The sequence below is a fragment of the Pleurodeles waltl genome, chromosome 9 (genome assembly GCF_031143425.1).
Source record: "Pleurodeles waltl isolate 20211129_DDA chromosome 9, aPleWal1.hap1.20221129, whole genome shotgun sequence".
NCBI classification, from domain to species: domain Eukaryota; kingdom Metazoa; phylum Chordata; class Amphibia; order Caudata; family Salamandridae; genus Pleurodeles; species Pleurodeles waltl.
Genome location: NC_090448.1, coordinates 1,190,899,336 through 1,191,043,514, shown reverse-complemented (window position 1 = coordinate 1,191,043,514; position 144,179 = coordinate 1,190,899,336).

Here is a 144,179-nt window from a genome sequence, read left to right as displayed (position 1 = left end):
AGCTGCTCGGCCTTCTGTGTACTTTTGCAAGGAATCCTTCCTGCACAGCACAGCCCAGGTCCCCAGCACTCCGTCCTCGCTGAGTTGACCACCGGCTTCGTGGGACCCTCTTTTGTAGTGTTGAGACGACTGCCATGCTCAGTTTTCTTGAACCCATGTTCAAGTACTTCTGCAGGTGCTGCCTGCTTGTGCATGAGCTCTCTGTGCTGCTGAGGGCCCTTTCTGTCTCCTCTTCCAAGTGGCAACCTCCTGGTCTTTCCTGGGCTTGGGCAGCACCCTTTATCTTCAACAGCGACCTTTGCAACTAGCAAGGCTTGTTTACAGTCTTTCTCCAAAGGAACAACTCTGCATCCTCCAGCACACCGTGGGACATCTTCTACACAAAGGAGAAGTTCCTGGCACCTTCCGTTGTTGCAGAATCTTCAGCTTCTTCCACCTGTAGGCATCCATTTTGCACCTTCATTTGGGGTTTAGTGGGCTCCTGCCCCCCCGGACACTTGCGTGACTCTTGGACTTGGTCCCCTTCCTTTACAGGTCCTCAGGTCCAGGAATCCGTCTTCGGTACTTTGCAGTCAGTTGTGGTCTTTGCAGAATCTCCTATCACGAGTTTAGTGTGTTTCTGGGAAAGTAGTATCACTTTACTCCTACTTTTCAGGGTCTTGGGGTGGGGTATCATGGACACCCTTAGTGTTTTCGTACACTCACAGCGACTCTCTACACACTACACTAGCCTAGGGGTCCATTCGTGGTTCGCATTCCACTTTCGTAGTATTATGGTTTGTGTTGCCCCTAGACCTATTGCATCCTATTGTATTCTACAGTGTTTGCTCTACTTTCTGACTGTTTTACTTACCTGAATTTGGTTTGTGTGTATATTGTGTGTATTTTACTTACCTCCTAAGGGAGCATATCCTCTGAGATATTTTTTGGCACATTGTCACTAAAATAAAGTACCTTTACTTTTTAGTACCTCTGAGCATTTTGATTCTTGTGATATAGTGCTATATGATATAAGTGGTATAGTAGGAGCTTTGCATGTCTCCTAGTTCAGCCTAAGCTGCTTTGCCTTAGCTACCTTCTATCAGTCTAAGCTGCTAGAACACCTCTAATCTACTAATAAGGGATAACTGAACCTGGCACAAGGTGTAAGTACCACAAGGTACCCACTATAAGCCAGGCCAGCCTCCTACAGAGGGACAGAGAAAGGAGTGAGGTATAAGGGGGAGGGTTACAGAGAGGTGAGGTATGAGGGACACAGAGAGGTGAGATATGAGGCTTAGAGAGAGGTGAGAGCCAGAGATAGAGGTGAGGTGTGAGGGACAAAGAGAGAGATGAGGTGTGAGGGTGAGGGATAGAGAGAGGTGAGGTGTGAGGGTGAGAGACATATAGAGGTGAGGTATGAGGGTGAGGGCCAGAGAGGTGAGGGTGAGGGCCAGAGAGAGATGAGGTGTGAGGGACAGAGAAGGAGTGAGGTATGAGGGTGAGGCAGAGAGAGATGAGTGAGGTCTGAGGGTGAGGGTCAGAGGGAGGTGAGGTATGAGGGTGAGGGCCAGAGAGAGGTGAGGTTTGAGGGTTAGAGAGAGGTGAGGTGTGATGGTTAGAGAGAAGTGAGGATGAGGGTGTGAGAAAGTAGCCTCTTTCTAGCCTTGTTACCCCCACTTTTGGCCTGTTTATGAGTGTATGTCAGGGTGTTTTCACTGTCTCACTGGGATCCTGCTAGCCAGGGCCCAGTGCTCATAGTGAAAACCCTATGTTTTCAGTATGTTTGTTATGTGTCACTGGGACCCTGCTAGTCAGGACCCCAGTGCTCATAAGTTTGTGGCCTATATGTATGTGTTCCCTGTGTGGTGCCTAACTGTCTCACTGAGGCTCTGCTATCCAGAACCTCAGTGGTTATGCTCTCTCATTTCTTTCCAAATTGTCACTAACAGGCTAGTGACCATTTTACCAATTTACATTGGCTTACTGGAACACCCTTATAATTCCCTAGTATATGGTACTGAGGTACCCAGGGTATTGGGGTTCCAGGAGATCCCTATGGGCTGCAGCATTTCTTTTGCCACCCATAGGGAGCTCTGACAATTCTTACACAGGCCTGCCACTGCAGCCTGAGTGAAATAACGTCCACGTTATTTCACAGCCATTTTACACTGCACTTAAGTAACTTATAAGTCACCTATATGTCTAACCTTTACCTGGTAAAGGTTAGGTGCAAAGTTACTTAGTGTGAGGGCACCCTGGCACTAGCCAAGGTGCCCCCACATTGTTCAGAGCCAATTCCCTGAACTTTGTGAGTGCGGGGACACCATTACACGCGTGCACTACATATAGGTCACTACCTATATGTAGCTTCACAATGGTAACTCCGAATATGGCCATGTAACATGTCTAAGATCATGGAATTGCCCCCTCTATGCCATCCTGGCATTGTTGGCACAATTCCATGATCCCAGTGGTCTGTAGCACAGACCCTGGTACTGCCAAACTGCCCTTCCTGGGGTTTCACTGCAGCTGCTGCTGCTGCCAACCCCTCAGACAGGCATCTGCCCTCCTGGGGTCCAGCCAGGCCTGGCCCAGGATGGCAGAACAAAGAACTTCCTCTGAGAGAGGGTGTGACACCCTCTCCCTTTGGAAAATGGTGTGAAGGCAGGGGAGGAGTAGCCTCCCCCAGCCTCTGGAAATGCTTTGTTGGGCACAGATGTGCCCAATTCTGCATAAGCCAGTCTACACCGGTTCAGGGGACCCCTTAGCCCTGCTCTGGCGCGAAACTGGACAAAGGAAAGGGGAGTGACCACTCCCCTGACCTGCACCTCCCCTGGGAGGTGTCCAGAGCTCCTCCAGTGTGCTCCAGACCTCTGCCATCTTGGAAACAGAGGTGCTGCTGGCACACTGGACTGCTCTGAGTGGCCAGTGCCACCAGGTGACGTCAGAGACTCCTTCTGATAGGCTCCTTCAGGTGTTGCTAGCCTATCCTCTCTCCTAGGTAGCCAAACCCTCTTTTCTGGCTATTTAGAGTCTCTGTCTCTGGGGAAACTTTAGATAACGAATGCATGAGCTCAGCCGAGTTCCTCTGCATCTCTCTCTTCACCTTCTGATAAGGAATCGACTGCTGACCGCGCTGGAAGCCTGCAAAACTGCAACATAGTAGCAAAGACGACTACTGCAACTCTGTAACGCTGATCCTGCCGCCTTCTCGACTGTTTTCCTGCTTGTGCATGCTGTGGGGGTAGTCTGCCTCCTCTCTGCACCAGAAGCTCCGAAGAAATCTCCCGTGGGTCGACGGAATCTTCCCCCTGCAACCGCAGGCACCAAAAAGCTGCATTGCCGGTCCCTTGGGTCTCCTCTCAGCACGACGAGCGAGGTCCCTAGAATCCAGCGACTCTGTCCAAGTGACCCCCACAGTCCAGTAACTCTTCAGTCCAAGTTTGGTGGAGGTAAGTCCTTGCCTCACCTCGCTGGGCTGCATTGCTGGGAACGGCGACTTTTGCAGCTACTCCGGCCCCTGTGCACTTCCGGCGGAAATCCTTTGTGCACAGCCAAGCCTGGGTCCACGGCACTCTAACCTGCATTGCACGACATTCTAAGTTGGTCTCCGGCGACGTGGGACTCCTTTGTGCGACTTCGGGTGAGCACCGTTTCACGCATCCTCGTAGTGCCTGTTTGTGGCACTTCTCTGGGTGCTACCTGCTGCTGAGAGGGCTCCTTGTCTTGCTCGACGTCCCCTCTCTCTCCTGTTCCAATTTGCGACCTCCTGGTCCCTCCAGGGCCATAGCAGTGTCCAAAAACGCTAACTGCATGATTTGCAGCTAGCAAGGCTTGTTGGCGTTCTTTCGGCGGGAAAACACTTTTGCACGACTCTCCACTGCGAGAGGGATCCGTCCACCAAAGGGGAAGTCTCTAGCCCTTTTTGTTCCTGCAGAAACTTCAGCTTCTTCTGTCCAGTAGAAGCTTCTTTGCACCCGCAGCTGGCATTTCCTGGGCATCTGCCCATCTCCGACTTGCTTGTGACTTTTGGACTTGGTCCTCTTGTTCCACAGGTACCCTAGATTGGAAATCCACAGTTGTTGCATTGTTGGTTTGTGTCTTTCCTGCATTATTCCTCTAACACGACTACTTTGTCCTTAGGGGAACTTTAGTGCACTTTGCACTCACTTTTCAGGGTCTTGGGGTGGGTTATTTTTCTAACCCTCACTATTTTCTAATAGTCCCAGCGACCCTCTACAAGGTCACATAGGTTTGGGGTCCATTCGTGGTTCGCATTCCACTTTTGGAGTATATGGTTTGTGTTGCCCCTATCCCTATGTTTCCCCATTGCATCCTATTGTAACTATACATTGTTTGCACTGTTTTCTAAGACTATACTGCATATTTTTGCTATTGTGTATATATATCTTGTGTATATTTCCTATCCTCTCACTGAGGGTACACTCTAAGATACTTTGGCATATTGTCATAAAAATAAAGTACCTTTATTTTTAGTATAACTGTGTATTGTGTTTTCTTATGATATTGTGCATATGACACTAAGTGGTACTGTAGTAGCTTCACACGTCTCCTAGTTCAGCCTGAGCTGCTTTGCTAAGCTACCATTATCTATCAGCCTAAGCTGCTAGACACCCTATACACTAATAAGGGATAACTGGGCCTGGTGCAAGGTGCAAGTACCCCTTGGTACTCACTACAAGCCAGTCCAGCCTCCTACAGAGGGTGAGTAATAGAGGTGAGGTGTGAGTGATAGAGGTGAGGTATAAGGGTGAGTGATAGAGGTGAGGTGTGAGGGTGAGTGATAGAGGTGAGGTATGAGGGTGAGTGTTAGAGAGAGGTGAGGTCTGAGGGTGAGTGATAGAGGTGATGGGTTGTAGGAGGCTGGCCTGGCTTGTAGTGGGTACCAGAGGTACTTACACCTTGTGCCAGGTCCAGTTATCCCTTATTAGTGTAGAAGAGGTGTTTCTAGCAGCTTAGGCTGATAGAAGGTAGCTATGGCAAAGCAGCTTAGGCTGAACTAGGAGACGAGTGAAGCTCCTACTATACCACTAGTGTCATATGCACGATATCATAAGAAAACACAAAACACAGATATACTAAAAATAAAGGTACTTTATTTTTATGACAATATGCCAAAAGTATCTCAGTGAGTACCCTCAGTAAGAGGATAGGAAATATACACAAGTTATATGTACACAAACCAAAATTAGGTAAATAATACAAAGTAATGCAAACAGTGTAGAATTACAATAGATTGCAATAGGAGCACATAGGTATAGGGGCAACACAAACCATATACTCCAAAAGTGGAATGCGAACCACAAATGGACCCCAGACCTATGTGAGCTTGTAGAGGGTCGCTGGGACTGTAAGAAAACAGTGAGGGTTAGAAAAATAGCCCACCCCAAGACCCTGAAATGTAGGAGTAAAGTACACCTACTACCCCCAGAGAGCACAGAAGTCGTGATAGGGGGATTCTGCAGGAGGAACAAACATTAGCAATGCGACAACAGTGGATTTCCGGACCTGAGTACCTGTAAGACAAGGGGACCAAGTCCAATAGTCGCGACAGTGTCGAGAGTGGGCAGGAGCCCAGGAAATGCCAGCTGAAGATGCAAGGAAGCTGCCAATGGTTGGAAGAAGCTTGGAGTTATGCAAGAAAGAAGAGGACTATGGACTTCTCCTTTAGAAGACTGATGTCCCACGTCGCGATGAAGCTTGCAGAGGTGTTCCCTAGCAGAAAGACTGAAAACAAGCCTTGCTAGCTGCAAGTGTTGCGGTAGAGGTTTTTGGGTGCTGCTGTGGCCCAGGAGGGACCAGGATGTCACCACTTGGAGTAGAAGACAGAGGGAGCGCCCAGCAACTCAGGGAGCCCTCACAGAAGCAGGCAGCACCTGCAAAAGTACCCTAACAGGCACTTTGAAAAAAAGTGAACTGGAGTCCACGCGAAGTCACAACAGGGAGTCCCACGACGCCGGAGGACAACTCAGAAGGTTGTGCACTGCAGGAAGGAGTGCCGGGGACCCAGGCTTGGCTGTGCATGAAGGAAATCCTGGAAGAGTGCACAGGAGCCGGAGCAGCTGCAAATCACGCAGTACACAGCTTTGCAGTCTAGCGTGGGGAGGCAAGGACTTACCTCCACCAATCTTGGACTGAAGAGTCACTGGACTGTGGGAGTCACTTGGACAGAGTTGCTGAGTTCCAGGGACCACGCTCGTCGTGCTGAGAGGGGACCCAGAGGACCAGTGTTGCAGTCTTTTGGTGCCTGCGTTAGCAGGGGGGAAGATTCCGTGACCCACATGAGATTTCTTCAGAGCTTCTGGTGCAGGGTGAAGGCAGGCTACCCCCAGAGCATGCACCACCAGGAAACAGTCGAGAAAGCCGGCAGGATTAGGCGCTACAATGTTGCTGGTAGTCGTCTTGCTACTTTGTTGCGGTTTTGCAGGCGTCCTGAGCAGTCAGCGGTCGATCGTTGGTAGAAGGTGAAGAGGGAGATGCAGAGGAACTCTGGTGAGCTCTTGCATTCGTTATCTGAAGAATTCCCCAAAGCAGAAATAGCCAGAAATGGAGGTTTGGCTACCAGGTTAGGAGGATTGGCTACCAAGAGAGGTAAGAGCCTATCAGAAGGAGCCTCTGACGTCACCTGCTGGCACTGGCCACTCAGAGCAGTCCAGTGTGCCCCTAACACCTCTGTTTCCAAGATGGCAGAGGTCTGGGACACACTGGAGGAGCTCTGGGCACCTCCCCTGGGAGGTACTGGTCAGGGGAGTGGTCACTCCCCTTTCCTTTGTCCAGTTTCACGCCAGAGCAGGGCTGGGGGATCCCTGAACCAGTGTAGACTGACTTATGCAGAGGCTGGGGGAGGCTACTCCTCCCCAGCCCTTCACACCTATTTCCAAAGCGAGAGGGTGTAACATCCTCTCTCAGAGGAAATCCTTTGTTCTGCCTTCCTGGGCCTGGGTTGCCTGGACCCCAGTAGGGCAGAAACCTGTCTGAGCATTTGGCAGCAGCAGCAGCAGCAGTGAAGACCCCGGAAAGGCAGTTTGGCAGTACCCAGGTACTGTGCTAGAGACCCGGGGGATCATGGAGTTGTCCCTCCAATACCAGAATGGTATTGGGGTGACAATTCCATGATCTTAGACATGTTACATGGCCATGTTCGGAGTTACCATTGTGACGCTACACATAGGTAGTGACCTATGTGTAGTGCACGCGTGTAATGGTGTCCCCGCACTCACAAAGTCCAGGGAATTTGCCCTAAACGATGTGGGGGCACCTTGGCTAGTGTCAGGGTGCCCACACACTAAGTAACTTTGCACCCAACCTTCACCAGGTGAAGATTAGACATATAGGTGACTTATAAGTTACTTAAGTGCAGTGGTAAATGGCTGTGAAATAACGTGGATGTTATTTCACTCAGGCTGCAGTGGCAGGCCTGTGTAAGAATTGTCAGAGCTCCCTATGGGTGGCAAAAGAAATGCTGCAGCCCATAGGGATCTCCTGGAACCCCAATACCCTGGGTACCTCAGTACCATATACAAGGGAATTATATGGGTGTACCAGTATGCCAATGTGAATTGGTAAATTTAGTCACTAGCCTGTTAGTGACAAATTTGGAAAGCAGAGAGAGCATAATCACTGAGGTTCTGGTTAGCAGAGTCTCAGTGAGACAGTTAGGCATCACACAGGGAATACATACAGGGCACATGCTTATGAGCAATGGGGCCCTGCCTGGCAGGGTCCCAGTGACACATAGACTAAAACAACATATATACAGTGAAATATGGGGGTAACATGCCAGGCAAGATGGTACTTTCCTACAATGGGTGAGGGGTAGAGAGAGTTGAGGTGTGAGGGTGAGTGATAGAGGTGAGGTGTGAGGGTGAGTGATAGAGGTGAGGTGTGAGGGGTGAGTGATAGAGGTGAGGTATGAAGGTGAGTGTTAAAGAGAGGTGAAGTATGAGGGTGAGTGATAGAGGTGAGGTGTGAGGGAAAAGGGATAGAGAGGTGAGTTGTGAGGGTGAGTGATAAAGGTGAGGTACGAGGGTGAGTGATAGAGTGAGGTGTGAGGGTGAGTGATAGAGGTGAGGGTGAGTCATAGAGGTGAGGTCTGAGGGTGAGTGATAGAGGTGAGGGTGAGTGATAGAGGTGAGGTATGAGGGTGAGTGTTAGGGAGAGGTTAGGTTTGAGGATGAGTGATAGAAGTGAGGTGTGAGGGATGAGGGATAGAGAGAGGTGAGGTACGAGGGTGAGTGATAGAGAGAGGTGAGGTGTGGGGGTGAGTGATAGAGGTGAGGTGTGAGGGGTGAGGGATAGAGAGAGGTGAGGTACGAGGGTGAGTGATAGAGAGAGGTGAGGTGTGGGGTTGAGTGATAGAGGTGAGGTGTGAGTGGTGAGGGATAGAGAGAGGTGTAGTGTCTCTAAGGCACATTCCATGATGTAGTGTTCTCTAAGGCACATTCCATGCTGTAGTGTTCTCTGAGGCGCATTCCATGCTGTAGTGTTCTCTAAGGCACATTCCATGATGTAGTGTTCTCTAAGGCACATTCCATGTGTAGTGTTCTCTAAGGCACATTCCATGATGTAGTGTTTTCTAAGGCACATTCCATGCTGTAGTGTTCTCTAAGGCACATTCCATGATGTAGTGTTTTCTAAGGCACATTCCATGCTGTAGTGTGTTCTCTAAGGCACATTCCATGATGTAGTGTTGTCTAAGGCACATTCCATGCTGTAGTGTTCTCTAAGGCACATTCCATGCTGTAGTGTTCTCTAAGGCACATTCCATGCTGTAGTGTGTTCTCTAAGGCACATTCCATGCTGTAGTGTTCTCTAAGGCACATTCCATGCTGTAGTGTGTTCTCTAAGGCACATTCCATGCTGTAGTGTTCTCTAAGGCACATTCCATGCTGTAGTGTGTTCTCTAAGGCACATTCCATGCTGTAGTGTTCTCTAAGGCACATTCCATGATGTAGTGTTCTCTAAGGCACATTCCATGCTGTAGTGTTCTCTAAGGCACATTCCATGCTGTAGTGTTCTCTGAGGCACATTGTAGACAGTCCCCACAGTATAGACACTCAGGAGAGGTAAATTTGGGTTTTTGAGGTAAGTATTTATTAGTAATTTGAAATAAGAACTGATGAAAAGTCAGTACGACGTTTAGCGCCGGTTTCTTCTCTGGAGTGGTGAATATCTTCCTTTTAATCTGTGTCCCTTTTCTTCCTTTTTCTCTAGGTGGCGTACCGGATCGTCCTCATAAGGTCCCGGATGTGACATACAAGAAAAAGGGAACACATACCGCTGGTGAGTGGAACGAACGCCTTATAACACGTTTTCTACTTATATGTTTTACTGGGGAAAAGGTTTAAGGAGGGGGGGGGGGGGTTTATGTGTGATATAGGTGTCAGTGAGGACTTCAGGGCTTGTGTATATTCCGTACTTTACCCTTTTGTGCTCTCCCGGTGCTCTCTAAAGTGCCCTTCTCTCCTCCCTCCCCTCACCCTGCCTCCCTCCCTTCCCCAGCGTTTCTCCCCTTTTATTGTGCCCCTCGGTTTGTCCAGAAGGACCGTACCTTGTAGAGCCACGACCCTCCAGGGTCGTGGCTGGCTCTGTGGAGGTCCTCTCGTCGGTCTGGGCTGGTCTCCCCTGCTTCCGGTCGGGCGCTGTTCCTCTGGGTTCGGGTTCCGTCGCTTCCAGGCCACTGGGGTCCTCCTCCGATGTCCTCGTCGCCGTCTCTCTCTTCTTTCTTAGGTTCGCCGTCGCCGCCGTCGTTCTCCTTCCTCTCTTCCTCCCCGGCTCTCCCCCTCTCGACCGGAGCTTCCGTCTTTTGGCCGCCTGGTGGCCTCAGGACGCTGGCCTCGTTGCGGATGCGTTCCCAGGGGAACCTGGGAACGCGGCCGTAGCGGTTCCGTTTCTGCCGGTTCCCCACTGATGCCCGGGCCGGCCCGGTCACACACCCTTCCCCAAGAACTGTCCTGCTCCAGGACAGGCGAAGACAGAGGAAACCGGGACAGATAATCAGCGGGGGCCTGGTGAGATCCAGGGACGTGCCGAACCTGAAAGGAGAACGGTTGCAGTTCAAGGAACCATCGCAGTATCCTGGAGTTAGAATCTTTATGCGTAGCCAGCCACGTAAGAGGAGCGTGATCCGTGAATAGTATAAACGGCCGCCCTAGGAGATAGTACTGCAAACAGTCAATGGCCCACTTGATAGCCAAGCACTCTCTCTCTATAATTGGATAGTTACGTTCCCGGGAAAACAGTTTTCTACTGATGTAGACCACCGGATGGTCGAGCCCCTCGCTATCTGGCTGAGTCAGAACCCCTCCAAGCCCAACATCCGATGCGTCAGTGTAGAGGTGAAACGGCTTCGTAAAATCTGGGCAGTGTAGGATGGGATCGGAGGTTAAGGAAACTCTCAACTGTTCAAAACTCGCGTTTTGCGTCTCCGAAAAAGGCAAAAGTCGATTGGGATATTGTTTAGTGAGTAGGTCCGTAAGAGGTGCTGCTAAGGTGGAGTAATGTGGAATGAAGCGCCGATAATAGCCCACTAATCCTAAAAAGGAGCGTAATTCCTTTTTCGTGTGTGGAAGAGGGGCATGTAAAATGGCATCCACCTTCCCATTTTGAGGTTGTAGTGTACCCTGATTAATCCGATATCCCAAATAGGAGATGTCGGTTTTACCTATTACACATTTCTTGGGATTGGCCGTCAAACCAGCAGTTTGAAGGGCTTGGAATATTCTCTGTAGGTGTATTAAATGGTCCTCCCATGTTTCACTAAATACGACTACATCATCTAGATATGCAGCGGAGAATGCAGGATAGGGTTTTAGAATCCTATCCATTAACCTTTGAAAGGTTGCAGGGGCTCCATGAAGCCCAAAAGGTAGTACTGTGAATTGATATAACCCGGACTGGGTAGAAAAAGCTGTTTTTTCTCTATCTTGAGGAGCTAAGGGAATCTGCCAATACCCTTTAGTTAGGTCGATAGTAGACATGTATTTTGCTTTCCCTAGTTTTTCGAGAACATCGTCCACCCTAGGGATGGGATAGGTGTCGAATAGGGAGTTTGAGTTAAGTTTGCGGAAATCTATGCAAAACCTGACGCTACCATCAGGCTTCGGTACTAGGACAACCGGTGAACACCAGGGACTAGTGGACGGTTCGATGACCCCTAGGGATAACATTGTTTTGATTTCTTCTTCGATTATGTGTTTTCTAGCTTCTGGAATACGATACGGGCGTTCTCTTGTGATCTTCCCGGAGCTCGTGCGTATATTATGGTGAATTAAAAACGTCTTTCCTGGTTTCTCTGAAAAGAGTGGTTGCCATTGTTTTAAAACCTTAAGGGCTTGTTGCTTTTGCCCTTCAGGTAAAGTATCGTCTACTATGGGTAGGGTACTTTCAGTATCGGGGTTGGTAGGGTAGAACTCGATATCTAGGGTCTTGTCGGGACACACAAACTGACCCATTTCTATGGAACGTTCAGGTTGTGCGGGGGTCTCCCATTTTTTTAGCAGGTTTACATGATATATTTGTGTTTTTATTGGACGGGAGGATATTTCGATAAGGTAGGTGACAGGGGAAACTGCTTTGATTACTCGATATGGGCCCTGCCATTTGGCCAGGAGTTTATGGTCGGAGGTGGGTCTCATTATTAGGACCTGGTCCTCGGGTTGGAAAACCCGTAGTTTACTTCCTTTGTCATAATAGGACTTTTGTGTTTGTTGGGCCTGTTCCAGGTTTGCGTGTACGTCGGTCCATAAGCTGTGTAGGTGGTTCCTCAATTTTTTCGCATATTCTAACAAAGGAGTCCCTGCTTCCTCAGCCTCGGCCTCCCAGGATTCTACTGCCATGTCTAAAAGGGAACGAGGTTGGCGTCCGAAGACCAACTCAAAGGGGCTATGCCCCGTGGATGCTTGCTCATGTGTCCGTATGGCGTACAACACTAGGGGTAACTTTTGATCCCAATCCTTCCCTGTCTCATTGATAGTCTTTCTCAGCAGGGTTTTAATGGTTCGATTATATCTTTCGACTAGTCCGTCAGTTTGAGGATGGTAAACGGAGGTTCTGATCTGAGCTATCCCCAATGTTTTACACACTTGTTTCATTAAGGTGGACATAAAAGGGGTCCCCTGGTCCGTGAGGATTTCATGTGGAAACCCAAGACGAGAAAATACGTTAATCATAGCTTGGGCCACTGTCTTGGTTGTCATACTAGTCAGGGGAATGGCCTCTGGGTATCGTGTAGCATAATCTACAATGACTAAGATGTAGGTGTGTCCTTTTGACGAAGGAATCAAAGGTCCCACTAGATCCATCCCTATTCTTTTGAACGGGATATCGATGATGGGAAGGGGTAGGAGAGGTGCCTTCCTAGGCCGACTAGGTTCGGTTAACTGACAACGGGGACATTGGGCGCAATACCTACGTATGTGGGCGTACACTCCAGGCCAATAAAACCTTCTGAGCAAATATTCCTCGGTGTTTTCTCTCCCAAAGTGTCCTCCCCCTGGGTGATTATGAGCTAGTGTAAGAACATGTTCCCGATAGTGGGTAGGTACCAGAAGTTGGCGTTTACGTTCTCCCCGTCGTGTGGTAGTAACCCGATATAATAAGTTTTTTTGCACTATAAAGTAGGGACCCACCTCTTCTGTCTCCTCTGTTACTGCCGACCTCCAGGCATTGTTAAGGGAGGGGTCCTCTCTCTGTTGTTGGACAAAAGTATTAGGAACTTCATGAATTTCTGCCACTATCTCTCCATAGGTGTTGTCACCTTTCGTCTTCCGATAGTCCCCTTTTCCCTGTCGTTTCTCTCTTCGTGACAACTTTCTACGATATAGCGGACACTCAATATCACTCTCTGAAAAAGGTGCCTCTCTCCACCAATCCTTAGTTTGTTTGGTATCTCTGACGTAGTCTAATAGTTCTTGGAAGTGGATGTAGTCTGTCCCAATGATACATTCCTCGATTAACCGGGGCATTATCCCCACTGGGAGGAAGTCCTGATAGGGTCCCCACCTGATCTGGAGTATCTGTATAGGATACTGGGCCTTGTCCCCGTGTATGCAACATATAGATACCCATTGTTTCTCTTCTATATCATTAGTTATCAAGTCTTTCCTAATTACTGATTGGCTGCAGCTGGAGTCAACCAGGGCATATACACTTTTCCCGTCCACTTGTATCATCATTTTAAATTTTAGGGCGCCCTTCCCGGTACATAAGACCCTTCGCCTTGTCATCCCTATCTCCATTGGTTCTCCCATTTCTTGTTTCTGGGGACACATACGTGCGATGTGTCCCCATTCGCCACAACTATAACATTGGGGTCCCATGGTAGGCGGGCCTTCAGGAACCCTACGTGGTACTAGATAGTCGGGTGGACTTTTTACAAATGTCTTTGGGGTCGGTAGAACTGGTTTAATGATACTTCGCGTGGGACAGTTTCTGACATCGGTGGATCGATGAAAAGCACAGGCCAGATCAATGGCCGTCTCAGTATCCACTTTTGGGTGTTGTCTTATCCAGTGTTTTGTGGATGGGGGTAGACCATCTAGATATTGTTCCAGTATAATGGTTTTGATGACTTCCTCCCGACTATCTCCAATATGGCCTAACCATTTTAATGCTAGATCCTTCACACGAAAATAAAAGGTTCTAGGATCTTCGTTGGTGCCCCATTTGACTTTACGAAATCTCATCCTGTAATATTCTGTGTCGTGACCCACCCTTTCTAGTATACTTGTTTTTATGTCTTGATAGGGGGTGACACCACCTGGGTTAGCGGCTTGATATGCTGATTGTAAGAGACCGGTGAGCAGGGGGGCCACATATTGTCCCCATTTATCTTCTGGCCATAAGGCGGAGGAGGCTACCCGTTCAAAGTTGGTGAAAAATGATTCCGGATCCTCTCCCTCCTGATACTTCTGTAATACGGAACTAGGTACATTCGGATGTACCTTACTAGCGGCGATAGTCTCCGTTAGTTTTTTCATCGCACTTTCATGGACTAACTGGTTGTTCGCCAGTATGGTCGCCTGGCTCTTCAGAGCAGATTGTAAGGTTTCTCGGTCTTCTTTGGCCTCTCTCTGTTGGGCCTCCCATACGAGTTGTAAGTGTCTTTGCCCTTCCGCTAGTTGCTTAATCACGGTCTCTAACGATGGACTTTCACTCATTGTGTATACTGTCTGGACTGTTTTATGGAGAGGGATTAGAAACAAGATCCCACTTCTGACACCACTGTAGACAGTCCCCACAGTATAGACACTCAGGAGAGGTAAATTTGGGTTTTTGAGGTAAGTATTTATTAGTAATTTGAAATAAGAACTGATGAAAAGTCAGTACGACGTTTAGCGCCGGTTTCTTCTCTGGAGTGGTGAATATCTTCCTTTTAATCTGTGTCCCTTTTCTTCCTTTTTCTCTAGGTGGCGTACCGGATCGTCCTCATAAGGTCCCGGATGTGACATACAAGAAAAAGGGAACACATACCGCTGGTGAGTGGAACGAACGCCTTATAACACGTTTTCTACTTATATGTTTTACTGGGGAAAAGGTTTAAGGAGGGGGGGGGGGTTTATGTGTGATATAGGTGTCAGTGAGGACTTCAGGGCTTGTGTATATTCCGTACTTTACCCTTTTGTGCTCTCCCGGTGCTCTCTAAAGTGCCCTTCTCTCCTCCCTCCCCTCACCCTGCCTCCCTCCTTCCCCAGCGTTTCTCCCCTTTTATTGTGCCCCTCGGTTTGTCCAGAAGGACCGTACCTTGTAGAGCCACGACCCTCCAGGGTCGTGGCTGGCTCTGTGGAGGTCCTCTCGTCGGTCTGGGCTGGTCTCCCCTGCTTCCGGTCGGGCGCTGTTCCTCTGGGTTCGGGTTCCGTCGCTTCCAGGCCACTGGGGTCCTCCTCCGATGTCCTCGTCGCCGTCTCTCTCTTCTTTCTTAGGTTCGCCGTCGCCGCCGTCGTTCTCCTTCCTCTCTTCCTCCCCGGCTCTCCCCCTCTCGACCGGAGCTTCCGTCTTTTGGCCGCCTGGTGGCCAATCCGGAGCCTCCTCGTCATCGGAGGTTGCCGAGGCAACCTCAGGACGCTGGCCTCGTTGCGGATGCGTTCCCAGGGGAACCTGGGAACGCGGCCGTAGCGGTTCCGTTTCTGCCGGTTCCCCACTGATGCCCGGGCCGGCCCGGTCACACACATTCCATGCTGTAGTGTTCTCTAAGGCACATTCCATGCTGTAGTGTTCTCTAAGGCACATTCCATGCTGTAGTGTTCTCTAAGGCACATTCCATGATGTAGTGTTCTCTAAGGCACATTCCTTGATGTAGTGTGTTCTCTAAGGCACATTCCATGATGTAGTGTTCTCTAAGGCACATTCCATGCTGTAGTGTTCTCTAAGGCACATTCCATGATGTAGTGTTCTCTAAGGCACACTCCATGCTGTAGTGTGTTCTCTAAGGCACATTCCATGCTGTAGTGTGTTCTCTAAGGCACATTCCATGATGTAGTGTTCTCTAAGGCACACTCCATGATGTAGTGTTCTCTAAGGCACATTCCTTGACGTAGTGTTCTCTAAGGCACATTCCATGCTGTAGTGTTCTCTGAGGCACATTCCATGCTGTAGTGTTCTATAAGGCACATTCCATGCTGTAGTGTTCTCTGAGGCACATTCCATGCTGTAGTGTTCTCTGAGGCACATTCCATGCTGTAGTGTTCTCCAAGGCACACTCCATGCTGTAGTGTTCTCTAAGGCACATTCCTTGATGTAGTGTTCTCTAAGGCACATTCCATGATGTAGTGTTCTCTAAGGCACATTCCATGCTGTAGTGTTCTCTGAGGCACATTCCATGCTGTAGTGTTCTCTAAGGCACACTCCATGATGTAGTGTTCTCTAAGGCACATTCCTTGATCTAGTGTTCTCTAAGGCACAATCCATGCTGTAGTGTTCTCTAAGGCACATTCCATGATGTGGTGTTCTCTAAGGCACACTCCATGCTGTCGTGTTCTCTAAGGCACATTCCATGATTTGGTGTTATTCAATGCATTGTGTTGTCAGCTCTTTTCTTATATGGGGCTCAAGGATGAGGCGAATGTGATGGATACAGGGATGCTGTTTACATCCTGGGTGCATGGATGTGCTGTTTTTTCTTTTTTATGCTTCTTGTTTTCAGTTGGATGTGTCCTGGCCGCAGGTGTGCTGGGAACCACCAGTGACTGTGAGCTTCTTAGCCAGGCAGGCAGACAGGCCCCGGGTGACACATGGGGTTGAAAGCCATCAAGGTGCAGCTTCATGGGCCAGCTCTCATTGCTTGTTGTTCTTGACAAATAACAGGCATTCAGTGTTGGCCGGGTTGAGTTTCAAGTAGGAGTTAGACATGCAGGTCTGGATGACTGGTAGGCAGTGTTTGAAGTGTTGGATGCCTGGTCTCCAGACACTTTCAAGTACAGTTGTGTATCATCTGCATTTTGGTAAATTTTTATGTTGTTATTGATAAGTAAAACCCAGGGCGCTCCATATGGAGGTTGAAGATGATGGGGGAGAGTTTGGAACTCTTGAGGACTTCTGAGGTGAAAGGGATCTTCTGGGACCTCGAAGTGCCAATGGCATCTTCTTCTGTGGTCAGTTGAGCATCATCTACGATATGTGAGGTCGCTGTGTTCATGCTGCAGCGTGACCTCGAGTCAGATTGGTAGACTGGGAGACAGTTGTCATTGATGTGTTCTTGGAGTTGAGCATATGCTGCTTTTTCAGTGACATTGATGATGAACGGTAGATGTGTGATAGGCTGGTAGGCAATGAGGTCATCAGAGCCTTGTGCTGGTTTCTATAGGAGTGGGAGGATCTGTTCAATCTTAAGGGGTTCTGTACAAGTACCTTGAGTTAGAGAGGCATTGAAGTGACAAACAGGGTTGTGAAAAAGTGTCCGAAACATCAGCACGGTATGCATCACTTGTGGTCACAACAGATGAGGATTTGTCACAGTGGCCAATCAAGGGAAAGTTCACACAGACATTGGTACACTTATAATTTTTCATATTTTAGGTATTCAGAACATCATGGGGGTCATTCTGACCCTGGCGGTAATTACCGCCATGGCGGAGGTCGGCGGTAGCACCGCCAACAGGCTGGCGGTGCACCGCTGGGCATTCTGACCGCGGCGGTTCAGCCGCGGCCAGAAACGGAAAGTCGGCGGTGTACCGCCGACTTTCCGCTGCCCTTGAGAATCCTCCACGGCGGCGGAGCGCGCTCCGCCGCCATGGGGATTCTGACACCCCCTACCGCCATCCAGTTCCTGGCGGTTCTCCCGCCGGGAACAGGATGGCGGTAGGGGGTGCCGCGTGGCATGGGCACTGCAGGGGCCCCCGTAAGAGGGCCCCAAAAAGAATTTCAGTGTCTGCCTAGCAGACACTGAAATTCGCGACGGGTGCAACTGCACCCGTCGCACCTTCCCACACCGCCGGCTCAATTCTGAGCCGGCGTCCTCGTGGGAAGGGTGTTTCCCGCTGGGCTGGCGGGCGGACTTTCGGCGGTCGTCTGCCAGCCCAGTGGGAAAGCCAGAATGACCGCTGCGGTCTTTCGGCGGGAACCGCGTGGCGGGCGGCGACCGCCGTCTGCCGCGGTCAGAATGACCCCCCATATCTTTAATTAAGATCTCATGTAATTAAGTAACGTTCTTTACTCTAAGACAGAAGCCAGCGTCCGTCGCTTCCTCCTGCGTGGCATCAGCCGCTGCGGCCGGCGCTGCTGGGTTCTGACAGAGCCGACCCGCTCTGTGTTTGAGGCCCGCCTCCACCCTCAGGCACCCACCTGTGCCTCATCCCCGGTGGCCTAGTGGCCGTCTGTGTCTGTCTGTATTTCTATTCTCTGTCTTTTTTCCTCTTTTGTCTATTTTTTTACTCATTTTTTGTTTCTTTCTCTCTTTCTGCACTTTTCACCAGTTTTTGCGCTTGTCACCGCTCCTGCGCACTTTCCTGCCCTCCCTCCTCCCAGCTGACCAATCCCTCCCCCGTCCCTCCCCTTCTTAAAGGTGACTGCTGCGCGGTGATGGGCGACTCCACTGACCTTCTGGCCGGTGTCCGTCGTTCCCTTCTGTGCGGCTGCTGCCACTGCCGTCGCTGTTGGGTTCTGACAGAGCCTGCCGGCTCTGTGTTCGACGCCTGCCTCTACCCAAAGGCACCCGCCTGCGCCTCATCACCTGTGTCTGTATGTATTTCTGTTTTCTGTCTTTTTTTCCCCTTTTTCCTGTTTTTTCCTCCTTTTCTGTTTCTCTTTCTTCACTTTTCACCCGTTTTTGCACGTGTCACCGTTCCCGCACTTCTCTCCCCACCACTGCTGCCCCTGCAGCCCCACCTCCCGCCTCCCACCCTCGAAGCGCTTTCCTGCCCTCCAGCCTCCCAGCTGACCAAACCCTCCCTCATCCCTTTCCTTCTTAAGGGTAGCCGCTGTGCGGGCACGTGTAACAGGTGCGCTGCTGGCACACCAAAGGCAAGCCCGTCTGCGCCCGTCCGCGCCTGGACAGCTCCCAGACCCACAGACACTGGCTCTCATACCATCCACTGATTCGACGTCGAAACCCTCCATGCACTGAAACCAGGCCATTCAACCACCTGCCGCCTCGCTTCCCCCAGAGGCACCCACGGACCTTTTGCCTGCCACAACTGCTACCGCACCTTCTCCGCACTCCAAATGCCAGAAACCCCAGCCACAGAACCGTCAAAAATCCCTTCAGGTCACCTCAAGTGCATCCTCCTCAACATCTGCTCCCTGCATAAGCACACAGTGGAACTTTTGGACCTGATAGACTCCACCTGCCCGGACATCGCCTTCCTCTCCAAGACATGGACAAACACAGCATCTGAACAGGACATCGCCTTCCCCAGCGACTGCAAACTGCTCCACTCGGACTGACCTTCTAGACCAGGCAGCGGACTAGCCATCTCCTACAAGACCACCTCCGCCTATCAACCAACGCACAGGAACACTTCCCCCTCATAGCGCACCTCCACTTCCAAGTCCAGGACACCCTGAAGACCACCATCTGCAGCATCCTCATCTACAGACCACCCAGCCCAGGCCCAGCCTTCAGCAACTTCATCGTTGACTTCATAGCCCCCACACACTCGCCTCCACCAACTACATACTCCTTTGAGACCTCAACTTTCACATTGACGACCACAACGACTACAACACCTCATTGCTACTCTTGAAGTAATCAGTCTCAAGCAATTTGTCACCTCATCAATGTACATCGCCAGACACACACTGGACCCCATCTTTTCTGCCAGCAGCAATGTCACCATCGACGACTCAACACCACTGCACTGGACTGACCACTACTGCACACATTTTTCCATCACCACACCTACAGCTCAATTCAACATTGCCCGTCCCCCCACAGGAAATGTAACTAGACCACAGACTCATCAACACCCTCAGCAACATGCCATCCCGACCCAACAGATGCCAACACCTCAGCACGCAACCTTCGCCAATGGATCGCTGATTGCGCCCACACTAGCCCCACTCCGAAAGACCACAGGGAAACACACCACAAAAAAAAAAGCCAGCTGGTTCACCCCGCACTCTAGGATTCGAAGCGCACCTGAGGGAAACTGAAGAAAGAATGGAGGAACAGCAAATCCCTAGAGGACCTTGCAGCCTTCAAATCCACCGCCAGTTCCCACCATGGCCTCATCAGATCCACCAGAATAACTGCCCTGCAGGACCACATAAACACCATCACCTCACGACACAAAAGAACTTTTCACCATCATCAAGTAAATCCGCCAAACCACAAGCTGAGCCCACTAACATCCTGCCATCACAGGACCTATGCAACAGACTAGCCACCTTTTTCCATCAGAAAATCAAGGATATCTATGACAGCTTCTGCCCCAAGACTCTCAAACTCACCAACAATGCCACAACCTGTATCCATTGAACCCCCACTGTTCCTGCAAGGCTGGACCCCCCCTCATAACAGACGAGACTCACTCCATCATGAACAGTATCTACTCCGGAGCCCCCACCGACCCCTGCCCCCACTACATCTTCAACAAGGCCAGAGCCTAGATCGCACCCAAGCTCCGCAAGACCATCAACTGCTCCCTACAGTCGGCCATTCTTTCCAAGGACTGGAAGCACGCCGAGATCTGCCCGCTCTTGAAGAAACACAAAGCTGACCCCACGGATCTCAAGAATCAACTCTCCATCTCGCGGCTATCTTTTCCAGCCAAGGTCACCGAAAAAGCAATCAACACTCAGCTCCACCAACACATCGAAGACAACAACATCCTGGAAATCTCCCATTCAGGCTTCAGAACTAATAACAGCACCGAGACAGCCCTGCTCGCCGCGACAGATAACATCCATTCTCTCCTCGACCACGGCCAAACAGCAGCCCTCTTTCTACTACAACTATCAGCTGCCTTCGATACAGCGTCCCACCGCTCCCTGTGCGCCAGACTCCACGCAGCAGTCGCCGCCTGGATGAAAGAGAGCTGCCTTAAGGTAAACACCAAGACCGAGATCTGCATCCTGGGACCGTCCTCCTCAGCCTGGGATGCATCCACAGCGGCGTCATCGACTCAGCGTTCATGATGACAGAGACAGGTCAATTTCGTCGCCTCCACCTGTTTCCACACGCTCTGACTCCTAGGAAAGATCTTCAGATGGATCCTAAGCGACTGCCGCAAAACTGTGACACACGCCCTGATCATAAGCAGACTCGACTATGCAACGCCCTCTCTGCCGGAACCACCAAGAAGGACCTGAGCAAGCTGCAACAAATCCAGAACGCCTCTGCCAGACTCGTCCTGAACATCCCCCGCTGAGAGCTCATTACAGGGCACCTCAGTGATCGCCTCTGGCTTCCCGTCGAGAACAGCATCAACTTCAAGCTCCTCGTACACGCGTACAGGGCCCTCCACAACCTTGGACCCAGCTACCTCTATCACAGATCACCTTTTACTCCCTGCAGACCTCTCTGTGCCCCCAGCAGTCGCTCGCCATCGTATCCCACATAAAGAAGTCCTCGGCGGGAGGGAGATCATTCTCCTACCTTGCAGCAAAATGTTGGAACACTTTACCTCTACACCTCAGACAGTCGCCATCGCTGCCTCAATAGAGGAAGGACCTCACGACCTGGCTCCTCGACTGAACCTTGAGGACACCCGGCAGCGCCTTGAGAACCTACGGATTGATTGATTGAAGCCAAAATGGTGACTGTCTGGTATATCTAGCCCTAACCAAGATGGCGCTCATGCAATGAAGGTCTCATGTCAGACAAGAACCACGTGAACTGGAGTTCTTGAACTACAGTATATCAAGGTGTTTCCCAATGGCCGCATTGTTGTTTGCTCACGTCTTGGCGAGTCTGAAGACTGGATCAAGACTGAATCATGCTATGACTAATCAGCGAAATCCTCCTGCTGCTGGAGTACCACCATCAGCCTTCGCATGCACTTGGAAAACTTCCTTAAAGGCAGTGATGTTTGTGACAGGCCTTACTGAACTAAAGTTATGTTCTTGATTTGCAGTGACAACCTCGCTCCCCTTCTAAACACTTTGAACCATATAATTAATTTGGCTTCTTGAAAGTATTGTGAACTGCACTCTATATTACTCAAGGCATTCGAATGTTTGTTTGTTTAGTATAAGTAAGTGATTACTCTCAGAGGTGTTAGCACTCACACTAATATTCCCCGATATATGGTGCAGGTGAAGTATTTCGTATTCACAAGCACAGGCAGCCGCGGAGTCCTGCCCAACCCAAAAGAGATGTCAGATGAAGTCTCTTCGATACTCCAGCTCAGGAGGGGAAGTACTTATGCTGTTAATTTACTCCCTCCAGAAGTGGGATGCGTGAGACACGCTTATAGCAGATGCTCGAACGGGTGCCCGGCAGGTACCCGAGCTTCTCCCAGATTCCCCGTCTCCCTTTGTCCTCGGGGTGTTGAGTACCAGCGCTGAGACAGCATCATCGGTGGTGCTGCGAGTCTGAGAGGGAGCTTTGGTGACCAACATGTGTAAGAGAGCACCTTCCTGGGGGGGCTTGAGGGACTCAGGTATGAGGTGAGATCTGGGAGAAGTTGGGCTTTGGTGCCACAAGGAGTGGTTGGTGCTCTTGAGATACTTTCACACCTTCTGGGTTTTCTCTGAAGAAGTGTTGCCTGTGGCGTGGAAGGGCAGGCCAGGCGAGCGGTCAGCTCCCCCTGGCAGCTTCATTGATGGTGTTGGTATAGTACTTTACCTTGGCTGATTTGATGAGTTGTCTTTGCATCGTGCAGATGAAGGTCAGTCGTAGCTCACATTTGTTGTTGCTGAGTCTTTGAAGTACCAGGATGCTGAACCTTGTGGCTTGCACGGGACTCTTTTCCTTGGAGTGGAGGTGTTCACGGAAGATGGCTGAAGGCTTTTGGAAGGGTGTTGACATTAGACCTGGAGCTGCAAGAGTGAGAGATGAGTTGGACCTTTAGCTTGTAGGTGGAGAAGTCCTTGAAGGATTCAAAGGTTTGGTGTTCTCTGTTGGATCACCACGGTTTGTTGGTTCGGCGCCGAGCAGAGTGATACAAGTGACTAGTGGTCAGTCCTGATTCTTGCACAGTTTGCATTACAACTTCTGGTGATGTGAGAACGACAAGGTCGAGAATACAGAATCTGTGTTGTCTTGGAGAGCTTGAGGACAGTATCTCTTGTTTTCATTCAAGGTTTCTGAGCTTTCCTTGTCTGGGAGGGTGATGCCACTTAGGAGGGTGGTGTGGGCATGTCAGAGGGACCCAGGGAGTGACGTGATCTAAGAACTTGTCAAGAAAGTCCTTGTCCTGTCCGGAGGTCTGTAGAGGATCTGGCCTGTGGTGGACTGTGAGGCAGAGTGGGAAGTGACGTCAGAGGAGCTCCAAGCATCTGAGCCTCACTTGCCTTCTGAAGATAGAGGACCAAGCGCTCTGATGGATGCCGGCGAGGCCTCCTGCCTTCTAGGCGCTGCAGTCTGTGGGAACAAGGATGCCGAGGGGTACCAGGATGTGGGTTGAACCATGTTTCTGTGATGAAGAGAGCATCAGGCTTGTAAAGGTGTTGGCCTGTGGGATATCTGGAGAGTGGAGTACCGCCAAGGATGCTCAGAGGAACATGAACTGGAATGTGTGTTGGGATAGGCGGGCGGATGTGCAGAGGTTGTTGGGTCTCAGTCTTGTGAGGACGCAATGTGAGTGTGTCTGCGTTCAGGTGTGATCTGGGGGTGCACGGCATGGGATGCTGAGTGAGGCACAGGGTGCAGGGGAACGACAGTTCTGGCCCAAGACCCTGTATGGGCTTCACAAGCCCACACACGTGGCACCAACTCTCCTCTGCTGGGCAGCCTTGAGGAGCTGACTGAGGTATGAAGAAGGTAGTTAAGGCTTTCACTTCCCCAGTGGCAGAGTGCACGGAAATCTGGTGATGTCACTTCCTATGGAGTTGAATGTCGGCAAAGGCAATTATGTCACTTCCTGCGGAGAGAGATGGTGGAGACTGAAGTCAGCTTGTCTGGCTTCTTCCTTTAAAGATGGTTTTGATGGGCAGCCAGTGAAGTTACTTCCTGAATAGGCGAATTCTTTGAAATGAAGTGATGTCACTTCCCACACAGCTGGATACTGGGAAATGCAGTCATGTAATTTCCAGCAGAGATGAATGATGGAGCATGTGTGAGCTGACTGCAAGAATGTGACATGTCTCCCCTGACGTCCAAGAGTCCCTCACCTCAGTCTGAGGTATCTATAGAGATGTTAGTCTCTGCTCTTTCCGGGCAGGAGGCTTGGGGCCTTCCCTCCTGGATGCCTCCGCCTAGGGCTGTCATCCTGCCTCCGAGAGGGGCCGCACGGACTGTCTGATGATCCATGTTAGCACAGACCCAAGCGCTGGGCTGGGGGGAAGCCAGTGCTAAATATTTGTCATGGTGAAAATAGCTTCTTGTCAGATGCTGGAGTGAAACCTCCCCTTTGCTTCCAGCTCTGTGGTCTGCAGCAGCTGCTTGACATCTGCGTTAGAGTTGCTCTGTCCTATGTGTTTTTGTGGCTTGTGGTTATTTTATTTTTAATGTTGTGGTCTGGGGCTTGTTCTGTTTGTGCCAGACCGCTGTCCAAACACAGCCACATCCCTTCCTGTGAGCGCGCTGGTCCTGAAGGATAGGGTTTATCAACACCTCTCCCAGGACATGGAGGCCGAAAAAAGAGAGAGCATGCACCCCAATAACCATCGGAGGGCTCTGGAGGCCGTCAGAGAACACAGCAGGAAACACAAGTTAAAAAGGAGCTTGTGGGCCCTCTGAGGGCTGATCCAGGCACTGAAGGTCACTGACGCATCAGAAGAGATAGTGGACTCTCTCAGGGCTCATTCGGGCACTGTGGGCCCTCTGAGGTCTGATTCAGGCACTGAAGGCCACTGGAGCATCAGAGGAGGCTGTGGACTCTCTGAGGGCTGATCCAGGCACTGAAGGTCACTGAGGCATCAGAGGAGGGAGGCTGTGGACTCTCTGATGGCTGATTCAGGCACTGAAGGTCACTGAGGCATCAGAGGAGGGAGGCTGTGGACTCTCTCAGGGCTCATTCGGGCACTGTGGGCCCTCTGAGGGCTGATCCAGGCACTGAAATTCACTGACGCATCATAGGAGGGAGGCTGTGGACTCTCTGAGGGCTGATCCAGGCACTGAAGGTCACTGAAGCATCAGAAGAGACTGGGTGCCCTCTGAGCTTTTTAAGGGCCTGCTGAGGGCTTTGAAGGACGTGGGGCATCGTTCACAACGCAGCAACCAGAAGAGCTGATGGCGCGACATACAAAGGCTCCGAGGCTTCGATAAGTCTGTGTAGCGCAGGAGGTGGACTCAAGCAACCCCTGGCAGCTGCCGGAAGAGGTGTCATGTCTGCAAGCCTAGCAGGGCCAACTCAGGCCCCCGAGGGGCGGGGAGGGGTACCCACTGCTTCAACCAGAGCATGGTGGACAAGCTCACGGCCCCATGGGTCATCATGACTCTAGCCAGACATGGCAGAGACGCACATGCCCTGTGAGGGCAGCTGGCCCCATGGGTCATCATGGCTCTAGCCAGACATGGCAGAGACGCACATGCCCTGAGAGGGCAGCTCGGGGTCCCGTGGGTCATCATGGCTCTAGCCAGACATAGCAGAGACGCACATGCCCTGTGAGGGCAGCTGGCCCCGTGGGTCATCATGGCTCTAGCCAGACATGGCAGAGACGCACATGCCCTGTGAGGGCAGCTGGCCCATGGGTCATCATGGCTCTAGCCAGACATGGCAGAGACGCACATGCCCTGAGAGGGCAGCTCGGGGCCCCGTGGGTCATCATGGCTCTAGCCAGACATGGCAGAGACGGACATGTCCTGAGAGGGCAGCTCGAGGCCCCGTGGGTCATCATGGCTCTAGCCAGACATGGCAGAGACGCACATGCCCTGTGAGGGCAGCTGGCCCCATGGGTCATCATGGCTCTAGCCAGACATGGCAGAGACGCACATGCCCTGAGAGGGCAGCTTGGGGTCCCGTGGGTCATCATGGCTCTAGCCAGACATGGCAGAGACGGACATGCCCGGTGAGGGCAGCTGGCCCCGTGGGTCATCATGGCTCTAGCCAGACATGTCAGAGACGGACATGCCCTGTGAGGGCAGCTGGCCCCGTGGGTCATCATGGCTCTAGCCAGACATGTCAGAGACGGACATGCCCTGTGAGGGCAGCTGGCCCCCGTGGGTCATCATGGCTCTAGCCAGACATGGCAGAGACGCACATGCCCTGAGAGGACAGCTCGGGGCCCCGTGGGTCATCATGGCTCTAGCCAGACATGGCAGAGACGGACATGCCCTGAGAGGGCAGCTCGGGGCCCCGTGGGTCATCATGGCTCTAGCCAGACATGGCAGAGACGGACATGCCCGGTGAGGGCAGCTGGCCCCATTGGTCATTATGGCTCTAGCCAGACATGGCAGAGACGGACATGCCCTGTGAGGGCAGCTCGTGGCCGCGTGGGTCATCATGGCTCTAGCCAGACATGGCAGAGACGCACATGCCCTGAGAGGGCAGCTCGGGGCCTTGGCATACATTCTGACAGCCACCATTTTCAATTTCACTTTAAGAATGAATTGGCAGGTGCAAGAAGGCAGCACACATCTGTGGGGCCTGTGCAGGTCAGGTCGGGGCAATGAGGGGAGAGAGGGGGCTTCATTGCAGAAAATGGCGGCTGTAAAACAGAGCCCTTTGGGGGCCGCAAGCCGACAAACCTACTGAGCCCCAGCCCTGGTGGTTGGGGTGGTTTACCGCTGGCATCCTTGGGTGGGTCCCACTGTGGCTCTGCAGACTGGGCCAAGTACACACCTCTCTGCAGTGACTCTCAAGGCAGAAGGAGTTAGTGTGGGTGTTCACAGGCTCGACGCTCACCAGTCAACCCCCAGGCACAACAGTGTGATGGACAGGTCACTGCTTCTGTTTTAGATCAAAAAATACACACAACTGAATGGAAATGGCATACAAGGTTGAAGGCTAAGGGGGGCATTATGAACACGGCGGAAACAACTGCTGTGTTCATGTTGGCGGTCAAAACACTGACCGCCAGCGACCCCGGAACCCCGCCGGCCACATTATGAACTTTTCTGTGAGCCGTCGGGTGGTAACCTTGTTTCCGCCAGCCGGCTCACAAAAAGGCTCGGCCAGGACATTGACGCCGGCTCCGCATGGAGCTGCCGTCAATGCCTCTGTGCGGCACCCCCTCTGCCAGCCTTTTCCTGGCAGGAAATCCCGCCAGGAAAAGGCTGGCGGCAAATGAAACATTATCCGCAGGGAAGCACCGCTACCCTGGCCAATGGTGTTTCGTCCCGCCGCCAGGCTGCCTGACGGCGGGAGCCTGGCGGTGGGTGACGGCTGCCGCTGGCGGGCGTCACCATGTTTATTATATGGCGGTTCGGCCCGCCATCTGTCGGCATGGTTGGCCAAACCGCCATGATCATAATGAGGGCCTTAGTCGCACCAAACAGTAAGGGATTACACCCCCTATTCATGGCTGTGCCCCAGTATCCCCCTCCCTCCTGCTATAGTCGATATCCCACATCCAGTGGCATAATGTACAATGATGCCCCCCGCAGAATGTGGAGAGGGGCCCTGAACCTCCCATATGTAGCAGACAGTCATTGGCCTGGCTCAGTGGGGCCCGTTGAACAGTTGTGGGGACCATGAAAGGTTCTCTTGGCATCAGCTCCTCTCTTGCATGGGCTGCTCTGACAGCCTGGCTCTGGGCGGGGTGACCAGTGAGGCAGAGCTGTGGAGCAGCACTTATCCTTGGTGCAGAGGGCCCCCATGCCTCCAGGTCCATCCCCTCGTGGTGGCATCTTCCTGAGCCCATCATGGCCTCCTACTCTGTCTCAGACATGGCTTTCATCATAGCCTTGGCAGCAGCAGCACCAGTCTCTTAAGCCTGTGGCATCTCGGGTCTGGCCTCCCCCCAGGACTAATGCACCCCTGACCAGAGACCCGGTCAGAGCTTCCGACTCCGCCTGAGGCGGCCAAGCCTGTGGGATCTTAGGGAAGCAAGTCATACCTGGCACCAAGGCCCAGAGCCCTCGCACCAACTGGGCCTACACAGAGATCTTGTCTCAGCTCCATGTCCTGGAGGAACACGAGAGACCTCCTCTGCCCAGGTCTGGCAACACTGTGCCCTGTACAGGAGCTGGGACTGCGGCTCCAGCCCATCAACCACACGTGCAGCACACACAGAAAGAGGGAGATATTGCTAATCATTACGCCTCACCTGGGGAGGCGTAGGTTTTTCACCACTCCCAGGTCTACCAGTTATGGTAAATCTGGAAAAGCACCAAAATCCCTGGGTGGATGCATGGGAACGCCCACGCTGCACCCATGGAACACCTTCCCGGGGCAGACCTGCGCTGCGTTGCGTTACTCTAGGTTTATCAGGCCAGGAAAGGCCATGGAAGGTGGCCGGGCCTGGCTGGAGAAATCTAACTTAAGAGTTGCACCGCTCTTGCACCCTGTTGCAGTGACGCAACTCTTTGATAAATATGCCCCTAAATGTCTACTGTTTTTATATCTTTTGTAACATTGTATTAAATGTATTTATATTTTTAAGTATTTAAAATAATTCAATGTATTTTACATTATTTCCAATTGGGTTGTACTTAAAGTCCTTACCTCTGTTATTTGTTAGGGGAGGGTCCTGTGCTTGCGGTGCAGTAGTAACGTACACTCACAAGTGTGACTCCCCCCCTTTCTTAGAAGGTGGAGACCTGCAAGGGACACCTTTTAAGTATCTTTACTCTTGAAGTTTCTGAACAACCAAAAAGCAGTAACCGTACACAGAAGTCTAAATTACTGAAAGTGTGAGTTACCTTTGTGAGTGTCTTACAGTAACTCTCTTGCTCTCTGTTTCAGTGTGCCTGCTCTCTCCGTCTCGTGTACTCTTCCCTTTTGGTCTGCTTGAGTCTGCTTTTCATCTTTGGTCTGGTTCATCAGCTCTTTACTCCTGCTTTCTTTTGTTTTCCTGTGACTTCTTTAAGTGCACTCTTCCCTCTGTGTTTGTTTCTTTGCACTCGTTCCCTGTCGTATCTATTTCCAGAGGGTGTCTCTTTGCTCCTTGTTCTTGGTTGGTTTCGGTTTGCTCCCACTCTTCTGTTTCAGTCTGTTCTCTACTCTTGGACTGCTGCAGGGTGCACTCGACTCTTGATCTGTTTGGTTGATTCTTCCCTCTTGGCTTGTTGCCACCCATCCTTCCTGCTTGGGCCGGGTCAGTATGTCTTTCCCTTCTGGTTTCTCTCCATCCATTCTCCATCTGTGGCCTGATCCAGCACTCACTGTTCCTGTCTGTTTTAGAATGCTCTCAAGTGTTGCTCTGTTTTGGTGCTTCCCGTCACCCTCTTTGCGCGAACAGTGTATTTATAATGAATGCTTTCTTGACGTCAGTGTGCTTCTTTCTTGGTCTCTTTGACAATTCTTTTTACACTCAGTTTGCTCTTCCTCACTTCCACTGCCTTCTTCTGTTGTGGTATGTGTTGGACTGTCTTGGTATGTCTTAGTATGTTGTGGCATGTTTTGGTGTGACTTGGTATGTTTTGGTGTGTCTTGGTATGTTTTGGCATGTTTTGATATGTTTTGGAATGTTTTGGCATGTTTTGGTATGTCTTGGTATGTTTTGGTATGTCTTATTGTGTTTTGGTATGTTCTGGTGTGTTTTGGTATGTTTTGGTATGTCTTGGTATGTTTTGGTGTGTCTTGGTATGTTTTCACGTGTTTTGGTATGTTTTGATGTGTCTTGGTATGTTATGGCATGTTTTGGAATGCCTTCGTATGTTTTGGTATGTTTTGGTGTGTCTTGGTATGTTTGGGTGTGTCTTGGTCTGTTTTGGCATGTTTTGGTATGTTTTGGTATGTCTTGGTATGTTTTGGTGTGTTTTGGTATGTTTTGGCGTGTCTTGGTATGTTTTGGCGTATTTTGGTATGTTTTGGTGTGTCTTGGTATATTTTGGTGTGTCTTGGTATGTTTTGGCATGTTTTGGAATGTCTTGGTATGTTTTGGTATGTTTTGGTGTGTCTTGGTATGTTTTGGTGTGTCTTGGTATGTGTTGGCATGTCTTGGTATGTTTTGATGTGTCTTGGTCTGTTTTGTCATGTTTTGGTATGTTTTGGTGTGTCTTCGTATGTTTTGGCATGTTTTGGTATGTTTTATTATGTATTGGTATGTTTTGGCGTGTCTTGGTATGTTTTGGCATGTTTTGGAATGTTTTGGTCTGTCTTGATATGTTTTGGTACGTCTTGGTATGTTTTGGCGTGTCTTGGTATGTTTTGGCATGTTTTAGAATGTCTTGGTATGTTTTGGTATGTTTGGTATGTTTTGGTATGTCTTGGTATGTTTTGGCATGTTTTCGAATGCTCCTTTCTTCGAGTTCGTTCCACTCACCCTGTACTCGTGACCATTTTCAGGATCCCCTCAATTCTTCCTCTGGTTTGATGCACTATTCCTGTCTGGACATTTTTGCTTCGTTCTTCCTTTTGTTGTGCTTGGGTGTGGCTGCCATCCTTGGTTTCTTGCAGCCTGCTCTTTGCTCTGGTTGTGTTTTATTGTTCTCAGTTCGCAGGACTTTATTTAGAGATTGACAGTAGGCCGGGGAGGAATTTTAATTACGCCTGAGTAATCAGAGTAATTTTGTATTTCAGCGTTACTGAAGACACCACTGAGGACACCCTTCTCGCCGCGGAACACCTGCATTTTCAGATTCGCACCGACCCGAGGACCACCCTCAGAGGATCCCTCGTCTACCGTCCTCCCGGGCCACGCGCCCCTTTCAGCGACGCCATCGCCGACTTCATCTCCCTGCACGCCCTCGCCTCTCCGGACTACATCCTCCTAGGCGACCTCAACTTCCATCTGGAACAAAACAACGTCCCCAACACCACCACCCTGCTCGAGAACCTCGCCAACCTCGGCCTCAAACAACTGGTGAACACCGCCACGCACATTGCCGGACACACGCTCGACCCCATCTTCTCCGCCAGCAAACACGTCGTCTTCAGCCACGCCTCCGCCCTACACTGGACCGACCACAGCTGCGTCCACTTCACATTCCGACGCGAGACCCGCCACCTCCGCACCCAACCCATCCCTCGTCGACAGTGGAACAAGATCCCCGAAGAGCAACTCTTCTCCGCACTCGCCGCCAACCAACCCACCCTCACCACCGACCCCAACGACGCAGCCCTCAACCTCACAAACTGGATCTCCAACTGCGCAGACATCCTTGCTCCCCTCAAACGCACGCATCGACAGACCAACACCAAAAAACCTCTCTGGTTCTCTGACACCCTCAAAGAATCAAAGAAAACTTGTCGCGCCCTTGAGAAAGCCTGGCGCAAGGACCACACCGCTGACAACATGACCGCCCTCAAGAACGCTACCCGCAAACACCACCACCTGATCCGCGCTGCCAAAAGGAACTTTTTCACCGACAGACTGGACAAAAACAAACACAACAGCAGAGAACTCTTCAGCATCGTCAAGGAGTTCTCCAACCCCAGCGCCAACGCCGTCACGCCCTCACAGGATTTGTGCGAATCCCTCGCCACTTTCTTCCATCGCAAGATTAGCGACCTCCACGACAGCTTCGGACACCAGACCCAACCAAACACCACCGAACCGGCATCCACGGCCATCACCCTCAACAACTGGACCCACATCAACACGGAAGAAACCAAATCTATCATGAACTCTATCCACTCCGGCACCCCTTCGGACCCCTGCCCGCACTTCATCTTTAACAAAGCCGACGACATCATCGCCCCACACCTCCAGACCGTCATCAACTCTTCTTTTTCTTCTGCTACCTTTCCCAAATGCTGGAAACACGCCGAAGTCAACGCCCTACTAAAGAAACCCACGGCTGACCCGAGCGACCTGAAAAACTTCCGCCCCATCTCTCTTCTGCCTTTCCCAGCCAAAGTAATAGAGAAGACCGTCAACACAAGCTGACCACCTTCCTGGAAGACAACAACCTGCTCGACCCCTCACAAACCGGATTCCGAACCAACCACAGCACTGAAACCGCCCTCATCTCAGTCACTGACGACATCAGAACCCTGATGGACAACGGTGAAACAGTCGCCCTCATTCTGCTCGACCTCTCGGCTGCCTTTGACACCGTCTGTCACCGCACCCTAATCACCCGCCTCCGCTCCACCGGGATCCAAGGCCAGGCCCTGGACTGGATCGCCTCCTTCCTCGCAAACCGTTCCCAAAGAGTGTATCTCCCTCCGTTTCGCTCAGAACCCACCGAGATCATCTGCGGCGTACCCCAAGGCTCATCACTCAGCCCGACACTCTTCAATGTCTACATGAGCCCCCTCGCCAACATCGAACGCAAGCACGACATCATCATCACCTCCTACGCCGACGACACCCACTTATACTCTCCCTCACCAAGGACCCCGCCAGCGCCAAGACCAACCTACAAGAGGGTATGAAGGACGTCGCAGATTGGATGAGGCTCAGCCGCCTAAAGCTGAACTCTGAAAAAACGGAAGTCCTCATCCTCGCCAACACCCCGTCCGCCTGGGATGACTCCTGGTGGCCCACGGCCCTCGGCACCGCACCGACCCCCACAGACCACGCCCGCAACCTCAGCTTCATCTTGGACCCTCTTCTCACCATGACCAAGCAAGTCAACGCTGTGTACTCCGCCTGCTTCTTCACCCTCCGCATGCTCCGCAAGATCTTCCGCTGGATCCCCGCCGACACCAGAAAAACCGTGACCCATGCCCTCGTCACGAGCCACCTGGACTACGGCAACACCCTCTACGCCGGGACCACAGCCAAACTCCAAAATCGCCTGCAACACATTCAAAACGCCTCGGCCCGCCTCATCCTCGACATACCCCGCAGCAGCCACATCTCCGCACACCTGAGACACCTGCATTGGCTCCCAGTCAGCAAAAGGATCACCTTCCGACTTCTCACCCACGCACACAAAGCCCTCCACGACAAGGGACCGGAATACCTCAACAGACGCCTCAGCTTCTACGTCCCCACCCGCCTCCTCCGCTCCTCTGGCCTCGCACTCGCTGCTGTCCCTCGCATCCGCCGCTCCACGGCGGGTGGGAGATCTTTCTCCTTCCTGGGGGCCAAGACCTGGAACTCCCTCCCCACCAGCCTCAGGACCACCCAGGACCACTCCGCCTTCCGGAGACTCCTAAAGACCTGGCTGTTCGAGCAGCGATAACCCCCCCTTTTCCCCCTAGCGCCTTGAGACCCGCACGGGTGAGTAGCGCGCTTTATAAATGTTAATGATTTGATTTGATTTGATTTTGATTTACTCTTTAAAGAGTTAGCGATAATAACACAAGTACTCCTGCTCGCTTAATTAAGAGTAATTTGGAGAAAAAACAGTCCTATCGCAGGAGCACGTTTAGCGAGCGTGACTGGCTGCTCGCGCATGCTCGATATTCGTGTTCTGCTGCATTTCTTAGTATGCTGAGGGGGCATTTTGCACTACAAAAATCATGCTACATAGCGGTAATATGTTGGTGGAAAATCCTACCCCAAGGGTACATTTAGTAAGCGTGACCAGCTGCTCGCTATTCATTTTCTGTTTCTTTTAGCGTTTTTTTTAAGAGCAAAATGCATTTTCGCTCCCATTTAGGATGCAAGGGGGTATTTTTACATTAAGAAATGTCTCTAAATGCAGAATTACTCTTCTCTTGCAACTATGTGTAATCAGACAGAATGCACTGGTAATTCCGCATGGTTATGCTACACTGAATTACGCGAGTTACGCCCACCCCTAGTGGAGACTAACTGGACATGCACCAAGAATTGGTGGATGCCCTGTTCCCCCTCATGGCTGCTCAGCCGTATCTCGAGTTTGGTGATGCAGCTGTTGAGGACAGTGGTGACCCCTCTGAGTCCATGTCCAGATCAGCTGGTCAAATGTCCTCCCTGTGCTAGGAGAGAAGTGATAGTGCAACAATGACATCGATGTTGTTTTCTTCAGGAGACAGACCCTCACAGATGCTCTCTTGGGGAGGCTGCCTTCAGAGAAAGCAAAAGCACCAAGAGGTTGGAAATGAATCTATAGCATGCTGGCCCTGGGTGAGGCTTGGTTTGTCCCAGCTATGTGAGGCACTGTATATGTTTCAGCCCACTGAATCCTTCCCTGTTCGGCATCTCTCAGTACACTCCTTACTTTTGTGACTTTATTCTGTTTGCTTTTCAGCCTTGTTCTCTTTCTGTGCCTTTTCTGTTGTGGTTTGTTTCTCTAATTTCTTGTTCTTGGGCTCTGCAGTGTGATTTCGCTTCTTGATCTGTTTCACTGCAATTGTATGCTTCATGCGTTTTCCATTTGCTCTTTATTCTTTGTCTGTTTTGGTGAATCTTTGGTCTGGTTGTGAGTGAGTGAGTTTTCAGGATATTCTTTACCCTAAAAAACCCCTGAACTAAGAGAGGAACCTGGTTCAGCCAAAATGAGGTATGCCTGGAGGCCACTGCCTTGTCTACGCAAGCTCTTGTGGTCAGACATTGACCCAGGCTAGGAGTATCTATCTGGTGCACCCACCATGCAGCACTTCTATCTTCTCCTGCCCCTGGACAAGTTGGAAAGCAGCTTCCATTCGTGTCAGAGGCAACTATAGGAGGTCTGGTGTGGGCCGGAGAGACCTACCAGCCTGTCCAACGTGTGAAAAGACTGAAGGCTCAGTCTGCCTTGCTCTGTCCAGTGAGTGACAAGGCCAAAGGCTCAGCCTGACTTGGTCTGTCCAGTGACGAGGCTGAAGGCTCAGCCTGACTTGGTCTGTCCAGTGACGAGGCTGAAGGCTCAGTCTAACTTGGTCTGTCCAGTGAGTGACGAAGCTGAAGGCTCAGCCTGACGTGGTCTGCCCAGTGAGTGACGAGGCCGAAGGCTCAGCCTGACTTGGTCTGTCCAGTGAGTGACGAGGCTGAAGGCTCAGTCTAACTTGGTCTGTCCAGTGAGTGACGAAGCTGAAGGCTCAGCCTGACGTGGTCTGTCCAGTGACGAGGCTGAAGGCTCAGTCTAACTTGGTCTGTCCAGTGAGTGACGAAGCTGAAGGCTCAGCCTGACGTGGTCTGTCCAGTGAGTGACGAGGCCGAAGGCTCAGCCTGACTTGGTCTGTCCAGTGAGTGAGGTCGAAGGCTCAGTCTAACTTGGTCTGTCCAGTGAGTGACGAGGCCGAAGGCTCAGCCTGACGTGGTCTGTCCAGTGAGTGAGGTCAAAGGCTCAGTCTAACTTGGTCTGTCCAGTGAGTGACGAAGCCGAAGGCTCAGCCTGACTTGGTCTGTCCAGTGACGAGGCTGAAGGCTCAGCCTGACGTGGTCTGTCCAGTGAGTGAGGTCAAAGGCTCAGTCTAACTTGGTCTGTCCAGTGAGTGACGAAGCCGAAGGCTCAGCCTGACTTGGTCTGTCCAGTGAGTGAGGTCGAAGGCTCAGACTTGCTTGCACTGTCTTGCTGCTGGATGACCTCTGTGGTGGACAAAGATGGCCAGGCTGGTTTCCATTCCATTCCATTTGCTCTGCCCCCTCTCCTCATCACTCACCCTTCGTCTCCCTGCAGTAGCCACATCTCCCTCATCTTTGAATGTCCATCTGACTCCAGGGTCTGCACCCCTGAGGTACTGCAAGTCTCTTCCAGATCCAAGCCACCTCTGCCCTCACACAGCAGCAACCACCCAAAGGGACTGACCACCCGAAGGGACTGCACTACCCGCAGAGGTTTAACCACCCGAAGGGACTGCACTACCCGGAGAGGTTTCACCACCTGAAGGAACTGCACCATCCGAAGGGACTGCACCACCCGGAGAGGTTTCATCACTAGAAGGGACTGACCACCTGAAGGGACTGCACTACCTGGAGAGGTTTCACCACTCGAAGAGACTGCACCATCCGAAGGGACTGCACTACCCGGAGAGGTTTCACCACTCGAAGGGACTGACCACCCGAAGGGACTGCACTACCCGGAAAGGTTTCACCACCCGAAGGGACTGACCACCCGAAGGGACTGACCATCTGAAGGGACTGACCACCCGGAGTGACTGCAGTACCCAAGAGGTTTCACCACCCGAAGGGACTGACCACCCGGAGTGACTGCACTACCCGGAGAGGTTTCACCACCCGAAGGGGCTGCACCATCCGAAGGGACGGCACTACCCAGAGAGGTTTCACCAATCGAAGGGACTGACCACCTGAAGGGACTGCACTACCCAGAAAGGTTTCACTACCCAAAGGGACTGCACCATCCGAAGGGACTGAACTACCCGGAGAGGTTTCACCATTCGAAGGGACTCACCCGAAGGGACTGACCACCCGGAGTGACTGCACTACCCCGAGAGGTTTCACCACCAAAGGGACTACACTACCCGCAGAGGTTTCACCACCCGAAGGGACTGCAGGATCCGAATGGACTTCACTACCCGGAGAAGTTTCACCACCAGAAGGAACTGCACCACCCGAAGGGATTGCACTACCCAGGGAGGTTTCACCACTCAAAAGGACTGACCACCTGAAGCGACTGCACCACCCGCAGACGTTTCACCACCTGAAGGAACTGCACCATCCAAAGGGACTGCACTACCTGAAGGGACTGCACTACCTGGAGAAGTTTCACCACCTGAAGGGACTGCAGTACCTAAGTAGGTTTCACCACCTGAAGGGACTGCACGACCCGAAAGGACTGCCGTGCCCAGAGAAGTTCACCACCCAAAGGGACAGCCATACCCGAAGAGGTTTCAACACCCGAAGGGACTGCACCACCCGAAAGGACAGCCATACCCGAGGAGGTTTCACCACCCGAAGGGACTGCCATACCAGAAGAGGTTTCACCACCCGAACGGACTGCACCACCCTGGAGAGGTTTCACACCCGAAGAGACTGCACTACCCTGGAGAGGTTTCACACCCAAAGAGACTGCACTACCCTGGAGAGGTTTCATCACCCGAAGGGACTGCCGTACTCAGAGAGGTTTCACCACCTGAAGGGAATGCAGTACCCGAAGAGCTTTCACTACCCGAAGGGACTGCACTACCCTGGAGAGGTTCAGCACCCGACGGGACTGCCGTACCCAAAGAGGTTTCACCACCTGAAGGGACTGCCATAGCCGGAAAGATTTCACCACCCAAAGGGACTGCACTACCTGGAGAGGGTTCACCACCCAAAGGGACTGCACTACCTGGAGAGGGTTCACCACCCAAAGGGACTGCACTAACTGGAGAGGTTTCACCACCACCTTCATTCTCACAGCAAACACTACTCTGTCCACTCCCACTAACACAACCTGCCATCACCCACACAACACAAAACTACAGAATACATTTCTCTCAGTCTCAGCCTTCCAGATACACACTCTCTGCTCATACTAACCAACAACACTATCCGCTGTTCGCTCCACACAGACCACCTCTCATCATAAGAATGCCCAAACCCAGCCTTCAAACACACAATCTACAAACACTCTTCCCCTCTCTTCACCAATTACACACAACCATACAATCCCAACATTTCACTCCACCACACATATTATCTCTTCCAGTCATCAGAACTAACACTAACTCCCCTGACGCACATCCATCACCTCTTACACACCTCATACATTCATCTCCAAAACACATCAACACCCCATGTAACACTCTAATTCCACTCACCAGCACTAACTCAAATACAAATCCCTCACCAAAAACAACTACACCAATATCCCCTCTCACTATTCCACAAAAACAATACAGACCACATTCATCAGCACATCAAATCAACACAAACTTTCAATATACTTATTTTCACACCCACTCCCACCCTTAGGACTGCACAAAGAATACAAGTCCCGTCCTATCTTTACCCCTACTTTCTCACTCTTCACAAACACCTACCACAGGCACCCCAACCCAGCAACTTTCATTCACTCGCCTCTCCTCCATTGCACAATTTAGAGCCTTACATCATGATCCACATGCTCCTCTGCCACCACTAACCCATACTCCATCCACGCTAAACAAATGTAAACAAAATAAAAAACATGCCACTCATAGCAACCTCGCATCCCCTTGTCTGTTACATAATAAAACTACCCTACAAAAAACACTACACTCCTCATGTCTCTCTCAGCCACCAAGTCCACCACCCACACACACAGACCCAACAAAATGCCTCCTTAACCTGCTGGAAGAGGAACACTATATTGAAAAGCAAGACAATTGTGAGCATCAAACAGTTATCACAACTAGCAACACTCCTGCTTCTGGCTCACATTACACTACTTACCCTTCTACTAAACAAAACAACACTACCACTAACACACCTTTTCTAAACTGCCAGCTCATAAATGCTCAATCACTCTAAAAAAACAAGCACCACATCTACGACCTGCTCACAGACACACAAACTGACTTACTATTCATTACGGAATCCTGGTTGGGAGATGACATGGCCCCAGTGTTGCACTGAGCCGTTCCTCTGAGCTATCAAACCATCACACAAAACCGTATAGGCAAGAGAGGAGGTGGACTAGCTATTACATTCAAACAGGCATTGAACCTCAGTAAAACAGACAACATTTCCATACAAGGTTGTGAAGCCCTCCTCACCAGATGCCACCCTACTCCAACTTCCTCCTGTAACTTTCTCCTCCTTTACAGACCTCCACCGAACAACTCCACATTCCCAGATGCTTTTCTAGACACAGTCTCAAACCTTATTACACTATACTCCAACCTATGCATTCTTGGGGATCTAAACATTAGGTCTGACAAACCCAATATGCCCCATCCAAAAGCTGTCACTACTGGCCTAGTCGCATTGAACCTACATCAGATTGTACACAAGCACACACACATCGCTGGACACATCCTAGATGTAATTTTTGCCAAGCCTGAACTAGTTACTATTCATAGCATCACGCCAATCACTTGGTCAGACCACCATTTGATAACTTTCCGACATACAACTCCACAAATCAACACACCCCACAACTACTTATATACATGCACCTATCGACCATGGAGCACACTCAATTTGGATGGCTTAGAAACACAACTAACAGCCAACACAGATGTAGATACAATTAATTCTGTGCCAAAACTTTATGAATGGCTACAGGAAGTTTTTGATATCCTAATACCACTCAGAAAAACTAAACACGACAAAAGAAAACCAACACCTTGGAGAAACACAAAACTTAAAAGATAAAGCAACAAATCAAAAAGTTGCAGCGGACCTGGCTCAAAACAAACAACAGTCAAGACAAACTGCAGCTACACAAACTTAACACAATATACAAATCATCAATCAAAAAAGCTAAAAAAAGGTACTACTCAGACAGAATTCAAAATGCTCAATCTACAACCAAGGAATTTTATAAAATTCTCAATGAATTTCGAAGACCTACATGTATGGAAGGAAGTCATCCCACTGCTCAAGATTTCACAAACAAATTGGCAACTCACTGTACAACCAAGGCAGACACATTGGACTCCTATTTAAAACAGAAGAAAACCATCAGCACCAACCCCTTTCCTAAAATACCCTCTAAGAATAAACCAACCCAGCCTCTACAGTCCTTCAAACAAATATCCCAAGGTGAATTTATGAATTTGGTCAAAGCAAGCAGACCTTTCCGGTTGCCCTTCTGACCCTTGTCCACCACAAATCTTCAAGAACATCCTTCTATCTACTTCTGCTGCCACACCTGTAAGAAGAATCATCAAGAACTCTATAACTACAGGAACTTTTCCTGAATACCTAAAAAAGGCATACAAACCGTTATTAAAGAAAACAAACCTACACCCGCAAGACCCCAACAACTACAGACCAATCACAAATGGACCCTTCCTGGGCAAACTGACAGAGAGAGCAGCATTCGCCCATATGTCACAGTTCATTGAAGACAATTCCATACTTTCGGACAACCAAACTGGATTCCGCCCAGGAAGAGGCACTGAATCAGCACTCATAGCAATCTGGGATGATCTTAAAAACACAGTCGACCGCAATGGAGTTGCTACACTACTTCTCTTGGACCTCTCGGCTGCCTTTGATTCGGTTGACCATAACACCCTAATTCAAAGACTCCACGAAGCCGGCCTACAAGGGACTGTTCTCGACTGGATTACTTCCTATCTTCAAAAAAAGATCTAATATCATCTACTCACCCCCCTTCTCGTCCAAACCCTACCTCACAAAAGCAGGGGTCCCCCAAGGATCAATCATCTCACCTTTGCTTTTCAACATCTACATGATATCATTACCAGAACTGATCAATGATTTCCATCTCACATGCTACAGCTATGCAGATGACACACAAATACTACTTAAAATAGAATGCCCCAAAAACATTGAAAACTCACAAATCTTCAGCTGCCTCAGAGCCGTTGATCAGTGGATGACCTGAAACCATCTCAAACTAAATACCTCCAAAGCAGAAATACTCATATGTGGTGACTGGAAAAGTTATGACCCTCTGTGCGTCTGGCCTGACGATCTTGGACCACCTCCTCAATTATCCAAGGAAGTTAAAAACCTTGGAATCACCATGGATTCCAAGTTATCTATGAACGCCTGAGTGGACAAATTAGCACAAACAAGCTTCATCACCTTGAAGACTCTACGACGCATCTTCCCCCACCTCGGATTTCCACACAAGGTCCAGTTCACTATCTCCCTTGTACAATCCAAACTGGATTACGCCAATGGCCTCTACCATGAATCATGTCTATCTATTATAAAAAAACGACAACGTATTCAGAACTCCGCATCCAGGCTACTATTACATGTAAAGCCACAATCCCACATCTCCTCTGCCTTGAGAGCACTACACTGGTTACCCGTTGCCAGAAGATGCACCTCCAAGCTGGTTTGCATCATCCACAAAGCCATACATGGAACAGGACCGCTTTTCATCAGAAACAAAATAACCAAATACATTCAACAAAGAAACCTCCGCTCAAGATTGGCACCCCGCCTTAGAACATCACCGTACAAGAAAGGGGCTATAGGTGGTACATCCTTCTCCATCCAAGCAGCCAAACTATGGAATTCATTACCGCCAAATATGAGATCCACAGATAACTATCCTATCTTCAGAAGACTACTCAAGACTTGGCTCTTTCCTTCATAACCACCATATTCAAACAGCTATGGACTGCATAGGCCCCTGTTGATAGATATTTATAATCTGATTATGTGTATATTCTAGATATGTATAGTTCTTTAGGAAATATGTATTTCTACTATGTCATAACAATAAATTACACACATAGGCCCTCATTACGACCCTGGCAGATGGGGGAGAAGTGGCGGTAAAACCGCCAACAGGCCGGCGGAGAAAAAATGGAACTATGACCATGGCAGTTACCGCCATGGTCATCCGCCACTTCTCCACTCCGACCGCTGGGCTGGAGACTCCGGTCTCCAACCCGGTGGCCGTCACCAGTCCGCCGGAGTTATCAGGACCCTGCATACCACCATGGATTTCGGGTGGTTTGGAACCGCCACAAAATCCATGGCGGTAGGCACTATCAGTGCCCGGGAATTCCTTCCCTGGCCCTGATAGGGGTCTCCCCCATCCTCCTCCACCACCCCGAGTCCTCCCCCCACACCCCCCACACCCTGCCACCCCCCAAAGGTGGCAGGACCCCCCTTCCCACCCCCGCCCCTAACATGCACATACACACACCCCCTCCCCACCCCAACATGCACATACACACACCCCTACACGCACACATACACTACAACAACACATACCCGCACACATACAAACAGACATGCACACAGACTGACCCGCACACATTTTCCAGACACACAACACCCCCCGCATGCATACACGCACTCACACACCCCCTCTACATACTCACACCCCCATGCACGCAAATAACACACATCACCCCCCACCCCCCTCCCCTAACGGACAATCACCTTACCTGTTCCGGTGATCCTCCAGGAGGGGACGGGATCCATGGGGGCTGCTCCGCCGCCAGCTCCCCGTCACCAGAACAATGCCACGCCCAATCCTGGGTTGTGATTCGGTGGGCGGTGTTCTGATGACGGGCGGTGGAGGTGGAGCAGCCTCCACTTCCCCGCCGACCGCCAGTATGGCTGCTGGCGGCTCTCCATCTGAAAAAGGGCGTAGGGCTGCCAGAAGTCATAATACGCGCACGGAAAACCGCCTGCACTGGCGGTCTTCAGCAAAGCAGTACCTCAGCGGTCTTGGAAAAAGACCGCCCAGGTCAAAATGAGGGCCATACTCTTTAAACCTGTTTAACAAATGTATATTTACTCACAATTAAATATGTATGTGCATGTACTACTGTATATGTGTGCATATGTGTGTGTATTCATGTGTGTATGTGTGTGTGTGTGTGTGTGTATATATATATATATATGTATGTTATTCTATGCTTAACATGTTCATAGGTCTTTGCATAACTCCTAGATAAGTTGTTACATTAGATACTTATGAATCCCTGCTCTCAGCTTATATCACACGTATCTACCCATCATCATATGTCATGTCTCCATCAATCTATTCTCCATTCCCACTCTGACTCATCCCAAACCCATTCTACTACTTTCATCTCCACAATAACCCTGCCTAAGCTCCCCCCTCCTCTTCCACATCTAACTCACACAAACCTCAGTTTCTGCCATGATCTCCCAAACAACCCTGCTAAATTCTCCCTCATTTATCTCACCCTTGGCTCAAACCCCTCCTGCTACTATGATCTCCCTAACCCTTTCCACAGACTCTCCCCTCCTCATCCCTCCTTTACTCATCCCAAGCCTCATCTTATTACTATAAACTCCCAATTAACACTTCTGGACTCTTCCCTCCTCTATCCCTCCTTTACTCCAGTCAATCCAACTAACAAACTCACACAACCGCGGCTCAAATTAACTCATAATAATACTAAAACTGTACTCATATCTCCCTATACTAATACTAATATTGTACTCATACCTCCCTATACTAATACTGTACTCATACCTCCCTATACTAATACTAATACTGTACTCATACCTCCCTATACTAATACTGTACTCATATCTTCCTATACTAATACTGTACTCATACCTCCCTATACTAATACTGTACTCATACCTCCGTATACTAATACTAATACTGTACTCATACCTCCCTATACTAATGCTGTCCTCATACCTCCCTATACTAACACTAATACTGTCCTCATACATCACTATACTAATACTGTACTCATACCTCCCTATACTAATACTGTACTCATATCTTCCTATACTAATGCTAATACTGTACTCATACCTCCCAATACTAATACTGTACTCATACCTCCCTATACTAATACTAATACTGTACTCATACCTCCCTATACTAATACTGTACTCATATCTTCCTATACCAATGCTAATACTGTACTCATACCTCCATATACTAATACTGTAGTCATACCTCCTTAATACTGTACTCATATCTTCCTATACTAATGCTAATACTGTACTCATACCTCCCTATACTAATACTGTACTCATATCTTCCTATACTAATGCTATACTGTACTCATACCTCCCTATACTAATACTGTACTCATACCTCCCTAACTAATACTGCACTCGTACCTCCCTATACTAATACTGTACTCATATCTCCCTATACTAATACTAATACTGTACTCATACCTCCCTATACTAATACTGTACTCATATCTCCCTACACTAATACTGTACTCATACCTCCCTATACTAATACTAATACTGTACTCATACCTCCCTATACTAATGTTGTACTCATACCTCCCTATACTAATACTAATACTGTACTCATACCTCCCTATACTAATACTGTGCTCATACCTCCCTATACTAATCCACCACTATTTCCTCTTGGGTTCCGGAGTAGCGTGCTCCTCGCCGAAAAGCACTTAGACGCCTCATCAGGGGTAGTAAGCGCTATATAAATACTATTACAATACAATACAATACAATACAATATGTGACATCAGACAGATCCCATGGCACCCCTGTGACATCAGGCAGATCCCTGCGCATTTGTGTGACAATAGGCAGATCCCAGCGGACCCGTGAGACATCTAATAGATCCCAGCGAACCTGTGTGACATCAGCCAGATCCCAGTGCACCTATGTGGTATCAGGCAGATCCCAGCACACCTGTGTGACATCAGGCAGATCCCAGCACACCTGTGTGACGTAGGATAGAACCCAGCGCACCTGTGTGACTCCGAATAGATCCCAGCGCACCTGTGTGACATCAGCCTGATCCCAGTCCACCTGTGTGATATCAGTCAGATCCCAGCACACCTGTGTGACATCAGGCAGATACCAGCGCACCTGTGTGACATCAGGCAGATCCCAGCACACCTGTGTGATGTGAGGCAGGAATCAGCGCACCTGTGTGATGTCAAACAGATCCCGGCACACCTGTGTGATCTCTGACAGTTCCCAGCACACATGTGTGACATCAGGCAGATCCCAGCACACCTGTGTGACTCCCAGCAGATCTTAGTACACCTGTGTCACCTCAAGATAGATCCCAGCGCACCTGTGTGATGTCAGCCAGATCCCAGCGCACCTTTGTGATATGGGGCAGATCCCAGCACACCCGCATGACATCAGATAGATCCCAGCCCACCTGTGTGATATGAGCCAGGTCCCAGCGCACCTGTGTGACATCAGGCAGATCCCAGTGCACCTGTGTGACATCAGGCAGACACCAGTGCACCTGTGTGATATCAGGTAGATCCCAGCGCACCTATATGACATCAGGCAGATCCCAGCACACCTATATGACATCAGGCAGATCCCAGCGCACCTTTGTGACATCAGACAGATCGCCACGCACCTGTGTCAAATTAGGCAGATCCCAGCTCACCTGTGTGACATTAAGCAGATCCCACTGCTAATAGTTCACATTAGCTCACCTGTGTGACACCAGCCAGATCCCAGCGCACCTGTGTGATATCCATTACATCCTCAGCACACCTGTGTGATGTCAGGCAGATTCCAGTTCACCTGTGTGACACCAGACAGATCCCAGCTCACCTGTGTGACATCAGACAGATCCCAACACATCTGTGTGACACCAGGCAGATCCCAGCGCACCTGTGTGACATCAGGCAGAACCCAGCGCACCTGTGTGACATCAGGCAGATCCCAGGCACCTGTGTGATGTCAGACAGATCCCAGCGCACCTGTGTGATGTCAGACAGATCCCAGCGCACCTGTGTGACATCAGGCAGATCCCAGTGCACCTGTGTGACATTAAGCAGATCCCACCGCTAATATTTCACATTAGCTCACCTGTGTGACACCAGGCAGATCCAGGCGCACCTGTGTGACGTCAGGCATATTCCAGCTCACCTTTGTGACGTCAGACATATCCAGTTCACCTGTGTGATATCAGGCAGATCCCAGCGCACCTGTGTAACACCAGGCAGATCCCATCTCACCTGTGTGACGTCCCACAGAGCCCAGCGCACATGTGTGACATCAGGCAGATTCCAGGTCACCTGTGTGACATCAGGCAGATCCCAACACTCACCTGTGTGACATCAGACAGATCCTAGCGCACCTTTGTGATGTCAGACAGATCCCAGCGCACCTGGGTGACATCAGGCAGAACCCAGGACCCCAGTGTGACATCAGGCAGATCCCAGGCACCTGTGCGATGTCAGGCAGATCCCAGCTCTCCTGTGTGACATCAGGCAGATCCCAGGGCACCTGTGTGACGTCCGACATAGCCCAGCGCACATGTGTGACATCAGGCAGATTCCAGCTCACCTGTGCGACATCAAGCAGATCCCAACACACCTGTGTGACATCAGGCAGATCCCAGCGCACCTTTGTGATGTCAGACAGATCCCAGGCACCTGTGTGATGTCAGACAGATCCCAGCGCATGTGTGTGACATCAGGCAGATCCCAGGGCACCTGTGTGACGTCAGGCAGATCCCAGGGCACCTGTGTGACGTCAGGCAGATCCCAGGGCACCTGTGTGATGTCAGGCAGATCCCAGGGCACCTGTGTGACTTCAGCCAGATCCCAGGGCACCTGTAGGACAACAGGCAGATCCCAGCACACCTGTGTGACATCAGCCAGATCCCAGGGCACCTGTGTGACATCCATTACAGCGCCAGCACATCCTCCTCCCAGACCTGCACCCCGGAGCCCCCACCAGCCTCCTGAGTCAGATCTGTAGTGAAAGGACAGGGTGAGGCCGAGGCGCCTCGAGGCAGCAGGTCAGCACTTGATAAATCAGGAGTGACAGAAGATGATAGATCTGAGAGGCGCTCCGACTGCTCCTGATAGCAACATCTGGTATAATTTCGGCTGAGCCCTTCTGATGTCAGAGGAGACATTTTACAATCTAATTATCTGCTAAAAATGTTGACAGTGTAGAAAAACATGTGTAACTGTTGGGAAGACGCAGCAGTGACAGGAAATCTTAGAAGTCACATGCGCATTGCAGACCCTATGCATGTAGTTGCACACAGTTATGCCACAGCCTGGGAGTCACGTGCTGCACTGGTACACAAACCATATACTAAAATAGTGGAATGTGAATGTCGGTTTCCCACCTAGGCAAGTGTAGTGTGTAGAGGGGCGCTAAGAGGGTAAGAAAACACCAAAGGTAAGTAAAGTACCCCACCCCAGAGCCCTGGAAAGCAGGAGTAAAACACAGCAAGTTTCCTCAGAACACACTAGAAGTTCTGGTAAAGGATAAAGCAAAAACCAAGCAAGACTGCAAGACACCAACAAAGGATTCCTCGACCTGAAGACCTGTGGAGAGAGGAGACCAAGTCCAGAAGTTGATGGAGAGTCCAGGATGTAGAGGATCCCCTGCTAACCCGGATGAAGGTGCAAGAGTGGATTTTCTGGTTTGAAGAAATAGTCAGAAATGCATCGAAGAAGATAGCTGCAGGTTCCTGCTTGGTGCAAGAGATGTCCCACGTCGAGTCATTGGATGCAGGCTGGTTTTCATTGTTGGATCCCGCCAACAAGCTTTGGCTCATGCAAATGTCGTGGTTGGTGGGAAAAGGAGCTACCTGGGCCCAAGAGGGACCTGGGGGTCTCGAATTGGACTGAAGAGACAGAGGGGGCTCTGAGCGCTTCAGAGAGCCCTCAGAAGACCAGGCAGCACACACAGGAGTCCCAGAACACAGGGACAAAGGAGATGCAAAGTACGGTTGTCGTAGTACTCCACTGGAGGGTCTCACGCCGCCGGAGAACAACTCAAGGAGCTGTGCATCACAGGATGGAGTGCTGGGGGCCTGAGCTATGCTGTGCACGAAGAACTTTTGCAAGAAGTGGACAGAAGCCCAAGGAGCTGCAGAAGACACAGTGCACAGGGGTACTGTCGCAGCATGGGAGGCAAGGCCTTCCCTCCACCAAATTTGGACAGCTAGACCTTTGGACAGTGAGGAGCACTTCAGTCCACCACCTGTGTTCCAGGGACCACGCTCGTTGAGAGGAGAGGGGGCCCAGAGTACCGGTTTTCGTTGCAGAAAGGTGCCCGCTGATGCAGGAAAGTGACTGTCACTCCCCAGGAGTTTACAAAATGTTCTTGCTTTGTGTCAAGAATTTTAGATTCTACTAAGGACATGGAGGCAAAGATGATGCTTCTCAATCTTTACTACTCAAAATATAGCAGCCAATGAAACAGCAGTAAAAACTGTAAACACACTCAAAATACAGAGGCTTTGAACCACACCTCCATCTCAAGCCACCAATGATAGCCCAGAAACATCTACAAAACAGACAGGCACCATCCTGACTTCCTCTTTCTTTGTAAGGCAATCCAAAATGTCTCTAAACAGTTTAAACTAATAAAACACACAAATCTGCAGGTGCAGTTCCATTGCCAAAAATCCAGAAGGCGTTACGTCTGACCAAAGCAACTCTCTTCCCAGAATCCTCAGGATCCCGCAGTTCACGATTGCTTAGCATCTGAACCCAAAATAGAAGAAAAAATATTAATCAGAAGTCTGCCTCAACAGACTAAAACAAGAGAGGGTGCAATACAATACCAATTATATGTAAACAACATTCAACATTTGACAGCTCCAGCTTCATCCCGGGTGGGATAATCCTCGCCTCTGTGTCCTTAATAGAATCTAAAATTGTTGACGCAAAACTCGAAAATCTATTCTATGTCAGGACCGGGGGTTCCAATTATGCTGGTTCAAAGCTGATCCACAACTAAAGAAGAAACATGCACAATAGGTTTATAATAAATGATTTTAAACATGGAATCATTTGACCAGTCAGCCACGTGAAGAATATCTTCCAACCTAGAACCTAGAGGGAAAGCTTTAGACGCCTCTGCCCCTCCAGTAGAATGAGCACCGTATAATGAAATGTCAATACCGGCCTCAGACGTCACCCAACAAATCCAACGGGCTAAAGTAGCAGCGGACGCAGGCCGAAAAGGTTTTTGAATCCAAATGAGAAGTGGACCCCAAAGGTCAGTCCTATGACCAGCTGTGCGTTCTTCATATGTCTATAAACATTTGACCACTCAAAGCTGATCATTGTGTGGAAAAGGCGGATAATCTACCGATGTAGACGTACATTTAATCTGTCTGGAGATGATAAAAGAAACGCCCGTATGGGAAAACAACCTACCTGTTAATCGAATGCTCTCACATCTGAGACTCTGCGACATGAAATTAGACATAGTAACATGGTCAGTTTCGCCGATAACTGTTTCAAGGATAAGGAATAATTATCCGGCTAATAATTCAAGAAGGATAAAACCACGTTCACGTCCCACAAGAGCGTATATCATGGCTTAGGAGGATTCGATACCCTGATGCCCTTAAGCAATTTACATACTAATGGATGTTGGCCAATCAGTTTACCATCAATCCAAGAATGTCCAGCTGTAATGGCTGATCTGAAAGAATTTGCTGACCTGTAACACAGACCTGCTTCAGCGCATTCCAACAAAACATTTAGAACATCTTTGAGTTCAGATCCCACATGATCCACTTCCCTTCGAAGGCACCAACCCACCCACTTTCACCATGACAAAGAATATCTCTTGCGGGAGGATGGAGCCCAATCTTGTTGTATAAAAGCGGCAGCGGCAGCTGAAAAACAGATGTCAGGGCACTCATGAATCAAAACTAAATCTTTCATATATGTTTATGGTCCAAGCTTGTTATTTAGTGCAAAAAGTATCAAATTATCAGTCGGACCGGGATTCGAGAGAAAAATCACTCAATATAATCTTGAGATACGAAGTCCATCAAAGCTATAATAGCCGTCCTTGGAACCAAAATCTTTATTACAACAACAGCCAACACTTGTTTCGTCCTATGAGATAATCACTCTCAAAGACTGCAGCTGCGGATGAAATACCTTGCATTTGACCATGTCACCTGATATCACCCAATCCATGAGGGTCAATTGACCCGATAGCAAGAGGGGGTGCGGAGACCCCCCAGGGTCCTGCAGGAGAGATGGAAAGACCGGCAGAAGAAGAGGAGGCGCAATGGACAATTCCCGAAGAGACAGAAACCAAGGCTGACTCCTCCACACAGGAGCGATGAGAATCAATGATGCCGACTAGCGTCTCGTGAGAGCCGCCACTCTCGGGATCAGAGAGAAAGGAGGAAAAGCATAATTCATCTGACCTGTCCAGTCCTGCAGGAAAGCATCCGCTGCCAGGGCTAACGGATCCGGTCTCCAACTGAAAAACCGTGGGACCGGACAGTTGAGGCGAGATGCAAACAGATCTAGGTGACAAGAACCCCACCAGGACATGGTCTACTGAAAAACCTCTGGATGAAGTTTCCAATTGCTGGAATCCCTCAGAAAGTGGGAGTTCCAGTCTGCAATCAGATTCTCCTTCCCTGGAAGGAACTCCGCCACCACCATTATTCTATGAGACGGGCAAAAATCCCCCAAATCCCTCTCAATGTTCACCAGAAGGCGTGATCTGGTTCCCCCCCCCAAACCGGTTGATATACCAAACTGCCAAAACATTGTCCAACCTCAAAAGGATGCAACAGTTGCTCCTGACAGGAGACAGCGACTTGATAACGAAGAAACCCACTAGCAGTTCCAAGCAATTTATGTGGAGATCTAACTCTTGCAATGACCACTGATCTCATGTCGAAAAAGGTCCACATCTCGCTCCCCAGCCCCAACGGCTGACATCTGACTCTATTACAATCTCCAGAGTGGCACCAACGATGGCTGTGCCGTTCCAAGCTTCCATGTGAGAAAGCCACCGGTGAATTTCCTCCTGAGCCTCGACTTATAAGGGGATCAGATGGTCGTACGAAAAACCCTGTTGCAGGTACAGAATCTTTCATCTCTGTAGAGCCCTGTAATGCAAGGGACCCGGAAAGATCGTCTGAATCGAAGAAGCAAGTAACCCTACAATCCCAGCTAGGGACCTGAAAGAAACCATCCCTTTCAACAAAGTCACCCTCAATTCTCTCTTGACTGACTTCATTTTTTGTGCCAGGAGAAGAAGTTGAGCTGTGACAGAATCCACCTGAAACCCCAGAAGTTCCAGATGTTGAGACGGGGTCAAGAAAGATTTCTTGAGATTGATCACAAACCCCAGATTTTGCAATAAGCAGATTGTCCACGAAAGGTGAGTCTGCAGAATGGCCTGATCCTGGGCAAGGAGAACCATATTGTCTAGATAAATGATCAAACTAATTCCCCTCCCGCAAAGGTGTTCTACCATGGGTTTCAGAAGTTTGGTGAACACCTAAGGGGCAGATGAAAGGCCAAAAGGGAGCATCAAATATTCGTACCATTTGTCCCTCCGACAGAACTGAAGAAACTTCCTGTGGGAGGGAGAAATGGGCACTGTCAAATAAGCACCCTTCAGATCTAGATGGACCATCCAACCTTTTTCTCCCAGTAAATCTCTCAACAGATGTATAGCCTCCATTTTGAAATGGCGGTAAACCACAAAAGGGTTGAAATCCCTGAGATTGAGGCCCAATCTCTGACCGCCTCCCTTCTTTTGCACTAAGAAAACGTTGCTGCAGAATCCTAGGGGATGTTGGGAAGTGATGGCGATGGCCTGTTTTATTAAAAGCTCTTGAATTTCTGAGTCGACAAAAGACTTGTCTAGTTAGGAAAAAAGGAGAGGAGGATGGAGATTTGTTTGAAACAGAATAGAAGTTAGCTCTATGCAGTAACCTTGCACTGTGTTTAACACCCAGGCATCTGAGGACATTTTTTCCCAAAAGTGAACGAAATTTCTTATTCTGCCTCCCAAAGAAAGAGAAGGAGAAGAAAAAACTTGAAGGTTTGTTACCTGTTTGGGTGTAGTCAATGGCTTTATCACCTCTGTTGGAGCCACGGAAGCTACGGCCACGGCATTTCTTGATTTGGAAGGATAGAAGACTGCTTGATTTGGGTCTCGGGTAAAATCTCTGCTTCTGAAGCTAGCTCCTCTTGAAGGACCTTGCTGGTAACACCAAAAATCCTCTAAAAGCCTCTAAAACGACCGGCTCGTCCACAAAGTGGATTGAACATCCACTTAAATGAAGTTTGAGATTTGTCCAACGATGCGAATGTATTCACGAACTTTGCAATGTCTTTCACAAAACGATATCCAAACAATTGCCCTTTGGGAAGAGGTCCTGCCTCAGTGGACACAAGATTCACGAGTTGGGAATCAATACGCATCAACACAGATTATCAACGTTCTGAAGATAAAGTACAATTCTGCGTTGCCCAAGAAACAAATGGCTCTTTAACTCCAACCAGCGAAAACGTCAGGATGAATGTTTTCCCCTGATTCTTTAGCTTGGAGAGCTAATTCCAAAATCTTTGCCATAGGGCCTGACACATCCAGCAGTTTATCCTGACACGCTTGCACAGCTCTATCTATACCCTTCTTTGGATCTTTATTATACTTCTTTAAAAAGGTCACCATAGTCGCATCGATTTCAGGAGTGACAGCAGTTTATGTGGAAGATCTGGACGAGGGCATTCAGATTTCAATCTGGACTGTACTTCTTTTTCAAAACCTTTTCAGAGGTGTGCTTGCTTACATTCGGCAACTGATGGGGCAGGGGCCCAATCAGAGGATCTGGGGTGTATGTTATCAGAAGGTTCAAAAGTGAAAGGGGAAAGAAGGGAAGGTGAGGCAGAACGTCTGCGTTTTTTGGCATGTTTGCGGGCCTTACGTGACTCTTTGGATGACGAGGAACAGTCGGAATCAGAATCCGACGGGGGAGGGAGGGAAAGAGAGGGAAAGAGAGGGAAAGGGGGCTGCAGAAGCTGCATATGTGTGCTTGGTAGCCGAAGAAAGGGACAGCTTGGCCAATGAGATGGCCTGGGGCCATTGCTGACCAGCAGTAGGAGCGGGAGGAGGAAGTAAGGACTCTCCGGGGGAGGAGTTGGGATCATGGGACGGGACGGTTCATCCAAACGCTTGGAAATTGGATGAAGGGCTGAGGCAATAGCTTTGTCAAAAGACTTTTGGACAAAGGACTCTAGAACCTGATCCATACCTGGGTCAAAATAAAACTCTTTGTCTTCATAAGGGCCATAATATTCATGGCCCTGCTCATGTTCCTCAGAATCAGACGTTAATTGCAAGTTACGCTAAATAAACTCAAGGAAACCAGGAGTCAAGGGTCTGTGACTTTGAAACTGAGATCAGAAGGGAAAGGGTTACATTTTACAGCCCCCCTCAATTATTACAGCCCCAGCCTTCTTTAGACTTTCTTTAGGCCTGGGATATCAGACACTTGTAATACAAGCTTCCAAAAATTGTAAAATCTTGAAAATCTGATTGAAACGCTCAACAGGGGAACAAATATTGCCCCATAGACTTCTTAGGATTGTAAACCGGCACTCTGCCGTGCTCTGACACCCCCGATATTGCAGCCTGGGGTAAAGCATCGTTGTTGGCTTATAGGAGAGCAGCCGAGTGAACGAGACCCGGCTGCCCGTCCAGGAGCAGCACATGTAGCCCGATTGGGCTACACTTTGGGCTACAACTTACTAGGGTAATGCGGAGCAAGGGTGCCTCCACAAAGGCCGCGCCTCGGAGGAGGACACGCCGCAAAAAAAAAAGCGGCACAACAAAGCCTAGTGTGCCTCGAGAAAGCCTGCAATAGCAAAACTAAAAGGTTAAATAAATAAAGGAAAGAAATTGAAAAAAGGCGCAAACCGCACCTGAAATCGCGCTCATAGCCGACCGAAGGTCAAGGCAAGGCATACAGCACTTTGCTGATAAAAGCACTTGAAAGGTAAGAGAAACACAGATAACAATCGCTAAAGTGTGTAAAACAAAACGGAGTGGCACAGATCTAACTGCGGAGCAGCAAAGAAAGAGGAAGTCTAGATGGTGCCTGACTGTAGAGGTTTCTGGGCTATCATTGGTGGCTTGAGATGGAGGCGTGGTTCAAAGCCTCTGTGTTTTGACTGTGTTTACTGTTTTTTATTGGCTGCAATATTTTGAGTAGTAAAGATTGAGAAGCATAAGCGGAGCCTCCGCTCCTGACATAGATTTCTTCGGTCCTTCTGGGGCAGGGTGAAGACAGGGTGTCCTCAGAGCGTGCACACCGTGGAAACTGTTGCAGTTGCTGAGTTGGAGCTGAGGTTGCGGAAGAAAAGTGTCTCTTGTAGAGACTTTGTTGCTGTTACAGTGGTTCCTGGAGCAGGCTGCAGTTGATCCGACGGTCAGAAGCTGAAGCAGAGGATGCAGAGGATTCCTGCTGGAGTCTTGCAAACCGAATCTGAGGAAACACCCACAGGGGAGACCCTAACTAGCCCTGAGAGGGGGATTAGCTACCTACCCAGGTAAGCACCTATCAGGAGGGGTCTCTGACGTCACCTGCTGGCACTGGCCACTCAGAGGCCTCCATTGTGCCCCCACACCTTGCAAAGCAAGATGGCTGAAGTCTGGGACACACTGGAGGAGCTCTGGGCACCACCCCTGGGGTAGTGATGGACAGGGGAGTGGTCACTCCGCTTTCCTTTGTCCAGTTTCCCACCAGAGCAGGGACTGGGGTCCCCGAACCGGTGTAGGCTGGTTTATGCAAGGAGGGCTCCATCTGTGCCCTTCAAAGCATTTCCAGAGGCTGGGGGAGGCTACTCCTCCCAGGCCCTTCACACCTATTTCCAAAGGGAGAGGGTGAAACACCCTGCTCTCAGAGGAAATGCGTTGTTCTGCCTTCCTGGGACTGGGCTGCCCAGACCCCAGGAGGGCATAACCCTGTATGTGAGGTGGCAGCAGCTGTAGCTGCAGTTCAAGCCTCAGAGAGCTGGTTTGGCAGTACTGGGGGTCCATGAAATTACCAGATTTGGATTGGGGGTTCAATTTCACAATCTTAGATACCTCACATGGCCATATTCGAAGTTACCATTGTGAAACTGTATATATGTATTGACATATATGTAGTGCACGCTTATAATGGTGTCCCCGCAGTCATGAAGTTTGGGAAATTGTCCCTGGACAGCGTGGGTGTACCTCTGCTACTGCAGGGGTGCCCTCATACTTAGTAACTTTGCACCTAGCCTTCAGTAAATGAAGGTTAGACACATAGGTGACTTATAAGTTACTTATGTGCAGTGTAAAATGGCTGTGAAATAACGTGGACGTTATTTCACACAGGCTGCAGTGGCAGTCCTGTGTAAGAATTGTCTGAGCTCCCTATGGGTGGCAAAAGAAATGCTGCAGCCCGTAGGGATCTCCTGGAACCCCAATACCCTGGGTACCTCAGTACCATATACTAGGGAATTATAAGGGTGTTCCAGTATGCCAATGTGGATTGGTGAAATTGGTCAGTAGCCTGTTAGTGACAATTTGGAAAGAAATGAGAGAGCATAACCACTGAGGTTCTGGTTAGCAGAGCCTCAGTGAGACAGTTAGTCATAACACATGGGACACATGCAGGGCACACTTATGAGCACTGGGGCCCTGGCTGGCAGGGCCTCAGTGGAACAGTCAGGCACCTCACAGGGAACACATACAGGGCAAACTTTATGAGCACTGACAACATAGGGTTTTCACTATGAGCACTGGGCCCTGGCTAGCAGGGTCCCAGTGAGACAGTAAAAACAAAGACTGACATACACTCACAAACAGGCCAAAAGTGGGGGTAACAAGGCTAGAAAGAGGCCACTTTCTCACACATAAGAAGTGGGCACCGGTGCAAGGGGCTGTAAGTGTCCCTGAGGCTTTAGCCAGCGGCTCCTGGTGTGTTTGAGAGTCCGGGGTAATAGCTGTAGTCTGAGCTCAGTCCATCCGAGGTCTAGCCGGACGCAGCCCCGCGGGGTCTGGACGGGGTGTGCTGGGTCTTTCCTCAGCTTTTCATGGTGTGCACGGCTCGCCATCCTCTGATGCGTCACCACCGTCCACTCGGCTGCACCCACCGCCCTCACAGGGGCATCTTCTCCCTGGCACACTGGCACCCTGGCACCCTGGCCACCTGGCGCCCCCCATCCGGGCGCTCCCCGGAGCTGGGGACACGGGAGCTGTGCAAAGCCTGTTCCTCCCTTTCTCCAGGTCCAGGGCTCCCGGCAGTGGCCGGGTTTGTGGGGACACGAACCCCTGCCCTGGCCCTCAAGCCACTCAGTAATACTGGAGATTCTTGGGGGGCTGCTTTCCCCAGTGCACTTGTGATTTCTTTCACTTGCTTCCTCTAAAGAATTCAGGAAAGGCACGGACTGCGGTTTCCATTGCATCTCTCGGTTGTTTAAATGTCCTGAGTGATCGGAGCCTTCCTGGGAGGAGCCCCCCCGCGCTCGGGAGCCCCCGGTGTGGGCAGCACTGCCTGGCTCCAGGGTCTCCTCAGAGTCACACTCCCGCCTGTCCTCACTCACTCTGAGGAGCACTGAGGGTCTCACCCCAGGAGGGCACCGGGTGCAAGGGTCCTCCCTGATCCACTGAGCTCCTCCTGTGCGGGGGGACGTGACGTATCTGGCGCTCAGTGACCATCCCTCTCTCACATGTTGGGGTGCTGGGTCAGTCCACCTCTGTTGCGCCCACGTCCATACTTACAGGGTCTGCACTAGGCTCCTCACTGGGCGCTACTTCTGGAGCTCACTCGCTCTACACTGGGGATTGAACTTACACTGTCCTAGCTCCTAGAAGCTCCACTCCAGGCCTCACTACCCAGCCCTGCTTCACCCATAAAAATACACATGCATGGACGTCACATTTCACAACATTTGACCTTGCTTACGCATTCTTGACCTGGTCAGTGGCTCGGTGCTGGACTGCCCCTACCCCACTTGGCCTGGAGACATCTCTCCATTGCCTTTGGTGCCTGGGGTCGTTATGTGGGGTCCAGGTCCGCTTTCTCCCCATCTCAGGTGGGTATAGACATGTCCCACCCCGAGCACCAGGTTGTGAGAGAGAATACAACATGCACGCTAACCCTACTGAGGTCTGCCAAGCTTATTCAACAACAAGCATGGAGACACCTTGTGGTCCAGGGTGGGTGAGGGGGCAGGCGAGAGGAGGCGTCTGCCGGGGAGTGAAGCGCAGGCAGGTAAGGTGGTCCTCGGTGATGTGGTGCTTCAGAGCTGCCTGCGAGGAGTTTGTAAAGGATGCGCTTGTGGGCTGGAGCCAGTGAGCTCTAGAGGTGTTTCGGTATGTGTGTGCGGTGTGGGAGTTTGAGTGGAAGTTTTGCGACCTCCTTCTGTATAACTTGGAGCCTTTGGATGAGTTGGGTGGTAAAGCTGTCCCAGAGGGCATGCTTTAGTCCAGCCTGCTGGTGACAGGGGATTGCGTGAATGATCTGCGGGTCTCCAAGGGGAGCCTTTTCCTGAGTAGTTTGAACGCAGGTTGAGGTAACCATGTTGACTGGATTCATCATGGAGATTCTTCTGTCGATCACAGGCTCCTGGCCCCGTTGGATTGGCAGAGAGTTGGTCCTCGCTTGGTGGACCAACTAACCTAGGGCCCAAAGTGAGGGGCCTTTGCTGAAGAGGACCACTTCTGAGTTCGAGGCAGTTTCCTTTCACCCTGTCTGCTTCCAAGAATGTGGATCTGAAGAACCTGGCTTAGGTGGTGGAGATATTTTCTAATACGGAAAACATCAGAAAATATCTGAGTCTTGTCAGTTTAGGAGATGATACCGAATCCATGGGAGCGAATGATGCTGGCGGCCTGGTCTTGTAGACATTCTTCCACGTCCGCCTCCACTGACAGGTGAAGAGCTGGACACCCCTTCCAACCAAGTACATGCTCCTCAACCTCTGGCAGGGGCAGGTGACAAGCTGGGTGTGTCTTTCATTGAGATGCAGGCTCCTGGCACATCCTCCACCAGGGACAAGTGAAGATTTGGGCGTGTCTTCCAGCCAGGTACAGGCACCTTGCACAACCTCCACAGTGATAGGTGAAGAGAGGGGCCCATCTTCCAACGAGATGCAAGCTCCTGTGCAAGCATGTCCTGCAATAGGTGACGAGATGAGCAACCTCCAGTGAGCTTCAAGGTCGCCAGTGACAGACGAGGAGATGTATGCACCTTCCAATGAGCTTCAGGCTCATTCTGCAACCTCCACCAGTGATAGGTCAAGAACCATGTCCGTCTTCCAATGACCTCAGACTCCTTCTACAACCTCCACCAGTGATAGGTGAAGAGTCTGATCTGCAATCCAATGGACATCAGGCTCCTTCTACAACCTCTACCTGTGATAAGTGAAGATCCCCTAGCCCATCATCCAATGAACTTCAGGCTCCTTCTATAACCTCCACCAGTGACAGGTGAAGAGCCTGGTCCATCATCCAATGAGCTTCAAGCTCCATCCATGACCCCTTGTGATAGGTGAAGAGCCTGGCCCATCATCCAATGAGCTTCAGACTCCTTCTACAATCTCAGTCAGTGATAGGAGAAGATCCTATGGCATCAACAAATGAACGTGAGGCTCCTTCGACAACTTCCACCAGTGATAGGTGAAGAGCCTGGCCCATCATCCAATGAGCTTCAGGCTCCATCCATGACCACTTGTGATAGTTGAAGAACCTGGCCATCATCCAATGAGCTTCAGGCTCCTTCTACAATCTCCGTCAGAGATAGGTGAAGAGCATATCCCATCATCTAGTGAACCTCAGACTCCATCCATAACCTCAGCCTGTGATACGTGAAGAGCCTGGCCCATCATCCACAGAACCTTTGTATCCTTCTATAACCACCACCAGTGACAGGTGAGGAGCCTGTCCCATCATCCAGTGAACCTCAGACTCCATCCATAACCTCAACCTATGATAGGTGAAGAGCCTGGCCCATCATCCAATGACCTTCAGGCTTCTTCTACAATCTCCGTAAGTGATAGGTGAAGAGCCTGGCCCATCATCCAATAAGCTTCAGGCTCCTTCTACAACCTCTACCAGTGATAGGTGAAGAGCCTGGCCCATCATCCAATGAACTTCAGGCTCCTTCTAGAATCTCCGTCAGTGATAGGTGAAGAGCCTGCCCCATCATCCAATGACCTTCAGGCTCCTTCTACAATCTCCCTCAGTGATAGGTGAAGAGCCTGGCCCATTATTCAGTGAACTTCGGGCTTTTTTTACAACCTCCGCCAGGGACAGGTGAAGAGCCTGGCCCATCATGCAGTGAAATTCAGGCTCCACTCATAACCTCCATCTGTGATTGGCCAGGAGGGAGTTCATCTCAAACTAGCCTCAGAACTGACAGAGGAGGCTTTAAACCTCGAACAACCTCTTGCTATTGTCGAATAGTTACCAGATAAAACCAGGCCTGAGTGCCCTCCTCAAAGTCTGCTGCTGTTCACCCGTTCTAGAGGGGAGTCACCATATAAATGTTACAACAAAGTCTGGGGGTCCCTGTGATCACAAGCCTTCTCTCTCATGCCCTCAGATGTGTACAGTGTACCCTCACATGTGTACACTGTACTCAGGCTTCTCTCTCATGCTCTCAGATGTGTAAAGTGTACCCCGGCTTCTCTCTCGTGCCCCCAGATGTGTACAGTGTACTCAGGCTTCTCTATCATGCCCTCAGATGTGTACCATGTACCCAGGCTTCTCTCTCATGCCCTCAGATGTGTACAGTGTACTCAGGCTTCTCTCTCATGCCCTCAGGTGTGTAGTGTGTACCCAGGCTTCTCTCTCGTGCCTTCAGATGTGTACCATGTAGCCAGGCTTCTCTCTCATGCCCTCAGGCGTGTACAGTGTACCCAGGCTTCTCTCTCGTGCCCTCAGATGTGTACCATGTACCCAGGCTTCTCTCTCATGCCCTCAGGTGTGTAGTGTGTACCCAGGCTTCTCTCTTGTGCCCTCTGATATGTACCACATACCCAGGCTTCTCTCTCATGCCATCAGGCGTGTACAGTGTACCCAGGCTTCTCTCTCGTGCCCTCAGAAGGGTACAGTGTACCCAGGCTTCTCTCTCGTGCCCTCAGATGTGTACAGTGTACTCAGGCTTCTCTATCATGCCCTCAGATGTGTACCATGTACCCAGGCTTCTCTCTCATGCCCTCAGGTGTGTAGTGTGTACCCAGGCTTCTCTTTCGTGCCCTCAGATGTGTACAGTGTACTCAGGCATCTCTATCATGCCCTCAGATGTGTACCATGTACCCAGGCTTCTCTCTCATGCCCTCAGGTGTGTACAGTGTACCCAGGCTTCTCTCCCGTGCCCTCAGATGTGTACCATATACCCAGGCTTCTCTCTCATGCCCTCAGGTGTGTACTGTGTACCCAGGCTTCTCTCTCATGCCCTCAGGCGTGTACAGTGTACCCACGCTTTTCTCTCGTGCCCTCTGATGTGTACAGTGTACCCAGGCTTCTCTCTCTTACCCTCAGATGTGTACAGTGTACCCGGGCTTCTCTCTCATGCTCTCAGGTGTGTACAATGTACTCGGGCTTCTCTCTCATGCCCTCAGATGTGTACAGTGTACACAGGCTTCTCTCTCATGCCCTCAGATGTGTACCGTGTACCCAGGCTTCTCTCTCCTGCCCTTAGCTCTGTTCAGTGTACCCAGGCTTCTCTCTCATGCCCTCAGGTATGTACTGTGTACCCAGGCTTCTCTCTCGTGCCCTCAGATGTGAAGAGTGTACCCAGGCTTCTCTCTCATGCCCTCAGGTGTGCACCGTGTACCCGGGCTTCTCACTCATGCTCTCAGATCTGTACAGTGTACCCAGGCTTCTCTCTCATGCCCTCAGATGTGTACAGTGTACACGGGCTTCTCTCTCTTACCCTCAGATGTGTACAGTGTACTCGGGCTTCTCTCTCATGCCCTCAGATGTGTACAGTGTACCCAGGCTTCTCTCCCTGTACAGTGTACCAAGGCTTCTCTCTCGTGCCCTCAGATGTGTACAGTGTACCCAGGCTTCTCTCTCTTGCCCTCAGGTGTGTACCATGTACCCGGGCTTCTCTCTCATGCTCTCAGATCTGTACAGTGTGCTGAGGCTTCTCTCTCATGCCCTCAGATGTGCACAGTGTACCCAGGCTTCTCTCTCATGCCCTCAGATGTGTACAGTGTACCCGGGCTTCTCTCTCTTACCCTCAGATGTGTACAGTGTACCCTGGCTTCTCTCTCATGCCCCAGATGTGTACAGTGTACCCAGGCTTCTCTCTCATGCCTTAAGATGTGTACAGTGTATCCGGGCTTCTCTCTCATGCCGTCAGATGTGTACACTGTACCCGGGCTTCTCTCTCATGCCCTCACATGTTTACAGTGTACCCGGGCTTCTCTCTCTTACCCTCAGATGTGTACAGTGTACCCGGGCTTCTCTCATGCCGTCAGATGTGTACAGTGTACCCGGGCTTCTCTCTCATGCCGTCAGGTGTGTACAGTGTATCCGGGCTTCTCTCTCATGCCCTCAGATGTGTACAGTGTACCCGGGCTTCTCTCCCTGTACAGTGTACACAGGCTTCTCTCTAATGGCCTCAGATGTGTACAGTGTACTCAGGCTTCTCTCTCGTGCCCTCAGATGTGTACAGTGTACCCAGGCTTCTCTCTCTTGCCCTCAGGTGTGTACCGTGTACCCAGGCTTCTCTCTCTTACCCTCAGATGTGTACAGTGTACCCGGGTTCTCTCTCTTACCCTCAGATGTGTACAGTGTACCCAGGCATCTCTCCCTGTACAGTGTACTCAGGCTTCTCTCTCATGCCGTCAGGTGTGTACAGTGTACCCGGGCTTATCTCTCATGCCCTCAGATGTTTACAGTGTACCCGGGCTTCTCTCTCTTACCCTCAGATGTGTACAGTGTACCCAGGCTTCTGCCTCATGCCGTCAGATGTGTAGAGTGTACCCAGGCTTCTCTCTCATGCCCTCAGATGTGTACAGTGTACCCGGGCTTCTCTCTCTTACCCTCAGATGTGTACAGTGTACCCGGGCTTCGCTCTCGTGCCCTCAGGTGTGTACAGTGTACCCGGGCTTCTCTCTCTTACCCTCAGATGTGTACAGTGTACCTGGGCTTCTCTCTCATGCCCTCAGATGCGTACAGTGTACCCAGGCCTCTCTCTCATGCCCTCAGATGTGTACAGTGTACCCGGGCTTCTCTCCCTGTACAGTGTACACAGGCTTCTCTCTCATGCCCTCAGATGTGTACAGTGTACCCAGGCTTCTCTCTCGTGCCCTCAGATGTGTACAGTGTACCCGGGCTTCTCTCTCGTGCCCTCAGATGTGTACAGTGTACCCAGGCTTCTCTCTCTTGCCCTCAGGTGTGTACCGTGTACCCAGGCTTCTCTTTCTTACCCTCAGATGTGTACAGTGTACCCGGGTTCTCTCTCTTACCCTCAAATGTGTACAGTGTACCCGGGCTTCTCTCATGCCCTTAGATGTGTACAGTGTACCCGGGCTTATCTCTCATGCCGTCAGGTGTGTACAGTGTACCCGGGCTTCTCTCTCATGCCCTCAGATGTGTACAGTGTACCCGGGCTTCTCTCCCTGTACAGTGTACCCAGGCTTCTCTCTCGTGCCCTCAGGTGTGTACAATGGACTCAGGCTTCTCTCTCATGCCCTCAGATGTGTACAGTGTACCTGGGCTTCTCTCTCATGCCCTCAGGTGTGTACCGTGTACCCGGGCTTCTCTCTCATGCCCTCAGATGTGTACAGTATACCCGGGCCTCTCTCTCATACCCTTAGATGTGTGTACAGTGTACCCGGGCTTCTCTCTCATGGCCCCCAGATGCGTACAGTGTACCCGGGCTTCTCTCTCATGCCCTCAGATGCGTACAGTGTACCCAGGCTTCTCTCTCATGCCCTCAGATGGGTACAGTCTACCCAGGCTTCTCCCTCGTGCCTTCAGATGTGTACAGTGTACCCGGGCTTCTCTCTCATGCCCTCAGATGTGTACAGTGTACCCGGGCTTCTCTCCTGTACAGTGTACCCAGGCTTCTCTCTCGTGCCCTCAGGTGTGTACAGTGTACCCGGGCTTCTCTCTCATGCCTTCAGACGTGTACAGTGTACCCAGGCTTCTCTCTCGTGCTCTCAGGTGTGTACAATGTACTCGGGATTCTTTCTCATGCCCTCAGATGTGTACAGTGTACCCGGGCTTCTCTCTCATGCCCTCAGATGTGTACAGTGTACCTGGGCTTCTCTCTCGTGCCCTCAGGTGTGTACTGTGCCCCGGGATTCTCTCTCGTGCCCTCAGATGTCTACAGTGTACCCAGGCTTCTTTCTCATGTCCTCAGGTGTGTACAGTGTACCCGGGCTTCTCCCTCATGCCCTCAGATGTGTACAGTGTACCCGGGCTTCTCTCCCGTGCCCTCAGATGTGTACAGTGTACCCAGGCTTCTCTCTCATGCCCCTCAGAGGCGTTCTCTCTCACGCCCTCAGATGTGTACAGTCTACCCAGGCTTCTCCTTCGTGCCCTCAGATGTGTACAGTGTACCCGGGCTTCTCTCTCATTCCCTCAGATGTGTAGAGTGTACCCAGGCTTCTCTCTCGTGCCCTCAGATGTGTACAGTGTACCCAGGCTTCTCTCTCGTGCCCTCAGGTGTGTACAATGTACTCGGGCTTCTCTCTCATGCCCTCAGATGTGTACAGTGTACCTGGGCTTCTCTCTCATGCCCTCAGGTGTGTACCGTGAACCCGGGCTTCTCTCTCATGCCCTCAGATGTGTACATTGTACCCAGGCTTCTCTCTCATGCACTCAGATGTCTACAGTGTACCCAGGCTTCTCTCTCATGCCCTCAGGTGTGTACAGTGTACCAGGGCTTCTCTCTCATGCCCTCAGGTGTGTACCGTGAACCCGGGCTTCTCTCTCATGCCCTCAGATGTGTACATTGTACCCAGGCTTCTCTCTCATGCACTCAGATGTCTACAGTGTACCCAGGCTTCTCTCTCATGCCCTCAGGTGTGTACAGTGTACCCAGGCTTCTCTCTCATGCCCTCAGGTGTGTACAGTGTACCTGGGCTTCTCTCTCATGCTCTCAGATCTCTACAGTGTACTCAGGCTTCTCTCTTATGCCCTCAGAAGTGCACAGTGTACCCAGGGTTCTCTCTCATGCCCTCAGATGTGTACAGTGTACCCGGGCTTCTCTCTCACGCCCTCAGATGTGTACAGTGTACCCGGGCATCTCTCCCTGTACAGTGTACCCAGGCTTCTCTCTCGTGCCCTCAGGTGTGTACAGTGTACCCGGGCTTCTCTCTCATGCCCTCAGATGTGTACAGTGTACCTGGGCTTCTCTCTCATGCCCTCCGATGTGTACAGTGAACCCGGGCATCTCTCCCGTACAGTGTACCCAGGCATCTCTCTCGTGCCCTCAGGTGTGTACAGTGTACCCAGGCTTCTCTCTCATGCCGTCAGATGTGTACAGTGTACACACGCTTCTCTCTCATGCCCTCAGATGTGTACAGTGTACACACGCTTCTCTCTCATGCCCTAAGGTGTGTACTGTGTACCCAGGCTTCTCTCTCGTGCCCTCAGATGTGTACAGTGTACCCAGGCTTCTCTCTTGTGCCCTCAGGTGTGTACCGTGTACCCGGGCTTCTCTCTCATGCTCTTAGATCTGTACAGTGTACTCAGGCTTCTCTCTCATGCTCTCACTTGTGTACTGTGTACCCAGGCTTCTCTCTCTTACCCTCAGATGTGTTAAGTGTACCCAGGCTTCTCTCTCCTACCCTCGATGTGTACAGTGTACCCGGCTTCTCTCATGCCCTCAGATGTATACAGTGTACCTGGGCTTCTCTCCCTGGACAGTGTACCCAGGCTTCTCTCTCGTGCCCTCAGGTGTGTACAGTGTACCCAGGCTTCTCTCTCATGCCGTCAGATGTGTACAGTGTACACAGGCTTCTCTCTCATGCCCTCAGATGTGTACAGTGTACCCGGGCTTCTCTCTCATGCCCTCAGATGTGTACAGTGTATCCAGGCTCCTCTCTCGTGCCCTCAGGTATTTACAATGTACTCGGGCTTCTCTCTCATGCCCCCAGATGTGTACAGTGTACCCAGGCTTCTCTCTCATGCCCTCAGATGTGTACAATGTACTCAGGCTTCTTTCTCATGCCCTCAGGTGTGTACAGTGTACCCGGGCTTCTCCCTCATGCCCTCAGATGTGTACAGTGTACCCGGGCTTCTCTCTCATGCTCTGAGGTGTGTACCGTGTACCCAGGGTTCTCTCTCATGCCCTCAGATGTGTACAGTGTACCCGGGCTTCTCTCTCATGCCCTCAGATGTGTACAATGTATTCAGGCTTCTTTCTCATGCCCTCAGGTGTGTACAGTGTACCCGGGCTTCTCCCTCATGCCCTCAGATGTGTACAGTGTACCCGGGCTTCTCTCTCATGCCCCTCAGATGCATTCTCTCTCATGCCCTCAGATGTGTACAGTCTACCCAGGCTTCTCCTTCGTGCCCTCAGATGTGTACAGTGTACCCGGGCTTCTCTCTCATGCCCTCAGATGTGTACAGTGTACCCGGGCTTCTCTCTCGTGCTCTGAGGTGTGTACAATGTACTCTGGATTCTCTCTCATGCCCTCAGATGTGTACAGTGTACCTGGGCTTCTCTCTCATGCCCCTCAGATGTGTACAGTGTACCCGGGCATCTCTCCCTGTACAGTGTACCCAGGCTTCTCTCTCGTGCCCTCAGGTGTGTACTGTGTACCCGGGCTTCTCTCTCATGCCCTCAGATGTGTACAGTGTACCTGGGCTTCTCTCTCATGCCCTCTGATGTGTACAGTGAACCCGGGCATCTCTCCCCGTACAGTGTACCCAGGCATCTCTCTCGTGCCCTCAGGTGTGTACAGTGTACCCAGGCTTCTCTCTCATGCCGTCAGATGTGTACAGTGTACACACGCTTCTCTCTCATGCCCTCAGATGTGTACAGTGTACACACGCTTCTCTCTCATGCCCTAAGGTGTGTACTGTGTACCCAGGCTTCTCTCTCGTGCCCTCAGATGTGTACAGTGTACCCAGGCTTCTCTCTTGTGCCCTCAGGTGTGTACCGTGTACCCGGGCTTCTCTCTCATGCTCTTAGATCTGTACAGTGTACTCAGGCTTCTCTCTCATGCTCTCACTTGTGTACTGTGTACCCAGGCTTCTCTCTCTTACCCTCAGATGTGTTAAGTGTACCCAGGCTTCTCTCTCCTACCCTCAGATGTGTACAGTGTACCCGGCTTCTCTCATGCCCTCAGATGTGTACAGTGTACCCGGGCTTCTCTCTCATGCCCTCAGATGTGTACAGTGTTCCCAGGCTCCTCTCTCGTGCCCTCAGGTATTTACAATGTACTCGGGCTTCTCTCTCATGCCCCCAGATGTGTACAGTGTACCCAGGCTTCTCTCTCATGCCCTCAGATGTGTACAATGTACTCAGGCTTCTTTCTCATGCCCTCAGGTGTGTACAGTGTACCCGGGCTTCTCCCTCATGCCCTCAGATGTGTACAGTGTACCCGGGCTTCTCTCTCATGCTCTGAGGTGTGTACCGTGTACCCAGGGTTCTCTCTCATGCCCTCAGATGTGTACAGTGTACCCGGGCTTCTCTCTCATGCCCTCAGATGTGTACAATGTATTCAGGCTTCTTTCTCATGCCCTCAGGTGTGTACAGTGTACCCGGGCTTCTCCCTCATGCCCTCAGATGTGTACAGTGTACCCGGGCTTCTCTCTCATGCCCCTCAGATGCATTCTCTCTCATGCCCTCAGATGTGTACAGTCTACCCAGGCTTCTCCTTCGTGCCCTCAGATGTGTACAGTGTACCCGGGCTTCTCTCTCATGCCCTCAGATGTGTACAGTGTACCCGGGCTTCTTTCTCGTGCTCTGAGGTGTGTACAATGTACTCTGGATTCTCTCTCATGCCCTCAGATGTGTACAGTGTACCTGGGCTTCTCTCTCATGCCCCTCAGATGTGTACAGTGTACCCAGGCTTCTCCCTCATGCCCTCAGATGTGTACAGTGTACCCGGGCTTCTCTCCCGTGCCCTCAGATGTGTACAGTGTACCCAGGCTTCTCTCTCATGACCCTCAGATGCATTCTCTCTCATGCCCTCAGATGTGTACAGTCTACCCAGGCTTCTCCTTCGTGTCCTCAGATGTGTACAGTGTACCTGGGCTTCTCTCTCATGCCCTCAGATGTGTACAGTGTACCCGGGCTTCTCTCTCGTGCTATGAGGTGTGTACAATGTACTCGGGATTCTCTCTCATGCCCTCAGATGTGTACAGTGTACCTGGGCTTCTCTCTCATGCCCCTCAGATGTGTACAGTGTACCCAGGCTTCTCTCTCGTGCCCTCAGATGTGTACAGTGTACCCAGGCTTCTCTCTCGTGCCCTCAGATGTCTACAGTGTACCCAGGCTTCTCTCTCATGCCCTCAGGTGTGTACACTGTACCCAGGCTTCTCCCTCGTGCCCGCAGATGTGTACAGTGTACCCGGGCTTCTCCCTCATACCCTCAGATGTGTACAGTGTACCCGGGCTTCTCTCTCATGCCATCAGATGTCTACAGTGAACCCAGGTTTCTCTCTCATGCCCTCAGGTGTGTACAGTGTACCCGGGCTTCTCTCTCGTGCCCTCAGGTGTGTACAATGTACTCGGGCTTCTCTCTCATGCCCTCAGATGTGTACAGTGTACCTGGGCTTCTCTCTCATGCCCTCAGGTGTGTACTGTGTACCCGGGCTTCTCTCTCATGCCCTCAGATGTGTACAGTATACCCTGGCCTCTCTCTCATGCCCTTAGATGTGTGTACAGTGTACCCGGGCTTCTCTCTCATGCCCCTCAGATGCGTACAGTGTACCTGGGCTTCTCTCTCATGCCCTCAGATGCTTACAGTGTACCCAGGCTTCTCTCTCATGCCCTCAGATGGGTACAGTCCACCCAGGCTTCTCCCTCGTGCCTTCAGATGTGTACAGTGTACCCGGGCTTCTCTCTCATGCCCTCAGATGTGTACTGTGTACCCGGGCTTCTCTCCTGTACAGTGTACCCAGGCTTCTCTCTTATGCCCTCAGGTGTGTACAGTGTACCCGGGCTTCTCTCTCATGCCGTCAGATGTGTACAGTGTACCCAGGCTTCTCTCTCGTGCCCTCAGGTGTTTACAATGTACTTGGGATTCTTTCTCATGCCCTCAGACGTGTAAAGTGTACCCGGCTTCTCTCTCATGCCCTCAGATGTGTACAGTGTACCTGGGCTTCTCTCTCGTGCCCTCAGGTATGTACTGTGCCCCGGTCTTCTCTCTCGTGCCCTCAGATGTCTACAGTGTACCCAGGCTTCTCTCTCATGCCCTCAGGTGGCCACAGTGTACCCAGGCTTCTCCCTCGTGCCCGCAGATGTATACAGTGTACTCAGGATTCTCCCTCATGCCATCAGATGTGTACATTGTACCCAGGCTTCTCTCTCATGCACTCAGATGTCTACAGTGTACCCAGGCTTCTCTCTCATGCCCTCAGGTGTGTACAGTGTACCAGGGCTTCTCTCTCATGCCCTCAGATGTGTACAGTGTACCCAGGCTTTTCTCTCATGCCCTCAGGTATGTACAGTGTACCTGGGCTTCTCTTTCATGCTCTCAGATCTCTACAGTGTACCCAGGCTTCTCTATCATGCCCTCAGAAGTGCACAGTGTACCCAGGCTTCTCTCTCATGCCCTCAGATGTGTACAGTGTACCCGGGCTTCTCTCTCACGCCCTCAGATGTGTACAGTGTACCCGGGCATATCTCCCTGTAGAGTGTACCCAGGATTCTCTCTCGTGCCCTCAGGTGTGTACAGTGTACCCGGACTTCTCTCTCATGCCCTCAGATGTGTACAGTGTACCTGGGCTTCTCTCTCATGCCCTCAGATGTGTACAGTGTCCCCGATCATCTATCCCTGTACAGTGTACCCAGGCTTCTCTCACGTGCCCTCAGGTGTGTACAGTGTACCCAGGGTTCTCTCTCATGCCGTCAGATGTGTACAGTGTACACACGCTTCTCTCTCATGCCCTCAGATGTGTACAGTGTACACATGCTTCTCTCTCATGCCCCAAGGTGTGTACTGTGTACCCAGGCTTCTCTCTCGTGCCCTCAGATGTGTACAGTGTACCCAGGCTTCTCTCTTGTGCCCTCAGGTGTGTACCGTGTACCCGGGCTTCTCCCTCATGCTTTTAGATCTGTACAGTGTACTCAGGCTTCTCTCTCATGCCCTCACGTGTGTACTGTGTACCCAGGCTTCTCTCTCCTACCCTCAGATGTGTACAGTGTACCCAGGCTTCTCTCTCCTACCCTCAGATGTGTACAGTGTACCCGGCTTCTCTCATGCCCTCAGCTGTATACAGTGTACCTGGGCTTCTCTCTCATGCCCTCAGGTGTGTACCGTGTACCTGGGCTTCTCTCTCATGCCCCTCAGATGCGTACAGTGTACATGGGCTTCTCTCTCATGCCCTCAGATGCATACAGTGTACCCAGGCTTCTCTCTCATGCCCTCATATGGATACAGTCTACCCAGGCTTCTCCCTCGTGCCTTCAGATGTGTACAGTGTACCCGGGCTTCTCTCTCATGCCCTCAGATGTGTACTGTGTACCCAGGCTTCTCTCTCCTACCCTCAGATGTGTACAGTGTACCCAGGCTTCTCTCTCCTACCCTCAGATGTGTACAGTGTACCCGGCTTCTCTCATGCCCTCAGATGTGTACAGTATACCCGGGCCTCTCTCTCATGCCCTTAGATGTGTGTACAGTGTACCCAGGCTTCTCTCTCATGCCCCTCAGATGCGTACAGTGTACATGGGCTTCTCTCTCATGCCCTCAGATGCATACAGTGTACCCAGGCTTCTCTCTCATGCCCTCATATGGATACAGTCTACCCAGGCTTCTCCCTCGTGCCTTCAGATGTGTACAGTGTACGCGGGTTTCTCTCTCATGCCCTCAGATGTGTACAGTGTACCCGGGCTTCTCTCCTGTACAGTGTACCCAGGCTTCTCTCTCATGCCCTCAGGTGTGTACAGTGTACCCGGGCTTCTCTCTCATGCCGTCAGATGTGTACAGTGTACCCAACCTTCTCTCTCGTGCCCTCAGGTGTTTACAATGTACTTGGGATTCTTTCTCATGCCCTCAGATGTGTACAGTGTACCCGGGCTTCTCTCTCATGCCCTCAGATGTGTACAGTGTACCTGGGCTTCTCTCTCGTGCCCTCAGGTGTGTACTGTGCCCCGGGCTTCTCTCTCGTGCCCTCAGATGTCTACAGTGTACCCAGGCTTCTCTCTCATGCCCTCAGGTGTGCACAGTGTACCCGGGCTTCTCCCTCGTGCTCGCAGATGTGTACAGTGTACTCAGGCTTCTCCCTCATGCCCTTAGATGTGTACATTGTACCCAGGCTTCTCTCTCATGCACTCAGATGTCTACAGTGTACCCAGGCTTCTCTCTCATGCCCTCAGGTGTGTACAGTGTACCCAGGCTTCTGCCTCGTGCCCTCAGGTGTGTACAGTTTACCCAGGCTTCTCTCTCAAGCCCTCAGATGTGTACAGTGTACCCAGGCTTCTCTCTCATGCCCTCAGATGTGTACAGTGTACCCAGGCTTCTCTCTCGTGCCCTCAGATGTGTACAGTGTACCCAGGCTTCTCTCTTGTGCCCTCAGGTGTGTACCGTGTACCTGGGCTTCTCTCTCATGCTCTTAGATCTGTACAGTGTACTCAGGCTTCTCTCTCATGCCCTCACGTGTGTACTGTGTACCCAGGCTTCTCTCTCCTACCCTCAGATGTGTACAGTGTACCCAGGCTTCTCTCTCCTACCCTCAGATGTGTACAGTGTACCCGGCTTCTCTCATGCCCTCAGATGTATACAGTGTACCCGGGCTTCTCTCCCTGGACAGTGTACCCAGGCTTCTCTCTCGTGCCCTCAGGTGTGTACAGTGTACCCAGGCTTCTCTCTCATGCCGTCAGATGTGTACAGTGTACACAGGCTTCTCTCTCATGCCCTCAGATGTGTACAGTGTACCCGGGCTTCTCTCTCATGCCCTCAGATGTGTACAGTGTACCCAGGCTCCTCTCTCGTGCCCTCAGGTATGTACAATGTACTCAGGCTTCTCTCTCATGCCCCCAGATGTGTACAGTGTACCCAGGCTTCTCTCTCATGCCCTCAGGTATCTACAGTGTACCCGGGCTTCTCTCTCTCATGCTCTGAGGTGTGTACCGTGTACCCAGGGTTCTCTCTCATGCCCTCAGATGTGTACAGTGTACCCGGGCTTCTCTCTCATGCCCTCAGATGTGTACAATGTACTCGGGCTTCTTTCTCATGCCCTCAGGTGTGTACAGTGTACCCGGGCTTCTCCCTCATGCCCTCAGATGTGTACAGTGTACCCGGGCTTCTCTCCCGTGCCCTCAGATGTGTACAGTGTACCCAGGCTTCTCTCTCATGCCCCTCAGATGCATTCTCTCTCATGCCCTCAGATGTGTACAGTCTACCCAGGCTTCTCCTTCGTGCCCTCAGATGTGTACAGTGTACCCGGGCTTCTCTCTCGTGCTCTGAGGTGTGTACAATGTACTCGGGATTCTCTCTCATGCCCTCAGATGTGTACAGTGTACCTGGGCTTCTCTCTCATGCCCCTCAGATGTGTACAGTGTACCCAGGCTTCTCTTTCGTGCCCTCAGATGTGTACAGTGTACCCAGGCTTCTCTCTCGTGCCCTCAGATGTCTACAGTGTACCCAGGCTTCTCTCTCATGCCCTCAGGTGTGTACAGTGTACCCAGGCTTCTCCCTCGTGCCCACAGATGTGTACAGTGTACCCGGGCTTCTCCCTCATGCCCTCAGATGTGTACAGTGTACCCGGGCTTCTCTCTCATGCCATCAGATGTCTACAGTGAACCCAGGTTTCTCTCTCATGCCCTCAGGTGTGTACTGTGCCCCGGGCTTCTCTCTCGTGCCCTCAGATGTCTACAGTGTACCCAGGCTTCTCCCTCATGCCCTCAGATGTGTACATTGTACCCAGGCTTCTCTCTCATGCACTCAGATGTCTACAGTGTACCCAGGCTTCTCTCTCATGCCCTCAGGTGTGTACAGTGTACCAGGGCTTCTCTCTCATGCCCTCAGATGTGTACAGTGTACCCAGGCTTTTCTCTCATGCCCTCAGGTGTGTACAGTGTACCTGGGCTTCTCTTTCATGCTCTCAGATCTCTACAGTGTACCCAGGCTTCTCTATCATGCCCTCAGAAGTGCACAGTGTACCCAGGCTTCTCTCTTGTGCCTTCAGATGTGTACAGTGTACCCAGGCTTCTCTCTTGTGCCCTCAGGTGTGTACCGTGTACCCGGGCTTCTCTCTCATGCTCTTAGATCTGTACAGTGTACCCGGGCATCTATCCCTGTACAGTGTACCCAGGCTTCTCTCACGTGCCTTCAGGTGTGTACAGTGTACCAGGCTTCTCTCTCATGCCGTCAGATGTGTACAGTGTACACACGCTTCTCTCTCATGCCCTCAGATGTGTACAGTGTACACACGCTTCTCTCTCATGCCCTAAGGTGTGTACTGTGTACCCAGGCTTCTCTCTCGTGCCCTCCGATGTGTACAGTGTACCCAGGCTTCTCTCTTGTGCCCTCAGGTGTGTACCGTGTACCTGGGCTTCTCTCTCATGCTCTTAGATCTGTACAGTGTACTCAGGCTTCTCTCTCATGCCCTCACGTGTGTACTGCGTACCCAGGCTTCTCTCTCTTACCCTCAGATGTGTACAGTGTACCCAGGCTTCTCTCTCCTACCCTCAGATGTGTACAGTGTACCCGGCTTCTCTCATGCCCTCAGATGTATACAGTGTACCCGGGCTTCCCTCCCTGGACAGTGTACCCAGGCTTCTCTCTCGTGCCCTCAGGTGTGTACAGTGTACCCAGGCTTCTCTCTCATGCCGTCAGATGTGTACAGTGTACACAGGCTTCTCTCTCATGCCCTCAGATGTGTACAGTGTACCCGGGCTTCTCTCTCATGCCCTCAGATGTGTACAGTGTACCCAGGCTCCTCTCTCGTGCCCTCAGGTATGTACAATGTACTCAGGCTTCTCTCTCATGCCCCCAGATGTGTACAGTGTACCCAGGCTTCTCTCTCATGCCCTCAGGTATCTACAGTGTACCCGGGCTTCTCTCTCATGCTCTGAGGTGTGTACCGTGTACCCAGGGTTCTCTCTCATGCCCTCAGATGTGTACAGTGTACCCGGGCTTCTCTCTCATGCCCTCAGATGTGTACAATGTACTCGGGCTTCTTTCTCATGCCCTCAGGTGTGTACAGTGTAGCCGGGCTTCTCCCTCATGCCCTCAGATGTGTACAGTGTACCCGGGCTTCTCTCCCGTGCCCTCAGATGTGTACAGTGTACCCAGGCTTCTCTCTCATGCCCCTCAGATGCATTCTCTCTCATGCCCTCAGATGTGTACAGTCTACCCAGGCTTCTCCTTCGTGCCCTCAGATGTGTACAGTGTACCCGGGCTTCTCTCTCGTGCTCTGAGGTGTGTACAATGTACTCGGGATTTTCTCTCATGCCCTCAGATGTGTACAGTGTACCTGGGCTTCTCTCTCATGCCCCTCAGATGTGTACAGTGTACCCAGGCTTCTCTTTCGTGCCCTCAGATGTGTACAGTGTACCCAGGCTTCTCTCTCGTGCCCTCAGATGTCTACAGTGTACCCAGGCTTCTCTCTCATGCCCTCAGGTGTGTACAGTGTACCCAGGCTTCTCCCTCGTGCCCACAGATGTGTACAGTGTACCCGGGCTTCTCCCTCATGCCCTCAGATGTGTACAGTGTACCCGGGCTTCTCTCTCATGCCATCAGATGTCTACAGTGAACCCAGGTTTCTCTCTCATGCCCTCAGGTGTGTACAGTGTACCCGGGCTTCTCTCTCATGCCCTCAGATGTGTACAGTGTACCTGGGCTTCTCTCTCATGCCCTCAGATGTGTACAGTTTTCCCAGGCTTCTCGTTCATGCCCTCAGATGTCTACAGTGTACCCCGGCTTCTCTCTCATGCCCTCTGATGTGTACAGTGCACCCAGGCTTTTCTCTGCTGCCCTCAGATGTGCACAGTGTACCCCGGCTTCTTTCTCATGCCGTCAGGTGTGTACAGTGTACCCAGGCTTCTCTCTCGTGCCCTCAGATGTGTACAGTGTACCCAGGCTTCTCTCTCGTACCCTCAGATGTGTACAGTGTACCCAGGCTTCTCTCTCGTGCCCTCAGATGTGTACAGTGTACTCAGGCTTCTCTCTCAGGCCCTCAGATGTGTACAGTGTACCCAGGCTTCTCTCCCTGTACAGTGTACCCAGGCTTCTCTCTTGTGCCCTCAGATGTGTACAGTGTACCTGGGCTTCTCTCTCATGCCGTCAGATGTGTACAGTGTACCCAGGCTTCTCTCTCGTGCCCTTTGGTGTGTACAGTGTACCCAGGCTTCTTCCTCGTGCCATCAGATGTGTATACTGTACCCAGGCTTCTCTCTCATGCCCTCAGATGTGTACAGTGTACCCGGGCTTCTCTTTCCTGCCCTCAGATGTGTACAGTGTACTCAGGCTTCTCTCTTGTGCCCTCAGATGTGTACAGTGTACCCAGGCTTCTCTCTTGTGCCCTCAGGTGTGTACAGCGTACCCCAGCTTCTCTCTAATGCCCTCAGATGTGTACAGTGTACCCAGGCTTCTCTCTTGTTCCCTCAGGTGTGCACAGTGTACTCCGGCTTCTCTCTATTGCCCTCAGATATGTACAGTGTACCCAGGCTTCTCTCTCATGCCCTCAAATGTGTAAAGTGTACCCAGGCTTCTCTCTCATGCCCTCAGATGTGTACAGTGTACCCAGGCTCTCATGCCCTCAGATGTGTACAGTGTAACCAGGCTTCTCTCTCATGCCCTCAGGTGTGTACAATGTACTCGGGCTTCTCTCTCATGCCCTCAGATGTGTACAGTGTACCTGGGCTTCTCTTTCAATCCCTCAGGTGTGTACCGTGTACCCCGGCTTCTCTCTCGTGCCCTCAGATGTGTACAGTGTACCCAGGCTTCTCTCTCGTGCCCTCAGATGTGTAGAGTGTACCCAGGCTTCTCTCTCATGCCCTCAGATGTGTACAGTGTACCCCGGCTTCTCTCTAATGCCCTCAGATGTGCACCGTATACCCCGGCTTCTCTCTCATGGCCACCGCCAGAAGATAGTGGCCGCTTTTTTGTTTCACTTTCTCTCCCTGTTTATTCAGATGCTGCCCTCCTCTGCCCACCCGCCAGGCCCCCTCGCAGACTTTGACTTTCTCATCTCTGGTTGGAATTCTTGAAGTTTTTTTTTCTTTTTAAAGTTTGTTCTCTGACTGCAGATGCTTCCTCTGCTCATCTTGCCCCCTCACCCCCACACACACACTATGTGTTTGATGTGTGAAAGAAGGGGTGCTGTCCCCAAGTCTTCCTTGGAAGCCCGTGACAGGCCCCTCTGAATGTCAGGGGTGGGCACTGCCGGGCTGTGTGCTTCTGAGTCCACCTCAGGCCTCTGTCTTCCACCACCAGACCCTCCTAACCCCTCATCTCCCTCTTGCAGGTTCCTTTCACCCCGGAGATATCTCTTTGTCACATTTGTTTGTCTTTCTTTCTTTCTTTCTTGTTTTGTGTTTTTTCTGTCTCGCTCGGGATCAAAATCTGATGAGCGAAAACAAATGCTGTTCCCAAAAATTAGGGTGGGCCCACCTGCAACCACCGCTCAAAGAAGCACTGCATGTACTCAGGTGCCTGGAACCGACTCACACCACATTTGTGCCCCATGTTCTTGGACTTCAGACCTTATTTGATCCTTGTGGTTTTCTGGGGATCATGTCCCCCAGGGATGGTGATGCATGCACCACACTCACCAAAACTAGCACTGACCACCGACTTACCTCATGGAACCAGCTCACCCCAAGGACACCACAACCAACATGACCTCTGTTCACTCAGAAGCACCCATGGACCCCAGGACACACCACCAACATGAACCCTGTTTACACAGGAGCCCCCACAGACACCAGGACACCGCAACCAACATGAAATCTGTTCACGCAGGAGCCCCCACAGACACCAGGACACCGCAACCAACATGAACTCTGTTCACTCAGGAGCCCCCACAGACCCCAGGACACACCACCAACATGAACTCAGTTCACTCAGAAGTACTCACGGACCCCAGGTCACCACCAACATGAACTCTTCACTCAGGTGCCCCCACGGACCCCAGGAGACCACAACCAACATGAACTCTGTTCACTCAGGAGCCCCCACGGACCCTCAGGACACACCACATGAACTCTGTTCACTCAGGAGCCCCACGGACCCCAGGACACACCACCAACATGACCTCAGTTCACTCAGGAGCCCACACAGACCCACAGGACACACTACATGAACTCTGTTCACTCAGGAGCCCCCACAGACCCCAGGACACAAAACCAACAGGAACTCTGTTCACTCAGGAGCCCACAGACCCCCAGGACACACTACATGAACTCTGTTCACTCAGGAGCCCCCACAGACCCCAGGACACACCACCAACATGAACTCAGTTCACTCAGAAGTACTCACGGACCCCAGGTCACCACCAACATGAACTCTTCACTCAGGTGCCCCCACGGACCCCAGGAGACCACAACCAACAGGAACTCTGTTCACTCAGGAGCCCCCACAGACCCCAGGATACACCACCAACATGAACTCAGTTCACTCAGAAGTACTCACAGACCCCAGCTCTCCACCAACATGAACTCTTCACTCAGGTGCCCCCACGGACCCCAGGAGACCACAACCAACATGAACTCTGTTAACTCAGGAGCCCCCACGGACCCCAGGGGACCACAACCAACATGAACTCTGTTCACTCATAAGCACCCACAGACCCCCAGGACACTGCAACCAACATGAACTGCGTTCACTCAGGAGCCCCCAGGGACCCTCATGACACACCAAATGAACTCTGTTCACTCAGGAGCCCCCAGGGACCCTCATGACACACCACATGAACTCTGTTCACTCAGGAGCTCCAACGGACCCCAGATCACCACCAACATAAACTCAGTTCACTCAGGAGCCCCCTACAGACCCCAGGACACCACAAACATGAACTCTTCACTCAGGAGCCCCCACAGACCCCAGGACACACCAACAACATGAACTCAGTCCACTCAGGAGCCCCCACGGACCCCTGGACGCCACAAACATGAACTTTTCACTCAGGAGCCCCCACAGACCCCAGGACACACCAACAACATGAACTCAGTCCACTCAGGAGCCCCCACGGACCCCTGGACGCCACAAACATGAACTTTTCACTCAGGTGCCCCCACGGACCCCAGGAGACCACAACCAACATGAACTCTGTTCACTCAGGAGCCCCCACGGACCCCAGGGGACCACAACCAACATGAACTCTGTTCACTCAGTAGTCCCCACAGACCCCAGGACACCACCAACATAAACTCTGTTCACTCATAAGCACCCACAGACCCCAGGACACCACAACCAACATGAACTCTGTTCACTCAGGAGCCCATACAGACCCCAGGACACACCACTAACATGAACTCAGTTCACTCAGGAGCCCCCACAGACTCCAGGACACCGCAACCAACATGAACTCAGTTCACTCAGAAGCCCCCCCAGAACCCAGGAAACACCACCAACATGAACTCAGTTCACTCAGGAGCCCCCACAGACCGTCAGGACACACCACCAACATGATCTCTGTTCACTCAGGAGCCCCACAGACCCCAGGACACACCACCAACATGATGCCTGTTCACTCAGGACCCCCCACGGACCCCAGGAAACCACCAATATGAGCTATTCACTCAGGAGCCCCCACGGACCCTTAGGGCACACCACATGAACTCTGTTCACTCAGAAGCCCCCACAGACCCCAGGACACCACCAACATGAACTCTGTTCACTCAGGAGCCCCCACAGATCCTCAGGACACACCACATGAACTCTGTTCACTCAGGAGCCCCACGGACCCCAGGACACACCACCCACATGAACTCCGTCCGTTCACTCAGGACGTCCAATGGACCCCAGATCACCACCAACATGAACTCAGTTCACCCAGGAGCCCCCACGGACCCCAGGACACACCAACGTCAACTCAGTTCACTCAGGAGCCCCCACAGACCCCAGGACACCACAAACATGAACTCTTCACTCAGGAGCCCCCATGGAGCCCAGGGCACACCATATGAACTCTGTCCACTCAGGAGCCCCAAAGGACCCCAGGGTACCATGCACCGCACAGGGGGAGCCGAATGGAGAGAAACCCAACAAGATGAGGACCCTGCAGAAGATGGTGAGGGGCCCCTTAGACTCCTGTGTCTTACAAATATTCATGGGCTAGTGGGGCCTCTGAAGGGTGTGGCCTCCCGCGCCACAGAGGCTGAAGAGGCCTCCCTTACACCTCAAGAGAAATCTGGGGGCTAATCACAACTTCCTCTGGTATGCCCTGGATATTTAGATCCCATTAACCCCCACCGAACTCTCTTTTTATACAGAATAATGTCACTCATAATGTGTGAGAGTGGCGGGTAGTGTGGAAGCAGATTGCTTTTGGAGTACCAGGTGTGTTACACGTCCCTGCCTCAGTCTCTGCTCCAGTAATTACTGAGTACACCTGAAAGGATCTCTCTTACTAAGGGGCGGATGAACAAGGCTGTAATTCCTGAAACCTCTTTTAGTGGTGAAGGCCAATCAGTTGCTACCATCTCTTATGTCGCTGTGGTTGAGGGATGAGTGGTCTCCTTTGTTCCGGTGAGAAGGCCTCAGGTATAAATGTGTGAGCTGCAGGACTTGCTTCTGAAGATCCTGACCCCTCTGAACCTCTGGGTGAAGCAAGTAAAGAGCAGGTGAGAATTACTCTAACACAGAATTAAGGTCCATTATTTAAAAGACAAAATTGGCAGCGCCGTGCTCCGTAATTTTCACAACGCAGAGATGATTGAATACGGCACACCCCATGTGTTTTCACCGGCGCTGGCTCAACATTTTGCTGCCAATGCAAACATCCTTGCACCATCGTACAAGGATATCTGCGTTGAGGGGTGTGACTGTTTATGTGCGGCAAGTTGTCCCTTCCTGCACATAAAGAGGTATATTTATGAAAAATGACGCACTAGAGCAATTGTGCGTCATTTTTATTAACGCAAGCTAGTGCCATTCCTTAGCGCTATCCTTGCGCCATATTTATGAAATTACGTAGGATGGTGTTAAGGAATGCATAGCATTAAAAAAAGGCTCTAAAAGCTGCACAATCCCATAAGGAAAAATGACGTTCATGTTGTGCTATGCACTGCAACATATAACCAACATCAACATAGGCCACTCATTATGGCTATACTCCACCATGTAAATATGCACCACATTGCCTGGAAGGGACGTGCAAATAGTGTGGCTGTGCCATCACAACACCCATTTCAAATAGTCAAAGCCCCTGAACCAACACAGGGTAGACATCAGAGACTAGGACGGAAGTCAATACCACCCCAGGGGTAGTCTCAGAGTGGTGTCTCTGGCCAAAATGCTTCCCTTCTTCAATGCTGCATTGCCTTTATTCATGTCTGCTGCATCTTGCAGCAAACATTAAAATGCTATCTCCGTTAGAATAGTTTGTACATATGCAGGAAGGGACACCTCCCTGCACATGAACAAATCATCACTTCAAGGCAGGCACCCCGTCATCATGCTGCAACAATGCCTGTGTTGGTGCAGGGAGCACAAATCTGTGCAGGCGCAGAGGGAATCGCAGGGCTGTACTGTATACAAGAAAAATGGCACATCACTGCGTATCTGAACTACTGCATTGTACTGCAACACATCTTGCAGCTGCCCTGAAACATGCCAAATGAGAAAAAATCTGCCCTAAAGCTTACAACCTATGGATCACAACCTATAGAGGGTAAACCCACAACAACTCACACACACCATATGCGTCATATGGGAATGGCCACAAAATAACATGCATACAACACATAATGCATGTATGTGAACATCATGTGTGCAGCTGTACAAGTGGCTGCAATCTCACCATTTGACAAGATAGAGGGCTCGTTCAAACAGAAAATGATGGTGCGTGCTGCTGTGCAAAATTAGGCAGCATCATGCACTGTCATTTTCATAACGCAGGGATGCGCCATATACATAAGAATACAGCGCACACCTGTGTACCCACCTGCACAAGTGGAAATTAGATGCCATGCGCCAATGCAGCCACCCTTGCACCAGAGTGCAAGGATGGCTGAGTTGAGGGGGAGAATGTTTATGTGCAGGAAGAAACATCATCCTGCACAACAACAACCGGAACGTGTGATTTGCTCTTACTAATGCAGCACACATAGTAAAAGCAAGAAATGCAGTATAAATGTAAGCATTACTCCTACGCCATGCTAAACCCACCCCCGGGCTGGTGTCAGATATTGGCCCACTGTCCTGAATAAAAATACACAACATACTGAGGCAGTGTCGAAACGCAATGGGTGTTGCCGTGGTGCGCCCGAAGCAACACCCATTGCATAAACATTCAATGCAAAGTGCTTGGTGTGAAGGAGCCATATATACAAGATGGCATCAAAGAAAAACTGGCTTCATGCAACCTAGGACATATGGGACAGGGCATTGTGCCACCTGAGCTTCACCATAAGTTATACTCAGGTGCCACTTGGGGCACCTACATATGCCCAATAACACCTATGGGCATATTTATGAGACCCAAGCATCACCACAGCATCACCTTTCATGATTCTCCGGTGGCATTATGCTCTGCCCCATATTTACAGGGTGGCGTTAAGCCACTTTTTGTGGCTTGACATCACCTTGTAAATATGGCCCCTTCACACGCAGCCCTTTGCGTGGAAGGATGCAAAAACAACAGATGATGGACAGAATGCCGAACAAATCAAACATTCACCCCCAGTCACAGATCTGGGTTTAATCCATCAGTTTTTTTGCTCACCATCCCATTCCAGCTCAGACCCAGCCATATGCAAATCAGCCTTGACCCTGTTCCTCATGGGAACAGTCCAGCCCGAACTGCCAAGCTAGGTCCTCCCTGGACCGGAAACAAGCATACTGGGACCAGTTTCAGAGTATCACCCTTCATCAGCCAGGCTAGCTTGAATCTGTTGGGGTTACGATTTTACATACCAGTGGTGGAGCATACATGATGCTCCCTCCTGTCAGGGCCAGGCACCTGAATCTTGACTTCAGAAGTCCAGATGTCCTCTCCACCACATTGTGTGTTCTTCTGTGCCCTTCACGCTCTTCTACCGCTGTGAGATTGACAAACGGGGCCATTACCCACGACTGTACACCGCAACCATGATCAACTGCAAAGGAATGACAGAAGATGTGCTTGCAAAGCTTGGCAGGGGTTTGGAACATACCATGGCAGTTGTTAGTTGTAGATGGAGGGGTGACACGGACGTGCTTGTGGTGTAGTGTATGTTCCTGTTCTTGTGAAGTGGTTTCATTGGACTGTGTTGATGGACATGACAATCTTGGGTAGTGGCTGAGGGGCCTGGGAATTTTTATGTTGATCCCAAAACAATGGTTATGATTTAGGTAAATGTGTTGTGTAGTCCACGTTTAGAGCAGTGTTCTATTCCTACATGGCACATATCACCCCCTAGTACCACAATGGTGTCAGATGTTGAAACAGCATTGTTTCCCTACAAAGCCAGGCTGTGCCGTCCATGTTACCATGTGGCACTACGCATGCAGTGTGACACTTTGTGACCCTTTGTGGCAGGAGATGGTTGTGGCAGCCATCAAGTGTACGAGGGTGTGTGTCACACATCAGTGGGATGATGTCATTTGGTGCAGTAGTATCTCTTAGCTTCCAATACATGATTCTGACAGAAACGTTCTACACATGCACAGTGCAGGCTTTGGGAGGGGGCACAGCTATTTTTCACATGGGTCCCTTAGTATGGTGCATGTAAGGTCAGGTATGTCCTCTGTACTCCTAACGAGTCCTACTATGACATCCATGAATGTTGGTGTTTTTTCACAAACTCCTGACCATGGTGGACCGTTTCTGGTATACGGAAAAGACACGGTGGTGTTAGGGGGCACGAGGGGCGCCTGTGAGGTGGCACTGGAATAGGTGTTGATCCATTTCTCATGATTCTGCCTTATGGTCTTTCATGGCAGGTTAATTTTGTATACGTATGCGTGCGACACAATGCTGCGGACAGGTGTATGTGCACCCTACAGGTATGTTAGGTATGTGTAGATGATATGTAGCTGGTTGTGGGGCCACGTTGGTGGCATTTGATATAGGTGCTGCCTGAGGCTTGCACACCGTGGTTTACGTGGGACAGAGCCTATGTGTAACTTTCTCAAAATGACCATAGCCTTTGCCATTGACATGCCTTCTTTGTTTGGTGTAATGTGTGTGTGAGATCTGTATGTAGTTGTGAACCTGTGGACACCTGTAGTGGTTTGTGAGGAGCGTCTGTATGCAAAGAGGTCTTCGCTCCACGTGTCCACACGTGGTGTGCCAGTCAGGGTGTGGCTGTGTTATGTACATGTGGGTGTATGTGTTTGTGAAGTGCAATGTATTCAGTGTAGTGTGGCATGTTGCATATGTGTTGTTCCCTGTACCTCTCTGTGGCCCTGCCCTTGTGTATTTAGTGTGGTGTTTGTCTTGTTTGTCCTACAGGGTTAGTGTGTTGTGTGTTATGATTGGTATGGTGGCTTACCTGTGAGTAGCCCATTGCCCAATTGGCCATCCTGGAACCGCTTGTTGATGGTGCAATGGTGAAACATGCATGCATCATGGGCGCTGTCAGGATATTTAGCAAGGATGTTAGTGAAGAACCCACGGTGGTCCACGATGGCCTGCACATTGATCGAATGTGTGTGCTTGCGGTTCCTATATAGGTGTTCTGTTTCTTCAGGTGGCACCAGTTGCACATGGGTGTAGTTCATTGCACCCTGTACATGCGGAAACCCAGCAATTTGATAGAAACCTTGCTTAGTCTCTTGCTGCAGATGTTGGGTGTTTTGGAAGCAGGTGAGGTGGGGTGTGAGGCGCAAGACAGAGTCCAGGACTTTAGGTAGAAAGACAGAGAAGGATGACTGGGTGATACCAGTCACTTGTGCTCCCATTATCTGAAATGATCCTGACGCCAGCATATGGCGGACAGCGAGGAGTATAGTCATGGGTGGAATGTTTGTGGGAGTTTGCGCCCTTGTTGTGATGTGTGGTGCTATATGGTGCAGCAGGCGAACAATGGACCCCCAGTTGAGTCTGTACATCTTGTTCTCTGATTCCTAGCATGGTTGTGCGCTGTCTGAAGATCCTCTCCCGCCTTCTGCGCTGCCTTTGTGGCTGCTGTGGTGGTGGAGGGATCTGCTCTCTTCGCTGACGTCTCTGGCATGTGCCAAGCTGGAGCAATACCCCTTCCATGTTCTCCTGCAGGTTTCAAAAGCTCCTTCCGTGTGTTATTTATTGGATGGGGGTGTGTGGGCCTCTTTTTAACACCTGGTCTGATCAGGCATTAAAATTTGACGCTAATCGGACTTACCTTAATTTTTAAGTCTGCTTCCTTGGTTAGCGTTGTTTTTGCATCGTGCAGTAAATATGGCGCTAGAGGGCTAGCGTCATTTTTTGGAAGGGAACGCCTACCTTGCATCTCATTGCTTCAATGAGATGCAAGGTGCTTTGGTGCTCCCTTAAAATGGCACTAACTCCTAAATTTTGACACTACACAGGTCTAGCATAAAAATATAAATATGGAATTATTTTTGCGCCACTTTAGCATAAAAAAAAAATTAAGCTAAGGCGGCAGAAACATTTCATAAATATGGGCTCAACAATCACTAATGGCGCTTTGGCACTTTGGCACAATGCAGCACACACAGAAGTGCCAAAGCGAAATTTTGAAATTGTTGTTTATGTGCAGGTCGGGACACCTTCCTGCACATAAGCAATCATGTCTGGCATTTTACTCTGTCTATGCATGTTGCAGAATTCCTCCTCATTGCACCTTGCTAACTCCACCCCTGGGGTGGCATTAGATTTTGGCGCTGCCTCAGGTTTACGAAAACTCGTAAATCTGAGGCAGCGTAGAAATGCACTGGGTGTTGCTGTGGCACGCCCACAGCAGCACCCAGTGCACGCCTCTTCTACACAAAGGGCTATGTGGGAAGGGGCCCTGTTTACAAGGTGGCATTAATCCACAAAAAGTGGCTCAACGCCACCTGGTAAATATAGTGCTGCGCTTAACGACACAGGAGCATCACTAAAAGTGACACTCCAGTGGCGCTAAGGGCTCTTAAATATAATCCATATTATCTGGAGAATTGTGTGGCAAGGACTGAGCTTCTTGGAAATCTCCCCAGCATCATAAAGTGAAAATAAAAGGCAGATGCCTGAACTCTGTGTGACTCCGTCTCTGCAGCAGAAGTTTCTTCCTCTCCTCGTTTCAAGAAGTGGGGGGGGGGTGATGTGTCTGGTGCAACTGCACCGCACTCACCCCAGCCCCTCAAGTCAGGTGGAGGGTGTGGGAAGCACACATGGGTGGTGAGAGTGGGTATGCCGGGGGTGTTGCTGCACCCCCAAAGTAACCATGCTGCACCTCAGAGACTGAAGGAGCAAAAATCATACCCTAAATTGTGTTTTTATCTTGTCAGTGCTGTGCTGGGGATGTCTTTATAACACAGAACAAAATGTAAATACCTGTAAATAAACCATTCAGACCTTTCACACTATGGTGGTCATTACAACCCTGGCAGTCGGTGCTAAAGCGGCAGTAAGACCGCCAACAGGCCGCCGGAAAAAAAAAATGGAAGCACAACCATGGCGGAAACCGCCAACAAAGACAGCCACTTTAACACTCCGACCGCCACGGCGGTACAAACAAACAGCTTGGCGGTCACCGCCAACAGACAGGAGGAGGACAATGTACCGCCCACGGTATCACAACCTACCAATCTGCCACCTTTTCCGGGGCGGATTCACCACGAACAAAAACACGGCGGAAACAGGACTTCGAAGGGAAAACGCTCACCTCAACACACCCCACGAGGAATCCGGATGCCATAGAACCCGAACTCCACATCCTGCCAGCCCTTATCTTCTTGCTCCTCTACCAGGAGCACGAACGCTGGCGGCGAAGACCACGGTGAGTACTGCACCTTCGACATAGGGGAGGGAAAAAACAGGGACACACACACGCAACACTCCCACCCCACCCTCACCCACGACAACACACACACTAATACAGCATGATACATTACAGTTACACCCCCCCACCCCCCCTGGAAGAATGCAAGGACAAAAGGAAATGAGTGTAACCATTGTAATATATTAAAATCCAGTACGCAAAAATATTTATACACTATAAACAAATATATAAACCAAGAATAGTAGTCCAGGTAGAGCTCCATTGAAGTCCGTGGAACACTGGGCCCACACGGTATGGGCGAGGCCCACACAAGATCCCTGACCATGACAGAGATAACACTGCAGGGGCATCAGATAGCAATAAAACAGGCACCTCAGGGGGAAGGGAAAGGGGAGCACCTCAGCCGGTTGAGTGCACGACGCCAAATCCACGAGGGGGCCACATGCCCACTGTTCCATCCTGGGGAGTGCAAAGCCACAGTCTCACAAGTCTCTACAGTGGGTGGTTTGCCCACTGTTCAAACCTGGGGAGTGCAAATCCACAGTCTCTCAAGTCTCTACAGTGGGTGGTTTGCCCACTGTTCAAACCTGGGGAGTGCAAAGCCACAGTCTCTCAAGTGGATAACAGTCTCCTCTTGTTCTGGAGGGGGCCTGGTGCCCAGAGTGCTTCATCCTGCCAAGGACTGAGGTAGTGGATGTGATACTCCACTGGTTCCGTAGGGGGCTTTGTGCCCAGAGTGCTTCATCCTGCCAAGGACAGAGGTAGTGGATGGGATACTCCACTGGTAATTGAGGGGGCTTTGGGCCCAGAGTGCTTCATCCTGCCAAGGACAGAGGTAGTGGATGCCTTACTCCACTGGTTCGGGAGGGGGCTTTGTGCCCAGAGTGGATGTGCTACTCCACTGGTTCTGGAGGGGGCTTTGTGGCCAGAGTGCTTCATCCTGCCAAGGACAGAGGTAGTGGATAGGATACTCCACTGGTTCTGAAGGGGGGTTTGTGCCCAGAGTGTTTCATCCTGCCAAGGGCAGAGGTAGTGGATTGGATACTCCACTGGTTCTGGAGGGGGCTTTGTGGCCAGAGTGCTTCATCCTGCCCGTGACGGACTCAGTAGCGTCAGTGCCCATGGCGCTCATGGGCCAGTGGTGCTTGTTGCGGTGGTGCCCTGTTCAGCGGAACATGTGGTGGCGGTGCCCTGTTCAGCGGAGCATGTGGCGGCGGTGCCCTGTTCAGCGGTGCTTGTGGCGGCGGCGTCCTTGACAGTGACTCAGCTGCTTGCGGTCCTGTCTGGCCCTGCGGGGCTGGTGCTGGCGGTCCTCTCTGGCCCAGCGGGGCTGGTGCTGGCGGTCCTCTCTGGCCCAGCGGGGCTGGCGGTCCTTCATGGCCCAGCGGGGCTGGTGCTGGCGGTCCTCTCTGGCCCAGCGGGGCTGGTGCTGGCAGTCCTCTCTGGCCCAGCGGGGCTGGTGCTGGCGGTCCTGTCTGTCCCAGCGGGGCTGGTGGTCCTGTCTGGCCCAGCGGGGCTGGTGCTGGCAGTCATCTCTGGCCCAGCGGGGCTGGTGCTGGCAGTCCTCTCTGGCCCAGCGGGCTGGTGCTGGCGGTGGCCTCCTGGCCAGCAGTGATGATGGCGGTGGCCTCCTGGGCAGCTGGGCTGGTGGCGGTGGCCTCCTGGGCTGATGGTGGTGGCCTCCTGGGCTGATGGCGGTGGCCTTCTGGGCAGCTGGGCTGGTGCTGGCGGTGGCCTCCTGGGCTGGTGCTGGCGGTGGTTTCCTGGCCAGCAGTGATGATGGTGGTGGCCTCCTGGGCATCTGGGCTGATGGCGGTGGCCTCCGTGGCAGCGGGGATGATGGCGGTGGCCTCCTGGGCAGCTGGGCTGGTGCTGGTGGTGGCCTCCTGGGCAGCTGGGCTGATGGCGGTGGCCTCCTGGGCAGCGGGATGATGGCGGTGGCTTCCTGGGCAGCTGGGATGGTGCTGGCGGTGGCCTCCTGGGCAGCTGGGCTGGTGGCAGTGGCCTCCTGGCCAGCAGTGATGATGGCGGTGGCCTCCTGGGCAGCTGGGCTGATGGCGGTGGCCTCCTGGGCAGCGGGGATGATGGTGGTCTTCTCCGCCGTGCTGCTCTTCCCAGACTTGCTGACTTTCTTGTGGCTCTTCCCCACCTTGGAAGGTGTCGCAGCTGACTCCACACTCCCACCTGCACCCCTGGGAGCCGCTTTGGTGGCTGGAGTCTTCCCCCTCTCCCTCTGGGCACTGGCCAACTTTTGATGCTTGACAGGTGGGGGACTGTCCGCGCTGTGGCTCCGTGCCACACTGGCTGCCCTGGTGGCCGGTGCACTCCAGATTCCGGTGACTACAGGCACCACTGGTTCCGGAGATGTTGTGGCTGAGGTGCTAGGTTGGGACCTGGAGAGTCGGGCCCTAGGAGACTGACGGGGTGGGGGAGGTGAGGGAAAGAGGTCAAGGTTGGACAGGAAAACTTTCTTGGGAATACTGGGACGGGTAGCTGGAGGGGGTTTGGGAGTCGAGGAAGAGGTTGTGGTTGTAGGAGGTGTTCGTTTGGTGACTTTGGGTGAAGGTGCATGCGCTGGAGCCTGTCGTGAGGTGGATGGCTGTTGGATGGGTGTGTGCCTGCGTTTGTGTATCTTGGGAGGTGGCATCACAGACACACTGGGAGAGGACACAGGGGACGTGTGAATAGTAGTGGGGGTGGTGAGTGCACATGAGCGGGGTGTGGTGGTGTGTGTGCTGGTGATGGAAGCAGTGGCTGTAGATGTAGTGCATGCAGGTGTGAGTGGAGATGAGACTGGGAGGGTGGAGGGAGACGAGGAGGAGGGGAGCACAGTGGAGGCAGTGGTTGTTGGTGTGTCTGCATGTGTGTGATGCTTGCGTGAGTGCCTGAGGGATGTGTGGGGCTTATGTTTGCCAGAGCTTCCCTTGTGTGTTGACGTGTGTGCATGCTGGTCTGAAGGTGTGCTTGGGATAGGCTGAGGTACAGGGGATTGGGTCTGGGTGGAGGAAGTTGGAGGGGGGAGGCTAGAGACAGGGACAATGGCTGCCATCAGTGCTGAGGCCAGAGTCTGAAAAGCTCGCTGAAGGGCCACCTGACCAGAATGAATGCCCTCCAGGAATGCATTGGTTTGTTGCAACTGCCTTTCTACACCCTGGATGGCACTCAAAACGGTAGACTGCCCAACAGTGAGGGACCTAAGGAGGTCAATGGCCTCCTCACTGAGGGCAGCAGGGGTGACTGGGGCAGGGCCTGAGGTGCCTGGGGCGAAGGTGATGCCCACCCTCCTGGGTGAGCGGGCACGGGGCAAAGGCTGAGGGGCTGCTGGGAGGGCGGTGCTGGTAGGGGGGGTGGCGGCTGTACCTGTAGATGTGGGGGGCACAGATGCTGCCGCCACCGCAAGGGAGCTCCAATCAGAGGACGAGTCCGTATCACTGGTCTCAGCTCAGGTCCCCGCCGTGGAGCTCTCCTCGCACTCCGTCCCACTGGTGAACTCCGAGTCAGTTGTCTCGCCCTCCAGGGCCATGTGGGATGCAGCTCCTTCCTGCTCCTGTGCCACTGCTCCTCCGCCTGATGATGCTAATGCACACAAGAACAGGGAGACCACAAAAAGGGAGGGGACGACAGAAGAAAGACATGTTGAGTGCATGCATTACCGCTACGGTTGGCGGACAGGACAGACACAGAAGCCCCCTACACTACTCACTTGGGCTCCACTGTTCAATCCCTGGGACATTGGCCTACAAGGCTAGGGCTGACATCTGCACACATAGATGACACAGAAGCCTGACTAGAAACCTCCACTGCGCGCAAAATCAGAAGAATGAGAGTGTACTCACCCCCTTGTGGCTGCTGTGATGCCCTCAAGCGCCCATCCAAATCTGGGTACGCCACCGCCAGGATCCTGAACATCAGGGGGGTCATGGTGCGACAGGCACCCCTCCCACATTGGGGGCCATCCCCAGCTGTGCCTCCGCCGTCTTCTTGCTCCAGCGGCGAATGTCCTCCCATCTCTTACGGCAGTGGGTGCTCCGTCTGTGGTGGACCCCCAGGGTCCGGAAGTCCTTGGCGATGGCACGCCAAATATCCTTTTTCTGGTGGGTGCTGACCTACATGAATTGTACAGGGGGCAAAGGCAAATTATTATCAACTACACAGTCACAGTCATTGGCCCCCATCCCTACCCTTGCCATGTGGCACATGCACTCACCGTCGTTTCATGCACACCTCAATCTCCCCCCCTCCCATCTTTCATCCACCATACAGCATGCTCCCTGTGTACTTACCTGTTGGTCTGGAGGACCGTAGAGTAGCATGTACTAGGGGAGGACCCCGTCCACGAGCTTCTCCAACTCCTGTGCAGTGAAGGCAGGGGCCCTTTCCCCAGACGCACGAGCCATTGTCTCTTCCAGACCGAGGTCACAGCAGCACTTGCAGTGTAGGTCCTCTCCTGTCGAAGATCAGGTATCGAGTGATTGAACAGATAGAAAATGGCGGTCACGTCCGCAGTGGTGCGTACCGTCACCGCCGGCGTACATCGTCATTGGCTCCTGGGACCCATAGGGTCTAATGTTAACCAATGCAGAATTGCGCTGCGGTCTTTGACAACCGGTGTACAATGCCAGCGCAGTTACCTCACGTCCCACTGTCCCACTTTACAGGTCAGGAAGCCACCATTTCAGGGGCCCACATGGCTTAATTTTTAACTGCGTCACACATACCTAAGCCTTGCCTCAACACTCATACAGGCCAAATTTCGGATTATGAATCGTGTTCTGTGTAAGCTGTGGGTACGTACCTCTGAGTTGGTTGACTCTGTGCTCGCTGTTGTCCTTCATAGGCACCGTCCGCTGGGACATGTGAGGAGATGGCGGCATCCTCCGGTGTACAGACCGCTGGTGGACCTGTCGACAATGGAGGAAAGACATGTGATCATCACCTACAGACTTGATCGTGCCACAATCCTGGAACTGTGTGCCCAGCTGGAGCCAGACCTGATGTCAGCTATCCGATATCCCACAGGAATCCCCCCTCAAGAGCAGGTGCTGTCAGTACTCCATTTCCTTGCAAGTGGGTCATTTCAAACAACAGTGGCCAAGCATCAGGGATGTCCCAGCCTATGTTTTCTAAAGTGTTGTCCAGAGTGTTATCTGCCTTGCTGAAACACATGCGGAGCTACATCGTTTTCCCTCAGGTGGAGGATTTGCCTACTGTGAAAGGTGACTTTTATTCCCTGGGATATATCCCCAACATCATAGGTGCCATCGATGGGACACATGTGTCCTTGGTACCCCCGCAGGAGTGAACAGGTGTACAGAAACTGGAAGAGTTATCATTCGATGAATGTACAGATGGTATGTTTGGCCGACCAGTACATCTCCCATGTGAATGCCATGTTCCCTGGCTCAGTGCATGACGCCTACATCCTGCGGAATAGCAGCATCCCTTATGTGATGGGTCAACTCTAGAGGCACTGTGTGTGGCTATTAGTTGAGCACCTGGAAGCAAGTCAGTGGGAATGGTTGTCTGGGTCTGGGGATATCCCTACAGGTTAGTGTGTGTCTAACAGTTGTCCCTCGCCATTTGCAGGTGACTCTGGTTACCCCAACCTGTCATGGCTACTGACTCCAGTGAGGAATCCCAGGACAAGGACAGAGGAACGCTACAATGAGGCCCATGGGCGAACTCAGCGGATTATAGAGCGGACCTTCGGCCTCCTGAAGGCCAGGTTCAGGTGCCTCCATTTGACAGGTGGATCCCTATTCTACTCACCAAAGAAGGTGTGCCAGATCATCGTCGCCTGCTGTATGCTTCACAACTTAGCTTTGCAACGACAGGTGCCTTTTCTGCTGGAGGATGGTCCAGATGGCGGTGTTGTTGCAGCTGTGGACCCTGTGGACAGTGAAGACGAGGAAGCAGAAGAAGAGGACATCGACAACAGGAACTCAGTGATCCTGCAATATTTCCAGTGAGACACAGGTAAGAATACAAACCTGCCCTCTACATGTATTTTAACACTACTACCTCTCTACTGTCTGTCGTTTTCACCCAGTGTATGGTCACTGAGTTGTCACTTTCCCTTATGATTTCACAGATGTGGGTCCCACTGTGTGACATCTGCTTTGTTTCCTCATGGACTAGAGCTGTGTGACATATTTCGAAATCACAGACTGACTCCAGATTGTTTTGTGATTTAAGGGTGTTTATTTCAGTGCTCAATATTGGAGGGTGTTGTAAAATGGTGAGGGGTGATGGTGGAGGAATGTCCATGCAGAGTCCAGTCTATTAGTCTCACAGGTGCATTGTCGAAAGGGGCATAGGAAGTGGAGCTGGGGCAGTTTGAGGATGGACAGGGTGACAAAGTGGGACAGAAGGATGACATTCAGGGTGGTCTCATTTCTTGGCGGGGGTCTTGGCATTGTTCTCTGTCTTTGTCCTGGATCTCAGGGACCGTTTGTGGGGTGGTTCTCCCTCTGCAGGGGGTGGGGTGCTGGTGTGGTGGTCCTGTGGCGGTGCCTCCTGTCCACTAGCGCTGGCGGAGGTGGTGGGAAGTTCATCGTCCAGGCTAGTGTCAGGGGCCCCTTGTAGTGCCACAGTGTCCCTCCTGGAGTTGAGGACTTCCTTCAGCACCCCTACAATGGTGCCCAGGGTGGAATTGATGGATCTGAGTTCCTCCCTGAAGCCCAAATACTGTTCCTCCTGCAGCCGTTGGGTCTCCTGAAACTTGGCCAGTACCGTTGCCATCGTCTCCTGGGAATGATGGTAGGCTCCCATGATGTTGGAGAGGGCCTCGTGAAGAGTGGGTTCCCTGTGCCTGTCCTCCCCCTGTCGCACAGCAGCCCTCCCAGTTCCCCTGTGTTCCTGGGCCTCCGCCCCCTGGACCGTGTGCCCACTACCACTGCCCCTAGGTCCCTGTTGTTGTTGTGGTGGTGGGTTAGCTTGGGTTCCCTGCAGTGGTGGACACACTGCTGATTGACGTGTCCTGGGGACAGAGGTATGGGCCCGCTGGGTGGGTGCTGTGCTGGTGTTTCCAGAGGGGGGAAGCTCTGTGGTGGCCTGTGACTGTGTCAGGGGAACCGACTGTCCAGAGGTCCCCGATGGGCCGGGCTGGTCATCTGGATCCAGTTGGACAGAGCTGCTGTCATCACTGTGGGCCTCTTCTGTTGGTGGTGTGGGCATGTGTGGACCCTCTTGTCCGGTGACGTTGGGTAGGGGTCCTGCAGGGGTATAAAAGGATGTTTATTACATTTGTGTGTGCCATGGTGTGCGATGGGTGGGTGACCGTGTACCCCAGTGCTTGCATTCCTGTGTGGGTCCTTGTATGATGGTGGTTTAGGGGGGTATGTGCAGTGGTCATGCTTTGGTGATGGGTGTCCATGCTTTGTTGTTGCATGCAGGGCTTGGTGTTAGGATGTGTGGTTTGTGATGTTGGGACATTTGTGAGGAGTTGGAGTGATGGGGTGAGGGCGAGGGTGGGGGTGTGTGATAGCATGCAAGTAGGGTGGGGGATGTAATTGTTAAGATTTGACTTACCAGAGTCCATTCCTCCATCTACTCCTGCGAGGCCCTCAGGATGCAGCATAGCCAAGACCTGCTCCTCCCATGTTGTTAGTTGTGGGGGAAGAGGTGGGGGTCCGCCGCCAGTCCGCTGAACCGCAAGGTGGTGTCTTGAGACCACGGAACGCACCTTCCCCGTAGGTCGTTCCACCTCTTCCTGATGTCATCCTGATTTCTTGGGTGCTGTCCCACTGCCTTGACCCTGTCCACTACTCTTGGCCATAGCTCCATCTTCCTAGCTATGGTGGTGTGCTGCACCTGTGATCCGAATAGCTGTGGCTCTACCCGGACGATTTCCTCCACCATGACCCTGAGCTCCTCCTCCAAGAACCTGGGGTGTCTTTGCCGTGCCATGGGGTGGTGTGGGTGATGTGTGGGGTGGTGTGTGTAGTGATAAGTGGGGTGAAATTTAGTGGTGTGTTGTGTGAGGTGCTGCTCCTGTATGACTTGTGTTACTGTAAGCTCTGCAGAGAGCTCTCTCACCTCTGTGTCTGTATGACTTGTGTCACTGTAGGCTCCGCATGGAGCTCCCCTTACCTCTGTGTTTATGTGACTTGTGTTACTGGAAGCCCCGCAGGGCGCTCCCCTCACCTCTGCGCCTGTATGACGTGTTTTACTGTAAGCTCCACAGGGAGCTCCCCTCACCTCTGATCCTGTATGACTTGTGTTACTGTAAGCTCTGCAGGGAGCTCCCTTCACCTCTCTGCCTGCATGACTTGTGTTACTGTAAGCTCTGCAGGGAGCTCCCTTCACCTCTCTGCCTGCATGACTTGTGTTACTGTAAGCTCTGCAGGGAGCTCCCCTCACCTCTGATCCTGTATGACTTGTGTTACTGTAAGCTCTGCAGGGAGCTCCCTCACCTCTGTGCCCGTATGACTTGTGATACTGTAAGCTCTGCAGTGAGCTCCCTCTCACCTCTGTGCCTGTATGACTTGTATTACTGTAAGCTCCGCAGGGAGCTCCCCTCACCGCTGATCCTGTATGACTTGTGATACTGTAAGCTCCACAGGGAGCTCTCTCACCTCTGCTCCTGTATGCCTTGTGTTACTGTAAGCTCTGCAGGGAGCTCTCTAACCTCTGTGTCTGTATGACTTGTGATACTGTAAGCTCCGCAGGGAGCTCCCTCTCACCTCTGTGCCTGTATGACTTGTGATACTGTAAGCTCCGCAGGGAGCTCCCTCTCACCTCTGTGCCTGTATGACTTGTATTACTGTAAGCTCCGCAGGGAGCTCCCTCTCACCTCTGTGCCTGTATGACTTGTGTTACTTGAAGCTCCGCAGGGAGCTCCCTTCACCTCTGTGCCTGTATGACTTGTGTCACTGTAGGGAGCTCTCTCACCTCTGCTCCTGTATGACTTGTGTTACTGTAAGCTCTGCAGGGAGCTCTCTCACCTCTGCTCCTGTATGACTTGTGTTACTGTAAGCTCCGCAGGGAACTCCATCTCACCTCTGTGCCTGTATGACTTGTGTTACTTGAAGCTCCGCAGGGAGCTCCCCTCACCTCTGTGCCTGTATGACTTGTGTCACTGTAGGCTCTGCAGGGAGCTCTCTCACCTCTGCTCCTGTATGACTTGTGTTACTGTAAGCTCTGCAGGGAGCTCTCTCACCTCTGCTCCTGTATGACTTGTGTTACTGTAAGCTCCGCATGGAGCTCCCCCGACCTCTGTGCCTGTATGACTTGTGTTACAGTAAGCTCCTCATGGAGCTCCCCCGACCTCTGATCCTGTATGACGGGTGTCACTGTGAGCTCCTCAGGGAGCTCCGCCGACCTCTGTGCCTGTATGACGTGTGTCACTGTAAGCTCCGTGTGTCACTGTAAGCTCCCCAGGGAGCTCGCTCACATCTGCTCCTGTAAGGTTTCATTATAATATTCTCCCCAATATCCCTCTGCCCCCCCCACAGGTTCCCCAGGAGGGGGGCTCTATGTTGTGTTTCACAAACATCTGCAGGGCCCTAGAGGGGAAGGTCAGAGGTCATGGGGACCCCATACCTGCCCAGAGAGGGCTTGAGATTGAGGTGTAATCTCAGCTCTGAGACAAGGTGTGTCTGAGGCGCACCTGAGGCAGGTGAGGGGGGGGGGTGTCGGGGGAGTTGCATTCCTCGCCGCTTTATTTGGGCTAAAATCAGGTAAAGTCAAAACAAAGAGAAGGGAGTGGTGGGGAGGAATGCGAGGGGTGTGATGGGAGGGGAGCACCTGTGGGGGGTTCCTATGAGGGACCTGCATCAGATGCAGCATCCGTGAGTGTGGGGGGGGGGGGGGGGCTGTTATGTATAGGCCGGTGGGGGGGAGAGGCTGGGGGCCCGGGGCTTGTTATTTATAGGCCGGGGGGGGGGGGGGGGGCTGGGGGCCTGGGGCTTGTATAGGCCGGGGTGGGGGGGATTGGGGGCCCGGGGCCTGTTATGTATAGGCCGGTGGGGGTGGGGGCGGTAAGTGGATGCCCGGGGCCGTTAATGTATAGGCCGGTGGGGGGTGGGGGGTGCTGGGGGCCCAGGGCTTGTTATGTATAGGGAGGGGGGACTGGGGGGCCGGGGCTTGTTATGTAGGTTGGGGGAAGGGGGTGCTGTTCACACCATGTGCAGGTGGCATAGATTGAACAGTGTGCCCATCACCTGTGCCGACCTGTGCCCATCACTTGTGCCCATCACCGGTGTCCATCACGAATGCACATCATCTGTGCACATCACCTGGGTCCACCACCTGTGCCCATCACCTGTTTCAATCACCAGTGCCCATCACCTGTGTCCAACACCTATGCACATCACCTGTGCCCACCACCTGTGCCCATCACCTGTGTCCATCACCTATGCCCACCATCTGTGCCCACCACCTTTGCCCATCACCTGTGTCTACCACTTGTGCCCACCACCTGTGCCCACCACCTGTACCCATCACCTGTGCACAACACCTGTACCCATCACTGGAGCCCATCACCTGTGCCCATCCCCTTTATCCAACCCCTGTGCCCATCACTGGCACCCATCACCTGTGTCCATCACCTGTGTCCACCATCAGTGCCCACCACCTGTGCCCATCACCTGTGTCTACCACTTGTGCCCACCACCTGTGCCCACCACCTATGCCCATTACTGGAGCCATCACCTGGAGCCAATCACCTGTGTCCACCAGCTGTGCCCATCACCAGTGTCCACGACCTGTGCCCACACCTGTGCCCTTCACCTGTGTCAACGACCTGTGTCCACCACCTCTTTCCATCACCTATACACATCACCTGTGCCCATCGCCTATGCCCACCACCTGTGTCTATCACCTGTGCCCATCACCTGTGCACAACACCTGTGCCCACCACCTGACCCAATCACCTGTGTCCACACCTGTGCCCACCACCTGTGCCCACCACCTGTGTTCAGCGCCTAGGCACATCACCTGTGCCCATCACCTGTGCACAACACCTGTACCCATCACTGGAGCCCATCACCTGTGCCCATCCCCTTTATCCAACCCCTGTGCCCATCACTGGCACCCATCACCTGTGTCCATCACCTGTGTCCACCATCTGTGCCCACCACCTGTGCCCATCACCTTTGTCTGCCACTTGTGCCCACCACCTGTGCCCACCACCTATGCCCATTACTGGAGCCATCACCTGGAGCCAATCACCTGTGTCCACCACCTGTGCCCATCACCAGTGTCCACGACATGTGCCCACACCTGTGCCCTTCACCTGTGTCAACGACCTGTGTCCACCACCTCTTTCCATCACCTATACACATCACCTGTGCCCATCGCCTGTGCCCACCACCTGTGTCCATAACCTGTGCCCATCACCTGTGCACAACACCTGTGCCCACCACCTGATCCAATCACCTGTGTCCACACCTGTGCCCACCACCTGTGCCCACCACCTGTGTTCAGCACCTATGCACATCACCTGTGCCCATTACCTGTGCCCATCACCTGTCTCCACCACCTGCGCCCATCACCTGTGTCCATCACCTATGCACATCACCTGTGCCCATCACCTGTGCCCACACCTGTGCCCACCACCTGTGTCCACTACCTGTGCCCATCACCTGTGCCCATCATCTGTGCCCATCACCTCTGCCCAGCACCAGTGTCCCTCACCTATGTCCATCACCTGTGTCCACCACCTGTGCACATTACCTATGCCCATCACTGGAGCCATCATCTGTGCCCACCACCAGTGCCCATCACCTGTGCACATCATCTATGCCCATCACTGGAGCCCATCACCTGTACCCGTCACCTGTGCCCATCATCTGTGCACGTCACCTATGCCCAACACTGGAGCCCAACACCTGTGTCCATCACCTGTGTCCACAACCTGTGCCCACCACCTGTGCCCATCACCTGCGTACATCACCTGTACCCATCACCTGTGTCCACCACCTGTGTCTACCACCTGTGCCCATCACCTTTGTCAACCAACTGTGCCCACATCTTTGCCCATCATCTGTGCCCACCACCTGTGCCGACACCTATTCCCATCACCTGTGCCCACCACCTGTGCCCATCACATGTGTCCATCACCTGTGCCCATCACCTGTGCACAACACCTGTACCCATCACTGGGGCCCATCACCTGTGCCCATCCCCTTTATCCAACCCCTGTGCCCACCACCTGTGTCCATCACCTGGAGCCCGTCACATGTGTCCATCACCTGTGCCCATCACCAGTGTCCACGACCTGTGCCCACACCTGTGCCCTTCACCTGTGTCAACGACCTGTGTCCACCACCTTTTTCCATCACCTATACACATCACCTGTGCCCATCACCTGTGCCCACCACCTGTGTCCACCACATGTGTACATCACCTGTGCCCATCACCTGTGCACAACACCTGTGCCCACCACCTGATCCTGTCACCTGTGCCCACCACCTGTGCCCACAACCTGTGTTCATCACCTATGCACATCACCTGTGCCCGTCACCTGTCTCCACCACCTGTGCCCAGCACCTGTGTCCATCACCTATGCACATCACCTGTGCCCTTCACCTGTGTCCATCACCTATGCACATCACCTGTGCCCATCACCTGTGCCCACACCTGTGCCCACCACCTGTGTCCATCACCTGTGTAAACTACCTGTACCCATCATCTGTGCCCATCACCTCTGCCCAGCACCAGTGCCCCTCACCTATGTCCATCACCTGTGTCCACCACCTGTGCACATCAACTATGCCCATCACTGGAGCCATCATCTGTGCCCACCACCAATTCCCATCACCTGTGCACATCACCTACGCCCATCACTGGAGCCCATCACCTGTGTCCATCACCTGTGCCCATCATCTGTGCACATCACCTATGCCCAACACTGGAGCCCATCACCTGTGTCCATCACCTGTGTCCACAACCTGTGCCCACCACCTGTGCCTATCACCTGCGTACATCACCTCTACCCATCACCTGTGTCCACCACCTTTGCCTACCACCTGTGCCCATCACGTTTGTCAACCAACTTTGCCCACATTTGTGCCCATCACCTGTTCCCACCACCTGTGCTGACACCTATTCCCATCACCTGTGTCCACCACCTGTGCCCATCACCTGTGCCCATCACCTATGCACATCACCTGTGCCCATCACCTGTGACCATCACCTGTGTCCACCACCTGTGACTATCAGCTGTCCACATCACCTGTGCCCATCACATGTGCCCATCATCTTTCTCCTTCACCAGTGCCCATCACCTGTATCCATCACCTGTGTCCATCACCTGTGCCCATCACCTGTATCCACCACTTGTGCCCACCACCTGTGTCCATCACCTATGCACATCACCTGTGCCCATCACCTGTGTCCATCACCGGTGCCCATCACCTGTGCCCATCACTGGTGCCCATCACCTGTGCCCACCTGTGCTCATCACCTGTTTCCATCACCTGTGCCCCCCCACCTGGGCCCATCACCTATGCACATCACCGCTGCTCATCACCTGTGCCCATCACCGGTGCCCATCACCTGTGCCCTCCACCTCTGTCCATCACCAGTGACCATTACCAGTGCCCATCACCTGTGCCCATAAACTGTGTCCATCATCGGTGCCCATTACCTGTGCCCTTCACCTGTGCCCATCACCTGTGCCCACCACCTGTGCCCATCACTTCGGCCAACACCTGTACCCACCACCTGTTCCCATCACCCGTGTCCATCACCTGTGTCCACTACCTATATCCATCCCCTTGCACATCACCTGTGCCCACCACATGTGTCCACCACCTGTGCACATCACCTGTGCCATCATCTGTGTCCATCACCTGTGCCCACCACCTGTTTCCATCACCTGTGCCCATCACCTGTGCCATCACCTGTGCCCACCACCTGTGCCCACCACCTGTGTCCATCACCTGTGCCCACCAACTGTGCCCACCACCTGTGTCCATCATCTGTTCCCATCACCTGTGTCCACAACCTGTGCCATCTCCTGTGCCTACAACCCGTGTCTACCACCTGTGACCATCATCTGTGCCCATCACCTGTGCCACTTGTGTCCATCACCTGTGCCCATCACCTGTGTCCACCACCTCTGCCCATCACCTCTGCCCATCATCTGTGTCCACCACCTGTGCCCATCACCTGTGTCAATCAACTGTGCCCAGCACTAGTGCCATCCCCTGTGCCCACCACCTGTGCATAATATCTGTGTCCACCACCTGTGCACATCACCTGTGCCCATCACTGGGGCCATCACCTGTGCCCATCACCTGCACCCACCACCTGTTCCCACCACCTGTGTCCATCACCTTTGTCCACCTCCTGTGCCCACCACCTGTGCCCATCACCTGCACCCACCACCTGTTCCCACCACCTGTGTCCATCACCTGTGTCCACCTCCTGTGCCCACCACCTGTGCCCACCACCTGTGTCCACCACATGTGTACATCACCTGTGCCCATCACCTGTGCACAACACCTGTGCCCACCACCTGATCCTGTCACCTGTGCCCACCACCTGTGCCCACAACCTGTGTTCATCACCTATGCACATCACCTGTGCCCGTCACCTGTCTCCACCACCTGTGCCCAGCACCTGTGTCCATCACCTATGCACATCACCTGTGCCCTTCACCTGTGTCCATCACCTATGCACATCACCTGTGCCCATCACCTGTGCCCACACCTGTGCCCACCACCTGTGTCCATCACCTGTGTAAACTACCTGTGCCCATCATCTGTGCCCATCACCTCTGCCCAGCACCAGTGCCCCTCACCTATGTCCATCACCTGTGTCCACCACCTGTGCACATCACCTATGCCCATCACTGGAGCCATCATCTGTGCCCACCACCAGTTCCCATCACCTGTGCACATCACCTATGCCCATCACTGGAGCCCATCACCTGTGTCCATCACCTGTGCCCATCATCTGTGCACGTCACCTATGCCCAACACTGGAGCCCATCACCTGTGTCCATCACCTGTGTCCACAACCTGTGCCCACCACCTGTGCCTATCACCTGCGTACATCACCTCTACCCATCACCTGTGTCCACCACCTTTGCCTACCACCTGTGACCATCACGTTTGTCAACCAACTTTGCCCACATTTGTGCCCATCACCTGTTCCCACCACCTGTGCCCACACCTATTCCCATCACCTGTGTCCACCACCTGTGCCCATCACCTGTACCCATCACCTATGCACATCACCTGTGCCCATCACCTGTGACCATCACCTGTGTCCACCACCTGTGTCTATCAGCTGTCCACATCACCTGTGCCCATCACATGTGCCCATCATCTTTCTCCTTCACCAGTGCCCATCACCTGTATCCATCACCTGTGTCCATCACCTGTGCCCATCACCTGTGCCCATCACCTGTGTCCATCACCGGTGCCCATCACCTGTGCCCATCACTGGTGCCCATCACCTGTGCCCACCTGTGCTCATCACCTGTTTCCATCACCTGTGCCCCCCCACCTGGGCCCATCACCTATGCACATCACCGCTGCTCATCACCTGTGCCCATCACCGGTGCCCATCACCTGTGCCCTCCACCTCTGTCCATCACCAGTGACCATTACCAGTGCCCATCACCTGTGCCCATAAACTGTGTCCATCATCGGTGCCCATTACCTGTGCCCTTCACCTGTGCCCATCACCTGTGCCCACCACCTGTGCCCATCACTTCGGCCAACACCTGTACCCACCACCTGTTCCCATCACCCGTGTCCATCACCTGTGTCCACTACCTATATCCATCCCCTTGCACATCACCTGTGCCCACCACATGTGTCCACCACCTGTGCACATCACCTGTGCCATCATCTGTGTCCATCACCTGTGCCCACCACCTGTTCCCACCACCTGTGTCCATCACCTGTGTCCACCTCCTGTGCCCACCACCTGTGCCCATCACCTGTGTCAACCACCTGTGCCCATGACCTGTGTCCACCATCTCTGCCCACCACCTCTGTACATCACCTGTGCCCATCACTTGTGCCATCACCTGTGGACACCACCTGTGCCCATCACTGGGGCCATCACCTGTGTACATCACCTGTGCCCATCATCTGTGTCCATCACCTGTGCCCACGAACTGTGTCCATCACCTGTGCCCATCACCTGTGTACACCACCTGTGCACATCACCTTTGCCTATTACCTGTGTCCATCATCTGTGCCTACCACCTGTGTCCATCACCGATGCCCTTCACCTGTGTCCACCACCTGGGCCCGTCACCTGTGCCCATTACCAGTGCCCATCTCCTGTGGCCATCACCGGTGCCCACCACCTGTGCCCATCACTTGTGCCCATCACCTGTGCCCATCACTTGTGCCCATCACCTGTGCCCATCACCTTTGCCCATCACCTGTGCCCACACCGGTGCCCACCACTTGTGCCCATCACCTGTGCACATTATGGGGGTCATTCCAACCCTGGCGGTCGGTGATAAAGCGGCGGCCAACCCGCCAACAGGCAGGCGGTCCAAAAAATTGAATTCTGACCCTGGCGGGAACCGCCAACGCAGCCCGCCACATTAACACTCCGACCGCCACGGCGGGACCGACAAACAGCGCAGCGGTCACCGCCAACAGGCAGGCGGCAGACAATGTACCGCCCACCCTATCACAACTCACCAATCCGCCACCTTTTCCGGGGCGGGAGCCCCGCCGATAAAAACACGGCGGAAACAGACTACGAACGGGAAAACACTCACCTATACACACTCCACGAGGAAGGAGGACAGCAAGGAGCCCGAATTACACATCCTACCGGCTATTGTCTACCTGCTCATCTACCAGGAGTACGAACGCCGGCGCAGACGACAACGGTGAGTACTGCACCTACGACACAGGGGAGGGGGGAGGAGGAAAGCTTACGGGCACACACATACGCGATACACCCACCCCCCCAACCCACCCCCCCAATACCTACACACCAATGCAGAGCAACAAGTCAGTGTGACACCCCCCAAACCCCCCGGAAGAATGCAAAGACATAATTCAAATGAAGTTGAAAATTTATGTATAAAATAGGTTCATTTAAGTCATGGTAAATATGCCATATGAAATATACATAAGAAATAATGAACATAGTGCAAAGTATAAACATAGTCAATAAGTCCTGCACAGTCCGTTCAATATCCATAGTCCGTGGGCCAATGTGTACAAACACATGGGCAAAGCCCACACAGGAGACCGGAAACCATTGGAGAGAACACTGCTGGGGCATCAGATGAGAAAACAACAGGCACCTCAGGGGGAAGGGAAAGGGGGGCACCTCAGCCACATGAGTCCATGACGCCAGATCCACGAGGGGCCTCCATGCCCACTGTACCATCCTGGGGAGTGCAAAGCCACAGTCCATAAGATGGATAACCGACTCCACTGGTATAGGAGGAGGCATGGTGCCCAGAGTGCTCGTGAACACCTGATCGACACAGAACCGGCACTGTCAATGGACCAGCGGTGCTTGAGACGGCGGTGCCCAGCGGAGCGGTGCTTGAGACGGCGGTGCCCAGCGGAGCGGTGCTTGAGATGAAGGGCCCAGCGGAGCGGTGCTTGACACGAAGGGCCCAGCGGAGCGGTGCTTGAGATGAAAGGCCCAGCGGAGCGGTGCTTGACAGGAAGGGCCCAGCGGAGCGGTGCTTGCCAGGAAGGGCCCAGCGGAGCAGTGCTTGAGACGGCGGTGCCCAGCGGAGCGGTGCTTGAGATGAAGGGCCCAGCGGAGCGGTGCATGAGATGAAGGGCCCAGCGGAGCGGTGCTTGAGATGAAGGGCCCAGCGGAGCGGTGCTTGAGATGAAGGGCCCAGCGGAGCGGTGCTTGACAGGAAGGGCCCAGCGGAGCGGTGCTTGACAGGAAGGGCCCAGCAGAGCGGTGCTTGACAGGAAGGGCCCAGCGGAGCGGTGCTTGAGACGGCGGTGCCCAGGGGAGCAGTGCTTGAGATGAAGGGCCCAGCGGAGCGGTGCATGAGATGAAGGGCCCAGCGGAGCGGTGCTTGACAGGAAGGGCCCAGCGGAGCGGTGCTTGAGATGAAGGGCCCAGCGGAGCGGTGCTTGACAGGAAGGGCCCAGCGGAGCGGTGCTTGACAGGAAGGGCCCAGCGGAGCGGTGCTTGAGATGAAGGGCCCAGCAGAGCGGTGCTTGAGATGAAGGGCCCAGCGCAGCGGTGCTTGACAGGAAGGGCCCAGCGGAGCGGTGCTTGAGATGAAGGGCCCAGCGGAGCGGTGCTGGATAGGAAGGGCCCAGCGGAGTGGTGCTTGACAGGAAGGGCCCAGCGGAGCGGTGCTTGAGATGAAGGGCCCAGCGGAGCGGTGCTTGACAGGAAGGGCCCAGCGGAGCGGTGCTTGAGATGAAGGGCCCAGCGGAGCGGTGCTTGACAGGAAGGGCCCAGCGGAGCGGTGCTTGAGATGAAGGGCCCAGCGGAGCGGTGCTTGACAGGAAGGGCCCAGCGGAGCGGTGCTTGACAGTAAGGGCCCAGCGGAGCGGTGCTTGAGATGAAGGGCCCAGCGGAGCGGTGCTTGACAGGAAGGGCCCAGCGGAGCGGTGCTTGAGATGACGGGCCCTGTGGAGCGGTGCTTGAGATAAAGGGCCCAGCAGAGCAGTGCTTGAGACGGCGGGGCCCTGTTCAGCGGTGCTCTTCACGGCGGGGCCCTGTTCAGCGGTGCCTGTCTTGGCGGGGCCCTCTTCAGCGGTGCTCCTCACGGCGGGGCCCTGTTCAGCGGTGCTCTTCACGGCGGGGCCCTGTTCAGCGGTGCTCCTCACGGCGGGGCCCTCTTCAGCAGTGCCTGTCTTGGCGGGGCCCTGTTCAGCGGTGCTCTTCACGGCGGGGCCCTGTTCAGCGGTGCCTGTCTTGGCGGGGCCCTCTTCAGCGGTGCTCCTCACGGCGGGGCCCTGTTCAGCGGTGCTCTTCACGGCGGGGCCCTCTTCAGCGGTGCTCCTCACGGCGGGCCCTGTTCAGCGGTGCTCTTCACGGCGGGGCCCTGTTCAGCGGTGCCTGTCTTGGCGGGGCCCTCTTCAGCGGTGCTCCTCACGGCGGGGCCCTGTTCAGCGGTGTTCTTCACGGCGGGGCCCGGTTCAGCGGTGCTCCTCACGGCGGGGCCCTCTTCAGCAGTGCCTGTCTTGGCGGGGCCCTCTTCAGCGGTGCTTGTCCTGTCTTTCAAGGGAGCCAGACCTGGCCAAGACTCCCCGCTTAGTCGCCCTCCGACCTTGCGGTAGCGGGGCCCTCCTGTGATGGAGTCTTGTGCCCGTGGGTGTCGTCCGTCACACCCGGTATGGGGCTGGTGGGGCCCTCCTGGTGCGCTCGGCTGCTGCATGTCTTCTCCGCCCTGCTGCCCTTGCCCTCCTTCGCTGCAGCTCTCGGGCCCTTGCCTCCCTTAGATGATGTGGCAGGTGACGTGGCAAGGCCACTCTCCGTGGTGGCAGCCGTCTCAGGCTTTTCGCGCCGGCCCTTAAGTTTTCTTGTCCTCTTCCCAGGGGGTGGGCTGGCTGCCCCCTTGCTGCTGGCCGATGTTCCTTCCCTAGGAGCTGGTGGACTCCAGTAGCCCGGCACTATGGTGATACTAGATGCAGGGCTGGTGGTGGCTGAGGTGCTCTTTGGACTCTTACCAGATGGAGGGGGTGGGTCAGGTGATTCAAAGAGGTCAATTTTGGAGAGGAAAAGTTTTTTAGGAGCAATGGGACGGGTAGGTGCAGTGGGTATGGGAGTGGAGGAAGAGGATGTGGTTGTAGGAGAGTCAGGTGTGCTGTCTTTGGGTGCAGGTGCTTGGGCTGGAGGCTGTCGTGAGGTGGATGGCTGTTGGGTGGGTGGCTGCCTGCGTTTGTGTGCTTTGGAAGAGGGGGTGACAGACACAGTGGGAGAGGACACAGGAGACGTGTAAATGGCAGTGGGGGTGGTGACTGCACGTGTGCTGACTGTAATGGAGGGTGTGCTGGTGATGTAAGTACTGGCTGATGGTGGTGTGCATGCAGGTGTGAGTGGAGACGTCACAGGGAGGGAGGAGGGAGACGAGGAGGAGGGGGACACAGAGGTGGTAGTGACTGTTGGCATGTCTGCATCTGGATGTTGTTTGTGTGAATGCTTGTGGGATCTGTGGTGCTTATGTCTGGATGAGCTGCCCTTGGGTGTTGAGGTGTGTGCAGGCTGGTCTGATGGTGTGGATGGGATAGGCTGAGGAACAGGAGACTGGGACTGGGTGGAGGGAGTTAGAAGAGGGAGGCTGGAGACAGGGACAATGGCTGCCGTCAGTGCTGAGGCCAGAGCGTTGAACGATCGCTGATGGGCAGCCTGACCCGAATGAATGCCCTCCAGGTATGCATGGCTCAGATGCACCTCCCTTTCCACCCCCTGGATGGCATTCAAAAGGGTAGACTGCCCAACAATGAGCGTCTGGAGGAGGTCTGGAGGAGGTCAATGACCTCCTCACTGAGGGCAGCAGGGGTAACTGGGGCAGGGCCTGAGGTGCCTGGGGCGAAGGAGATGCCCACCTTGGTGTGCGAGCGGGCACGGGGTGAACGCTGAGGGGCTGCTTGGAGGGCGGAGCTGGTGCGCTGGGTGGCGGCTGTACCTGTAGTTACGGTGGGCACGGATGTTGCCGCCACCGCAAGGGAGCTCCCTTCCGAGGACGTGTCGGTTTCGCTGACGTCTCCACGGGTCCCCGTTGTGGAGCTCCCCTCGCCCTCCGTCTCACTGCTGAACTCGGAGTCCGTTGCATGGCCCTCCGGGGCCATGTGAGATGCAGCTCCCTCGCGCGCCGATGCCACTTCTCCTCTGCCTGATGATGCTAATGCACACATGCACAGGAAGAAAAAGAAAATGGGTGGGGGGAAAAATGAAGACAGGTTGAGTGCATGCACTGGCAGCACCGTTGGCGGAGAGGACAGACACAGAACCCCCTGAACTACGCTGCGCAATCGGGGTACACTACTCAGTTCTTGTGACTAGGCCTACAGGTCTATGGACGACAAATGCACACATGGGTGATGCAGGACCATGGATAGCTGTACTTGGCACCCTACAGAGGTGGGGGGCGGGGGCAAAGGGCCATGGCTAACGGAGGGGACTAGCCTACAGAAAGCGCCCTGGCCTTGAGTTACCCACAGCCCTCCTCCCCCACCCAGACACCTCCACTGCGCGCAAAGATAGCAGAATGTGCTGATACTCACCCCCTTGTGTCTGCTGTGATGTCCTCACGCGCCCATCCAAATCGGGGTAGGCCACCGCCAGGATCCGGGACGTCATGGGGGTCAATTGGCGGCTGGCACCCCTCCTACGTTGGGAGGCCATCCCCAGCAGTGACTCGGCGGTCTTTCTGGTCCCGCGGCGGATGTCCTCCCACCTCTTTCGGCAGTGGGTGCCCCGTCTGTGGTGGACCCCCAGGGCCCGGACGTCCTTGGCGATGGCACGCCAAATGTCGACCTTCTGATGGGCGCTGACCTGTTTGACATGTACAGGGTGGGAAAGGAAATATCATCACTTTTCAGCATGGTAGATGTGAGTGGCCCCCCCTCCCCAACCTTGCCATGTGGCACATGTTCCCATCTGTCGTGCGTTGCACTCCTCATTCGCTCCCCTCCCCACCATCTTACATACACCCCACTCAACACAGGCATAGCCCATTCAGCGTGCACCCTGTGTACTAACCTGTTGGTCTGGAGGACCGTAGAGTAGCGCATAATGGGGGAGGACCCCATCAACAAGTTTCTCCAATTCTTCGGAAGTGAAGGCAGGGGCCCTTTCCCCAGTCGCAGCAGCCATTGTATCTCCCAGACCGAGGTCACAGCAGCACTTGCAGTATAGGTCCTCTCCTGTGGATGATCAGGTCTCGAGTGATTAATCAGATAGAAAATGGCAGTCACGCCCGCTGCGGTGTGTACCGCGGCGGTGCGTACCGCGACCGCCGGCGCACATCGTCATTGGCTCCTGAGACCCATAGGGTTCAATGTTAACCAATGCTGCTTTGCGCCGCGGTCTTCGACCGTCTACCGCCATGGTGTGCCACGCCAGCGCAGTGACCTCACATCCCACTGTCACACTTCACAGGTCAGGCAGCCGCCATTTCAAGGGCCCACATGGCATGATTTCTACTGCGTCACACAGGCCTAGGCCTGGCATTGCCACTCATACAAGCCGTTCCATGCATAGCGATTCGTGTACTGTGCAAGCTGTGTGAACGAACCTGTGGGTTGCTTGACTCTGTGCTCCATGTTGTCCTTCCTAGGCACCATCCGCTGGGACTTGCGAGGAGAAGGATGAATCCTCCCGTGTACCGACCGCTGGTGGACCTGTCGACAATGGAAGAACGACATATCATACTTACATACCGGCTTGACAGAGCAACTATACATGAACTATGTGCCCAGCTGGAGCCAGACCTGATGTCCCCCATCCGCCAACCCACAGGGATTCCCCCTCTGGTGCAGGTTCTGTCAGTACTCCATTTTTTGGCAAGTGGGTCGTTTCAGACAACAGTGGCCATATCATCTGGGATGTCTCAGCCTATGTTTTCAAAGGTTTTGTCCAGAGTGTTGTCTGCACTGATGAAATACATGCGGAGATACATTATTTTCCCTGAGGTGGGCGAATTGGCTACAGTGAAGGGTGATTTCTATGCCCTTGGACATATCCCCAACATCATTGGTGCCATTGATGGGACCCATGTGGCTTTGGTTCCCCCCAAAGACAGTGAGCAGGTGTACCGAAACAGAAAAAGTTATCATTCGATGAATGTCCAGGTGGTCTGTTTGGCTGACCAGTACATCTCCCATGTAAATGCCAAGTTCCCTGGGTCAGTGCATGACGCGTATGTCATGCGAAATAGCAGCATCCCTTATGTGATGGAACAGCTACAGAGACACTGTGTGTGGCTAATTGGTGACTCTGGTTACCCCAACCTGTCGTGGCTACTGACCCCAGTGAGGAATCCCAGGACAAGGGCAGAGGAACGCTACAATGAGGCCCATGGGTGAACTAGGAGGATCATAGAAAGGACCTTCGGGGTCCTGAAGGCCAGGTTTAGGTGCCTGCATATGACAGGGGGATCCCTCATGTACTCACCAAAGAAGGTGTGCCAGATCATCGTGGCCTGCTGTATGCTTCACAATCTTGCATTGCGACACCAGGTGCCTTTCCTACAGGAGGATGGTCCAGATGGTGGTGTTGTTGCAGCTGTGGAGCCTGTGGAGAGTGAAGAAGAGGAAGACGACGGGGACGACACGGACAACAGGGATACAGTAATACGACAATATTTTCAGTAGCACACAGGTAAGAAACAGCCACCCCAATTTACATTTACTTGAGGCCTCATGTGTCGCCACTGTCTGTGTTTCCCCCCCATTTCCTGTTAACTGATTTGTGACTTTCCCTTCCCTTTTCAGAGCTGTATGACCCACTGCGTGACTTCTGCTTTGTTTGCCCATGGACTAAAGCTTATTGAAATTGGTATGTTGTCATCACAAAGTAACTGGACATTATTGAACCGTTATGTGTAATACATTTGTTAAGAATACAAGCAGACTCCTGTTTATTGAAGTGGAATAAGTGATTTATTTAAAGTGCTAGATATAGGTAAATGATTGGGAATCGGGGATGGGTGGGGGTGGAGTAATGTCCATGGCAGAGTCCAGTTCTCAGTCGCACAGGTGCATTGTCCATATGCCTGGGGAAGGATGGAGCAGGGGCAGTTCAAGGTTGGACAGGGTGACAATGTGGGACAGTGGGATGACATCAGGGGGTATCTTAGGCTGGCGGGAGTCTTGCAATCCTACTCTGTCTTCTTGTGAGATCTCAGGTTCCGCTTGCGGGGTGGTTCTTCTTCTGCAGGAGGTGGGGTTCTGGTGGCCTGTCGTTGTGTGGGGGCCTCATGTCCACTGGCGCCGGCGGAGGTGGTAGGCTGTTCCTGGCCTGGGCTAGTGACAGGGGCCCTTTGGGGTGCCACATGGTCCCGCAATGTGGTGACGATCTGGGTAAGGGCCAGGACGATGGTCCCCATTGCGGAACCGATGTTCCTCAGTTCCTCCCTGAACCCCATGTACCGTTCCTCCTGCAGTTCCTGGATCTCCTGGAACCGGGCCAGTACCGTCGCCATCGTCTCCTGGGAGCGTTGGTATGCTCCCATGATGGTGGAGAGGGCCTCTTGGAGAGTCGGTTCCCCGGGCCTGTCCCCCCCCTGTCACACAGCAGCCCTCCCAGTTCCCCTGTGTCCCTGGGCCTCTGTCCCCTGGCCGGTGTGCCCACTACCACTGCCCCCAGGTCCCTGTTGTTGTTGGGGTGGTGGGTCAACCTGGGTGCCCTGTAGTGGTGGACACACCGCTGATTGACGTGCCCTGGAGACAGAGGCATGGGCCCGCTGGGTGGGAGCTCTGCTGGTGTTGGGTCTGGTGTAGCCTGTGGCTGTCTGTGGGGAACCGACTGTCCAGAGGTCCCCGATGGGCCGGGCTGGTCGTCTGGCTCCAGGGAGACAGAGCTGCTGTCATCGCTGGGGGCCTCTTCTGGGGGTGGGATGGACATCTCTGGACCCTCCGTGGCGGTGTGGTGGCGTTCGGGTCCTGCAGGGGTATAAAGGTATGGTTATTGCTTCTGTGTGTGGGATTTCGTGTGATGGGTGGGTGTCCGTGTACCCATGTGCAGGCATTACCTTGTGGGGGCTTTTGTGAGGGTGGCTTGTGGGGGTGATGTGTGTGTGAAGTGGGCATTCTTTGGTGATGGGTGTCCATGCTTTGGGGTCGCATGCAGGGCTTGGTGTTGGGATGGGTGGGTTGTGATGGTGAGGCTTTTGCTAGGGGTTGGTGTGATGGGGAGGGGGTGAGGGTGGGGGTATGATTTGGCATTCAGGTGGGGTGGGGGTGGGAAGCAGTAGTGAAGATTTGCCTTACCACAGTCCATTCCTCCGCCTACTCCAGCAAGGCCCTCAGGATGCAGGATGTGCAAGACTTCCTCCTCCCACGCGGTAAATTCTGGGGGAGTAGGTGGGGGTCCGCCGCCAGTCTTCTGCACCGCTATGTTGTGCCTTGATACCATGGAACGCACCTTCCCCCGTAGGTCGTTCCATCTCTTCCTGATGTCCTCCCGATTGCGTGGATGCTGTCCCACCGCGTTGACCCTGTCCACTATCCTTTGCCATAGCTCCATCTTCCTGGCAATTGTGGTGTGCTGCACCTGTGCCCCGAAGAGCTGGGGCTCTACACGGACTATTTCCTCCACAATGACCCTGAGTTCTGCGTCACTGAACCTGGGGTGTCTTTGGGGTGCCATGGGGTGGTGTGGTTGAGGTGTGGGGTGGCGTTTGTGGTGATGAGTGTGGTGCGTGTGGTGGTGTGTGGTGTTTGGTGCGTGTATTGTGTGTGGGTGATGGTGTTGTGTGCCTCTGTGTTGTGGAATTCTCTATTCTGTGCTCTGTCTCTAGCCTTCGTCAATGATTTCGGGTGGTAGGGGCTTGTGGGTGATGTGGGTGTGTGTTTTATATTGTGTTGGGTGTGTGGGAGTGGTGTTAGTATGTGTATCAGGTGTGTGTATTTCGAAGTGACCAATGTTGCTGAGTTTTCTATGTGTGTGTGTATTTTGACCGCGGCGGTGTGTACCGCCAATGGAATACCGCGTTTGAAAGACCGCCGCGTGGATTTGTGGGTCGGAATGGTATGGGTGTATTTCTGTTGGCGTGACGGTGGAGGTTTGGTCAGCGCCATTTTTTCGCTGACCTTTGGTGTGGCGGATTATTGAGGATGTCGGGTTTTCGGCGGTTTGGCTGTTGCGGGTCAGAATGACCATGGCGGTTTACCGCGGCAGTGTTATGGCGGTCTTCTGACCGGCGGTAAGCGCCTTTTACCGCCGAGGTCAGAATGACCCCCTATGTGTGTCCTCCACCTGTGTCCATCACCTGTGCCAACCACCTGTGCCCACCACCTGTGTCCATAACCTGTGCCCACCACCTGTGTCCACCTCCTGTGTCCATAACCTGTGCCCACCACCTGTGTCCACCACCTGTGCCCATCCCCTGTGCCCACCACCTGTGCTCACTACCTGTGTCTATCACCTGTGCACATCACCTGTGCCCATCACCTGTGCCCACCACCTGTGTCCATCACCTGTGTCAACCACCTGTGCCCATGACCTGTGTCCACCACCTGTGTCCACCACCTGTGCCCACCACCTCTGCACATCACCTGTGCCCATCACTGGGGCCATCACCTGTGCACATGACCTGTGTCCATCACCTGCGCCCACCAACTGTGCACATCACCTGTGCCTATCACTGTGTGCCCATCATCTGGGCCCATCACCTGTGTCCATCACCTGTGCATATCATGTGTGCCCTTCACCTGTGCCCAACACCTGTGCCCACCAACTGTGCCCATTGCTTGTGCCCACCACCTGTGTCCACCACCTGTACCGACCACCTGTGTCCACCACCTGTGCCCACCACCTGTCCACATCACCTGTGCCCATCACCTGTGCCTACCACCGGTGTCCATCACCTCTGTCAACCACCTGTGCCCATGACCTGTGTCCACCACCTCTGCCTACCACCTCTGCACATCACATGTGCCCATCACTGGGGCCATCACCTGTGCCCATCACCTGTGCTCATCACCTGTGACTACCACCTCTGCACATCACCTGTGCCTATCACCTGTGTCCATCATCTGTGCCTACCACCTGTATCCATCACTGATGCCCTTCACCTGTGTCCACCACCTGAGTCCGTCACCTGTGCCCATTACCAGTGGCCATCTCCTTTGGCCATCACCGGTGCCTACCACCTGTGCCCATGACTTGTGCCTATCAACTGTGCCCATCACATGTGCCCATGCCCTGTGCCCACACCTGTGCACATCATGTGTGCTCTCCCCCTGTGTCCATCACCTTTGCCCATCATCACCTGTGCCCATCACCTGTGTCCACCACCTGTGCTCACCATCTGTGTCCATCACCTGTGCACATCACCTGTGCCCATCAACTGTGTCCATGACCTGTGCCCACCACCTGTGTACATCACCTGTGCCTATCACCTGTGTCCATCATCTGTGCCCACCACCTGTGTCCATCACCCGTGCACATCATGTGTGCCCTCCACCTGTGCCCACCACCTGTGTCCACCACCTCTGCACATCACCTGTGCCTATCACTGGGGCCATCACCTGTGCACATCACCTGTGCCCATCATCTGTGTCCATCACCTGTGCCCACCAACTGTGCCCATCACCTGTGCCCATCACCTGTGTCCACCACCTGTGCACATCACCTGTGTCTATCATCTGTGCCTACCACCTGTGTCCCTCACCGATGCCCTTCACCTGTGCCCATCACTTGTGCCCATCACCTGTGCCCATCACATGTGCCCATCTCCTGTGGCCATCACCGGTGTCCACCACCTGTGTCCATCACCTTTGCACATCATGTGTGCCCTCCACCTGTGTCCATCACCTGTGCCCACCACTTGTGCCCACAACCTGTGCCCATCACCTGTACCCACCACCTGTGTCCACCCCCTGTGCCCATCACCTGTGCCCACCACCTGTGCTCACCACATGTGTCCATCACCTGTGCACATCACCTGTGCCCATCACCTGTGCCCACCACCTGCGCCCACCACCTGTGCCCATCACCTGTGTCAACCACCTGTGCCCATGACCTCTGTCCACCACCTCTGACCACCACCTCTGCACATCACCTGTGCCCATCACTGGGGCCATCACCTGTGCACATCACCTGTGCCCATCACCTGTGTCCATCACCTGTGCCCATCACCTGTGTCCACCACCTGTGCCCACCACCTCTGCACATCACCTGTGCCCATCACTGGGGCCATCACCTGTGCACATCACCTGTGCCCATCACCTGTGCCCATCACCTGTGCCCATCACCTGTGTCCACCACCTGTGTCCACCACCTGTGCTCTTCACCTGTGTCCACTACCTGGGCCCGTCACCTTTGACCGTTACCAGCGCCCATCTCCTGTGGCCATCACCTGTACCCATCACCTGTGCTCATCACCTGTGTCCACCACCTGTGCCCACCACCAGTGCACATCACCTGTGTCCACCACCTGTGCTCATCACCTGTGTCCACCACCTGTGCCCACCACCAGTGCACATCACCTGTGTCCACCACCTGTGACCACCACCTGTTCCCATCACCTGTGTCCATCACCTGTGTCCACTACCTATATCCATCCCCTTGCACATCACCTGTGCCCACCACCTGTGTCCATCACCTGTGCCCATCACCTGTGCCATCACCTGTGCCCACCACCTGTGCCCACCACCTGTGTCCATCACCTGTGCCCACCAACTGTGCCCACCACCTGTGTCCATCATCTGTTCCCATCACCTGTGTCCACCACCTGTGACATCTCCTGTGCCTACAACCCGTGTCTACCACCTGTGACCATCATCTGTGCCCATCACCTGTGCCGCTTGTGTCCATCACCTGTGCCCATCACCTGTGTCCACCACCTCTGCCCATCACCTCTGCCCATCACCTGTGTCCACCACCTGTGCCCATCACCTGTGTCAATCAATTGTGCCCAGCACTAGTGCCATCCCCTGTGCCCACCACCTGTGCATAATACCTGTGTCCACCACCTGTGCACATCACCTGTGCCCATCACTGGGGCCATCACCTGTGCCAATCACCTGCACCCACCACCTGTTCCCACCACCTGTGTCCATCACCTGTGTCCACCTCCTGTGCCCACCACCTGTGCCCATCACCTGCACCCACCACCTGTTCCCACCACCTGTGTCCATCACCTGTGTCCACCTCCTGTGCCCACCACCTGTGCCCATCACCTGTGTCAACCACCTGTGCCCATGACCTGTGTCCACCATCTCTGCCCACCACCTCTGTACATCACCTGTGCCCATCACTTGTGCCATCACCTGTGGACACCACCTGTGCCCATCACTGGGGCCATCACCTGTGTACATCACCTGTGCCCATCATCTGTGTCCATCACCTGCGCCCACAAACTGTGTCCATCCCCTGTGCCCATCACCTGTGCCCATCACCTGTGTACACCACCTATGCACATCACCTTTGCCTATCACCTGTGTCCATCATCTGTGCCTACCACCTGTGTCCATCACCGATGCCCTTCACCTGTGTCCACCACCTGGGCCCGTCACCTGTGCCCATTACCAGTGCCCATCTCCTGTGGCCATCACCGGTGCCCACCACCTGTGCCCATCACTTGTGCCCATCACCTGTGCCCATCACCTGTGCCCATCACCTGTGCTCACACCGGTGCCCACCACTTGTGCCCATCACCTGTGCACATTATGTGTGTCCTCCACCTGTGTCCATCACCTGTGCCAACCACCTGTGCCCACCACCTGTGTCCATAACCTGTGCCCACCACCTGTGTCCACCTCCTGTGTCCATAACCTGTTCCCACCACCTGTGTCCACCACCTGTGCCCATCCCCTGTGCCCACCACCTGTGCTCACTACCTGTGTCTATCACCTGTGCACATCACCTGTGCCCATCACCTGTGCCCACCACCTGTGTCCATCACCTGTGTCAACCACCTGTGCCCATGACCTGTGTCCACCACCTGTGTCCACCACCTGTGCCCACCACCTCTGCACATCACCTGTGCCCATTACTGGGGCCATCACCTGTGCACATGACCTGTGTCCATCACCTGCGCCCACCAACTGTGCACATCACCTGTGCCTATCACTGTGTGCCCATCATCTGGGCCCATCACCTGTGTCCATCACCTGTGCACATCATGTGTGCCCTTCACCTGTGCCCAACACCTGTGCCCACCAACTGTGCCCATTGCCTGTGCCCACCTGTGTCCACCACCTGTACCCACCACCTGTGTCCACCACCTGTGCCCACCACCTGTGCACATCACCTGTGCCCATCACCTGTGCCTACCACCGGTGTCCATCACCTCTGTCAACCACCTGTGCCCATGACCTGTGTCCACCACCTCTGCCTACCACCTCTGCACATCACATGTGCCCATCACTGGGGCCATCACCTGTGCCCATCACCTGTGCTCATCACCTGTGACTACCACCTCTGTACATCACCTGTGCCTATCACCTGTGTCCATCATCTGTGCCTACCACCTGTATCCATCACTGATGCCCTTCACCTGTGTCCACCACCAGAGCCCGTCACCTGTGCCCATTACCAGTGGCCATCTCCTTTGGCCATCACCGGTGCCCACCACCTGTGCCCATGACTTGTGCCCATCAACTGTGCCCATCACATGTGCCCATGCCCTGTGCCCACACCTGTGCACATCATGTGTGCTCTCCCCCTGTGTCCATCACCTGTGCCCATTATCACCTGTGCCCATCACCTGTGTCCACCACCTGTGCTCACCATCTGTGTCCATCACCTGTGCCCATCACCTGTGCCCATTACCTGTGTCCACCACCTGTGTACATCACCTGTGCCTATCACCTGTGTCCATCATCTGTGCCCACCACCTGTGTCCATCACCCGTACACATCATGTGTGCCCTCCACCTGTGCCCACCACCTGTGTCCACCACCTGTGCACATCACCTGTGCCTATCACTGGGGTCATCACCTGTGCACATCACCTGTGCCCATCATCTGTGTCCATCACCTGTGCCCACCAACTGTGCCCATCACCTGTGCCCATCACCTGTGTCCACCACCTGTGCACATCACCTGTGTCTATCATCTGTGCCTACCACCTGTGTCCCTCACCGATGCCCTTCACCTGTGCCCATCACTTGTGCCCATTACCTGTGCCCATCACATGTGCCCATCTCCTGTGGCCATCACCGGTGTCCACCACCTGTGTCCATCACCTTTGCACATCATGTGTGCCCTCCACCTGTGTCCATCACCTGTGCCCACCACTTGTGCCCACAACCTGTGCCCATCACCTGTACCCACCACCTGTGTCCACCCCCTGTGCCCATCACCTGTGCCCACCACCTGTGCTCACCACATGTGTCCATCACCTGTGCACATCACCTGTGCCCATCACCTGTGCCCACCACCTGCGCCCACCACCTGTGCCCATCACCTGTGTCAACCACCTGTGCCCATGACCTCTGTCCACCACCTCTGCCCACCACCTCTGCACATCACCTGTGCCCATCACTGGGGCCATCACCTGTGCACATCACCTGTGCCCATCACCTGTGTCCATCACCTGTGCCCATCACCTGTGCCCATCACCTGTGTCCACCACCTGTGTCCACCACCTGTGCTCTTCACCTGTGTCCACTACCTGGGCCCGTCACCTTTGACCGTTACCGGCGCCCATCTCCTGTGGCCATCACCTGTGCCCATCACCTGTGCTCATCACCTGTGTCCACCACCTGTGCCCACCACCAGTGCACATCACCTGTGTCCACCACCTGTGCTCATCACCTGTGTCCACCACCTGTGCCCACCACCAGTGCACATCACCTGTGTCCACCACCTGTGCCCATCCCCTGTGCCCACCACCTGTGCTCACTACCTGTGTCTATCACCTGTGCACATCACCTGTGCCCATCACCTGTGCCCACCACCTGTGTCCATCACCTGTGTCAACCACCTGTGCCCATGACCTGTGTCCACCACCTGTGTCCACCACCTGTGCCCACCACCTCTGCACATCACCTGTGCCCATTACTGGGGCCATCACCTGTGCACATGACCTGTGTCCATCACCTGCGCCCACCAACTGTGCACATCACCTGTGCCTATCACTGTGTGCCCATCATCTGGGCCCATCACCTGTGTCCATCACCTGTGCACATCATGTGTGCCCTTCACCTGTGCCCAACACCTGTGCCCACCAACTGTGCCCATTGCCTGTGCCCACCTGTGTCCACCACCTGTACCCACCACCTGTGTCCACCACCTGTGCCCACCACCTGTGCACATCACCTGTGCCCATCACCTGTGCCTACCACCGGTGTCCATCACCTCTGTCAACCACCTGTGCCCATGACCTGTGTCCACCACCTCTGCCTACCACCTCTGCACATCACATGTGCCCATCACTGGGGCCATCACCTGTGCCCATCACCTGTGCTCATCACCTGTGACTACCACCTCTGTACATCACCTGTGCCTATCACCTGTGTCCATCATCTGTGCCTACCACCTGTATCCATCACTGATGCCCTTCACCTGTGTCCACCACCAGAGCCCGTCACCTGTGCCCATTACCAGTGGCCATCTCCTTTGGCCATCACCGGTGCCCACCACCTGTGCCCATGACTTGTGCCCATCAACTGTGCCCATCACATGTGCCCATGCCCTGTGCCCACACCTGTGCACATCATGTGTGCTCTCCCCCTGTGTCCATCACCTGTGCCCATTATCACCTGTGCCCATCACCTGTGTCCACCACCTGTGCTCACCATCTGTGTCCATCACCTGTGCCCATCACCTGTGCCCATTACCTGTGTCCACCACCTGTGTACATCACCTGTGCCTATCACCTGTGTCCATCATCTGTGCCCACCACCTGTGTCCATCACCCGTACACATCATGTGTGCCCTCCACCTGTGCCCACCACCTGTGTCCACCACCTGTGCACATCACCTGTGCCTATCACTGGGGTCATCACCTGTGCACATCACCTGTGCCCATCATCTGTGTCCATCACCTGTGCCCACCAACTGTGCCCATCACCTGTGCCCATCACCTGTGTCCACCACCTGTGCACATCACCTGTGTCTATCATCTGTGCCTACCACCTGTGTCCCTCACCGATGCCCTTCACCTGTGCCCATCACTTGTGCCCATTACCTGTGCCCATCACATGTGCCCATCTCCTGTGGCCATCACCGGTGTCCACTACCTGTGTCCATCACCTTTGCACATCATGTGTGCCCTCCACCTGTGTCCATCACCTGTGCCCACCACTTGTGCCCACAACCTGTGCCCATCACCTGTACCCACCACCTGTGTCCACCCCCTGTGCCCATCACCTGTGCCCACCACCTGTGCTCACCACATGTGTCCATCACCTGTGCACATCACCTGTGCCCATCACCTGTGCCCACCACCTGCGCCCACCACCTGTGCCCATCACCTGTGTCAACCACCTGTGCCCATGACCTCTGTCCACCACCTCTGCCCACCACCTCTGCACATCACCTGTGCCCATCACTGGGGCCATCACCTGTGCACATCACCTGTGCCCATCACCTGTGTCCATCACCTGTGCCCATCACCTGTGCCCATCACCTGTGTCCACCACCTGTGTCCACCACCTGTGCTCTTCACCTGTGTCCACTACCTGGGCCCGTCACCTTTGACCGTTACCGGCGCCCATCTCCTGTGGCCATCACCTGTGCCCATCACCTGTGCTCATCACCTGTGTCCACCACCTGTGCCCACCACCAGTGCACATCACCTGTGTCCACCACCTGTGCTCATCACCTGTGTCCACCACCTGTGCCCACCACCAGTGCACATCACCTGTGTCCACCACCTGTGCCCACCACCTGTGTCCACCACCTGTGCCCACCACCTGTGCCCACCACCTGTGTCCACCACCTGTGTCCACCACCTGTGCCCACCACCAGTGCACATTACCTGTGTCCCATCTTCAGCAATGTGGGTAATGCCGGCCTGTGTACCATGCCCTGTTTGACAACAGAATGCAGCCCTGGCAGCCCTGGTAACCCTGGCAGCCCTGGCAGCAGAGTCGGCCGGAGCCTCTCTGGTAGCTGACGACGAGCAACAAAATACTGGAAGAAAGCAGACTCGCCGCATGGAAGTGTGTGTGAAGGCTGCATTCATAGTCCTGCATGAGTAGTTAGTGCTGCACTGATAGGCCTGCGTGTTTAGTTAGGACTCGATTGATAGGCCTTTGTGGATAGTTAGGGAAGCACTGATAGGCCGGCATGGTTAGTTAGTGCTGTACTGATAGGCCTTGGAGGTAAGTTATGGCTGCATTTATAGGCCTGTGTGGCTAGTCAGAGCTTTACTGATACGCCTGGAAGGTTAGTTAGAACTGCATTGATAGACCGCCGTGGTTAGTTAGAGCTGCACTAATAGGCCTGGGGGATTAGTTAGGGCTGCATTGATAGGCCTGTGTGGTTAGTTAGAGCTACACTGACACGCCTGGGAGGTTAGTTAGAACCTCATTTATAGACCTGTGTGGTTTCTTAGAGCTGCACTAATAGGCCTGGGGGATTAGTTAGGGCTGCATTCATAGGCCTGGGAGGTTAGTTTGGATTTGACTGATAGGCCTTTGTGGATAGTTAGGGCCACATTGATAGGCCTGCATGGTTAGTTAGTGCTGCACTGATAGGCCAGCATGGTTGGTTAGGACTGTACTGATAGGACTGGGAGGTTGGTTAGGGTTGCATTGATAGCCCTGCGTGGTTAGTTAGGACTCGACTGATAGGCCTGTGTGGATAATCAGTGTCGCATTGATAGGCCTCCGTGGTTAGTTAGAGCTGCATTGATTGGCCTGTGAGGTTAGTTAGGGCTGCACCAGTAGGCCTTGGTGTTTAGTTAGGGCTGCATTGATAGGCCTGCAGGGTTAGTTAGAGCCGCATTGATAGGCCTGCGTGGTTACTTACGTCTGCACCAATAGGCCTGTGTGGATAGTTAGTGCTGCCCTGGACCCACATTTGGGCATACCCTCCCCACTTAGGTCAACAAATACAAAAAGAACATTTGCATTGTTCAGCATTCCGTTCATCATCTGCTTTTTTAGTTTTTGTCACCCTAAGTGCGCCGGGTATGGCGCGACCTGGGTTCCATGCTTGCTGCGCCACTGGACTCAAGCTAGCCTGGCTGATGAAGGGTGATACTCTGAAACCATTCCCAGGATGCTTGTTTCCGGTCCAGGGAAGACCAGGCTTGGCAGTTCGGACTGAATTGTTCCCATGAGGAACAGGGTCAAGACTGATTTGCATATTGCTGGGTCCAAACTGGGGTGGCGTGGTGAGCAAAAGAAGTAGTGGATTAAACCCAGAACTGTGACTGGAGTGAATATTTGCACTGTTCAGCACTCCGTCCATCATCTGTTCCTTTTTCCTTTAAACCTGAGGCATTCCCTGCAGCTGTGTGGGGTGTCCCTGTAGCTGGGTGGGGTGTCCCTGTAGCTGGCAGGGGTGTCCCTGTAGCTGGGTGGGGTGGCCCTGTAACTGTCGGGGTTGTCCCTCTAGCTGGCGGAGGTGTCTGTGTAGCTGGGTGAGGTGTTCCTGTAGCTGGTAGGGGTGTCTGTGTAGCTGGGTGAGGCATCCCTGTAGCTGGGTTTGGTGTCCATGTAGCTGATGGGGTGTCCCTGTAGCTGGGTGGGGTGTCCATGTAGCTGGCTGGGGTGTCCCTGTAGCTGGGTGGGGTGACTTTGTAGCTGGGTGGGGTGTCCCTGTAGCTGGTGGGGTGTGTCTGTGTAGCTGGGTGAGGCATCCCTGTAGCTGGGTTTGGTGTCCATGTAGCTGATGGGGTGTCCCTGTAGCTGGGTGGGGTGTCCATGTAGCTGGCTGGGGTGTCCCTGTAGCTGGGTGGGGTGACTTTGTAGCTGGGTGGGGTGTCCCTGTAGCTGGTGGGGTGTGTCTGTGTAGATGACGGGGTGTCCCTGTACCTGGCAGGGGTGTCCCTGTAGCTGGCGGGGGGTGTCTGTGTAGCTGGGTGGGGTGACTGTGTAGCTGGGTGGGGTGTCCCTGTAGCTGGTGGGGTGTGTCTGTGTAGATGACGGGGGTGTCCCTGTACCTGGCAGGGGTCCCTGTAGCTGGGTAGGGTGTCCCTGTAGCTGGTGGGGGGTGTCCGTGTAGCTGGGTGGGGTGACTGTGTAGCTGGGTGGGGTGTCCCTGTAGCTGGCGGGGTTGTCCATGTGGCTGGTGGGGGTGTCCCTGTAGCTGGGTGGGGTGTCCCTGTAGCTGGTGGGGGTGTCCCTGTAGCTGGGTGGGGTGTCCCTGTGTAGCTGGGGGGAGTGTCCCTGTAGCTGGTGGGGGTGTCTCTGTAGCTGGGTGGGGGTGTCCCTGTAGCTGGTGGGGATTGTCCCTGTAGCTGGTGGGGGTTTCCCTGTAGCTGGGTGGGGTGTCCCTGTAGCTGGTGGGGGTGTCCGTGTAGCTGGTGGGGATTCCCTGTAGTTGGGTGGGGTACTTCCTGTGTAGCTGGGTGGGGTGTCCATGTAGCTGGAGGGGAAGTCCCTGTAGCTGGGTGGGGTTGTCCCTGTAGCTGGCGGGAGTGTCTCTGTCGCTGATGGGGGTGTCTCTGTAGCTGGGTGGGGTGTCCCTGTAGCTGGCGGGGGTGTAGCTGTAGCTGGGTGGGGTGTCCCTGTGTAGCTGGCGGGGTGTCTGTGTAGCTGAGTAAGGTGCCCCTGTAGCTGGCAGGGGTTTTCCTGTTGCTGGTGGGGTTGTCCCTGTAGCTGGCGGGGGTGTCCGTGTAGCTGGTGTCCCTGTAGCTGGTTGGGGGGTACCTGCAGCTGGTGAGTGTGCCCTGTAGCTGGTGGGGTTGTCACTGTAGCTGGCTGGGGTGTCCCTGCAGCTGGCGGGGGTGTCCATGCAGCTGGCAGGGATTGTCCCTGTAGCTAGGTGGGGTGTCCCGGTAGCTGGGTGGGGTGTCCCTGTAGCTGGGTGGGGTGTCCATGTAGCTGGGCGGGGTGTCCCTGTAGCTGGTGGGGTGTCCCTGTAGCTGGCAGGGGTGTCCCTGTAGCTGGCGGAGGTGTCCCTGTAGCTGGCAGGGGTGTCCCTATAGCTGGGTATGGTGTCCCTGTAGCTGGCGGGGGGTGTCCATGTATTTGGCGGGGGTGTCCATGTAGCTGGCGGGGGTGTCCCGGTAGCTGGCGGGAGTGTCCCTGTAGCTGGGTGGGGTGTCCCCGTAGCTGGGTGGGGTGTCCATGTAGCTGGCGGGGATGTCCCTGTAGCTGGATGGGGTGTCCCTGTAGCTGGGTGGGGTGTCCATGCAGCTGGTGGGGGTGTCCCTGTAGCTGGTGGGGGGTGTCCCAGTAGCTGGCAGGGGTGCCCCTATAGCTGGGTAGGGTGTCCTTGTAGCTGGTGGGGGGTGTCCGTGTAGCTGAGTGGGGTGTCCCTGTAGCTGGTGGGGGTGTCCCTGTAGCTGGTGGGGGTGTCCGTGTAGCTGGGTGGGGTGTCCGTGTAGCTGGTAGTGTTGTCCCAGTAGCTGGTTGGGGTGTCCATGTTGCTGGCAGGGTATCCCAGTAGCTGGTGGGGGTGTCCCTGTAGCTGGCGGGGGTGTCTGTGTAGCTGGGTGAGGTGTCCTTGGAGCTGGCGGGGGTGTCCCTGTAGCTGGTGGGGGTGTCCGTGTAGCTGGGTGGGGTGTCCGTGTAGCTGGTGGTGTTGTCCCAGTAGCTGGGTGGGGTGTACATGTAGCTGGCGGGGGTGTCTCTGTAGCTGGGTGGGGTGTCCCTATAGCTGGTGGGGGTATCCCTGTAGCTGGCAGAGGTGTCCCTGTAGCTGGTTGGGATGTCCATGTTGCTGGTGGGGTGTCCCAGTAGCTGGAGGGGGTTTCCCTGTAGCTAGCGGGGGTGTCTGTGTAGCTGGGTGAGGTGTCCTTGTAGCTGGCGGGGGTGTCCCTGTAGCTGGTGGGGGTGTTCCTGTAGCTGGGTGGGGTGTCCGTGTAGCTGGTGGTGTAGTCCCAGTGGCTGGGTGGGGTGTCCATGTAGCTGGCGGGGGTGTCTCTGTAGCTGGGTGGGGTGTCCCTATAGCTGGCGGGGGTATCCCTGTAGCTGGCAGAGGTGTCCATGTAGCTGGTGGGGGAGTCCATGTTGCTGGCAGGGGTGTCCCAGTAGCTGGTGGGGGTGTCCCTGTAGCTGGCAAAGGTGTCCCTGTAGCTGGTTGGGGTGTCCCTGTAGCTGGTGGGGGGTGTCCCTGTAGCTGGCGGGGGTGTCCGTGGAGCTGGGTGGGGTGTCCCTGTAGCTGGTGGGGGTGTGGCCGTGTAGCTGAGTGGGGTGTCCGTGTAGCTGCCAGGGGTGCCCCTGTAGCTGGCAGAGGTGTCTGTGTAGCTGGCGGGAGTGTCCCTGTAGCTGGTGGGCTTGTCTGTGTAGCTGGGTGGCGTGTCCCTGTAGCTGGCGGGGGGTCTGTGTAGCTGGGTGGGGTGTCCCTATAGCTGGTGGGGGTGTCTGTGTAGCTGAGTAGGGTGTCACTGTAGCTGGTGGGGGCATCTGTATAGCTGCGTGGGGTGTCCCTGTAACTGTTGGGGTGTCACTGTAGCTGGGTGGTGTGTTCTTGTAGCTGGTGGAGGGGCCCTGTAGCTGGGTGGGGTGTCCCTGTAGCTGGTGTCCCTGTGAATGTCCCTGTAGCTGGTGGCGGGGTCTGTGTAGCTGGGTGGGGTGTCGCTACAGTTGGTGGGGGTGTCTGTGTAGCTGAGTAGGGTGTCCCTGTAGCTGGTGGGGGTGTCTGTATAGCTGCGTGGGGTGTCCCTGTTGCTGTTGGGGTGTCATGTAGCTGGCAGGGGTGTCCCTGTAGCTGGCGGGGGTGTCTGTGCTGCTGGGTGGGGTGTCCCTTTAGCTGGGTGGGGGTATCCGTGTTGCTGGTGGGGTGTCCCTGTAGCTGGTGGGGGTCCCTGTAGCTGGGTGGGGGTCTGTGTAGCTGGTGTCCCTGTAGCTAGGTGGGGTGTCCCTGTAGCTGGTGGGGTGTGTCTGTGTAGATGACGGGGGTGTCCCTGTACCTGGCAGGGGTGTCCCTGTAGCTGGCAGAGGTGTCCCTGTAGCTGGCGGGGTGTCCCTGTAGCTGGGTAGGGTGTCTCTGTAGCTGGTGGGGGGTGTCCCTGTAGCTGGGTGGGGTGACTGTGTAGCTGGGTGGGGTGTCCCTGTAGCTGGCGGGGTTGTCCATGTAGCTGGTGGGGGTGTCCCTGTAGCTGGGTGGGGTGTCCCTGTAGCTGGTGGGGGTGTCCCTGTAGCTGGGTGGGGTGTCCCTGTAGCTGCGGGGAGTGTCCCTGTCGCTGGTGGGGGTGTCTCTGTAGCTGGGTGGGGGTGTCCCTGTAGCTGGCGGGGATTGTCCGTGTAACTGGTGGGGGTTTCCCTGTAGCTGGGTGGGGTGTCCCTGTAGCTGGTGGGGGTGTCCGTGTAGCTGGTGGGGATTCCCTGTAGCTGGCGGGAGTGTCTCTGTCGCTGGTGGGGGTGTCTCTGTAGCTGGGTGGGGTGTCCCTGTAGCTGGCGGGGGTGTAGCTGTAGCTGGGTGGGGTGTCCCCGTGTAGCTGGCGGGGGTGTCTGTGTAGCTGAGTAAGGTGTCCCTGTAGCTGGCAGGGGTTTTCCTGTTGCTGGGTGGGGTGTCCCTGTAGCTGGTGGGGTTGTCACTGTAGCTGGCTGGGGTGTCCCTGCAGCTGGCGGGGGTGTCCATGTAGTTGGCGGGGGTGTCCATGCAGTTGGCAGGGGTGTCCCGGTAGCTGGCGGGATTGTCCCTGTAGCTGGGTGGGGTGTCCCGGTAGCTGGGTGGGGTGTCCCTGTAGCTGGGTGGGGTGTCCATGTAGCTGGGCGGGGTGTCCCTGTAGCTGGTGGGGTGTCCCTGTAGCTGGCAGGGGTGTCCCTGTACCTGGCGGAGGTGTCCCTGTAGCTGGCAGGGGTGTCCCTATAGCTGGGTATGGTGTCCCTGTAGCTGGTGGGGGGTGTCCATGTAGTTGGAGGGGGTGTCCATGTAGCTGGCGGGGGTGTCCCGGTAGCTGACGGGAGTGTCCCTGTAGCTGGGTGGGGTGTCCCCGTAGCTGGGTGAGGTGTCCATGTAGCTGACGGGGATGTCCCTGTAGCTGGATGGGGTGTCCCTGTAGCTGGGTGGGGTGTCCATGCAGCTGGTGGGGGTGTCCCTGTAGCTGGTGGGGGGTGTCCCGGTAGCTGGCAGGGGTGCCCCTATAGCTGGGTAGGGTGTCCTTGTAGCTGGTGGGGGGGGGCCGTGTAGCTGGGTGGGGTGTCTATGTAGCTGAGTGGGGTGTCCCTGTAGCTGGGTGGGGTGTCCGTGTAGCTGGTGGTGTTGTCCCAGTAGCTGGGTGGGGTGTCCATGTAGCTGGCGGGGGTGTCTCCGTAGCTGGGTGGGGTGTCCCTATAGCTGGCGGGGGTATCATTGTAGCTGGCAGAGGTGTCCATGTAGCTGGTGGGGGAGTCCATGATGCTGGCAGGAGTGTCCCAGTAGCTGGTGGGGATGTCCCTGTAGCTGGCAGAGGTGTCCCTGTAGCTGGTTGGGGTGTCCATGTTGCTGGCGGGGTGTCCCAGTAGCTGGTGGGGTGTCCCTGTAGCTGGCGGGGGTGTCTGTGTAGTTGGGTGAGGTGTCCTTGTAGCTGGCGGGGGTGTCCCTGTAGCTGGTGGGGGTGTCTGTGTAGCTGGGTGGGGTGTCCGTGTAGCTGGTGGTGTAGTCCCAGTAGCTGGGTGGGGTGTCCATGTAGCTGGCGGGGGTGTCTCTGTAGCTGGGTGGGGTGTCCCTATAGCCGGCGGGGGTATCCCTGTAGCTGGCAGAGGTGTCCATGTAGCTGGTGGGGGAGTCCATGTTGCTGGCAGGGGTGTCCCAGTAGCTGGTGGGGGTGTCCCTGTAGCTGGCAGAGGTGTCCCTGTAGCTGGGTGGGGTTTCCCTGTAGCTGGTGGGGGGTGTCCCTGTAGCTGGCGGGGGTGTCCGTGTAGCTGGGTGGGGTGTCCCTGTAGCTGGTGGGGGTGTGGCCGGGTAGCTGAGTGGGGTGTCCCTGTAGCTGGCAGAGGTACCCCTGTAGCTGGCAGAGGTGTCTGTGTAGCTGGCGGGAGTGTCCCTGTAGCTGGTGGGCTTGTCTGTGTAGCTGGGTGGCGTGTCCCTGTAGCTGGCGGGGCGTTCCTTTAGCTGGTTTGGGGGTTCCTGTAGCTGGTGGGGGTGTCCCTGTAGCTGGTGGGGGGGGTCTGTGTAGCTGGGTGGGGTGTCCCTATAGCTGGTGGGGGTGTCTGTGTACCTGAGTAGGGTGTCCCTGTAGCTGGTGGGGGTGTCTGCATAGCTGCGTGGGGTGTCCCTGTAGCTGTTGGGGTGTCACTGTAGCTGGGTGGTGTGTTCGTGTAGCTGGTGGAGGGACCCTGTAGCTGGGCGGAGGTCCGTGTAGCTGGTGTCCCTGTAGCTAGGTGGGGTGTCCCTGTAGCTGGTGGGGTGTGTCTGTGTAGATGACGGGGTGTCCCTGTACCTGGCAGGGGTGTCCCTGTAGCTGGCAGAGGTGTCCCTGTAGCTGGCAGAGGTGTCCCTGTAGCTGGCGGGGTGTCCCTGTAGCTGGGTAGGGTGTCCCTGTAGCTGGTGGGGGGTGTCCCTGTAGCTGGGTGGGGTGACTGTGTAGCTGGGTGGGGTGTCCCTGTAGCTGGCGGGGTTGTCCATGTAGCTGGTGGGGGTGTCCCTGTAGCTGGGTGGGGTGTCCCTGTAGCTGGGGGGAGTGTCCCTGTCGCTGGTGGGGGTGTCTCTGTAGCTGGGTGGGGGTGTCCCTGTAGCTGGCGGGGATTGTTTGTGTAGCTGGTGGGGGTTTCCCTGTAGCTGGGTGGGGTGTCCCTGTAGCTGGTGGGGGTGTCCGTGTAGCTGGTGGGGATTCCCTGTAGCTGGGTGGGGTACTTCCTGTGTAGCTGGGTGGGGTGTCCATGTAGCTGGAGGGGGAGTCCCTGTAGCTGGGTGGGGTGTCCCTGTAGCTGGCGGGAGTGTCTCTGTCGCTGGTGGGGGTGTCTCTGTAGCTGGGTGGGGTGTCCCGGTAGCTGGGTGGGGTGTCCCTGTAGCTGGGTGGGTTGTCCATGTAGCTAGGCGGGGTGTCCCTGTAGCTGGTGGGGTGTCCCTGTAGCTGGTGGGGTGTCCCTGTAGCTGGCAGGGGTGTCCCTGTAGCTGGCGGAGGTGTCCCTGTAGCTGGGTGGGGTGTCCCTATAGCTGGGTATGGTGTCCCTGTAGCTGGTGGGGGGTGTCCATGTAGTTGGAGGGGGTGTCCATGTAGCTGGCGGGGGTGTCCCGGTAGCTGGCGGGAGTGTCCCTGTAGCTGGGTGGGGTGTTCCCGTAGCTGGGTGGGGTGTCCATGTAGCTGCCGGGGATGTCCTTGTAGCTGGATGGGGTGTCCCTGTAGCTGGGTGGGGTGTCCATGTAGCTGGCGGGGGTGTCTCTGTAGCTGGGTGGGGTGTCCGTGTAGCTGGTGGTGGTGTCCCAGTAGCTGGGTGGGGTGTCCATGTAGCTGGCGGGGGTGTCTCTGTAGCTGGGTGGGGTTTCCCTATAGCTGGCGGGGGTATCCCTGTAGCTGGCGGGGGTGTCCCGGTAGCTGGCGGGAGTGTCCCTGTAGCTGGGTGGGGTGTTCCCGTAGCTGGGTGGGGTGTCCATGTAGCTGCCGGGGATGTCCCGGTAGCTGGCGGGAGTGTCCCTGTAGCTGGGTGGGGTGTTCCCGTAGCTGGGTGGGGTGTCCATGTAGCTGCCGGGGATGTCCCTGTAGCTGGATGGGGTGTCCCTGTAGCTGGGTGGGGTGTCCATGCAGCTGGTGGGGGTGTCCCTGTAGCTGGTGGGGGGTGTCCCGGTAGCTGGCAGAGTGCCCCTATAGCTGGGTAGGGTGTCCTTGTAGCTGGTGGGGGGTGTCCCTGTAGCTGGGTGGGGTGTCCGTTTAGCTGGTGGTGTTGTCCCAGTAGCTGGGTGGGGTGTCCATGTAACTGGCGGGGGTGTCTCTGTAGCTGGGTGGGGTGTCCCTATAGCTGGCGGGGGTATCCCTGTAGCTGGCAGAGGTGTCCATGTAGCTGGTGGGGGAGTCCATGATGCTGGCAGGGGTGTCCCAGTAGCTGGTGGGGGTGTCCCTGTAGCTGGCAGAGGTGTCCCTGTAGCTGGTTGGGGTGTCCATGTTGCTGGCGGGGTGTCCCAGTAGCTGGTGGGGGTGTCCCTGTAGCTGGCGGGGGTGTCTGTGTAGCTGGGTGAGGTGTCCTTGTAGCTGGCGGGGGTGTCCCTGTAGCTGGTGGGGGTGTTCCTGTAGCTGGGTGGGGTGTCCGTGTAGCTGGTGGTGTAGTCCCAGTGGCTGGGTGGGGTGTCCATGTAGCTGGCGGGGGTGTCTCTGTAGCTGGGTGGGGTGTCCCTATAGCTGGCGGGGGTATCCCTGTAGCAGGCAGAGGTGTCCATGTAGATGGTGGGGGAGTCCATGTTGCCGGCAGGGGTGTCCCAGTAGCTGGTGGGGGTGTCCCTGTCGCTGGCAGAGGTGTCCCTGTAGCTGGGTGGGGTGTCCCTGTAGCTGGTGGGGGGTGTCCCTGTAACTGGCGGGGGTGTCCGTGTAGCTGGGTGGGTTGTCCCTGTAGCTGGTGGGGGTGTGGCCGTGTAGCTGAGTGGGGTGTCCCTGTAGCTGGCAGAGGTGCCCCTGTAGCTGGCAGAGGTGTCTGTGTAGCTGGTGGGAGTGTCCCTGTAGCTGGTGGGCTTGTCTGTGTAGCTGGGTGGCGTGTCCCTGTAGCTGGCGGGGGCGTTCCTTTAGCTGGTTTGGGGGGTTCCTGTAGCTGGTGGGGGTGTCCCTGTAGCTGGTGGGGGGGTCTGTGTAGCTGGGTGGGGTGTCCCTATAGCTGGTGGGGGTGTCTGTGTACCTGAGTAGGGTGTCCCTGTAGCTGGTGGGGGTGTCTGTATAGCTGCATGGGGTGTCCCTGTAGCTGTTGGGGTGTCACTGTAGCTGGGTGGTGTGTTCGTGTAGCTGGTGGAGGGGCCCTGTAGCTGGGTGGGGTGTCCCTGTAGCTGGTGTCCCTGTGGATGTCCCTGTAGCTGGTGGCGGGGTCTGTGTAGCTGGGTGGGGTGTCGCTACAGCTGGTGGGGGTGTCTGTGTAGCTGAGTAGGGTGTCCCTGTAGCTGGTGGGGGTGTCTGTATAGCTGCGTGGGGTGTCCCTGTAGCTGTTGGGGTGTCCATGTAGCTGGCAGGGGTGTCCCTGTAGCTGGCGGGAGTGTCTGTGCTGCTGGGTGGGGTGTCCCTTTAGCTGGTGGGGGTATCCGTGTTGCTGGTGGGGTGTCCCTGTAGCTGGGGGAGGTCCCTGTAGCTGAGTGGGGGTTCAGTGTAGCTGGTGTCCCTGTAGCTAGGTGGGGTGTCCCTGTAGCTGGTGGGGGTGTCCCTGTAGCTGGGTGGGGTGTCCGTGTAGCTGGTGGGGTTCCCTGTAGCTGGGTGGGGTGTCCCTGTAGCTGGTGTCCCTGTGGATGTCCCTGTAGCTGGTGGGGATGTCCCTGTAGCTTGTTGGGGTGTCTGTGTAGCTGGTGGCCGGTGTCCCTGTGGCTGGCTGGGGTGTCCCTGTAGCTGGGTGGGGTGTTTGTGTAGCTGGTGGCGGGTGTCCCTGTAGCTGGTGGGAGGTGTCCCTGTAGCTGGCGGAGTGTCTCGGTAGCAGGCGGGGGTGTCTGTGTAGCTGGGTGGGGTGTCCCGTTAGCTGGTGGGGGTATCCGTGGAGCTGGCGGGGTGTCCCTGTAGCTGGTGGGGGGTCCCTGCAGCTGGGTGGGAGGTCCGTGTAGCTGGTGTCCCTGTAGCTAGTGGGGTGTCCATGTAGCTGGTGGGGGTGTCCTTGTAGCTTGGTGGTGTGTCTGTGTAGCTAGGTGGTGTGTCCTTGTAGCTGGCAGGGTGTTCCTTTAGCTGGTTGGGGGGTTCCTGTAGCTGGTTTGGGGTGTCCGTGTAGCTGGTGGGGGGGTCTGTGTAGCTGGGTGGGGTGTCCCTGTAGCTGGCGGGGTGTCTGTGTAGCTGGGTTGGGTGTCCCATTAGGTGGTGGGGGTATCCTTGTAGCTGGTGGGGTGTCCCTGTAGCTGGTGGGGGTCCCTGTAGACGGGTGAGGGGGTCTGTGTAGCTGGTGTCCCTGTAGCTGGGTGGGATGTCCCTCTAGCTGGTGTCCCTGTGGATGTCCCTGTAGCTGGTGGGGGTGTCCCTATAGCTTGGTGGGGTGTCTGTGTAGCTGGTGGCGGGTGTCTCTGTAGCTGGCTGGGTGTCCCTATAGCTGGGTGGGGTGTCTGTGTATCTGGTGGGTGGTGTCCCTGTAGCTGGCGGGGTGTCTGTGTAGCTGGGGGGGTGTCCCTTTAGCTGGTGGGGGTATCCGTGTAGCTGGGTGGGGTGTCCCGGTAGCTGGCAGGGGTGTCCCTGTAGCTGGTGGGGAGTCCCTGCAGCTGTGTCGGAGGTCTGTGTAGCTGGTGTCCCTGTAGCTGGTGGGGTGTCCGTGTAGCTGTTGGGGGTGTCCTTGTAGCTTGGTGGGGTGTCCCTGTAGATGGTGGCAGATGTCCCTGTAGCTGGCGGGGTGTCCCTGTAGCTTGGTGGGGTGTCCCTGTAGCTGGGTAGGATGTCCCTGTAGCTGGGTGGGGTGTCGCAATAGCCGGTGTCCCTGTAGCTGGTGAGGGATGTCCCTGTAGCTGGTGGGGGTGTCCCTGTAGCTTGGTGGGGTGTCTGTGTAGCTGGCGGGGTGTCCCTGTAGCTGGTTCGGGTGTCTGTGTAGCTGGTGGCGGGTGTCCCTTTAGCTGGTGGGGTGTCCCTGTAGCTGGTGGGGGGTGTCCCTGTAGCTGGCGGGGTGTCCCTGTAGGTGCTGCAGCTGAAGGTATCTTTGAATATGACGGCCGTTCCGCTCTCCGCTTGAGCTGATGATCAGGTGATCTTGGGATGGCTGTGGCAAGCTCTGGTGCAGATGTGGGGTTCAACTGCTTCCTGGAGGAGCAGCAGCTCCCGAGCATGTTAATACCATAGGTCCTGTTGCCTGTGAGGTGCTTGGTCTGTGTGGGCATGAGTGGGTGGCTGGTTTGTGTGAGTGTGAATGAGTGGGGTGCTGTTGGTGGGGAAGAGGTGGGTGTAGAGTGTGGGAACACTTGCAGGAGGCACATGTGAATGCTCCTTCCGTGTTATATGGTGTAGCAGCAGTGTGGCGAGAGGTGACTGGGGTTGAAAGCATGGAGGAGCTTGGCAGGGTAGGTGTGGGTGGGGGGAGAGCCAAGGTTTCTGGACTGGCCGCAGAGGGACTTGCCTTTGTCACACCTTCAGACGCCAGCAACATGTCCACAAGGCATTGGTCATTAATTACCCCCTGGGAGGGTGTAGAAGCACACAGTGCCCTGGCATGGAAACCAGTGATGTCACATCATAAGCAGATGGATGATTGGGTCAAATGATGTCACTTCCTGTGCAGATAGGTGGTGGGAAATGAAGTTCTCTTGTTTGGCATTTTCTTTTAAAGACTGTTTTAGCAGGAAAACCAGAGATGTCACTTGCTGTGCATGTGGATGATGACATTCAATGATGTCACTTCCTGTGCAGATAGGCGATGGGCTTATTCTTTTAAAGATGGTTTTAGCAGGAAACCAAAGATGTCACTTCCTGTGCAAACGAATGATGGTAAATCCAGAGATGTCACTTCCTGTGCAAACGAATGATGGTAAATCTAGAGATGTTACTTCCTGTGCAGATGGATTATGGGAAATCAAGTGTTTGGCTTCTTCTTTTAAAGACAGCTTTGAAGGGGAACCACAGATGTCACTTCCTGCGCGGATGAGAAATATTTCCACCTTCCATCCAGCACCAGACCCCCCTCTGTCGTTACCGCACACTAGTAGGTTCTTTTCCATCCCCTGTTCTTTCTTGGTCACGGTCTTTCAATATTTCTCTTCCTCCTTTTTCCACTTCTGTGTTTTTCTCTCTCTTGCTCTGGGTCATAGTTTGATGAGAACAAATCAGAGCTGGTGGAGAGCGTACCACCTGCCACACTGGCTCAAATTAAACATTGGGTTCCACAAAACGGTAATTGGGTGTTTACCTAGGGTTGAAATGATTGACCACTTACAGTTTAGCAGGAGGAGCTCTTCCTGTGTATTGCTGACTATCCGTTGAGGCCCAGACACTTGGAATAGCTTTTTCTATTCCACTGCTTGCAGATTTACCTCATGCAGATTAACTCATGCAGGTTTACCTCATGCAGATTTACTGCTTGCAGATTTACCACATGCAGATTTACCGCATGCAGATTTACTGCTTGCAGATTTACCTCATGCAGATTTACCTCATGCAGATTTACTGCATGCAGATTTATGTCATGCAGATTTACTGCTTGCAGATTTACTGCATGCAGATTTACCTCATGCAGATTTACTGCATGCAGATTTACCGCTTGCAGATTTACTGCAGTCAGATTTACCACATGCATATTTACCGCTTGCAGATTTACCGCATGCAGATGTATCGCTTGCAGATTTACTCCTTGCAGATTACTGCATAGAGATTTTCCGCGTGCAGATTTACTGTTTGCAGATTTACTGCTTGCAGATTTACTGCACTCAGATTTACTGTTTGCAGATTTACCACTTGCAGATTTACCACTTGTAGATTTACTGCATGCAGATTTACTGTTTGCAGATTTATCGCTTGCAGATTTACCACTTGCTGATTTACTGCATTCAGATTAGCCGCTTGCAGATTTACCACTTGCAGATTTACCGCATGCAGATTTATCGCATGCAGGTTTACTGTTTGCAGATTTACCGCTTGCAGATTTACTGCATTCAGATTTACTGTTTGCAGATTTACCGCATGCAGATTTACCACTTGAAGATTTACCGCATGCAGATTTATTGCATGCAGATTTACTGCATTCAGATTTTCCACTTGCAAATTTACCGCTTGCAGATTTACCGCTTGCAGATTTTCCTCATGAGATAACTTTGCTTGCACTAGTGCGGCATCCAGCGAGCTCACCCAGTAATTAGTAACAAGAAAATGGGTTTGAAACCTTAAAAAGAGGGTGTTTCCATTGCTGACCCCTGTGGAGACAGGAGCCCTCTTTGGATGCTCCACGTGTGACAGCTACACAAGATGGAGGATGGACAGAGCTGGCCTGCTGGACTTGACCCTCTGTAGGGTCACCCCCAAACTTATTTGCCTTCTCTGTTCTTGTAGTGCTGAATTTATTCTTGCTGGCCTTAGGACTTTACCACTAATCAGATCTAAAGTGCTTGTGCTCCCTCATTAGATCGTGGTAACATTGGCTTACACCTGATTTGCATATTTAATGTACTTATACCTCCATAGTAAACTCTGCCATATACCAAGGGCCTGCAAATGAAATGCTACTAGTGGGCCTGCACACTCAGTACAACAAAGGAGTAATGGATGGCATTCTTGAGTTAATCACAGCCACTGGTATTCACCTGGGCCGCACACCAACCCATCGGTATTTTGCACACAGTGCCTCCTCAGCTTGGACCCAGCCAGTCCGAACTGCCAAGCCAGGTCCTCTCTGAATGGAACACAAGCAGCCCTGGATCAGCCTTGCGCTTGTTACGGCTCATCAGCAGGGTATAGCTTGGTTCCAGTGGCACTGTGTGCACGGGACCCACATCTGAGCACACTGTGTCACTAGATACAACTCGAGTAACTTAAATAACTTTAGGATATGTTTCTTGTTTGATGGAGAGCATGCACCAGTATTTTGTTTACCTTTTTTTCATTTTTTTTAAAAATTTGATTGTGAGTGGTCTCGATTTGCAGAAGAGGCCTATTTTGCATTCACTTTTTTTCTAAGAATAAAAGTTTGCACTTTATGGGAGGGCTGAGGGTTTAGTTTTAAAGTACCTTTTGTCTATTTTCTTGCGTGTTGTTTGTGAATTTTGTGTGTTTTACTGTTTTACTGTCTGGAGTCTATGGTCAGCCTTAGGCATTGGGTGGATATTAAAAAACCTTGAGCCTGATTTAGTTATTGGCGGAGCGGTTACTCAGCCACAACGCCGACGGATATCTTGGCCGCTGAAACACAAATCCCATTATATTTTATGTGATTTAGATTTTGGTGGACAGGATATCCGTCACTGTTGTGATGGAGTAACCCCATCACCAATATCTAAATCAGAACCCTTTTCCATGTTATGTGTCTTTTGATTTATGGATGACCTTTGATTGTTGTAGTTTAAGTTTGTCTGCGAAGTGTTAAAGTGTGTTTTGGTTGCTCATCATTGATGCCTTGGGTTATTTGTGGTTGCGGAATTTTAAGAGTTGAATTGATTTTCTTTTTGGTGTTCCTGAATCAACAAGAGTGTTTTCTTTGTTTTCTGTGCCTCCTTTCTTTACTGGCCAAGTGGCTGTGCTTGTGTGGCCAGTGTGTGTGTCGTGTGTTTGCCGTAGGCCACCATTTTGTCCTTGTTATAGGCTGTAAGAAACTGGGCTCTTTGCAGATGCCCCCTCTACTTTTTGCCCCACTTCGGCTGCTGACGCTGTTGCTTTTGACCTGTTAGTGTACTGAGGCCTGCTCACCAGACCTCAGGGCCTGTGCTCTTTCCCTTAAACTATATGACGTGTTGAATAGGCCACTTGGCAAGGACTTTACCACCCCTGTAAGTCCCTAGTAATTGGTACCAGTGGTACCCAGGGCAGGGTGGTAAAGGGGTCACCAGGGCTGCAGCACTAAAAGTGCCACCCTGGGTGACCCGAGTAAAAGTGAGACTGCAGGGCTGCAGTGTCAGCCGGTACAAGTAGCCTGCTGCTCGAGCGCGACTCTGCCCACACCAGGTGCAGGCGGAGTCCCTTTACTGCCCATAGTACAGGTGAGTCACCCTCAAGGAAGGCCTCTTGTGGACGAGGAGGCAGGATGCACTATACAATGAGTGAGGACACATCTGCACGAGCACATGTGACCCCCTGATAGCATTAAAACGTGATGCTACCACGAGCAGCCGGCGCTCCATAGGATAACATGGACCGGCACCTGGGCAGCTCCCAGATGCCCAGCTCTGTGATGGCGCAGCTCATCACCCCACGTTTGGCATCAAACCTCTTGCTTTTTAACCCTGAGCACAATGCCCATGCTAAGGATTAACTATCATGTGTCCAGGTGGCACCCGTAGAGAGTGCCCACCGAGTTACCGGGTCTCTTGAGCCTCTGCCAATACAGACAAGAGTCTGCCCTCGTGCTGGTTGTGATAGCGCTTCCACAGGAAGGAGACAAAGGGCCTAGGTGGGCAGAAAGTTACACCTCCTCCCTCTCAGGCTGGCTAATGTGAAAGGTAATCAAGGCGGTCAGCCTCAAAGGCTTCACCCGCTCTTGAAGTGTAATTACTTGTGCCCTAGTGGAGGACAAAGCCCTTTGTCCAGCCCGACAGGTGGGAAATTGGCTATGCAGGAGGCATACCCTCCAAGAGGCTAGCCACACCTTTAGGGTGGGCTAGGAGTCTGTGAGAGATTTCTGCCGTCTTGGCAACCTTTAGGTTTAGTGGATTGTGGGTAGGAAAGTGACCCACTTCTACGGGAAGTGATCACTACAGAGGCAGGCTAGCTGCAGGGACCAGTAGCCCATTGGCTACTGTCGACCTCACCCCTAATAACCCCTAAAACCAGGTTTTAAGGCGCTCTCCTGGCACCTGAACCTTAGTTCTTACTTGCAAAGAAAAAGAGGCACAAAGAAGACGTCGTCACTGACCTGGACTCCAGCCGCAGCACGAAGAGAGGACACAGAAGTCACCTAAGGAAACCACAACTGGAACTGAGTGACCCACATGTGTCTGTGGTGAAAACTCCTTTATCCCGGCAAGAGGGACCCCAGTGGACACTGAGAAGCCAAGAAAAGACTCTCCTGGTACCAGTCCCCTATGAACTGCAGGAATAAACGCTGTCCTGAAGTTAAAGAACTGCGACCAAACAGGCTCCGTTTAAGTAAGCCTAAAGAAACTTGGTGCCCAGCATCCAAAGAGTGGGAGTGAGGTGTCCACCAAGTTTCAAGTCTCTACTTCCTCTTGGATGACCTCCAGCTGTCAAAGTACAAATGGACCACCTTTGCAGCTACCAAGGCTTGTTCGTTGCCATTCTGGAAACCAACACCCACTCGGACATCACTGACTCCAGAGCAGACCCCCAGCATAGAGACCAGCGTCAGCAATGACCCCTCTCCTGTGGTTCTGCATCCTGAAGAGAATGACCTCAAGAGGAGCAGCAAAGCAGCTTTGGCGCGACCAGCCCCATGATTGACAATTAGAAGCCACCTCTGCACCCAGAGCCCCTGGTCATGATAGCAAAGTTTGAACTGTGGATTCCTGGTCCTGGCTCCTCCAAAGACCTCTACATCCAAAGGGTAGAACATGTGTCCACCCCCAAGTACTTGTTTGCCAAGTGGTGCAAAGGCACCAGCAGCTGCGGCTAATCAGCACCAAGGACAGCTATAGCACCTCTGCACCCAGACGCCCTGGGCAAGGTAATAAGAAACTGACTGTTGACTCCTGGTCTAGGGTCCCGCAGAACCTTAAGTCTAGGTGGGCTCCCCAGAACTCGCCCTGCAAGTGCCCGAGTGCACACTTTAATTTCCTTCATTGACTTCAAAAGGAGCCATTTAAACAGTAAAAATACCCTATTTTCTAAGGCTTCTAAAATTCCTAACTCTGGTTGTGTGTAACTTAAAAAGATTGTTTTGGTGTCTAAATGTACATAAAAATAAGCTTTATTATTCTAAATCGGATTTGGATTTCTTTCCAGTCATGTCATTTACTTATCGTCCATGTTGGTGTTGTGAAATGCTTTGCACCTGTTCCTCTGAGTAGCCTGACTGCTCTTTGCCACACTACCAAATCTGAGCTAAGGTTTACTGCTGTGAACCCGAGATCCACTACTGGGTAACGTGCATGTATTACATGGCAAGACCCCAGTCATACTACATAATACTGCCACCTAGCTACATAGGCCTCTAAGTTCTCCAGGCCACGTGGCAAGGTGGCCGTTTAGGTGGCCAGTGTGCTTTTGCATTGGCTTCCGTGGGTTCTTTGTTCTCCCTGTCTTCTTGCTTATTGTTGTGAGAATGTGGCTGTCATCTGTATACTTTTGCCACAGGCCTGCATGTGTTGTTTGCTGTCCATGCCTTCATCCTTGGTGACCATATGCTAGGGCCACCATTTTGCTTAGCCAATGTGTAAATCTTTTTCTTAAACCTTTCAAAGCCATTTCCTAGAGACATTGATAGAAGAGCCCATGCCTTTTTTGTTTTTTGTTCATTTTTTTCCTTTTTTACCTGATGTGAGTTTAACGTGCTTGAGGATGATTGTAGTACATAGTTTTTATGCTTTTTCTCCATTACCCCCGCGCTTCCTTGCCTCCCATAGGATTTTCAAAGTCCCAAGGGAGACACCAGCAATTCTTTGTATCATATTATTTGTTTTTTCCCTGCACCCGCTGCCAACCCTAGGTGTCTCATAGTCCCTAAGCTCACACCAGCAATACTTTTTTTGAGGATCATTTGATTTTTCCCTGCATCCCCTGCCTGTCACAGGTTTCTCTCAGGTGCACTTGGGCAATCATTTTGTTTAAGGATTATTCCACTTTCTACTGCACCCCTGCCTGCTATAGGTCTTTCATCAGCCTTGGGTGTTTTTTAGACCAGATTTAGAGAACCAGCATCTGCACAGATGAAGATGCCACAAAAAAAATGCATGCACAATCCAAGGGTATGGCTCATCAGTCCTCGGGTGCCTCATCCTCGGTGAACCTCGAACGGCACTGAACAACACACTCAACTTAAGCTACTTACGCAAGCTAACCATTGCTAGAGCAACAGAGGTGGAATTGCCTGTGGCCTGTTTGATAGTGAAGAAGGAGAAAGATGACCCCAGAACTATCAAAACTCAATCAGTCAACACCATCAGTTGACTCAAGATGAGTGCTGTCAGCAGAAGACACAGTGGTACTAGTGAAGAAGGGTTGTATGGATACTGTAGGGCCTGAGTCCATGAGGATGATGAATGTGCAGCACAAGGCAAAACTTGCTCCTCATGCGGATGCCACAACCACTCCACCAGGCTATGTTGAGGGGCATGGAGAAACCACCAAAACAGGCGGGATATGGCCACCTCGCCTTTGAGGTAAATTGGAGCTATACCTCAAGAAACAACAAAATGGTCACATGCTCAAAATTAAGGCAGCTCCAACCTAAACCCACACAAATGCTTATAGATGACTGCTACTGCTGTCACTATCAGGACCTTTTGAAGCCACCATGGCCCACAATTCAAACTTAATTAGAGCTAAAAGATTTGTTGCAGAGAACGGAACTGACACCTCAGCTGAGATGTGTAGTAGTTGAGAACTGCCTGCTGCATGAACACCAAAACATTTTTGAGATGCTGAAAGACTGTCACCTGCTGTTTTCTGCTCTGGGTCGTAGAGGTCAACGCCCATCAAGTTGCACACAGACAAGCCTCTACAACAGTTACCACTCAGATGCTGATGAATGTCATACCACCTAAGATCAAAGGAAGTGACTGGACTCAAGAGGCTTCATCAAAAGGGGTTATTGAGAAAGTATCCAGGCCACACTATGGTCCTCACCCATTGCCATTGCAACAAAACCAAAACAACTTGATGCAGTCTGGATATGTATTGACATGAGTGTGTCAAATCCTGCCATTATGAGATATGTAAACATCACCTTCACAGTCATCAGCACCCTAACAGACTTGAATGGCGATGAATGCTTTGTAAAAATAGCCTTTAACGCTGGCTGCCACCAGGTAATGGCTGAAGTGTCAAGTACATTGCCTGACCCCTGAGAAACTCAAGAATCAGAAGAGACTGAGCAGAGGTTTTACAAAGTGGCATATGTGAGACAATGCCAGAATTAGATAGCATCATAAATATAAGCAATGACTTTCAAATATAGGCCACCACTATCGAGTAACGCCATTGCTGCTTGAAAAATAACTTGCAACATCTGATTGAGTCAGGCCTGGCATTGCACAGAAAGAAGTGTGAAGTTCTAAAAGACCGCAGGGCATATTTACAAGCCCTGTGGTACAGGCAGTGCAGCAAGTGACCTTGCTGTGCTGTCCTGTGGCGCCGGACAGCGCAGTACATGGCATTGCTGTGTTGCCCTGTGCCACAGGGCAAGTGCAGAAATGCACCCTATTTACAAGATTCAGTGCACTTCTGTCCTTTCCCCCTGTGCTGGTGCACAAATTGCCGCTTTGCGCTAACACAGGCACCTTTGCACCATGTTGCAAGGGTGCCTACATCGCAGACAGGATTGTTTCTGTGCAGGAAGGGACACCTTCTTGCACAAAAACAATCCAGAGAGGCATTTTTTGCTTTCTGTGTGCTGCAAAATGCAGCACACATTGAAAGAGGAAACTACAAGAAGAAATATCGATATTTCTCCTCGTTGCGCCTGCCCTGGGGAGGCGTACAGTTTTGACACATTTCTAGGTTTACAGATTTTTGTAAATCTGGGATTGTGTCAAAAACCCATGGATGCTGAGTGGGAAAACCCAATGCAACGCTCATGGAACGCCCCCCTGAGTGTAAGGCAATTCAGTGAATTGGCTGCATTGCTGTACATCATATCTTCAAGGCCATGAAAAGCCACACACGGTGGCTTTGGGTGAATTTGTAGATATGGGCCTTCACTATGTGTCGCCAGAGCGTCAAAAAAGTGACGCACCGACATCACACAGGGCTTGTAAAGACGCTCCTACATTTTCTGATTTGGGGATCAGTGTGAATGCCTATAAAAGAAAAGGGAATCCGACAAGTGGTATCCACCCCGGAATGTAGCACAAGAACGCGTCTGCCAGAGGAATAATTGTGGATAATTTATTCTCAATCTGGCCACCCTAACTAAACCCTTTCGCAACCTACAAAATTCAAAGTCACATGGTCAGGGGATCATAACTCTGAGTTCCAAGACATAGAGAGCGCAATCCTGAGCAACACAAATAGGTACTTTGATACCAAAGCAGCCACCGAACTGATGGTGGATGCCAGGCCTGGGTGAAGCCTGCGAAAGAGGTCGGTGTCAAAGGCACTGATTGAAAGAGAGAGATGCTACTCACAGATAGAGGGAGGCAGAGAGGCCCTGGTCCTTCAACCACTACACGGCCATCACTTAGAACCATTGTGATTCCAAGCTCTGGCCATGGGATCCAGAACTGAGGGGTGGGACCTCCAATCCCAAAATGGTTACTTTAAAATACCCGACAGGCCAGGTGGGAGCACGCCTGCTGGCTACTTGTCTTGTTACCCAGCAGCATGGCGAGAGCGAGAGAAGCTACAGTCAACAAACACTGAACGTACGAAGGCCATTTGTTGGGTGGCTTGGGGAGCGGTGTGGCAGGGTGCTGAAGGGAGGCAGTTGTCGGTGGTTTGGGGAGTGGTGTTCCAGGGTGTTGAAGGGAGGCCAGTTGTCGGTGGTTAGGGGAGCGGTCTGCCAGGGTGTTGAAGGGAGGCCAGTTGTTGGGTGGTTTGGGGAGTGGTGTTCCAGGGTGTTGAAGGGAGGCCAGTTGTTGGGTGGTTAGGGGAGCGGTCTGCCAGGGTGTTGAAAGGAGGCCAGTTGTTGGGTGGTTAGGGGAGTGGTCTGCCAGGGTGTTGAAGGGAGGCCAGTTGTTGGGTGGTTTTAGGAGTGGTGTGCCAGGTGCTGAAGGGAGGCCAGTTGTTGGGTGGTTAGGGGAGCGGTGTGCCGGGTGCTGAAGGGAGGCCAGTTGTTGGGTGGGTAGGGGAGCGGTGTGCCGGGTGCTGAAGGGAGGCCAGTTGTTGGGTAGCTTGGGGAGCGGTGTGCCGGGGTGCTGAAGGGAGGCAGTTGTCGGTGGTTTGGGGAGTGGTGTGCCGGGATGTTGAAGGGAGGCCAGTTGTCGGATGGTTTGGGGAGGGGTCTGCCAGGGTGTTGAAGGGAGGCCAGTTGTCGGGTGGTTTGGGGAGCGGTGTGCTGGGGTGCTCAATGGAGCCCAGATGTCGGATGGTTTGGGGAGCGGTGTGGCAGGGTGTTGAAGGGAGGCCGTTGTCGGGTGGTTTGGGGAGTGGTGTGCCGGGGTGCTGAAGGGAGGCCAGTTGTTGGGTGGTTTGAGGAGCGGTGTGCTGGGGTGCTGAATGGAGCCCAGATGTCGGATGGTTTGGGGAGCGGTGTGGCAGGGTGTTGAAGGGAGGCCGTTGTCGGGTGGTTTGGGGAGTGGTGTGCCAGGGTGCTGAAGGGAGGCCAGTTGTTGGGTGGTTTGGGGAGCGGTGTGCCGGGGTGTTGAAGGGAGGCCAGTTGTTGGGTGGTTTGGGGAGTAGTGTGCCAGGGTGTTGAAGGGAGGCCAGTTGTCGGGTGGTTTGGGGAGTGGTGTGCCGGGGTGTTGAAGGGAGGCCAGTTGTTGGGTGGTTTGGGGGGCGGTGTGGCAGGGTGTTGAAGGGAGGCCAGTTGTTGGGTGGTTTGGGGAGCAGTGTGGCAGGGTGTTGAAGGGAGGACAGTTGTCGGGTGGTTTGGGGAGCGGTGTCCTAGGGTGCTGAAGGGAGGCCAGATGTCGGATGGTTTGGGGAGTAGTGTGCCAGGGTGCTGAAGGGAGGACAGTTGTTGGGTGGTTTGGGGACCGGTGTTCTAGGGTGCTGAAGGGAGGCCAGATGTCGGATGGTTTGGGGAGTAGTGTGCCAGGGTGCTGAAGGGAGGACAGTTGTCGGGTGGTTTGGGGAGCGGTGTTCTAGGGTGCTGAAGGGAGGCCAGATGTCGGATGGTTTGGGGAGTAGTGTGCCAGGGTGCTGAAGGGAGGACAGATGTCGGATGGTTTGGGGAGGGGTCTGCCAGGGTGCTGAAGGGAGGACAGTTGTTGGGTGGTTTGGGGAGCGGTGTTCTAGGGTGCTGAAGGGAGGCCAGATGTCGGATGGTTTGGGGAGTGGTGTTCCAGGGTGTTGAAGGGAGGCCAGTTGTCGGGTGGTTTGGGGAGCGGTGTGCCGGGGTGCTGAATGGAGCCCAGATGTCAGATGGTTTGGGGAGCGGTGTGGCAGGGTGTTGAAGGGAGGCCGTTGTCGGGTGGTTTGGGGAGTGGTGTGCCAGGGTGCTGAAGGGAGGCCAGTTGTTGGGTGGTTTGGGGAGCGGTGTGCCGGGGTGTTGAAGAGAGGCCAGTTGTTGGGTGGTTTGGGGAGTAGTGTGCCGGGGTGTTGAAGGGAGGCCAGTTGTCGGGTGGTTTGGGGAGTGGTGTGCCGGGGTGTTGAAGAGAGGCCAGTTGTTGGGTGGTTTGGGGAGCGGTGTGGCAGGGTGTTGAAGGGAGGACAGTTGTCGGGTGGTTTGGGGAGTGGTGTGCCGGGGTGTTGAAGGGAGGCCAGTTGTTGGGTGGTTTGGGGAGCGGTGTGGCAGGGTGTTGATGGGAGGCCAGTTGTTGGGTGGTTTGGGGAGCGGTGTGGCAGGGTGTTGAAGGGAGGACAGTTGTCGGGTAGTTTGGGGAGTGGTGTGCCGGGGTGTTGAAGGGAGGACAGTTGTCGGATGGTTTGGGGAGGGGTCTGCCAGGGTGTTGAAGGGAGGCCAGTTGTTGGGTGGTTTGGGGAGCGGTGTGGCAGGGTGTTGAAGGGAGGACAGTTGTCGGGTGGTTTGGGGAGTGGTGTGCCGGGGTGGTGAAGGGAGGACAGTTGTCGGATGGTTTGGGGAGGGGTCTGCCAGGGTGTTGAAGGGAGGCCAGTTGTCGGGTGGTTTGGGGAGCGGTGTGCCGGGGTGGGTGAAGTGAGGACAGTTGTCGGGTGGTTTGGGGAGGGGTGTGGCAGGGTGTTGAAGGGAGGCCAGTTGTCGGGTGGTTTGGGGAGCGGTGTGCCGGGGTGGGTGAAGTGAGGACAGTTGTCGGGTGGTATGGGGAGGGGTGTGGCAGGGTGCTGAATGGAGGCCAGATGTCGGGTGGTTTGGGGAGCGGTCTGCCAGGGTGTTGAAGGGAGGCCAGTTGTTGGGTGGTTTGACGAGCGGTGTGGCAGGGGGTTGAAGGGAGGCCAGTTGTCGGGTGGTTTGGGGAGCGGTGTGGCAGGGTGTTGAAGAGAGGCCAGTTGTCGGGTGGTTTGGGGAGTAGTGTGCCGGGGTGTTGAAGGGAGGCCAGTTGTTGGGTGGTTTGGGGAGCGGTGTGGCAGGGTGTTGAAGGGAGGCCAGTTGTTGGGTGGTTTGGGGAGCGGTGTGGCAGGGTGTTGAAAGGAGGCCAGATGTCGGATGGTTTGGGGAGGGGTCTGCCAGGGTGCTGAAGGGAGGCCAGTTGTCGGGTGGTTTGGGGAGTAGTGTGCCAGGGTGCTGAAGGGAGGCCAGTTGTCGGGTGGTTTGGGGAGTGGTGTGCCGGGGTGTTGAAGAGAGGCCAGTTGTTGGGTGGTTTGGGGAGCGGTGTGGCAGGGTGTTGAAGGGAGGACAGTTGTCGGGTGGTTTGGGGAGTGGTGTGCCGGGGTGTTGAAGGGAGGCCAGTTGTTGGGTGGTTTGGGGAGCGGTGTGGCAGGGTGTTGATGGGAGGCCAGTTGTTGGGTGGTTTGGGGAGCGGTGTGGCAGGGTGTTGAAGGGAGGACAGTTGTCGGGTAGTTTGGGGAGTGGTGTGCCGGGGTGTTGAAGGGAGGACAGTTGTCGGATGGTTTGGGGAGGGGTCTGCCAGGGTGTTGAAGGGAGGCCAGTTGTTGGGTGGTTTGGGGAGCGGTGTGGCAGGGTGTTGAAGGGAGGACAGTTGTCGGGTGGTTTGGGGAGTGGTGTGCCGGGGTGGTGAAGGGAGGACAGTTGTCGGATGGTTTGGGGAGGGGTCTGCCAGGGTGTTGAAGGGAGGCCAGTTGTCGGGTGGTTTGGGGAGGGGTGTGGCAGGGTGTTGAAGGGAGGCCAGTTGTCGGGTGGTTTGGGGAGGGGTCTGCCAGGGTGCTGAATGGAGGCCAGATGTCGGGTGGTTTGGGGAGCGGTCTGCCAGGGTGTTGAAGGGAGGCCAGTTGTTGGGTGGTTTGACGAGCGGTGTGGCAGGGTGTTGAAGGGAGGCCAGTTGTCGGGTGGTTTGGGGAGCGGTGTGGCAGGGTGTTGAAGAGAGGCCAGTTGTCGGGTGGTTTGGGGAGCGGTGTGCCGGGTGCTGAAGGGAGGCCAGTTGTCGGGTGGTTTGGGGAGCGGTGTGGCAGGGTGTTGAAGAGAGGCCAGTTGTCGGGTGGTTTGGGGAGTAGTGTGCCGGGGTGTTGAAGGGAGGCCAGTTGTTGGGTGGTTTGGGGAGCGGTGTGGCAGGGTGTTGAAGGGAGGCCAGTTGTTGGGTGGTTTGGGGAGCGGTGTGGCAGGGTGTTGAAAGGAGGCCAGATGTCGGATGGTTTGGGGAGGGGTCTGCCAGGGTGCTGAAGGGAGGCCAGTTGTCGGGTGGTTTGGGGAGTAGTGTGCCAGGGTGCTGAAGGGAGGCCAGTTGTTGGGTGGCTTGGGGAGTGGTGTGTGAGGGTGCTGAAGGGATGTAGTTGTCAGGTGGTTTGGGGAGCGGTGTGCCGGGTGCTGAAGGGAGGCCAGTTGTCGGGTGTTTTGGGGAGCGGTCTGCCAGGGTGCTGAAGGGGGAAGGGGTCCTGTTATTAAGTGCCGGGCGGTTGGTGGAGCGCTGTTGGGGTGTTGATGAGGAGGGGGGGGAGATCACTGACAGAATATCGCGGACAAAAATATCATGTGGACGGAATATTGTGTGAATGGTATTGAGAACCGGAATACCGAGAAGGTAACTGCCAATGGGACAGCATAGACTCGCTGTTCCTGACTCCAGGTCTAGGGATAGGCGGATGTATAAATATATATATATGTTGAGGGCACGTGGATGTGGCCTGAAGCATTGAGAACACGAGAGAGGGGCCTTGAAAGTGCGCGGCAGACCCAGGTGTCCCCGGCTGTGGGCGCAGGTATGCCAGGCATCTCAGAAATGCTGTCACCTGACTCCAGGAAGTGGAGGGATACTCGCCTCCCCAGCAGAGGCCGAGCTGCCCCCCAGGGTGGACAGGCTGGGGCTCAGCCTCACACACAAGGAGCAGCTCCGAGGTCTCTCTGAGCCCTCTCTGTCCTCCAGCACCAGCAGGTTTAAGGTTTACGGCCCCTCCCGTGGTTGGTGTCTTTGGGGGGGCTTCCACTTTCAAAGGACCTCACTGTGCGGAGGAAGGGGCTGTCACACGGACCCGAAGAAGGCGCCCTCTGAGCCCGTCTCTCCGAGGGTTTCCAGGGCCTGGCACCTCCGCGCCGAGCTGGGCGCATGAAAGGCTCTTTGTGGCGCGGGTGCCAGCGGGCAATGGGGGCCTTGTGTGGGTAAGAGAGGCCCGTCTGTGTGGCAGGTGAGGGGTGGCCATCACCGGCCACAGACCTCACCGGGGCCACGTGAGCAAACACAGCCGGGTCGGCTGCCAGGGGGGCCCGGGGGGGTAGAAACGGAACCCAATGATGTCAGTTTACAAGGAGGTTCACAACGTGCAGGACAAGGAATGAAATACTCAGGTAAAGGGAGCTGTGAAACTGTCCATAAACTTCACACCCGTGATCTCTTCTGCGCTTCTGTACATGCACCCCGAAACTCGGCGCCCCAAGCCCCCCAAACATCTCCCAGTAAACCCGGACGAGTCTTTGTGGGTCTCAAACCCACCTCTACTTGTGATGTTTCTGCCGATACAAACCTGTCACACGAGCAGCACAATATCACACAGACACAACTCTTGGGGACCTGGAAGAAGGGGTCACGACTAGAAGAGGTCTCTCCACATCCTGGGGTGTCTGCTAGGTCTCTCCACATACTGGAGTGTCTGCTAGGTCTCTCCACATACTGGG